General features: G+C 38.6%; 3 protein-coding genes across 3 annotated transcripts; 1 reads left to right on the top strand and 2 right to left on the bottom strand.

Moving 5' to 3' along the window:
• Nucleotides 1-46,154: 46,154 nt before the first annotated feature.
• On the bottom strand, nucleotides 46,155-50,975 carry LOC306877078 (zinc finger protein ZIC 2-like). Its single transcript, XM_079428621.1, has 3 exons — nucleotides 49,007-50,975; nucleotides 47,448-47,611; nucleotides 46,155-47,109 (listed from the first exon to the last, which is right to left on the bottom strand). Exons 1-3 carry the CDS (start codon nucleotides 49,983-49,985, stop codon nucleotides 46,915-46,917), a joined length of 1,338 nt encoding a protein of 445 aa, XP_079284747.1. The 5' UTR covers nucleotides 49,986-50,975; the 3' UTR covers nucleotides 46,155-46,914.
• A 3,756-nt stretch (nucleotides 50,976-54,731) lies between these two features.
• Nucleotides 54,732-58,934, top strand: LOC306876943 (zinc finger protein ZIC 5-like). Its single transcript, XM_079428396.1, has 2 exons — nucleotides 54,732-55,929; nucleotides 57,466-58,934. The coding sequence occupies exons 1-2, from the start codon at nucleotides 54,879-54,881 to the stop codon at nucleotides 57,909-57,911; spliced, it is 1,497 nt and encodes a 498-aa protein (XP_079284522.1). The 5' UTR covers nucleotides 54,732-54,878; the 3' UTR covers nucleotides 57,912-58,934.
• A 13,547-nt stretch (nucleotides 58,935-72,481) lies between these two features.
• Nucleotides 72,482-140,832, bottom strand: LOC306877167 (citramalyl-CoA lyase, mitochondrial-like). Its single transcript, XM_079428733.1, has 8 exons — nucleotides 140,771-140,832; nucleotides 108,783-108,993; nucleotides 86,185-86,373; nucleotides 80,570-80,671; nucleotides 79,877-79,970; nucleotides 79,483-79,650; nucleotides 74,396-74,520; nucleotides 72,482-73,378 (listed from the first exon to the last, which is right to left on the bottom strand). Exons 1-8 carry the CDS (start codon nucleotides 140,812-140,814, stop codon nucleotides 73,283-73,285), a joined length of 1,029 nt encoding a protein of 342 aa, XP_079284859.1. The 5' UTR covers nucleotides 140,815-140,832; the 3' UTR covers nucleotides 72,482-73,282.
• Between the last annotated feature and the right edge of the window lie 3,347 nt (nucleotides 140,833-144,179).

The following is a 144,179-nucleotide window of genomic DNA, read 5'->3' as shown; positions in this document are numbered from 1 at the left end:
CTGGTCTGATTGTTAAAATAAATGACATAAAGGAGCGTAAATGTATTCAATTACTCTAATTCAAGTAACCTGAAAATAGCTCAGTGAAAATAGCTCAGTATTTAATTACATTATGCGTGAAAGCAGAACTGTTAAGTCGAATATTATAAACCAGATGTACATGACCTCTCTGCATCATCTCTTTTCTGTACACCTTCCTAGAGCAAGTTGGAAATTCCTCTGGCGGAACAAGAGAGACTGAGAAAAGGAGAGGAAGAGAGGGCTGGGGAGAGGCCTGCCATACCAACCCTGCAGGCATGGCACTGGTCCAAACCCTACACTGCTTAAGTGTGAACCCGGGGGAGGCTGCTGGGGGTGCAGAAACCCACATTTCCAGCCGTCCCTTTACGTGCCAAAGCTATCTCACAAATATGATTACATATTCCCTCTTCCAACCACCATTATGGATTACATTCGATCTTAAATGGGCCAAATGAACACTACACTTGAAACATACTGAAACACACACACACATGTTCAGGGCTCTATAGCGTCCCCCTGCTGTGCCCCTCCCCTTCAAAGCTAGAGGGGATTCACATGAACCAAAAATGCTGATCTTTCACAAAAGCACTGGGCAGAGGGAAAGGTCATCCACAACAGGCCAGGAAAATGCATGCCATCCTGGCTTTCCCTCTAATACCTTAAAACCCCCTCACATTCCGGCCTAACCTACCTTTCCTCTAATGTACAGACGATTCATCCGTGTGAGATTGCTGGTTTTCTGGACATCAACCAATAAAAGCGCAGAATGCGTGTTATCAGTGCCCTTCAGGCAATGCCACTTTGAGGAGTGTGTGACCAAGCGCTTGGGATGATGAGCTAAGCTGTTAACCACACCTTTGACCACTGCCGCTCCCTACGAGTCAACGGTACAGCCGAGATGGCTGATAATGTTTTCACAGGGAAAATCTAAACACAAAATACAACAAAAGAACATGTTTAGAAAGTATTCATACATGTCACAGCTTTTGGCCTATCACTGCCCTCAATGATATCTGGTACAAACAACACACACACTATATATATATATATATATATATATATATATGTGTGTGTGTGTGTGTGCGTTTGTGCGTAATATATTTAAACCAGTCTAGTTAGCTGAGTCTTGGCCTATTTATTGCATATTTTTCACAATACATAAAGTAAGTTCTTGAGGCCAAATCAAGCTCTTAGCAAACCAGACTCTTGTTCAAAACATACACACAAGAAGTGGCGTGGTTAGAACAATAAAGTGGTATCTTAATACAGTCATTACGCTAATAAGCCATAAAATACACTCATGAGGACCATGCTAAGATGAACGGATAGATAGCAAATCTACATTAACAATAATGCTGTTAAGATATGCAAAGTCTATGGTATAAACATAAATATAAACAAACTTACAAACTGGCATAGGCCTATGTAAGGTGCATGCAAATTCAGACAAATACAAAGACGAATAAATAACGTGCCCGAGTGTGGTAGTAGTGATGATATCATGATTCATGAGGTAACGTTACTTTGATGTAACGTTAACGGCTAACGTTACACCAAAGTACCACATGAAGCCTATACCACACTGAATGACAACCGAATATACTATGATATTACATGCTCCAAGTTTAAGTCTAGAAAACATTATGAAACCATGAACGTTTGAACATTTAGCATTTGTTGAGTTTACCTGCAGTAGTGGTGTTGTTGTGTCGAAGTCTGTTCCCCTGTTAAGACGCAGCAATTGCACCTGTGGTGAACTTAAAACCTCCATATGTCAAACAACACAGGTTTGGTTTCCATTATTACATTAAATATTTCGTTTTTGTTCTTTGTGTCCAAAGTGCAGCATTTTTGTTTTATGTAATGAGAACCCGCTCGAAAAAATTCAGCACATGTGTTGTCTGTGTGTACAGACTGAACCGCGAACCGACTCAGACTGTAGGCTAATGCTAACCCATTTGATTGATTCAGAAGAACCGACTCAAAAGAGTGATAATTGGGGAATCGAATTCTAAACATCCGAAGTAAAATGAGACACTCGAGTCACGACATGATTCACTGCACGAGTGAGCTGATGATTCAGATTGAATTGAGAACCTATTTATTTATTTATTGAATACAAATATGCTTGGGTTTTTCTTGTAAATCATATTCTTCTATAAAGGACAAAATATTTATTGCATTTTTCTTTTTCATCACTTTGAGGGCTTTTGTATAAGAAATAAACTCATTATAAAATGCACAAAACGTTGGTTTCGCTTTCAAGTAGCCTTGTGAAGGCTATATAAAATTTTCCCAGCATGTTGTTAACAAGAAAGTCATCTTTGTTATTGTTCATTACAGCAAACCGATTTATCGTTATGTTAACACGACTGACCGATTCCTTGAAAAGATCCGACTAATGATTCATCTGCGAATAACGTGATTTCTATTTTAAAGAGTCTACTTGGTTCGTGTTCAGTGCAATTTTATCAGAGACAATGTTTCTAAGGTCCATATAACTTTATTTCCCGAGTCGTGCGAAAACGTGTAACTTTTTAAAGTTTTATGTGGTTCAGGTGTACAGTTTGTTCCACACAGAAATTGGATTGGTAAATAGCCTCCCTTACACTAGCCGGCCTAGCTGATGTGTTGTTCGGTCCTGATGGGGATTTTTCGTTTAAGGTTATTTCTTTTCACTTTTGGATACTAACTTTGGTGGTAGCCATATTATGTGCTCACATCCAAATATTTGATTTTTTGTTTTACACACATACAGATATAAAATACAGAGGCATGCAATTTTATCCCGCCCTCTAACTCAGATCCAGCCCAAAGAAAAGACTTTACAAACGTGTGTTAATAATCTCGGCAGAAACAACATTTCACATCATGTGTGAAAGCCGCATCGTCCCAGGCTGGGGCTTTGGAAAAATAAATCAATAAAAAACTAAATAAAGGAGGAAAAGAGGGTAGAGAATGAGAAAGTGAGAAAGAGAGAGGTGTAGAAGAGAGAGAGAGAAAATGGACGGACCGCTGTTCTACAAATATTTGGAGATGTGGTGCTGTTTTCATTGCTGACATCAACATAAATTTGTGCAACTGGGCCCAAGATACTCAGCAGGTGTCATTTTCTGTGAAAGGAGTAGAAAGAGAAGTAGAAGGTGGTAGGAAAGGTTTTGAGGGTGGGAATGGAATGAGAGAGGTGGAAGACAATAACCTTTGCCCTTCTGAACTGTGCTTTCTCTCCCTCAGAGAAGTGTGGGTCATCAGCGCTCAACCCTCGGCCTTTACCACCTCAGACCGCAGTGCTTTCCTTCTGTAGCCATCTAATCTGCCAAACCTAGAAACTCCACTTCAATCCACAGTCCTGACCACAACACACACACACAAAGAGGCAGAAAGAGAAGGAAAACACATACACAAACTCCGCAGGAGGCAGTGGTTCTCTTTCTTAAAGGCTCTAGCAACACATTCAAATCACCCCCCAAAAAATTACATAAATCATTATTAATGGCATCAAGTGCTCCATTTAAAGACAACATTTCTTTACCTGGTGAACAGACGTGCATATTAATTAGTGAGAAATGTTGTGCGGTAGTCAGTTTTAATATGCACTGTATACTGTGTGTTTGTGTGTGTGTGTTTGTGTGTGTGTGTGTGTGTGTGTGTGTGTGTATACAGTCATGGCCAAAAATATTTGCACCCTTTGTAAATATGATCAAAGAAGGCTGTGAAAATTAATCTGCATTGTTAATCCTTTTGATCTTTTATTAAAACAATTCACAACAATCTAACCTTTCATTGGATAATAAGTATTTAAAATGGGGGGAAATATCATTATGAAATGTTTTTCTCTAATACACATTTCTCTAATACACATACAACCTCCATTTGCCAGTTTAACAGCTCTTAGTTTTTCTCCTATTACCTGATGAGGTTAGAGAACATCTGACAAGAGATCAGAGACCATTCCTTCATCCAGAATCACTCCAGATCCTTCAGATTCACTGCTCCATGTTGGTGCTTCTACTCTTCAGTTCAACCCACTCATTTTCTATAGGGTTCAGGTCAGAGGACTGGAATGGCCATAGCAGAAGCTTGATTTTGTGCTCAGTGACCCATTTTTGTGTTGTTTTTGAGGTTTGTGTTTGGATTATTGTCCGGTTGGAAGATCTAAACATGGCCCATTATAAGATTTCTAACAGAGTCAGTCACTTATTAATTTTTTATCTGTTGGTATTTGATAGAATCCATGATGCCATGTGTCTAAACAAGATGTCCAGGACCTCCAGCAGAAATATAGGCCCACAACATCAAAAATACAGCAGTATATTTCATTGTACACATGGGGTACTTTTTAATCCATGTGTTCACCAAACCCATCTTGAGTGTTTGCTGCTAAAAAGCTAACTTTTTAGTTTCATCTGACCATAGAAGCCAGTCCCATTTGAAGTTCCAGTCGTGTCTGATAACTAAATATGCTGGATATTGTTTTTTTATGAGCTAGGAGAATATTTCTTGAAACCCTCCCAAACAACATGTGGTGATGTAGGAGCCGTTTGACAATGTTTTTTAAAGGTTTTCTGACCCCAAGACTCAACTATTTTCTGCAATTCTTCAGCTGTGGTCCTTGGAGAGTCTTTAGCCACTCAAACTCTCCTCCTCACCGTGCATTAGGACGATACACACATCCTCTTCCAGGCAGATTCATAACATTTTCTGTTGATTGGAAATTCTTAATTATTGCCCTGAAGGTGGAAATGGGAATTTTCACTGCTCTAGCTCTTTTCTTAAAGCCACTTCACTCATTTGTGAAGCTCAATTATCTTTTGCTGCACAACAGAAATATATTCTTTGATTTTTCTCATTATGATGGATGACTAAGGGAATTTGGGCTTTGTTTTCCCTCCTATTTATATTTCTGTGAAACAGGAAGCCATGGCTGGATAATTTCATGTTCATAATCAACCTGGAATGTTCAAAATTGTGAATATGAATGGGAATATACTTCAGAGATATTTTACTCATAAGAATTTCTAGGGGTGCCAATAATTGTGTCCAACGTGTATTTGAGAAAAACATTTATTTCATAATGATATTTCCCCCCATTTTAAATTCTTATTCTCCAATGAAAGGTTAGAATTTTGTGAATTTTTAAAATAAAATATTAAAAGGATTAACAATGCAGATTCATTTTCACAGCTTTCTTTGATCATATTTACCAAGGGTGTCGATATTTTTGGCCATGACTATATATATATATATATATATATATATATATATATATATATATATATATATCAGATGTGGCGCATTTTAATTTGTGAGAAACGTGTTGTGAGTAGTCAGTCATAATATGCTGCTGTACTGTACTGTAGTGTGTGTGTGTGTGTGTGTGTGTATATATAATGTATAGATAGATCTTATAGATCACAAATCATTCTAATATGCTTCTTTGCTGACCAAGAAACATTTCTTATTAATAATCCATGATACATTATTTTCAGGATTCTTTGATGAATGAAAAGTTTAAAAAAACAGCATTTCTATTTGAAATACATACTCTTTTGTCACATTATAAATAACTTATTTAATGCATCCTTGCTGAATAAAAATATTCTATTCTTTAAATAATAAAAACAAATTATGCTGACCCCAAACCTTTAATTGGTAGTATAAAAAATCACAAATTTATGAAACACTTTTTGTACAAATAAATAAATAAAAACTTGTGGCAAAGGTGTGACTTTTGATAACATCATTATATAGTAGCATGTATGGCAGTCTGGTTAGGTTTGTTTCCCATCAAAAACTAAGACCAGATACAGAATATCTCCCAGCATTCGGAGGAACCGACCAGACCTGTTGATTCATTGTTTCTAACATTGCTTTCACACACATTATTTATTCAGCCATCTTGTCCAAGTCCCTGGACACTTCCTGGGTCAGGACTTCCTGGGCAGCAGTAGCTGAGTCAGCGGCCAATCAGACAGCCCCACTGGGGCTTGCCGTGTCCAGAGGTATGCTTCCTGTTTTTGTCAGCGCTTGTCAGGAGCCACCTGGCCAGTGCTGACCAAAGAGGGTCAGTTTGCTCAGGGGTCCGTCCCTGAAGGGAGTTCAGGGGGTCAGGGAGCGGGAAAAAGCGACCCAGAATGACACACAGCGTAGCCGCGATGCCTTACATGAAGCGTGACCTGTTTAGTTACAGCATAGTGAAGGCAGCGAGGCTTAATCCAGTTAGTTCCAACAATCTCTGGGTCACCTATGACAATTGATATACACAATTGAGGCCCTCTGGATCTTTAGTAAATCACGCACATGCTCAAAATAGCCCTGCACCAGTCAAAATGGAAACAAATCCGGCCTCCGTTCACAGCTGCATCAGTCAATCACTCACAAAGCCACGATTTCACCGCATAAAAGATCATTGTGCAAAAGTGCAGGAGCAATAGTGCAGTAAATAACACAGCAATTAGCACAGGTTGCGGCAGTGGTTAATAACCGTTCTGGCTCTGGGTCATGCCTGCTCCTCTGTGCAAGCGCAGAATGGAGATTTGGGTTCCTGCTGCCCACAGCAGTCTGGACCTTTCCACTTCACCTCCTCCTAAATGATGCCCCACAATGGCCTCCAGCTCTAATGAGTTGGCTTTTTGCGTGGACTCTAGCATGGCGAACAGGTGCGACTGGGACTGGAGGCATGAGGAGGATGGGAAGAGGTCTCTGATTGTCCCTCCAGTGTTTGCCAGATAAACAGACCGACCAGCAGAGCAACCTTAAATTCTTTCAGGGAATAGGTGAAAGACTCTGCAGCTGGAGGACTTGAATGGACCCTGCCACACTCCACCAAACTCTCTAATGAGCAAAAGCTTGGCACAGGCTATTCAAAAGGACAAAACAAAAAGCCACTGTGGAGCTAAAATGAGAAAGAAAGGAAGAAAGACATACCACACGAGTCATTATAGGGACATTCTGAAGGACGAAGACATTGGGATGGGTAGTTCAGGATGTATGGATGCCAACACGGCTTGGCGTAATTAAAAAGCTTTTCTGGGAGAAAAGACTGTTCCTGCTCACTCAACCACTGAGAAGCATCATGTGAGTCTGAACCAAGTCAAGAGACAATGGACATCAGTGAATAGATAGGGTGCATATTTTCGATGAACGCTAATGCAGTTTAAATGAATATGTGTTGGAGTAGCAGACATGACAGGGTGTTCGTTGTGTCTCTTTAATAGTAGTGGGTGGCGGAAGCTTTAAAATAATGCAATTAAACACTGACCTCTTGGATGTGCTAACACACCCATCTGGGTACGCCTTGTCAATCAAGTGTGACAACAGAGCGTTCATAGTTGCAGTCTGAGTTTTAAATAGAATTTAATTTAAAGGAAAACACCAAAGTATCTATACTCCGGGGACTACATTCCATGTCTTTTCTCACGACAAATGAATAAATTAAGAATTAAATCATATATTTATACCTCTCAAAAGTTTAGGATCGATAAGATGTTGTAATGTTTTTGAAAGACATTCCTTTTTGCTTATACCAATGCTGCATTTATTTGATTAAAAATGCAATAAAAAACAGTATTGTGAAATATATTTGTTTTTCATTTTAAAATGTAATTTACTCTTGTCATGGCAAAGCTGAATATTCAGTAGCCCATAATCCAGTTTTCACACAAAATCCTTCACATGATCCTTCAGAAATCATTCATATATGCTGATTTGGTGCTCAAATAATCTTCATTCTTATTATCAAAAAAATTTAAATAAAAAAACTTTAGTGTCACTTGAATTTAATGCATCCTTCCTGAAAAAAAGTATTAATTTCTTACAAATAAATAAAAATCTTAAATCCAACTTGTCAGTGTATAGTTCAAGTTTTCCAATATATCTATATATATATATATATATATATATTGTCCACTGTTGCAGGTGCAGATGGAACTGACGGTAGTATTTCTCTCCATCTCACAAAGACCTCCAGAGCAGCAATGAAGACTAAACAGTGCATTAGCATTATGCTAACATAGCCCAGGATTAAGGAACATGAAAGGCAACAAAGCCTTGGTAAGATGGTCTTCAGGAGTCGGTAGCTGGAGAAATCGATGTGAGAAGCACAAGCAAGGCACATCTACTTGAGTCACTCCAACAGGAAAAAGAACAGCTCTGGGCCACACAGAAAGAGAACATCCCTCTTCTTAAAACACTGTATCGCAACACCAACACAACATAACCGCTGGCTTGGAAGAAACTCCAAAAAAATACCTTCAAAAAGTGCTAATAGTTCTGCCTCTGATGACTCAAAACAAAGAATCGCCTTACAGTGATTGGCTATCTTTCAGCGTTTTTCACCTGTCAAGTATTTCTGAATGTTTGGATGCTCTCAACATTTTCTTTACTCCACTTTAAATCAATCCTCTGCAGGAGATTCCTGCTCAGCTTTTGTAGAGAAAGAACTGAAAACAGCCACTTATTTCTGCATAAATTAATTTGTACTAAACTGTGTTTATTTGCATACTGAGATAAAAGATTTTCTTTTTTTTCAGTGATGTGAAAGTGTTTTCTCACATTTCTGTCTCCAAAAAAAACCAAAAAACAAAACTGAGTGTGTTTTCTGACACAGCTGCATGGCCTGGCTGCACTATTGAGACAAGTGCACGGCATATGAATGGGCATCGCCCACTGACACGCTTAAAGCACCAAACATTCCTGCACCTTCCTGCCCGTCTAAACAAAATCAATCAATCACGTTAAAAACCCACACAGAAAAAGCCATGTCAACACTAGGCCTGATATAGGATGGATCGTAATTTTTAAGTAGATTTTCATGTTACATCCTTGGCCATTACAACAGAACACAAATACAGTGGTGAGCTTTGATCACAGCATGGTGAAAAATTTATGACGAACAAGATGGCTGAGTGAGATCAGATCGAGGTATCAGTGGGCAGGACAGAAGGTTCTTGGATGTGCACAAAAACGTGCCGTCACACTCGTCTGCTGCCAAGAGAGACGAAGGGCTCCCAACAAACCTTCAAATCACAAGCTGTAGAAATAAGACATTTGAGAAATAAACACCTTAACACAATGTGGACATTAGAAACCTGGCTCACTTCATATCTAAATCAACTCCATGTGGAGATCCTCTGAAATGAAGAGGAAAAGTAGTTAGGTTATTGCAATTCAGAAAATTCATACATTCATTGTTTATTTTATATATTTGTTATTTTGTATTATTTGCTTATCTATTTTGCATTCCTTGGAAATAAAAATTAATATCGGGAATGAAAGTGTTACACACTTACAATAAAGTTTGCGGTTTGGGTCGGACTAAAACAAACAAGAAAAAAAAAAAAAACTGGAGGTTATTGGAGATTTTGAGTTGATGAGCAGCCCTCATGCATTCAGTTCCACTTGGTTCCACACAGATAAGACAGGAATTTTAACACACTCAAGCGTGGGCTAATTAAAACCCCACACTCTGTGTTGCCAGAACAGGAATCAATATGCTTATTTAATTAATCTATACATCACACAAGAGCATACAAGATCAGCCCCAAACCAGCTCACTTGGATCAAGAAAAAAAACAAAGAAAAAAAAACAAATATTGGCTCTCCATTTGTGCTTGACGGTAACATTGAATGTTTGAAAGCGCTAAAAGTTTGCTACTCGAGGGCTTACAAAGTCAATTACATACAGAAACACACTGTATGCTGCGCACGCAATAGTCATAAACATGGGCCCTTTCCACTAATTGAATCGAGTTCAATGGCATTAACAAAAGAATCTCATTATCTAGACTTCTCCAAATGCTCTGCCCTCTGGAACTCTTTCACACTTTCAGGCTGCTCCGAAAACTCGGCTTCATAAAGCAGGTCCCAGGCCTGTGAGAAGTGCTAATTTGTAAACGTGTCTGTGAAAGAGAACAGAAGGTTATTAATAATTCCCTTGACCTTGTTCGAATCAGATATCACAATGAAGGGTAATGTTCAATAATTGATTTACTCAGACTCAGTTGTCTCTTTAAGAATGATGATTCTTAAACGTGCTGACACTTTTGCTCTAGCCGAACAAAACAGTATTATTACTGGATACTGGCAAAGACCGGTTGAGATTTAAAACCGAATGTGGGATTACTTTTCTTGAGGCCTGGATTTTATATTCATAAGCACCATTTCTGGCAAATTGCACTGAAACCCCTGGAGGGGTCTTGAGGGGGTGTTCTAAATTTTGTCTAATTTAAAATTCTAAATGTTTTAGTTATAGATCAAACATAAAAAACATCACAAGCTGATGTGCTAATGAACTTTAGACAAAACTGCAGCAATGATTTAGACTGGATCTCTTCATTTGCCATAGAGGGTTCCTTAGCAAATGAAGAGATGCTCATGTTTTGTCCTTAAAATTAAATTCATAAATACAACACCACCAACAAAAATGGACAAATACAACTGTCCTGATATAATGAAGAAAAAGGGTATTTGAAATACAGAAATTCTTGAAAAGAAAAGCTTACTTATTAACAACAATAATAATAAAAAAATTATATAAAAATATTAGAAAAGTAATGTAAGATCATATGTAGAATGTCATGTGGAGAGACTCTCCAATTTTTTTTTTTTTTACATTTTATTAAAAATACTTTCTATATTCATAAATAAAATATACTAAATCCATTAAGCGTATATATTATATACTAACTTATATATTAAAAAATAACTTTGTTCGGAAATAATGATACACATGCATTTGTTTGTGAAAAGATGTTTTTGCACATCAAGACTTTGTCTGGTTTTTCATACCACATGAGACCAATAAGAAAATAATACATTTCTAAGCTTTTCAATTAATTGTTTTGATTCTGTTAAAATATTTTTCCTTGTATGTCATTGACCCTCCTTCATCGGTTTTGACCTCAAACGAGGATCTCGACCGCGTCGTTTGTCTCTCCTCAGCTGTGACTACAGTTCACTCCACTTTCACTTTATCAATTCAATCTTCCTCTGTTATCTAACCCTCGTTTCTTTTATTTCTCCTTTTGTTTTTGGCCTCAAAATCCAATTAGGCTTCATCTGAAACACCAGCAGTGTGGGAACTTTATCCATTCATGAGGGGAGATAACTAAACTAATTAAGCCTAGGTTCCTCTCTGAAGCTTGCTTGAATGTGCAAATTAAAAATGCAGACACAGCCTAGATTGGATTAGATAGGCCATGTAAATAGGGGGAGGACTTTATCTTTAAATGCCACTAAATAGTTTTCTGCTCCCTCTCTCGGCATCCGTTTTTTACACCTCCCGCTCAGACACTTTTAATGACGCCACGGCACAGGGAGGGAGGGGAGAGAGGGCAGAAACAGTGAGAGATCTGGAAAGCGGGGCCATCTGGGCACACTGGCTGGGTGTTAGTAGTGCCAAACAGGAGTGAATGAAGGTTGGGGTGATTTTCAGCAACATGTGAAGAAACGCTGGCTGTTTGCTCTAATGGCCTCCTCTCCAGCAGAGTAAACACAAACACTAAGCCTGCTGAGTCCTGTTTACTCCAGTTAGCTGCCCTCTCTAGCCCACAGGACCACCCCGTGCTCCCTAACACACCCACATGCTGCAGCCAGGCCCAAATAAGCTCCCTCTTGGGGCTCTCGGCGCAGACAATCAATGGACGGGGGTCTGGACAGAATGTCCGAGCCATCGTACCATCATGCTTCTGTTAAAGAGAACAAAAGAGTGATTAGGACAAGATCCAGCATTGTGTTCATCAGTCAGTGTGTTAACTTGTTCCATTATAATACATGACACAATGTGTATTTGAATATTTGAAAGAAGATCTGTTAGCTTTTTTTTTCATACTGAGTATGAAAAGACACACATTGTACAAACTGTGAGTTTTATAAATTTGAACATCTTAAGAACTACACATACAGTCATGTTTTTCAGCACTGTTTGCTAGAGAATTCTGGGAAAATTTTAATTAATGCCTTTAGAAATGTTCCTTTTACACATTAGCATAACACATACTGAAAGCACAGCCTACCAGCAGAGAGCAACTTAATTGGAAGCTTTGATCAAGTCAAATTAAGAGTATGACAACTGACCATGTTTAAAATTATGTGGCATACAATCTACCACAGTGCCTAAAAAAAGTTCATTTAAATCTCTCAAGCATGATCAGATGAACACAAAGTAACATGAAGACTCCGTAGGCTGTCAAACACGGGAATAGTGCGTTTCAGAGGCGGATGATTGAGTTCAACGGGACTTGATGACAAGGTGATTACAGTTATTATGTTGGCACGCTGAAACATTTCTAACAGGAGATTGAATTAAGCAAGCATCAGTACGAGTTAATTTAACCCACAAACGTAGCGCTACAGAGCCGAAACACAACAGCTGCATCCATAGGAAAAGGCCTCCCAGATGGGTTTCCGTCTCGCCACTAGCCTACAGGCCTCCTTGATAGACCTCTGCTCATGTCAGCCACTGCCAAACGGGTACCATCCTAACTGCTTCACTGCAGAGAGAGAGAGAAAAATAGGGATAAAAGGAGAGGAAATGTGATGTGTGCCATTGGAAGAGGTGAGAGAAGAGGAAGTTGTAGCGTGAGACAGGCAGCAGGGGGAGCAGCTCTTCTATTGATTGGAGGCAAAGATAGAAGAGGCTTCAAACCTGCTGTGGGGCGGCCGGGCGAGACCAGCCAACATACCCAACTACGGCTTCACTTCAGCGGGCTCTGGAGGGGCCGTCTACCCGAGTCTCCCCACTGCTCTTATGTGGAAATCATCTGCTTTGTTGCTATGCAGGGAACAGATGACAGCGGTGTAAATAAACTTCATCCTGTATCGCCGTCTTCTAAAATGACTAAGCAAACAGAGTTTTAGTCGAGAATGGATGCCAGGACTGTGAACAGTAGTCATTCATGGACAATTATTCAATATATAAAAAATTCAAAAGCTGTAATGATAAAAAAGGATGCACATGAAAGTGAAATTAAAAAATGACATTTCAGTATCAGACATTACACAGACACCTCAGAAACGTTAAAGTCGGCAATAAGTCTTGCAAAGCAGTTCAAGCGAGATGTAAATGAGACCACCTGACCGCAGTTAATACCTGACTCATGCTCTTCCCGGAAATAATGAAACGTTGGAAAGATTTATCAGTTTATTTAGTACGAAATAAAAGTATCTGTCATTTTAAATTGCGAGGTAGAAAAGCTCCTGAATGGAAGGGGGAAATTGGCAGAAAAGGTAATTTCCTTTCATTAACTCGTCTGCTCCGGTAAGCGCTTGTTAAATTTAGGGTTCACCAGATCACACTGAGGTGTGTGTGTGTTGTGGCCAAAAACATCTGCTAATGAGAGATTCCTGATGGAAAATTGGCTGGCGGACAGAACTAGGCGCAGCTAAAATCTCAAAATTTTCTCCTGGCATGTTTAATTCAGTCACTATGGATTTTGAATATATTTGCATGCTTGTGTGTGTGTTTGTTCTGCATATAGGCCTTTCTTTTGTCCCCATAAATTTTTTAGCTATGCAAAGGCATTCAAGTGAGGCCACTCAAGTCAGGAAGTGTTAAACTTGCCAAATGTAGACAATTAAGTGCTCTCGAGACAAAATGGAGAAGTGAGAACTCGCAGAGCTTTAATACTCTTTACTTTAAAAACACACACATACGGCAGGGTTGTTCACCTCCTCATCGTTATGTTAGCCTCTAACCCCAATATTTTAACAACAGGAACGCAAGACTTAAATTGGGTGAAACAATTTTTCCACAGCCTCAAACCATCTTAAATCATGGCCCCGGAAGAGGCTTTGCTCTTGCAGCAGCATCATTAGGGCTTTAAATGTTTTCAAAACATCCCTCATTAGCAACGGCCCTTCCAACCATACGCACACATTTATATCCACAAACAACGAGTTCCTGGATCGCATTCCAAGGGAGGTAAGAATTTGCCACAGTGACGACGTATCAAAAAAGGCCTAATCTGTTATTCCCAGAGCTGACAGCTAACTGACAACACCTAGTCTTTACAAACACACACATCAGTCCTGATGCCATCGTGACGGTATGACAGACGTGAGATGAGTCATTTGGGGTGGCTGAAAGAATAGACGTGTGTCTGCGTGCGTATGAAACTCTGCTCACCTTGACCAGCCCACGCGTATGGGGGCACGACACTGACCTTGGCATCTTGGCGATTAATTTGCCCCTGATCTTGTCTCCCATGGTTTGAGTAGCATGTGTGTCAGGTCCGATGAAGGTGACACCTTCTGCTGCCTGCCGAGATAATAAAGGCTTTACCTTTACAGCTCAAGCATATCAGGTAGAAGCCGAGCATGTTCACTCTCGTGTAAATAAGCGTGTTTGAGAGACAGACAGTGTTGGTGGGCAAAAAAGCAGCTATATATGCTCATTCCTACCCATTTTCTTCAGAGCAGCTCATCGCCATGTGATTAAAGCTGGAGAAATTTGCTGGAAACAGTGCGGTGCGTACCTCGGCAGATCTCTGGGCCCGTCTAGCTCGGAGAACAGCTCAGGTAAGACCGTGGTAGCAAAGGGAATGGTTAATTACAGCCTGACACCTCAAAGAGACCCAGAGATTAGCGGGAAGGCAGAGCGGAACAAGACGCAGGTCTGGTGGAAACGCGATCTGCACACTGCAGATGAAACTGTAGGGAACATAATATCTGTCTGCTGATTTCTGTTTGGTTGATCCTGCACTCGGACTATCCCACTACATTTTGGAAGTCGTAACTTATATTATAACACATTCTCTAGAAAAGATTGAATACAAAAAGTAATGATTTATATTTATTGCACACATTAATAGTAATCTCTGCTATATATTTATTTTTCAAATGAATAAATCACAATATTATTTTAAAATATGATTAATTTTTAACCATTATTAATATTATTATTTAAAAATATTAATTTATATAAATATTAATTTAATATTTTATTAATTAATAAGTGACCCTGGACCACAAAACCAGTCTTAAGTCACTGTGATTAATTTGTAGCAATAGCAAAAATACATTACATGGGTCAAAATTATCGATTTTTCTTTTATGCCAAAAATCATTCGGCTATTAAGTAAATATCTTTAGATCATTTTATATTTTGAAGATATTTTGTACATTTCCAACAGTAAATATATCAAAACCTAATTTTTGATTTGTAATATGAATTGCTAAGGACTTAATTTTGGCAACTTTAAAGGCAATTTTCTCAATATTGAGATTTTTGTTGCACCCTCAGATTCCAGATTTTCAAATAGTTGTATCTCGGCCAAATATTGTCATATCCTAACAAACCATACATCAATGGAAAGCTTATTTATTTATGTATCAATCTCAATTTTTTTAAAAATGTACCCTTATGACTGGTTTTGTGGTCCAGGGTCACATATATAAAATATTCCATAGTAAGAAATTAAAACAATAAGTCATTATTTATATTTATTTTACAAATTAATAGGAATCTCTGCTATATATTTATTTTTCAAACTCAATAAATCACTACTAATATTTTTAAATCAATACTATTTAAAAATATTATCAATATTTAAGCATTATTATTATTTTAAAATATTATTTTATTTAATTATTAATTTATTAATTCATACATAAAATATTAGATTTATATTATATATTATATATGAACCTATATAAAGTAATATTTTTAAACAATAAATAACAAAGTAAATAATAACAAATTAAAAAAAAGAGAATTATCTAGTGTGCTTCTCTGTGAGCCTCCCAGGGTAACAGTGCAGATATAAGCCAACTGTGATCTCTATTGTGACATCTTACAAATTAAGCACAATAAAAAAAGTTCAAGCTCTCCCAAATGTCACTCACTTTCCCATCACAGGTCTCTATTTACCAAAAACAAACCGAGGGCTAGAGGGGGTGACGGGAGCTGTTCTTCCACTGAAAACAGGTGTTTCACCGCCAATGGCCGTGAACAACCTCATTGCAGCACACTCTGACATTTGTGTTTAAGTGTGTGTGTGTGTGTGTGTGTGTGTGTGTAAACTGTGTCCAATATCACTGTTATCATGCTTTTGAGGCCCTGCAGAGGAGGATACGTGCCCCCTCCCAACACACAACCTTTACTTTACCTCACTTTTCCCTCCATCACCATTTACTACAGACTCTTAACATAATAATGGGAACCTGGAGAACTAATCCTCAGAAATCTGCTTTCCTCTCTCGCCTGTTCCTTCAGGCAATACAGCACGAGAAAACACTTCATTTGAATTCTTAAACTGTACAAACTGTGAATGAGCTCCTTTTAACTGCAAATGTCATTACATCTCCATTTCCAGGGGAGAGCAGTAGGGGAAAAGAGGCTCTCTCACATTCATGACAAACCCTTTTAAATAGGGCACAATGGGGCAAGGGGGCTGATGACCCCCCCCCCCCCCCCCCCAAAAAAAAAAGGCAGGGGCCAAATTATCAACTGCTTTCACCTGGCACTTATGTTTCGAATGAGGGTCTTTGCGCTAATTCCACAAAACAAATACTCACATACTTGGTGACCCTTTAGAGCGCGATTGTATCACTGTTCCTTAAGAGGATTTAAAGGGATAGTTCACCTAAATAGGAAAATTATATCATAATTCACTCACCCTCATGTCTCTTTCTGAAAATGTATGACTGACTTTCTTCTGTGGAACATAGAAAAGATATATTGAGAAATGTCTTGTTTTTTTGTTGTTATTTCCAAATGACTTCAAAATATCTTTATTTGTGTTTCACAGAAGAACTACAGTACAGGTTTGGAATGACACAAGAGTGATTAAATGATCACAGAATTTTCATTTTGGGATGAACTATCCCATTAACGTATGAATTGTGTCATGTTTAAAATAAATAACAATATTGGAAACTCTCTGAAATGTACATGCCATTTTGTTTCACTGCTGAAAGTCTTTATTCTTAAGAAATGGCCCATTCAAGACTGGCGTATTGTCAAAATGACTCACGAGGTGTCCGTCCGCATTCACAAACAGCAGTGAGAAACATTAAACATGACATGAGAGAAATCTTGACAATCCTAAAAGCCGCAAAACACAAGCACAACATCTTGCGGGAAAACAGCCAAACCAAACTTGGCATATGGCAGCCATTAAAGTGATCCGGCATCAGAGCCGACTTCAGCCATTAAAAAAGCCACACACAGTATTTCTGCTTGATCATGTCACTTTAGCAGATCTAATTGGCTGCGTTCTGTCCATGTTTCACAGCAACAGTAAACCACACTACCCAACCGGTCCCTTTCATCTCAGCAGAATTACATTAGCGCAGCTGTGTTCGACAGAGGCCGCAACACATCACGACAGCTAACAACACTCGGAATGATTAGAAAAGCAATAAATCCCAGCTTTCACTAGCACGTTATGATATTTAAAATCACAGCCTCATCACTGTCAGCGGTCAGACGCCATTTGAATAAAAAGGTGAGGATTCTGAAAAGGAAGAAATGTGAAATTTGGCTCAAGTTTTCAGATAGCCCATTTTCTGAGCTATGTTGTGAATTAGCACGTGCTAGCAGGTAGCCAGAAGCGGAGACAACTAGACCTGCATTGATATTCCCTGAGTGTACGTCCATTCACGACTTCACCCTGGTAGCATTCGGATCAAAGGAAACTTTCCTCGAAGCACATCTGATCAAACTCAGCCATACTTCACTCAAATACACAGCAACATTTGTATTCCCATAGTGCATTCTGCTCAAAGATGCTATTTACAGTACTACAAGAAGCAGTCCACCGTTACATGTGGGCTAATATAAACCAACACAATTGTATGACTTAAAATCACAAGGATTGTTTGTATTTTGACCCGTTTTTAGATCTAAATTGCCATACAGCCAGTCATTAAGTATCCGTAGCGTAATCCCACTTCGGTTATACCTCTTTTTCCTGTTCGCCATCTACATTGACTTGTGATGAAACTACTGATGTGGGGGGGGGGGGGGGGGGCAAGCCCTCTGAATAGTGCAAACACACACACACACACACACACACATTTGACTACCACTGAGTCAGGCACAAAAAAGGAGAAAAAATGGCAAAGATTAACTTATTGAGGTCTCCATCGCCATAGCAACACAGAATAGTTTTGATGCTTCTCCCTTCACAGTCAATGAGGTTTGAACGTATCACGGAGCAGATAGCTTTTTCCGTGGCTTGTTACTAAGGGGGCTATTTAATGCAGATACTGCTGTGCGTCTGAGCACAGATGGCTGAATACTCGAGCATGGCCACTTTGAAGAGAGCTCCCGTCCACATTTTCAGGGGGCCGCTTTGCAACATTGATCTGAAAGGGGGGAACGGTTGTTAATAATGAATAAATCAACAATGGGGAGAATAGCCCAGGCAGAAGCAGTTAAAATGGAATAGCGTATGACTCTGGAGTGATGCAGCAGATTAAAACATGATGGTTGTCATCGCTCGCCGTACGATCGGGCCGTCGTGATATGACACACCAGAATCAAGTAAATATGGGTTTGGGACAGATTCTAATCAAGCGGACGTCATCTTAATTGAGCTGTCAGTCAAACTGAATAATGCTGTTCTGTTTTTGTCTTGGCATATTACTGTATTACTCATGGATGCCCACTCGTACTGGACAGCGTAACGGCTTCGTTTAGTCACTCTGGCGTGGAGGAACACGCTGCTGGTTTGGGCCATTCAAAATCGTGCTCGCTAGCTGTCATAAAATCAAAGTTGAATTTTTTATTTCCTCTTTTTGCAGTTTATTTTTAAATATTGTATGAGGAGAGTAAAATACAAGAAAAATCTGCTTCACATTTTTGAGTAAACAACGTGCTTATTAACATGCTAATTTTCTCAGCAGGAATATGAAAAGTTGAAGCAAAATACACTCCATTTGCAAAAACACTTCCGTTCTCACAAAAGAATTTAATTACGCCGTAGGACACGAGCCATTCAGTGCCCACCGGCAACACTGAGACGAAACAGACACACTCCAAGCATATATACTAAACAAAGCAAACACCTACCCTCGCTGAAAATCCCACACCTGTGAATATTGCTGTGTGAACATCCATGTTTGACACGTTTGCCGCAGTTGTTCTTACACGCACCTGAAGATATCGTTGACCCTGTGGCAGTGCTGCTACCTCTTTCCTGTCGCCCGGGCCTATCCCCCTGATGCTGAAGGACGTGGCAGACAGGTGAGTGTAAACAATTCATCACTACTGTGACACCTCCACATCTGCCAGGCACAACAGGGCCAGGGAAGCTGTCAGTCACCTCCGCCAGCCTAACTCCCCTCAGCCTCGCTGGAGCAGGACCACTATTACAAGCAGATGTTTCCTTTTATGAAAGCCGCATGCAAGACTTTCAGACACCTTGGAGACCTGGGAGATAATACCAAATATCATTATTGCATAGATTTATAATTAATCCACAAAACATAAAGTAAGGAATTATAATGCATAAAATGTTTTGTTTGAATATATTGTTTCTGATAGCAGATAAATTAACTTGAGTTAGGGTGGTGTCATTTGTGTGTGTGTGTTTGTGGAAATGAAAAAAAGCCAGGTAGCTTTAAATCATGTATATAAAGGGACCATAAATAAATGCACTACTACTAATAATAATAATAATCATAATAATGATCATAATAATAATAATAATAATAATAATACATTTGTCAAAAACTAATATTATTATTATTATTAATAATGTGATTATAAAACTGACAATTATTATTTTATAAATGTGTCATTGTTAAACTTATTGTTGTTAAAAATACAACCAGAAACCTTGGAGTTGTGATTGATGATAAGCTGACTTTCTCAGACCACATTGCTAAAACTGCCCGGTCCAGCAGATTTGCATTATACAATATTAAGAAGATCAGGCCCTTTCTCTCGGAACATGCAACACAACTCCTTATTCAGGCTCTTGTTCTGTTCAGACTTGACTATTGCAATGCTCTCTTGGCAGGTCTTCCAGTCAATTCCATCAAATCTCTACAATAAATCCAAAATGCCGCTGCAAGATTAAGCTTTAATGAGCCGAAAAGAACGCAGGTCTTGCCTCTGTTCATCAATTTGCACTGGCTACCAATAGCTGATCGCATTAAATTCAAGGCATTAATGTTTGCCTACAGAACCACCACTGGCTCTGCACCCCTTTACCTAAATTCATTACTTCAGACTTATGTGCCCTCTAGAAGCTTGCATTCTTCAAGTGAACGGCGCATTATTGTGCCATCACAAAGAGGCACAAAATCACTTTCACTGACTTTTTCATTAACTGTTCCCATCTGGTGGAATGACCTGCCCAACTCAATCCGAGCAGCCGAATCCTTACCCATCTTCAAGAAACGGCTAAAAACTAATCTCTTCCATCTTTATTTGACCCTCTAACTCTAGCACTCTCTATTCTAATTTTATTTTATCTATATGTCTTTTTATTAAAAAAATAAAAAAATAATAATAATAATTATAATTATCTGTACTGCGTTAGGCTAACCAAGACTTGTAATAGCACTTGAACGTTGTTGCTCTTTTGTTGGTTTTGATTGCTTCTTATGTCCTCATTTGTAAGTCGCTTTGGATAAAAGCGTCTGCTAAATGACTAAATATATAAATAAAGTAAATAAAAATAATAATAATGTTGTAAGTAGTATTATGACATTTTGTAAGTACCATTGTTCAAATAAATTTTTATAGCATTAATAAAATAAACACACACACACATGTTTGTCTTTGTGAAAAGTGGGGACATCCCATAAGCCTAATGATTTTTATACTGTACAAACTGTATGTGCTATTGCCCTACAACAACCCTACACCTAAACTTAGCCCTCACATCTGTATGATTTATAAGCGTTTTGAAAAGTGGGGACATGGGGCAATGTCCTCATAAGTCACCTTCACCTTGTAATACCGGTCTTATTATACAAATGTATGTCCTCATTTGTCACAAAAACGCGTGTGCACACACACACATTTTTTATATATATATATATATATATATATATATATATATATATATATATATATATAGTATTTATTTTATTAATGTTATGGTATATTTTTGGCAGAACAATACCTACACAATGATATTTTATAATAGTCTAAAATACTAAATAATAAGTGGAACTCATTAAGTAAAATTCAGTTTGTCTATAACTTCAGTAGATCAGTAGGCGGTTGTATCTCTGAAAGACATCCACTTCTGCTTGATATGAAAAGCTCTCAATTACAAGTGTCACTTAGTGATGGCCACCATTGTCTAAATAAACATACAGGCCTGGAGGGAAAAGCACCTACAGTGCTGGAACTGTGGCAGGGTGGTATTTTCATACGAATGAGGCTGACTAACAGGTGATGAGTGTCAGACCCACAAGTGGCCCATTGTCACACAGAACAAGGACAATATGAAGCCGAGTTGTTCTGTGCCCTCTCCAGCAGGGGCTGGGATCATGTGCGACCACAGCCATCCATCACCCGAGCTTTAACAATACCGCAGGACTGTGGCTCCCCATGTACATGTACTGACCCCAAACCCCTTAAATACACACTGATATATAGTAAGCAAACGAATACAATTACAGGACATTACAGATACACACCATCCAGCTGAAACATATGCCAGCTTCATTAATTCAGCATATTTTACTGTGGCTTTTTATCAATTTTGATGTAAATCAACCCCATATGGTGGCACAACTCAAACTAGATCACCTACTTAAGTGCAATACCTCAGATTAACAAAACCATCAGCATCAAGGTCTAACAGGTTGAGAAACAGGCTCAAGAGCAAATACTCACAGGGGACTCAATAACAATGCTGGAGTCCTGGTGGGCCACAAAGCCCACCGAGGCCTTTTGTTTCTAGAGGGGGCCTTGCATGACAATCGCAGACTGACAGGCAGCGCAGGGGGTCAGAGGAACCTGGGACAAGGCCATATTGTTCCTCTCCCTGTGCACAAGGTGCACCTCCTTCATACCGACAGGAAACAGAAACCCGACTAAGAATAATCTGGGCAGGCCAGAGGGTTTTCAAACCAAATTACAACTGAAAAAAGGCCTTCATTTAACAGCAGAGCTTACCTGTTGTGGTTTGGGGTGGAGAGTGGAGGAAGGAGAGAATGAGGCAAGGGAGTAAGGGAGAAAGAAACAAAAAGATAGAGAAAGCCACCGTGTGAATTAACCCACCATTTTCCTACTCTTTAAAAGGTAATAATTATGGAAGCAGCTGGAAACTTTTGGGGCTAGAATTAAAAGCTAAAAGCATAGCTCCCATTTGATTTTTGTTTGTTCTGCCAAGAACGGCCATTGGCTGGCCAGCGGAGGGGTTTTTGTGGTTGCAGGGGACTGCTCTTCTATTAGGGTTTTTTTTTTCCATGCCTCAATTTTTTCTCATCTAACACATACAAATTGAAGCAAAAGGAGAGGCATGTTAATGTTGTGACATACGGAGAGGACTGTGAGTAAACAGAGGAAGGTGAAAATTGGGCAGGGTGGGGTAAAATCCCCTCAGGTAACAGGGGCAAAGATACCCCTCCCCTTTTTTTGGAGATTCGCCCCCTTTTCAACAAGCTCGACAAAATAGTGATTGCGCATACAAAAAGGTAGCCCTCGCAGTTGGCATAGATGGTGAGTGTCTGATTATTAACATGAAAGCCAGAGATAACAAGGTTACAACCATGGCCAGAAAACACAAAAGAGCCTCTATTACCTGGATGTTTACAGTTATTTACAGCTACAGAGAGTCCTTTCCTCCTGCTTTTCTCTGGACAATAGATGAAAATGGCCTTTTTAACATGTCAAGAGCAGCGGTGAGGATTTCCACTACTAAAATGCTAAGGGCTTGACCTGAGTCCATGTTTTCTTTAGACTGCTGGGAGGTTGGATGGCACACTTGGTTAAGATGTGGGAAGCCAGACCAAATTAACCTACAAGTCGGGCCATCGGCCAAAGACTGCAGCTGCAGAAGTACAGGTGTCTCCATCAGGGTTGTGCACCATTCAGAATGAAATTTAGAATGCCTTGACTTTGAATTGAGGTAGCAAATATGATGTAGATATGCAATTTTAACTAGAAAAGCTTCCACACGTCAAAGTTTAGGCTGTTCAGACAGAGACAGCAATTAAAATTTAGCACAATCCTAGATAAGATTTGTTTCACAGCAAACTTACACTTGACAGAACAATCTAAAGTATCCGGTAACCAAAAAAGACAAAAGCATGCATTCTAATACGAATGTAATAAAGATAATTAATGGATCAGACTCAATAACATGGTATTTTGGGGCAGACAATATCTGGCAGTCGTTTTGTAACTGCCAGGCCTTTGGGAAAATTTCTTTCATATGAATAATTTGTTTAAGCCAGAGATTTTCCATACTGAAATACTTTCCACTGTACAGTTTGACAAATCCACTTTCAAAAGCTGTGCTTGCCTCATTTCATACGTTTGCCACAATGCTAATCTCAAACTTGTAGAACTGGGCAAAAGCAGAGCCAAGTAAGGTCATTGGCTTGGCGTTAAGACCCTAATTATTCCAACATTTATATTTTATGCTCCAAAAATGTTATTTGATCCAAAGCAACGGTGGCTTCAGGGAGCTAACATCTCTCCAGAACTGAGATATGGATAGTGTAAATGCCTCCATGGGCTACTAAGATTGCTATTTCTAAATTAAGAGCAGAATCCTGTCTGTTAAATCCTTCTGAGGGTAGCATAGTAAAGGTACAGACCGACCTGTTAATAATTTTTCACAAAATAGGCTAATTATCCCTTTTGTTTACTGTTTGGAATCAGAACTGGCGATGCCCGATTCTCTAAAGAATCACACTTTTGAGTCGAATTGCGAATAGCATTTAAGGGGGTCATATAATGCTACATGCACTTTTACAGGTTGTTTGGACTGAAATGTGTGTTGGCAGTATGTGTACACAACCACCCTATAGTGATAAAAATCCACCCAGTGGTTTTTTTTAAATCTACTAAAATCTTTACCCCTTTCTCAAATTGAGCCGATCTCAGATGCCTGTCTGTGTGACATCACACAGACAAAAGCCCTCCGACCATAGTTTGATTGACAGTAGCATTTCAGCACAGACTGCACTGGTGTCTTACCGCAGACCTGCCATCAGCAGATGTAGACAAGAATGACTCGTAAGCGATTGAGGTGTTTTGTTGTTGGATGTAATAATGAACATATAATAGTGATTTACTCCCATCATCTGAGCGGCTGAAGAGGAGTAATGCGTCTATGTTCGAGCAAATCATTCGTAATCCAGCTTCACCTACAGAAGAAGTTTTTTTTAAATGAATCTTTGCAAATCGCCTTTCCTAATAATGTGCTAATTAAGCAAGTTTCACAATGAATGCCTAAAGTAAACAGTCCTTCAGAGAGTGGCTCGGAAGAGAGGGTTTCTCAACGGCTCTGAACTACACAATACCGCTTACTCTGACAAGAGCTGTTTTTGACAGGGTAAAAAAGGTGTTTTTTACACTACCAATGAGAAATTTTAACCAAACTATGTTACAGACTTTTCATTAAGACTCTAAGGAATAATATCAGCTTGTGGAAAATGGGCATTATATGACCCCTTTAACACATATCTGAATAGGTTCGCGATTCAGTCTCTAGTTTTGGAATTGTTCGCTGACGCGCTGAAAGCTTTCTCACTCGTAACTCGTAAAACTGTACAATGCGATCATTTTGGAGACAGAAGACATGTGAACTGGACTTTTACTTACAACTCATGAATTAAATGTAAACGGCAACAAAGAAGTTTCAACACCTGCACGTTAAGGCCCCTGTACTGCAGGTAAATACATTTTCCTACCAAGTACGTTAACTTTGTTTGTGTTTATTTTTTTATGGTTTTGGCTACCTGTGAATATCTTTGGCTACCACAGCATATCTTTCAAGGATTTGGTGTGGTTACATTAGCCAAGTATTAAAAAAGGCCTGTGGCAGCACTGTCAGTTAAAATCCAGGTCAATAAGGTATTGTATCAGGAGTTGTCTCTCACTTTTTATTGCTCCCAAATACTTTAATTTTCATCTTACCACAAATGTAAAGTTTAGCATTGACCACTTGAGATTGGATCACTCAAGATGGATGTTAATACTAGATGTAAATTGGCCTAAACCATTAGTTTGTTGTTCCCAACCTGTTATTCAACATTTGAACGCAAGCTTTGGGCAGTTTTACCACCATGTAGTGCTTGTAATCTGAACAACTGAACCCCATGCATACGCAGTCCATTTGGAAAAGGTTTTACTCTTTAGTATGTTTAACAAACGTGTGACCTTGTATTTGGTTAGGACAACTGCCATTACAATCAAGCTGTTGGGACTTTACTTGTTTCTGTCTCTTTCCAGAATAACCCTCAAAAAAGCTGCTTAGATTTAGCCACAGCTAAATGTTAAACAGAATGACTCATGGGAAAGCATAAAAATACGTCTGCTATTCTAGAGAGGGATGCCACATCTGCAGGTCATCGGAAGAAAGCAGCACCGGTGAGCTCTGAGATAAAAGATAAAGATGACAGAGCTCTTTAGTGCTCTGTTAAAAAAGAAAAGAGAACAAGACGCCACTCATCCTCACAAGGCCAGCTTCATTTGCTTAATGGCACACAGCTTTAGTAGGGCCAGCTCCCCTAATAATGATCTAACAGTGCAACAAGGCAAGAACTAAGATATGGAAATATTGAAATTCATATAGGCAGGCTGAAAGCATCTCAGCATTGATCTAGCCTCAGCATGGGTAAAAAGCAGCGCTCCTTTAATCAGGGCAGGCCAGGAGCCTTTGGCTACACAGAGGTCTCTCTCAAGATAAGCCTGTCCTACAGCACAGCTAGCTGAGATGAGGGGGATAGAGAGAGAGTGAAGCCTGGGGGCCTGAGCAGAGAGGAGAATCAGGACTGAATCTCAAATCAACTCATTATTCCCTACCTGCTGCACCTTTGTCGTGCATAGAGATTGCTTCTGAATCCAAGCACCACTGCAGGACCAGGGTTACTGTTTTTTTCTAACCTGGGACCCAATTTGATGTTCTTTGTGTTCTGGGTCAATGGCGTGGTACTAATATTCTTTTTCTCTTACCTATTCATTGAATAAAAATGCATTTTCGCAATGGCTTAAATACACCTCTTCTGCGATGATCCGTTTTTAATTTTCTTAAAGGGGTGACTTTTTCTAGGCTTGATTTTGTTTATGGGGTGCAATCTAACGTTAATGCTTCGCTTGTTAAAAAACGCATTTTTCACATAATTTACCTTTATTTCACACCACTATGTCCCTTCTCTGATAAACGCGCTGTTCATTTGCTGCTTTTATGAAGCCCCTCCCTCAGAAATACATGGTGGGCTCTGATTGGTAGCTGGCCCAATGTGTTGTGATTGGCTAACCTGCCTCTAGTGCGTGTCTAAACGTCCCGCTCCTCACCTCAGCTGCATGTGCTCTGGTTGTATTGTAAACAATGGCGTCATCTATAGTGCTTATCAGTTTGAGCCCGATTAAGACGCAGAGGATGTTAGTGAAGAGGATCGCGCAGAACCTGTGCAAGAACGGCTTTTAATAGTAGGCCTATGTTTTTTGTTTGTTGTTGTCTCATACTTTTTCATACTGTTGTCTCATATGCTGTTATTATGCTACTGCTTATGTTAGCTTTTAATATACGGTTTTATCATGATTAAAGCTTTAATACAGTACGGCAACCGCACATGCGTCCATGTTTAACGCTTGTCATAGCTATGTGAAAATAAGTGTATAAATGGAACAGTTCTTTGTTGGAGCTGAGCTGATCTGAATGAGAGAGAGAGAGATGGAGAGCAGAGCGTGTGCAGAGCAGGGCGATGGAAGGTACAGTATTAAGAACCGCTGCTTTAGAACATTGATTTTGAAACTTGTGAATCCATTAGAATCATTAGAAGACAGAATCGCGATTCATACAGTATATGAATAGATTTTTACATGCACCCCTAGTTTTCTTCCTCTTCTCTAAAGCAGCGCAGCATGGCCTCGCCCCCTTCGTTGCATGTTCCCGGGGGCGGGGTTTATCTGGGTTTATGATGTCACTAACCCAGAATTATTTTGTTGTAGTCCCTTACCGGCCGTTCACTGTAGGCGATGCAATGCTAATTCTGTAAAATACAATTTCTCCCTTTGCATTGAACTTTGAGCTTCGTAACTTTGCAGATGTTGTTTATGCTCACACAGCTACATTACATACTAACAAAAGTTAAAAAGGTGAAATTGTATTATATTAAAAATCGTTTTTTGGTGGACATAAAGTCCAAATGTTTTTTTACATAATAGTTTTAAATGATGAAATGTTCATTTTAAAATGAAGCTGTTTTTAAGTAGCCATTGAATTTATTTTTTTCTTGCACCGGAAAATGAAAACTATATTTCTCCCATTTTAAAAGTTTTTTCTTTTATATGGCTCTTGTTTGTCACTGACCTCTGTGCCCTTGCGACCAAATCTTTGTTAGTTTGGACTAATTGTTCTTTCTTTTCTCCATATGACCCTTTTGATTTCTTTTTTCCTTCTGCATGTGTGCAAATGAAGTTTTCACCCTGGCAATCGCACCTTTAATTAAATTAAAACAAAAGGTGCTAAGGCTGTTGATTGTCAAGGCAGAGGAGGAAGGAGGGGAGAAGAGGGTTACAGAATGCAATGAATATCAATATGTGATGAATGACTGGGCTCCCCCAGCTGTCATCCAAATGAACGTGAATATTCAACTCTTTCCCCTCCACTTAGCTTCCATTTAGCTCTGATGATATTTCATTAGCTTGTCCCATGGTGCTGTGAAACGATAAGTGATCCGCGGAAATCTGTTTTCGCCTTCATGTTTATTCTAAAACAATACTCACTGCATTCTGCCATGCATTTCCTTTTCTTTCTCATTTTTGGGGTACATCCCCACAACCAGCTCGGATCAAAGTGTGTGCCATTTCGGTGAGTGTTATAATTGGTATCGAACTGATTAGCCGAACAGGCCTGCCTCTGGGACAGAGGGATTTGCGTTCCTACATTGCAACATTGAAGTGTAATATGTGTGGTGTTCTGGTATACAGAGTTTCACTATGCATGGAAAAAGTAGATTTCAGCCAAACTTTAATTGAATCTGATTGAAATCCTAAAATCTGTGCAGTGCTAGAATACAAATATTGTTGGACTAGTGTTAAGGCGTTAGATTGTGACAAGAATTGTTTAAATATGACAAAAAATAAACATTTACAACAATAACTGAAAAGTCACTTTGGTGACAGTTGGGAAAACTTGTGCATTTATATGCAGTTTCATCAGATATCATCTTGTGAGATGGTATAAGTTCATTTAATCTTTTGCACCAGTGTTTTCAGTGTTGGCACACAAAAATAAGCAAATGACCATTTTGGACCAATTCTTTTTTTAAAGAGTCAGTGAAAAAGATTCAAACTGAGTTAGCTGTTTGAATCAGTGTCATATGTCTATATCTACGTCAATATCTATATCTATATATTTAGTCTAGATCTGTATAAGCTATATAGAGATCTATCTTTCGCAGCTGCAATGTCCACTTGAAAAAGCAGCAAACTGTCTTTTTTCTCTCTCCATTTGCCTTCACCTGCTCTTAGCCTATTCGCTCCACCACACCAATGTCAACACATCCTCTTCATGTCAAGACAGATTGGTGCGTTATCCCTATGCTAAGCCTTGCATTTCAATCATTGCTTTCCCATTCCTGCGCCACATATTGATTTTGATGAAAACAACTTGCTAATCCAAATAAACAACATGTCAGTGAGCCATTCAAGCTAACAGAAATATTAGCACAGCATGATCCCCTGGCTGGGCAAGCACAGGGTCTACCAGAGCTCCTGACCTGGCAGGGGGTTGCAGTGGAGGGTGGGGGCAGTTGTGTGTGAGGGGGATGCTTTTGCATGAACATCAAACCAGCAGTAGCGGTACATTCCACTTCATTTATGCACTGCGATTCAATGACTGTCAAATCTACACATACATTTCTTGGAAATCTTTTTTCAAGCTGTGAATTCAATTCACATCCGCCTGAAATAAAGGGATAGTTCACCCAAAAACGAAAATTCTGTCATCATATACTCACTCTCAATGTCATTCCAGACTTTCTTTCCTCTGGGGAAAAAAAAAAGATATTCTCACTGGTTTTGCCATTACAATAAGAGTCAATAAGGTGTGTATATATATATATATATATATATATATATATGTATATAAACTGGACCATTTTCTTTTATAGTATGGGCAAAAAATATTTCTTTGTTTTCCACAATAGAACTGAAGTCATACAGGTTTAAAACAATATGAGGGTGAGTAAATGATGGCAGAATGTAATTTTTTTTTTAAATAAATTCATCCTCTGGCTACACTGAACTAAAGCTGAGTCCAAACTAGCCTGATTTGGCCTCTCATTGCCATCTTAAGACAACATTTATCAACTGTGATAGACCTACATGACCCTCACTGCTAGATTTACCTCACAGATGAATTCAAGTGGTGTTAATTTTAAGTCTAGGACTCTCCCACCTCCTCTCAGAGGCCCTAAGATGCCCTAGTGACCCCTGGGCTGGTTCCACTCACTCCTGCAGGGGAGCGTGTCAGCTTGGGGGCCATCTCGATCGCCCCAGCATGCCATGGGGCAGGCAAGGCTCTGCACAGCATGGGCAAGAGACCGTCCGTGCCGGTTTTAAGGTCATGCTAATTGCCACACTCCTCCGTTGTGCCGTCACTTAGTGGCAGAGGCTGCATTCAGAGCATGGTGCAGGTGTTGGGTGGCCTTTAAACCTTTAATTAAATATCACTGTAAAAGGTTAATGCAGAGAGCCAGGTATTACAGCCTGCAATGAGCGTGCAACACTGTAAAACTCTATTTGAGTCTGTTAGCATGTGAAGGATTGACCTGATGGATATTTTATAACAAACGAAACTGCGAGACAAGTCATGATATTGCTGCCATTGTGTGATATTCAACAGCATTATTTAAAACGATGGTTTTAATCAAATACGCAAAACCCTGTTTGAATAAACTATTGTCTGCACAATTAGCTAAAACATTCCCAGTGTAAACGTGTCAACTGGAGCATCTGTATGATTAAGACTAAATATTTTTGGCACTATATAAAGAACAATTGTCACCTTTTGATAATCTAATCAGGATTTTGTGCGACCCTTGGTAATGAGACCCATCTGCCGGTGGCTAATAATGATGCAAGCAAGGGAAAAAAAAGTATACAAATGCAATGCAACTTCTTTCATTTCAGGCTGAAAAGAGACTTTACCAATTTAGTACATAATTCAAACGTGACAAAAAGTAATGTCAAACAATTACGAATTACCAAACCTTCAAAAGGACCATCAATTGCAGACTAAGCAAAGAGAGAAGAGACAAAAATGTAGTATGTGAGTGAGGAATTATTTGGAAGTATGGCATTTCCAAATAATTGGAAAAACAATTTTTAGATTTTTGGGTGGAATTTTTAGATTCCACCCAGCCACAAATCAATAGACTCAATTTTGTGCACTGTGGAAATATTTGGATATATTAGGAAAATATGTCTCTGCCCGAATTCTAAGCTGTGATATGAGACTTTATAAATATTTGCCGAGGAAATTTTACAGTGTCTGCTATTCAGCCTTTTGAGGAGAACACAGCTGTGATGGAAGAGCATGTATGATTGGTATGACATTAGGTTTCAACACACAATTAACATAAATGACCCTAATTAACAACCTTTTCCAGAGACATGGTTAAAAAAAAAAAATCTTGCTTACCTGAGTCCTATTGCCAAATCAGCTGATAAACCTCAGTACTTTCAATAAAATATGTTTGTAATAAATTCAAGGGATAGGTCCCAAATATACATATATATATTATATATATTCTTATATATTCTTTCTATATATATATATATATATATATATATATATATATTCTTTCGTTATTTATTCATCCATAGTTGTTGTTTCAAACTTGGTTGAATTTTTCTGGAGGACATAAAAAATATATTTTTTTTAATTTGTCAATGGCATGAAGGTAAGTAAATAGTTGCATAATTTTAATTTTTTGGGTGAATTAAATGGTATCTTTTCAAATTCACGATGTTAGGATTAAGATATAAATTATGTTAATTAAGTAATTAAGCCACTAAATTAAATTCATGACATATTAATATGTTCAGAATTTTGAAAACACTTTTTTTTCTCTCTTTGGAAAGACATATCATCAGCATCTTAGCACAGTGTATTCAGTATGCATCAAGCATCTGGAAGCATCAGCCATTTTCATATGGTATTTTCATACCATATTTCAGCAAGGCAGAATAATCTCATTTAACATAAGAACGGTCCTTCTCTCTGGTGCACTGCATTGCCCCCTGCTGTGGTTTTGTTGTTTCTAGTTTTGTTAAATAATTAATTCTTCCTCACAATTCATTCCATAATCTATAGCTCACTATAGCCAGGAGTAACTGTGCCTTATCTGCCTGTCTTATCCATGACAATAAAAAGATAGACGTTGTGTGAGCAGTATAAAATGTTGAATAGTACAAAGTATAAAAATATTAGCGTATTCATCTTAATTTTTGAGTTTTCCTTTGTGGCTCCTGGATTTTTAGGGATCTTTTGTGGCCCAGCAGATCAGGGCATGAGGAGTCCAGTAATTTAATTCTCTTACCATCCACCTCCCAGCCCAACCTCCAGACCACAGCTTCTCTCAATCTCTTGTCTTCTTTTCAAGCCTGTATTTGCCTTCTCCCTCGCTCTCTTTCTCTATCTCTCTCTGGGCTGAGGCTGGGCTGAGCTGCCTCCCCGTGGTGAGGGTTGAATCCAGGGGCCACCTGCAGCAGCCGCCGCTAGCGCAGCCAGACGCCATCAGCCCCCTTTGATATCTGTGCGGCAGCCACCCCAGCCACATTTACGCCCGCGCACCAGCCGCAGAAACCACCAGCTAATGTGGGATATCAAACAACAGTCGCCTTCTCTTTCTCGCCCGCTTTTTTGTCTCTCTCTCTCTCTTCAGCCTTCATTCTCTCTTTCTCCCTCTCTTTTTCCGGGGGTTTGAATTTGAAGTATGTTTAAGCCGCCACACCAGCCGGGCTCAGGCCCTTTCAGAGGCACAGCTTGGGCTCCCCGTCTGGACCATGGCCTCTGTGGCCGCCTCTATATTACACTGGCTTTTGTTAGCGGCGGCCCAACCAAACAGGACCAGCCATAGGCTGCCATTTTCACCACCACCTGAGAGGAGATGAGAAACGGGGGAAACGCACACTCGCACACAATGAAATGAGCCGCATTTTTCAAGTGAGCTCCTCAGGGAAGCCAAAGCAAAGATGAAAAGAGAGTAAGGAGGGACGAAGAATAAAAAAGAGAAAAAAATACTTTCATAAATACACGACTGACCAATTGCCAACAATTGTACGCAAAATTAAAAAGAAATCAAAAGGCATTCTACCTATTGCGACATGTTACCCATGTGTGACTGTATGAGGCTTTTTTCGTGGTGTATATGCTAACAGTAAGTGACTGAACTGAGAAGCTTGGAAATATGGTTTGGTCACGTCCGACAACGTTTATATTTTTCAGAGAGAGGAAGCTACATTCATACAGGGCTTCCAGCAGGCACCCCAGGAAGACTGGGATAATTAAATGAATTGACTAAAAGGATGCAATGAATATCTCAGCACAGCATCAGGTTAAAGTCGACAAAATTTAAGTCCAATCTAAAGAGTTTCAAATCAGTTTACTTGAACGTACATCAACTGACACTGTGGTTAATTTCTGTTAGCTGCAATGCATTCTCTATAAAGGCCGCCTGATGCTGATAAAAAAATAGATTTTATGTTCTTAAATAAACACAAAAAGCAACAACAGTAGCATAGCGTTTAGTTTAAGGTGCTATTCATTCCACCGAAAAACAGAATAAAAACACTATCAGGGTCCTCGACAATGCACAAACGTTTACACATAAATGAAAACATCCACATGCTAAAAAATAAACAATGAACAAGTGCTGTGTGTACCGACTTACAAAGACGCTTACACACCAGAACAAATGCACACACACACCTGAGGAACATGTGGTGCTAAACTTAAGCTAATTAAGTGACAGACAATTGCACTCAGGGGAGACATTCCTAGGAATCACTATCAACAACTGGATCAACATGGCAGGGAAGAGAAGGTGTTTATTAGCCAGTTGTTCGTACTTTGCTTCGCACTAAAGTGTTAAAATGGCTCATTGCTTATGTGATCGCTGTTTTTTTTTTGGAGAGGTGTCATCTCAAACTGTCATGAGGAATGTTTAATATTAGATTCAGGGATGGTTTAAGGGGAATAATAATTGTATTAAAGGCCAAGTTTACCCAAAAATAAAAATTCTGTCATTCCAAACCTTTGTGGCTTTCTTTTTTCAGGGGAATACAAAAGAAGAATTATTTGAAGAATTTTGGTAACAAAACAGGTTTGGTTACTATTGTATGCTTTAATTGGTTACAAAAGCATTGTATGCTTTTCATATGGTTAAAAAACACATTTATCAAAATATCTTCTTTCGTGTCTTACAGTAGAAAAAAAATCTGAGGTATTTTGAGTGACAAATCCTTTCAACTCTTGCAAACCTAGAAATAGCTGGAAATGCATTTTGTATTTGCTACCAGTTTGATTTTAATATTTTTGGATATTTATAACTATTACCAATATTTGGACTTGTGAATTTTTTAATAATTATATAATATAAATATAAGCTTTATGATTTATCTCCTGTCTGATTGTAAGAGTACATGCAAAGATGCAGTTACTATGGACATTACGCTCTAAAAAATGCTGGGTTAAATACAACCCAGCGCTTGGGTTACTGGCCAGAAGGTTGGGTTAAACATTTAACCCAACTGTTGCCTGAAAACAACCCAGCATGTGTTCTGTCCAATATTTACCCAGCACTGGGTTGTTTTTAACCCAGTATTTTTTAGAGTGTAGTCAATCTGTTACCCAGTTAATTTTTAGGTTGTAGATTGAACAATCATGCTAAACATGTAATTTTGTGTTGTAACTGGAAAAAAGGAAGCTAGATATTAAAGAGGGGTATCTGATGCATGAAAGTACAATATAATTCTGTCAAAGAGGGAAAAGTAAATATATACCGTCATCATAAAACATTATCGCCAGAGATTTGAGGAGGCATCAAGATATCAAATGCCTGTCAAATCTCTTAAGATCTGCAAACGTCTGATAAAAGCACACACCTCTGCAGCTAAAAAGTCTATCAAAAACAATAAATGTTAATTCTGCAGCTATTTCCAGGATAGATCCCAGATAGATGCAGATCCATTGTGCTACACAGGAGGAGTTTGGAACGCTCTGTGGTTATGGCTCTAATGGCTAGTCGTTAGTAATGCTCAATGATTATCATTAGGAAAACTCGTGGCTGAGCGTGGAATATTACAATACACACCAGGCTGGGTGAAATACAGAATAAGGCACGAATGTCTCACAAAGGAACTTAATGTTTTATAGACGTAATGATAAAATCTTTGATGGATATCTATGGAAGGTGTTTTACATTTTCTGTGGTCCACAATGGGTTGTTAGAGAGCGAACAATGAAGAGCCCTCTCTGATTGCTGCGTTCTAGTCACTTCACCTTGAACAAGCATGCGAATGTGCTGTCTATTGTTGAAGGCTGTCTACAAATGCTGTGAAAACCCTAAACTGTCTCACTAAAAGCCCACTACTAAGACATGACCATGGAAAAATGGATGCAGTTGGAAGATAATGTGTAAAGAGTTGTAGATTATAGCACAGGAAGTGTTTAAGCATGGCACGTTATATAACAGTCGTGTTTTGGTAGAAGTTATCAGTGTCATTGAAGAATGTTTAAAATCTCCATTTGAAGTACAACGAGATGATTAATCTATGTTATCATCCTATTCTTTCACGGGTTCCCAAAACTGAGATGCACATGTGTGACAGTTCATGTCATTGCTTAACAAAATAGTGCTAGCATAACTAAACAAAGTAGGTTAGAACTAGAAAGAGCATGCAGCAGTTTAGAGCATGTCAATTTTTCCTAGGGTCTGCAAAGGTTAAACTCAAGTGGCTGGTAACAACTCTATTATGTGGGAGTCTCTGGTTGGCAAACAGAAGCGTTGCATGTAAAACTGCAGTGGAGGCCTGTCCCTGGAGACCCCTGTGCACAGCGGGTTAACCTGTCAGTGCTTTTTTAAGGCCTGATTGCTAAGCCCCCTGTAGCTTGAGGTAAACTGACAATTTTCCATCAGCAGGGAGGTTGGCTTTATTAGTGATAGGGTGAAAAAAAAGTAAATTCAAGCGCAAAGGGTATTGTTCCCTCCAATGGAGGATTAACATATGAGAGGTTCAATCAATTAGCTTGACTCTAAGAAACACATGAGCCTGGCTAATGAAGAGACATTCAGAAAACTGAATGTGCAGACATTGAAGAACAAAACATGGTAACCATGTATGCAATTGATATATTTCAGTTAGATGCACTGAAAAGGTAATTCGGGGATTATGAAATCAATTGAATTGCACGAAAATCATAACTGAATAACTGGTTAGCGTAGCTCAACTTATTATACTGCTTGTATGCTTGTATTGACAAAAAATTGACAGGCACAGCAGAAACCTGTGCGCTGTAAAACTGTTTCCACATATTTGTAACTTTTATTTGTCTCTTCATTATTTCTCCAGGAAAAGATGCCATTAAGATTGATACCAGTCAAGCCCTGTAAGTATCTGAGTTGCAGATTTAACAATCAAACTAAATGACAGTTTATGAATTTTGTAAATGCAAAAAGGAAAGAGAAACACTGAATAAGGGATATCTTATGAAAAAAGTTAAAAGTTAATAGTGTTTTCAATTGGTAAAAATGTATGTTTATAGTAATCATCGTTGACTGATTAGCATAGCACAGTTAATATTATTATATATAACGAAGGTTCTATAAAACTGTCATCAAATTACAGAAATACACATCCTAAAGCTAAACACTCTCTTCTGGTAAAAAGTATGATCAGAGCATGACAGGCCATAAAACTAGTCATGAGGGGTTAAGCTGGTCCATATAGTTGTACAAAATTTGGAAGAATTGAAGATCAGCACATACAGTACATGGTAGTACTTGCTGTAAAGTGAAGATGTGACCTTCAGTAATCAAAAGTACTTGTGCGATTCACACTTAAAGGGATAGTTCAGCCAAAAATGAAAGTTGTGCCATATACTCACCCTCAAGTTTAAACACAAAAGCAGATGAATTTTCAAGAATGTTTTTTGTTAATACAAACATTGAGACTTTTTTCATTTTTTGTGTGTGTTCTGCTGATTAAAGAAAGTCATGTGGGTTTGGAACGACATAAGGGTAAGTAAATGATGACACAGTTTTCATTTTTGTCTGAACTATGCCTTTGACTCAAGGTCACTGTTTTGCACATAGAGAAGTGTTAGCAAATGATGGACGTGAATTGTTGATGAGGCACCAAGCAATGAATAATTCAAGCACACACACACACATACATACGTATATATGAATATATATGTATATATATATATTATACACATGTCCATAAGTCATTAAGGTAGATGCTGACCCTAATAAGAAGACGTTGACACGGGAGGCTGGGGGTAGCTTCCTGACAGCATGGGAGCCATTTAATCTAGCCCTTGATTAACTCATCGTCTGTCCACTTGTCCTACAGACATGTGCTAACATGTCATAATCGTCATAATTCTCATCAGCCTCCACTCGCTCCCCAGCTTCCTGATTAGGGCCCTTTTCCCAGAAGGCCCCTGGTTAAAGCTTAATAATTCCCCTTAGCCTCACCCCAGTGTACCGTGGGCCCTTCAATTAAATACAGAATATCTAACACACGCATACTGACTCAGGATGGACCCTACCTCCAGCTATACGCCATGCTGACAAGCTGCACTGTTCTTCGGTTTGCAGCAATTAGTCCCCTCTTATCAAACCCCTGGCACAGAGTGTGCTCTCCAAATGTGCTTGCTTGTTTTATTTTGTGAAGTGCCACCACAGCGCTTTGTGGACGGGGAGGAGGGATTTGTGCGGCACCGAATTCCGCATTAAAAACACAGCTTGTTGCTCGCTGCACCTTCAAATAGCTTTCCTCCCCTTTGTTTTATGTGCTTTTTTTGTACGACAGGGCAATATCTGTCAGGAGTGCCACTTTTTTAATGCAATTCCCTCTCTTCGGCATTATTGTGAACAGCTGTCAACAGTGTTTCCCATTTATTTGTCAAGTGCTAGAAGGATGGGGGCCTAGCAGAATCCCCCAGTTCGTCAGCAAGCCCACCGGGGACCGTCTTCGCTCAGACTTCCCACACGAGCTATGCGCGAGGTGGGAAGTAAATGCACTCGTTTCCCTTCCAGCTAGGCGCTGTTTACTTTTCAACACCTCCTTTGAGGGCCGCATCCCAGAGACCAGACAGCCAAGAGACAGGAGGGATGTCGCTACCCAACACCAATTTGTGGAGTAGTGGGTTCAGCTCTCCATGTTTATGAAGTCGTCCTCTGCCTCATGAGCGCCCGTGTGATGATGAGATGTGCCGCCTCAAATAAGAACACCTCTGTCAGAATGAGCGAGCCGACCGTGTCCTTCTCACCATAAATATGACTGTCAGGAGTTTGGGGATGCAGAGCGTTTCTCGTTGTTTTTGTCACTTGTGATTTGTCAAGAAATCAATATACTCATTATCACAATGGCTGCCTGAGAGTAGCGAGAGAATGTATGTCAGATGCAGAGAGGGAGATGCATGTGGCTGACGCGCAGAAAATGTGGGAGTGTTAAGATGACACCTGTGTATAAGATCAGGAATGAAATCACCTATACATGTGAGTGTAGATGACTCAGTCAACCCAGTCTCTACTGATGTTAAACTGTGACAATTAAAGGGACAGGTCACACAAAAATGATAATTCTGTCATTATTTTCTCACCCTCATTTCCAAACCACACTGAACCCCACTTACTTTAATTGTATGGGCAAAAAAAAACTGACTTTTTTTCTTTTTTTTCAAAATATCTTGTGTTTGAAAAATATTTCAAAATATATTGTGTTTCACAGAATAAAGAAATTCACACTGGTTTGTAAAGACGGGGAGGTTGAGTAAATGATGCCAGAACTTAAATTTGTAATGCATTAATATGAAAGCTTTTAGATAAACCTACATAGATTAGATTTATTACAAGTATTAGAAAATAATTACATGTATTATAAAATAAAACATTTAACAAGGTAAATGCAAACAGATTGTTTCATATGCAGTTGTCAGAATGTTATTGTAATTTTCTATTTATTTAGTATTTAATTTATATATATATCTTAAATATTATAGTATGATTTAAAATGTATATTTAAAAAATAAATATATATTTATTCATATATATTTATATTATATATATATATCCAATATAATATATATTTAATGTTTTTATTTAACTTGTTTAATTTATTTAATGAACAGTAAAAAGCAACAGGAAATTAAAGTAAGAAATAAGGCTGTGACATGACCTATTCCAGACTTGACCCTGGGTCCCCATGAGCATAACAGCTCTTTATATATTGATATATTGGCTATTTTAAGGAGACAGAATTTTGTTTAAAAAAAACTTATATGCAGTAAAAAAAGTCCTATTCAATTAATTTTAGTCAGATCGACAATTATAGAGAAAGTGTTTATTGTTGCTGGAATATCATTTCTGTTGTGTTTAAAATGTAAATTAGATGTGTGGGGGATTAGCTTCAGGTTTTTATCACGTTATGCTGCCAATTTAGCAATGAGATGAATGTTATGAACATAATGTTCTTTCTGGTGAATAGCAACATCATTTATGTTCTTCTGAAATAACATGTCCAAATACATTGACTTTATTTGAGCTGAGGTCACGAGGGAATCATTAGGTTCAGAACTGTCATTACGATACATATTTGCACACATAAATTTAAATCTGCTCCATTCATTCAAATCACCATCACTTTGGGCATTAGCTAACGTTAGCGTGTATTGTTGTTCTAAACATTGACGTATGTCAGTTGCTACCTGACTAACCACTGATGAGCTCACTGACCATGATCGTCGAGACTGTCAGGGGACCCTGGACCTCCAGCATGGAAACTTGACGTTCAGAGTCAATCAAATTAGCTCCTTCCAGTCCACTAGCCTGAGCAATGAACAAGCCGCCCAAACCCAATAGCTTGGAGCTGACGACATCGATGGAACGATCTCACATGCACCTCATGGGGTAAGACATACATTGATAACTATGAACAATGCCACTGAAAGAATAACAGTCAGTTCAGCATAATGACGATAAGTCAGAGATATGCTTTCTTTCTCGGTGCCTTGAGCATTGTTTTGAAGCAAAGGTATCAAATTGGACTAATATTTGCATGAGACAGAGATGTTTTTGTAGTATTCAGAGAGCTCCATGGGCACGCGGCCTCCTCATGTGACGACCAGACAGTGAAAGTAAAAATAAAGGATCAGTTCTTCAACTTACGGCACAGGAATCCATTCCGCACAGACTGCTACTGTTTTGATGTTCATCTTCAACCGTTCCTGGTGTTTTAATAACCTGTGGAGGGCCACTTGTAAACTCTTGATGTGGGCAAAGTCAAAAACTTGTAAGATATTAGATATGCGCAGGAATATCAAACCAAATCCTCGGAGCACCAGGGTTTTTTGCTTTCACATTTGCTTTTAAGATTTAGTCAAAGGTGCTCAATGAGAAAAGTACGAAAGAGACAGCTGGGAAGAAGCTTATCTGCGACGTAAGAGAGGGTATCTGTACGCTCCTTGATATTTTGAAAAGAGCCATCAACACTCATTTCTGTCAGCTCGTGTGAATTCTCCTGAATGGCGTTTTCCTGCTCTAAGTATCGTTATACGCAAGAATAACAGCAGGAGAGAGACGTGGGGAGTCTCAGATACAGCTTATCGAAAGTAAGAGTTTTCAGAAGACTTTGACTGTCTCCATTAACTGATTGAATTAAGTGCTAAAACATATTCATTTTGACATAATATGCTTACTTTTCCTCCACAATGTTTTAGTATCTCATGTGTTTTTGAGTTTGGCGGAGTTGAGGGTTTTTTATTTGGTGAGAGGAGCTAGTTGAGTCCAATTACCTTCTCCTCTTTAAATCTGATAAAAATGCTGAAATAAACAGGTAACTCCAAACCTTATGCCGGTTTCCATGACAAATACAACATAAAGGTGGAGAACAAGAGGGGTTCTGTTCCATTAAGTCATTAAGTCCTTATAAAACCAAACTCTGAGAGCATCTTTAGCCCTGCTGCTGCCCTCAGGCAGAGAACCGCTGTGTTTGAAGATCAAAGTCGTAGAGGTGAGACTCTAGGTTTATATGTGCAGGGAAATTGAAAATTTCCCTAAACTGGAGGGGTCTGCATAAAAAAGTAGGCCGCAGCCCAGTAATGCTTTTTAAAAACAGGAGCTGCACCTTTTTTTAAAGGCGTTCTCGGGGCTGAATAATACAAAGTGCACCTTCTGAACCGAGTTTTAGTGAGTAACTGACTTGTGTCATTAGACTTCAGTTAGTGACTCAAATCTGACGTCCATCTGTAGGTGTGTGTGTGTGTGTGTGTGAGTGAGTGAAATCCACCTACCACCATCAATGAACCATTACAGAAAATAGGAAAACAAAAAACTCATAAGTGGCTTATTTTTCTATCCATAACCTTCTATACAATAATTACTGAAATAATTTTACTGGATACTCTTAATGTGTACTTTCAAGAGAGATTTAACCAGCCATTTCTCAGAAGCCCATAATAGTGTAATACTGGAATATCAAAATTATTTAGATCTAGCAAAACATCATGTGACTCATGTTGAAAGAGGAATAAAGTGTTTATGGTGTCTGCACTAGCATGACTGTACTTCGTAATTCACACTTAACTCCACTTGTGTGACTCACACTAACAAAATGACTCCGATGAGTAAAAAACACTCATTCAAAGTGAACGTATATAAAAAGGGAAAGTGTTTAGCAGGGGAGGTTTTCAATGGCTCGGTCATGTTTGTCCTGAATAGGCGGTGCCAGCTTGGATTTCCTCCGGGAATTAGGCTTTTTGTTTGTGTCTATAGGCCAGAAGTGACAGCTATTCCTGCTTGCTCAAAGTAAGCTTATACATTTGTCGTGAGAAAGGCTGTGTCTACCTCCACTCCTCATGACATGAAAGTATCAGATTTGTAACCGGAAGCTCAACTGTACATAGACTTCCACATAAACATACTATAAGAGAGGGGTGGTCTGAACAGCCAGGCAGACAGAGAAAGGAAGAGAGAAAAGGAGCTCTACTTTAAGAAGAATTATATACAGTGTGAAGTTCCTTAACAAAAGTCTTAATTAAATTAAATGTACTGTGTGTTGTTCATTTTGTTTATTCGATTGCTTACAAACCTATTTAGAAACATGATAAATTTGGCACACTGACAAACTTTATTAGGTTCTCAGTTCAGATCATGTATGGACCATGCAATGTAAACTGATCATAATAAATGAAATTAGATGTGGGTCGTTTCAGTTATAGGCCAAAATCTATTAGCTTATATGAAATTGCTAAAAGATAAGTGAATGTCTCAGTTTATTTACATAATTACCGTCACTACTGCCTGGTTTCTCGAAGCTTAAAGTTAAAAGTCAATCTACACGGCACATTTCTCCAAACAATATTTTTCTTGTGCGTAAAACGTCAGTAAATGAACGTGAACCTTGAACCACTGGCTAATTCGTTATTGTGTAACTGTTTCTTATTTTTCCCCAGTTTATCAGAGACAAATGTACACAAAAGTATCGATATTAATGCATTTTCATCATTAACAAAAAAAAAAAGTATTTGTTCAAATAATCGTCTTAAAACTATATTCCGCCCTCTGTGCATTGCGCGAGACAGGCCTGAATGACAGACCAGTTTAAACATTATATTAGCCAACATTATAAGCTAATGGAAATTATTTCAATCGAGGTATGATATATAACTATTTATTCTTAATGAAGATATGAATACAACAGTTTTCACGTTTAAATAAATCTTGTTAACACATGAGATTTAAGTGAGAGCCTGCCACTTTTTCTTCATCCTTTTCATCCTCTTCTTTCTCCAATGGCGAGTTTAAATGTAGACATTGCAAACATGTTTACATATAACATGTTATATAATAACAGTTACATATAGCTATAGCACTCCTGATAGGCAAGTGTCTATCAATATGTTGATATTGCAGAACTACAGTGTGGGTTCAGCAGTGGCCGTCAGTAATGTATGTTTGAAGCTGTCTTTCGAAAGCCATCATTTATTTATTTTACTATATTCAGCTAAATTAGCCGGGATTTTGTCAGCTTTATGTTTGCTTTCAAGGGCTTTTATTATTATTCTATTTTACTCGCTATATTAATAGGCCTATTATAAAATTAGTAATAAAATATCTCCAACTCTATTGCCCGAAGAAGAAAAAAAGAGAGAATATATATATATATATATCAAAGAAAATGTCAAAAGAAAATGTAGTCAATGAAAACATTTGCTCTCTTTTTGCGCCTGGTACACCTGAACATGAGCCCCAGAAAAACTATTCGTTTATTTGCCTGTAAATTCGTTATGTTCAATTACATAATTTTCAGATGGTTCAAATTTCATCAACATTTAATTACAATTATTATTTAAAAAAAAAATAAAAAAATAGGCTACTGAACAATACCGAATAACCCGTTTCTTTGGCCATCTTTGTGAGGACCTCAATTAGAGCGGTGTAGCGTTACGGCAGGTCACATAAGGTTACATGGACTCTCCTTGTAACATAGGCCTGTATGTTTACAATTTGTCTTCATACTCTTTAACCCAGCGCAAAATAGATTGATTTAGCTACATCTGAACATTTGAAATGTAGAAATTGTAACATTACATGTGTGTTTTTGTTTTTATATGTCACCTCCTATTATCAGTCCAAATACTTTCATTCGCGTTTTTCTGTTCTCCACATTGGCAATAACTAATTCATATTTACATAAGTCATATCATTAATACCACAGTTCGTGGAATACACTGCCAAATCATTTTCGCTTAGCAAGAAATGGTTACTCAGAGAGTTAAACGTCAATCACAAGGACTACCACTAGGTTTGTATAAGCCCGTAGGTTTGATGGCACTGATTTTAACATATAGGCAATGATTATTTTGTTTCTTTCCTGACTTAATGAGGTAGCTGCTTCGACTGTTTCATAAACATTATAATGTTTGTGAAATATTATTCTAGTTGTTTAACGATAGTCTCTAAAACTATAACAAGGCACATTTGGCACATGCGTCTAGTACATATTTGTCTTACAATAATTAAATGTATGTAGGATGTACAAATAAGTTGAAAACGAATACAATATTTTAGAATTAATTTTACAAAACAATACAATTGAAACTGATTAAGACAGGGGTACAATAAGGCGAAATAATATGATCCTAAAACATCTCTCGGATTGGTGATCGCTCTTGGAAAAAATGTTCCAAATTAATTATTACAAAAAGAGAAGCAATAGAATAAAGGTTGGGGGAAAACCATTGGGACTAGTGTGTGTGTGTGTGTGTGTGTGTGTGTGTGCATGTTTATGTGGTTTATGAGGACACAAATTTGTATAATGACATGGGTATGACAGAGGTTTTACAATATGAAGGTGGTTTATGAGGACACTGCCTACCCCGTAATTCAAAAGGCTTAAAAAACATACTAAATGGTGTTTTTTTTTTTTATCTAAAAATGCACAAAGTCTCCTGTGAGGGCAAAGTTTAGGTGTAGGGTAGGTGTAGGGTTGGTGTAGGGCAATAGCACACACAGTTTGTTCAGTATAAAAACCATTACGCCTATGGAGAGTCCCCATAAACCACAAAAATTAACGTGTGTGTGTGTGTGTGTGTGTGTGTGTGTGTGTGAGAGAGAGAGAGAGAGAGAGAGAGAGTGTGTGTGAGGGAGAGAGAGAGAGACTGCGCATGTATGTCTGCGCATATTTCTGCAGGTGTGTATGAAATCGGCTGGAAAATGAAGGCAGCCATTGCTCTAATCATTGAGAGTGAGGTTATTTCCACCGGCTAGGAACCATTACAGCTCTTGGTTAACATTTTGGTGTTATTTAGTAACATTTTCTATTATAAATCTTACATAATATATTTATTTTTTTATTGTTGAAATTTAGAACAACAACAACATCAGCAAAAACAATATAGTGTTAGCCCGTGTTTTGTTTGTAGGTGGCCCCTATCCCTCTGGTCTGTTAAATGGTAAGCTCCGCTGTATGAGCTCCACGAGCGGGAGTTGGCAGCACTCACCAGTCTCATGAATCAAAAATAAATAAATAAATAAACGTAAATGATTTTTAAAGCACACAATAAAAAAAACTTTTATTATCATTATTATTATATTATATATATTTTTATTATTAGCCTATTATTGTTTCGTATCGTTATGTAGCCTATATTTGTTTCGTGCATAGCATTTCATTGTTAAACTATCCTATAAAATAATGATTCGAACCAAAACGCCTTTTGAATTTTAAGTTGTACGTAAAAGAAATTCAGAAACATTGCGTGTTAAAAAATAATACAGTCTGTTTGAAGTGGAAAGTACAGTCTTGAACAGTACTTTTTTTCTGTGGACAGGTTTTTCTACACGGATCGATATCAGAGCAGCATGCGCTGCGAAGGAAACGCCATCCAAGCTCCGCAGGATGCTGACCTTTCACTCTCCCTACAGGTCACACCATCCTCCCCTAAACAGGTCAAAACACCAACACACAACTATGTCAAAGTATGCCTTAACAGAGAATATTTATATCCAGCGGATAACCAACACAAGCCAATGAGTGGGCGATTCAATCAACAGCCAAGAAAAGATTGTACCCTGCAGCCGATAGGCAACTGCACATTAATAATCAGTGTTCTGGTGATTTCTGAACGGACCAACTGGCTTCTTGTGGGTGGCTCCAAGTTGTATTTCCCGTGAATAAAATATGTAGGGTATACATTATGTTCATGTGCCCATCTCAAAACACACTGTGGCACCGGGTGGTGATCTTACAGTCAACAATAATAGAAAAAGCGCCTAACAGTCTATCCCTTCCCCCAGGAATGAATATGGGAAGATTAATATTCATACACACATGAATATTAATCTGATCCTTCACCGTCTAAAGTTCTACACATTGGACTAGAGCTTTAACACAGATAGTGACACGGATACGATCGCTCTCAAGTAGGCCTATCTCCAGTCTATTAATTACTCATGCTGGAGGATTGTTTTCGTGATGTCAGTGATATCATCATACACGAAAAAAATAGCCTGCGACAATATTCCTTGATGTTGCTGCATAATGTCAAATGCCCCTATTAAATTTATTTTATTCCGCTTTTTTATTATCGCATCTGAAGGTGTTTATGCATCCTCTGAGCGCCGAGAAAAGCACACGAAGGGACTGCCAGTCACCTCTTAATTCTGCAGGGAGAAAAAAAAGAAGAAAAAGTTTTTTTTCCCCCTAGAGCTTGACAAGAGTGCCAGAGTCAAGTTCAAGTTCACGGCCACTTGATTTCAAACTCTATTTTATCCCAAGTGTGGAAGGAAGGGCGACTGCGGCATTATCCAAAATTAAACGCATGCGTCTTTAAAAAATCTTTAAAAAAAATGGAGCACTCGAACAGTGACGGGAAGGTTTATATTAATAGTAGGCCTACTGTTTATAAAAGTCAGATCAGTTTTCCCGTGTATACATTTTCTGTATACTGCTCTCGGTATTCCTATGTTGCGAATGTTCTATTTAAATTTTTCTGTCTTTTTTTTTCTTTTAAAATGCTGAGATATGCCCTTCAGTGCTAGAAATCATTAGTGTTTGTGTATGGAAAGACATTTCAACAATATCTATCCAACACTACACAACAGCTGAATGCGTCTTGCTTTCAGACCACTGTGTAAATTCTGGTTTAATAGTCTTAAATAATCGATTTAGTCTATACAAAAAGAAGGCCTAAAAGTTGTCAAAGTTTATCTATATAATGCATAGATAACATAAGAACACGACGCGTTGTAAAGATTGTACACTTGCACCACGTTTTATTATATCTGTATGCAGTAAATTTTTTATCACAATAATGGAGAAAACACTTCTCAAACTTTGAACAAAAACACATAACAAAACAACTGCCCCTGTTCAGCCCATAATTGTACATATTTATAGTAAAGAAACATTCTTTATAAATATTGTTTCATCTGTAGCAAGTAAATACCATAATTTAATTACAAATGGATAAATATGGCAGGCGATATTTACAAAAAGAAGGGTGTAGTTACAGATATTTAACGGTACGACATTAATTTGCCCCACAATCTTCCAAATATATATCACAATTCAAACTTGCAAAGCACAAGACATCACAAGTTAAGCCCAGCAAACTAAGATATACATTCACAAGCAAATATTGTGTCAGTCTTCGTTAAATGTTGACTTTGGCACTCTTTCCAGTTAATAGTTGTTTAGTTTACAATCAGTTTGCCATAATGGGATCACAATATTCATTTTGGTAATATGTGCACTAAAAAGTCCAGTTAGAGAAATAGCTACCATTGAAGGAACATCTATACACCAAAAAACCGACAAAACCTATTACAACCATTGGGAAAGAGAGCGCGTAGTATGTACAAAAAGAGGACGTTTAGTGCTTTTGCGCACGGTTCTTCTGTCGATGTGGGAATGTTAATCCTGCTGGACAAGCGCATAATATAGGAGCGTTCGCTTTGTATATGGATCTCCTGGTTTTCTGAAACGATTCCTCCTGGGATGGCACAGTCTTAAACATACCATTCACTGAAATTGGACGATAAACTGCTGTGGTTGTTGGAACTGTGGACCGCTGAGGAAGGCGACAGATTGTTGTTGCTTTGGGTCTCAGTGGAGGGGGACACCAGACCAGGGGGTGTTGAGGACTCGTAACCAGAACTTGCCGCTGGCGAAGAGTCAGATGCAGGTGGGGATGACTCGTGAACCTAAAACACACACCAAATAATGAAATAATTAATGATCCTCGGAATTAATCGTAAATAATGTGTATTGCAAAACTGTTCTTGAGTAAATTCTAGACAAATTAGTAGTTCGTGCACACATGACAATATATGAGTGAAAATATCATGTGAGTTTAACTTTTTCAGCATGCATTAGCCAATTATCTGTTATGCATTTATAATTTATGTTTGTTAGTGTCATTTTAATTTTAATTAAATGTATTAGCCTACTGCTATTAATACACGAAGTAAACATTTTAGTGGCAAAAAAAAGTATAATGTATTTCTCATTCTTTTTTTCTAGAGGAATCTGGAAGAATTACCTTCATGTGCTTTCGAAGAGAGCTGGGATGAGTGTAGGACTTGTCACACATTTTGCAAAGATATGGTTTGTCTGACGTGTGAACGTGCATGTGCTTCTTTCGGTCACTGCTGTTCGCGAAGCGCCGATCACATCCCTCAAACTCACACTGAAATGGTTTCTCCCCTGAGAAGAAAAACCGCATAAACATTCACACGATTAGTGCTTAAAGTTTAATTCAGCTTTTAAAAACACATCAAAACATAGAATAAACCTGCCATCCCGGTACACTTCAAAATAACATTTATATGTAAATATTTTAGGACTAAATTCTAAAAATAAAATGAAATAAATTGCGTAGTATTCTAAATAAACTGAAATGAAATCACTCAAGAGGTTATCATATGCACGTAGTTGTAATAGAGAGAGATGCTTTACAACGACACAGGGGGTCACACAACCACATCTACAAATATGACCAGTGTAAAGGGAACAACAAAATCGCCTATATAAGCTATATAAAATCTAATTTTGTTGCGTTTTGGCGAATTTACTTTATTTAACAATCTGTACAAACAAAACAAAATTAAAATAAGGGGGAAATCGGTCACATAACACCATTTCCTATTTTCAACGTTTAGCTTTTGTCAGCCCCCCACAAAACTTCGCCATTTGCTTAGAAATAATTAAAATGCAATTAACACCTTGACAAATAGAAGGCTCAATACCTCCGTGTATTCTAAAGAGGAAATTGCTCAAATATGCAACCCTGGTAATGGCCTGACTAACACATAGACTGCCAATGCAATGGAAAGAATAACAATAGGCCCACATATCGCCCATTCCTAAAGTAGGAAATATATTCTTATTTTTATGTCGCCATTTTTGTGTTAGTAATGGTCTGTATTCATTTTATAATTCGTATGTACGTGCGTGTGTGTACGTGTAGCTGTATTTACACTTTGTAATCGTCGTTTTTAGTGGTTTCATGAATATAAAGTGTATCACTGTTAGTGTATACATTGTTTCTAATTTTAACAACAATTAAAATACCCTGTAACGTGGCCAAAAACACGCACAAAGTGGAGTAATTTAAAAATCCTGACGTAGTCACCCGAGAGCTCTAGCATTGGTCCACGCAAACATTAAACCGGTTGGAGAGATTTACTGCTGCTCTGCGCACGCGATGAGCCCTAGAGTCGCCTTTGACCCGTTTAAACTTTATGAACCACAAACCCTCGGCACTCTCTTACATAATTGTTGCAAAACATCGCGTTTACTCGGTACGCGACCAGGCATAATCGTTTTCAGCCGCGTTCACTTACGCGAATTAGCCTATGTGCTTACAAGCATCCGTTTTCTTTTAAAGATCTAAATCTACTTTAGACGTCAATCTAAGTATGCGCGCTCAAAGTCTAAAAATACACCAACCTACCGTAATCAGCTTATTTTTGTAAGAACCACTATTTGCGCTACTATTTTGGGTAGTTTATATAAAAAAAGACCATTGTATAGCTGCGAAACAAATGCAAGACTTACAGACGTTAATGGAACAAGCGCAAACAGAAATAAATATCATACCTGTATGTGTTCTCTTGTGAATCTTCAGGTTTTCTGATCTCGCGAAGACTTTGCCACATCCAGGGAACGGGCAGGGGAAAGGTTTTTCTCCCGTATGCACGCGTATGTGATTGACCAGTTTATATTTGGCTTTAAAGGGCTTGCTTTCCCGGGGACACTCTTCCCAAAAGCAGATGTGGTTGCTCTGTTCGGGTCCTCCAACGTGCTCGACCGAGACGTGGGTGACCAGCTCATGCATGGTGCTGAAAGTTTTATTGCAACTCTTCTTCGGATTGCTGAGCTGCTCCGGATCGATCCACTTACAGATGAGCTCTTGCTTAATACACTGCTGCCTCATATAGCGAAAGAAGGCTCCGGGGTGATGGTGATGCGCTGCCATATTCATCCCCATGTTCATATTCATGGAGCCGTACTGGTTGTGTAGCTGAGCGGCTGAGTAAGGGTCGGTCCTCGGGCTGGAGACCTGGTGGTACTGCTCTGATCGCCCGAAAACCTCCCCCGGTAGTCCGAGTCGCATCTGCCCGTTGAGCACGTTTGGGGAGCCGTGAGATCCATGCTGCTCGTGGATGCCAGGGAACAGAATGTGGCCTTGGCTGTCTGTGTGAGAGTGATGGAGCGAGCCGGCAGTGGGGCCGAAGAGTGCGTGCTGGCCTCCCGCCGGTGACGATTCCCCGAATCCACGGCTGCGAAAGAGAAAGTCCCGCGTGGAGTTAAACGGCGAGCTCGCGTATGATGTGACATGAGCCGCGTGCGCGCCCAGAGCCGCGGCAGGGTAACCGGGCGCTTGGCTCGTGAATGCAGAACTCTGTCCGGGCGAGAGATCGTGGTTCAGTTTGAATGCGCCCATGTGCGCCGAGTCGACGAAGCTGTTCTGCGCTAAACTCAAGTCTCTGTCCTGCATCTCACTGGAGGAGTGATGATGCCTGGCAAAGGTGCCCACTCCCAAACCAGGGAACTGATGCCCAGCGTCCAGTAACATGCTTTCGTTGAGCAAAACCAATTCTCTTTCAAGCAGTCTATGTGCGGCGCTTCAACAAAACATGTAACAAAATAAAATCGAATGCGCTACAGGAATATTAACTTCCAGATTTGAGAACACGTCATGAGACGATGAAGTTCGATCCGCTCATAGGAAAAAAAGCTTTGCTTATTAAGTTGGACTATATTTTTCTTGTGGCTAACTTGTTACTCAAAATCCCCAATGCAGCGAAATGAAATGATTCCTTTGCTCGTTCCCTTTCAAACTGAGTCGATGTCGTAATTTTCGGATTACACGAAAATACGAGTTATTATCTTACTGAGTCTTCCTTGTTCTTGAAGCATCTCGAATTGGAATGTTTATTTCTTTCGCTTGTCTATGTTTATCTCGGAGGGTCCCTCTTTCTCAGTGGACTGGCACTACCTCCTCTTACGCCCCCTTTAACTGAAGCCCGGTCATTCATTTGACGCGCTCTCATTGGCCACCGCTCCTCATCAATCCCATGTGTCCCTCCAATCGAACGCACTCCTTTGGCAACTAATCGCTGATCGCCATCTTCCACCGACAATTGCCGCCTACTTTTCGGAGAGCCTTTTCGGGGAATAGGTAGAAGGAGAGCAAAAATACTCGCGTTTAATCAGACCGCTTAAAAAATCGAAATCACTTGCCACGCGGGCTCATAAGAGTAAGTGTAACCCATAATTCTTTGGTAAACTTCGCCACTACAGTTTGCATAATTACTTAATGGCATAAAATGTGCATTATATAAATATATAGCGAAATCTAATTAGTTACTTTCGCATAGTGTAATCCAACAGACAGGGTTAACGTGAATGAAAAACAAACTCACAAACCTCGCTCGAGGTGCCTTGACTCAATCCGCACGTGAGAATGACAACATATGATGATGAATTAAAACACTAGTTGGCATCCAGTTTGTAGCCTATATGTGGTGGTCAGCATTTGAATAAAGGACGTGATCATGTCTCCCTGAGTGTTGATGGACACATCAAAAACAAACAAAAAAAGTGTATCAATATATAAATAGCCTATAACATTATCCTATTGAGATATAACGTTAGCCTAATAAAAATAGGTCCAATGACATGAAAAATAAGGCAGGAGAGTTGTCGGCAATATATACACCATCGTCATTGCCATCAACATCATCTTTACATTGAATACTTTAATTAATTTTCTGCGTTAAAAACGCACTAATTCGTAGCTAACACGAAAACGCTGTTAGACTGACTCTGTCCTCTACAACAGAACCATATTCTCCACATAAGGTTTGAAACACAGTAAATACAACAACAGTATAAATTCGAGAATTCTTGTAAGCTATTGTACCATCTACATTTTTCCTATCATAAGACTTATTTTTAGGCACATCTAAATGTGCGCACACAGAATAGCCTTTTCTAAATATTTTAGCACATACAAGAACAAAATGCCATTTGAACGTATTTAGATGAGATTACAGTACCATGTCAAAAAACACAATGTGTTATACCTTTCATTTAAAAAAATAAATAAATAGTGACGTCACGGGCAGAGAGCCTGGTCTTTCTGCTTGAATAAATCAGGGAATCTGTACTATTTAAAATCAAGTTTAGCGGCATTTTTTGGTTACGGACCAGGCGTAGGCCTATATGCGAGCTTTTCCTAGCCTATGTAGGCTACACTGTACACTCCCTGACAATAACCAAACCGTCCAACTGAAGTTATCACATGTGGATGGGGTTACTGCATTACGGACTGCAGGCCAATGTACATAAACCAATCCAGGGACCATTTCTGATCTAAGAAAAAGTCCTACGTGCAGCATACGAGCGTTTATTTAAATGTTAACATTCAGTTAAAAGAGGTTTACTTACAATTGCATTGAACCTCAGTCCCATAAAGTCCCGTTCCAACGCACAACACTTTGTCTCGTCTTTCCTCTCCTCCGAACACTTTAAGCTGTAAATAATAGGGCGGAGGATGTATAAAACTTTGGGAATTCTGTGTGCCTCAGCTCAAAGCCATACTGTTTGAACGTTATGTACCATTCTTCCAAGACTATTTCTGCCCTCTCCACAGGAAACACAGGCTCTGATCCAAGTTCAAAGTCACGTCTGCCGACCTCTCTAAGAAGTTCTTTATTTCTCCAGAAAACCACAAAAACCTTTCCTCTTTTCAATGGGCATGGAGAAGAAGAAAGAGAAATTAGAGTGCAGTCGGCCTGGCAGTTTTTGTTCTTCTTTTTGAATGAGGTAGCAAGGAAGGGAAAAAGTTCGAAAAGGCTAAAACCAAACACACGAAAACACAGGGGAAAACAAATTGTGCTTTATATATATATATATATATATATATATATATATATATATATATATATATGTGTGTGTCACTGCCTAGATTTTAACCTTGATTTTTTTTTTTCTCTACATGTGAAAACAAAAAAATCCCAAATAACCTTTAAATTACAATACATGAAGGACCATACGCCTATAGTTGCTTTGGTTAGTATTGTGTCTTTCCATTAATGTGTAAGGCTCTTAGACAAAGCGACAAAGCATTTCTTTTCACTTTGACATTATCAATATGGTGACGCATTATTGGTTACTTTTAGTGACCTTGGGTATTTCAAGGGTGTTTGACCTTCGACCCGTGGAGACCACATATACTACCCTTTGAACTTAAGAAATCCTCACCGTTCAAAAGTTGTAGTAAAACAAGTGCTGGCCTTCTCCCTCCGTTACGTCGTTTCATAAATAACAGACAACGAGAATTCACATTTACTCACAAGCTTGTTTTAAACATTTATTATTTATGACATTATTTATTCTCATCATTAACTTTTGTTGTAAGTGTAGCCTACTCAGCAAATCAATACGACTGAATTATATTTAAAGACACTCTTGAATACGGTCTGTAAACGTTGGGATGTCGTAAATCTCAATTAGAATGCACAGATTGTAATGCTTCTGTCACATTAACCGGCATACATCGTGGTTCCATTCATTCCAAATTAAGACCCTTGACAAAGTTGACAGGCATGATGGCTTATGCAGGAAATCACAACACTTTCAGTTACTACAGGTGAAGCAGAGATACACATGCTTTTTATAAATCAAAATAAGAAAATCTTATGAATGCTTTTTTCTTCTTCTTCAGGGTTTGATCAATTTGGGTATACAGTTTTACCATAAATGTCTGACCAATGACGTTAATAAATTTCTAATTTATTTAGGATGTTTTAATGCTTTTTGTTAGAAAAGCATGTGACTTCAAATTTGTACGCAGAATTATTATTTTTTTGTTGAGGTTTAAGGGTGGGGCTGTTTAACCTTCTGCTGTACTTTGGTAATTAGTTTTTGAAATAATTATTTGGAATATGGTAACAACTGCCCTGAAGCATTTTAAAAGATGTCTTTGAATTAAGACATATTAAATCAATGGCATACACTTCCTGCTGAGTTCAACATGGACTCTAAAAGGGCGTGGACCTGCTTCATGACACACACGTAAAGCACACACAAACAAACATGAGATGAAATTATGTGAAAAGTAATACGTTTCTCATACATTATTCTTAAAAAAAACGGGGAACAAAATTAAGATTTTATATATATATATATATATATATATATATATTATATGTGTGTATATGTATATATATATATATATATATATATATATATATATATATATATATATATATATATATATATATATATATATATATATATATATAGAACATTATAAAGAATCATGTCACAGAACGCTTTTTGGAAAGATTATTGACAGACTTTTTACTAAAATATGTCAAGAGGCGCTTCTTCCCTTCTGTATTTTCTGCACAGGAATCAGTTTCTGACAAGCGCCCATTGGACCAAAGGACCAGAATCTAATGTTCAAAAAATGTTTTAAGCACAGATACCTTGGTAAAATACATTTGTTGCATTTAATTTTTTTTTTTTTTTTTTATTGCATGATAATGTTAATTATGTAAAATTATATTACGAAAAATCCATCTGGATAAAGCAGGTTACTAGAAATAATTCCATGAACGTAGGCTTTTGCCATTTCTGTTTATTAGGGCGTAAAACCTAATCGTTTGTTTGCTTGAGTAAAAACCACATGTAAGATTTTGTTTTATGTATCTAATAATTTAGTTTTACCTATATGCATGCATTGCAACTATTAGAATCAAATAAGTTTGGTATAGCATGCGTTTGTTTGTAGCTACTTGTAATTTTATTTCCATTGTCCCAATTTTATCCTGAGTCTGTTCTATCTGTCAACAATGAAACGATTTATTTGTCCGAAGAAAATGAATTTTGTTTTTGCTGAATTCATGCTTGACAACGTTTTATTTATTTATTTAATTAATTATATGATTTGAATTTAATTTCTAAAAACATTTCAAACGATGTGTGGGGGTGTTTCACAATATGCTCCGCGTGTGTAGTGTCACTGTTTTGTGCAAAGAGGAAAAACAACGTCCTTCCACGTGTGCGTGCGTGCGTGTGTGTGTCTCGGTAAACAGATTTGCCTGTAACTTTGTGAGCACAACTTTCTGGAGTGAACAGTGATGAAGAGAGTGAGGGGGCGGAACCCCGCTGAGCCTCTGCGCTGAAAGACAGCCAATCGCTTCGTTCTCTTAACTGCCAGTCACCGAAATCTGTCCAATACCCGCAGTGCCATTTCTAAACTCTATTCCCCACTGTGTCCTCCAACTGTTGTATGTTCTGCCAATCGCTTGAGGACAGAGTGGGGAAAGGAGCAAGCAGAGTTAGAGGCAGGACAAAAGAAGTTATATAGACGGCCATATACATATATTTTAATGGTTTCAGAAGGCCCGTAGTTGGCGAAAACAATAGCGGTGAGCGTGGACATGATAGCGTAGTGATGGAGCCCCCTTTAAGCAAGAGGAATTCGGCGATAAGATTAGCGGATTTGGCATCGACTCAAGCCCTTCCTCATCAGAATATGACAGGCTTCCCGGGGATAGGGGGGCATCACCCGCACTCCCACCATGCCCACCTCCACCCTGGGGAGATGGGCAACGACCCCGGAGTGGCTCTCACTCCATTTGGACCCGAGCACATGGCACAGACCAATGCTCTCAAACTTAGTCCCTCTCAGCCTGTTCAAAGCCATCCCGAAGCCCAGACCGCGGCATCTTTCACGTCTTCTCAGACCACAGTTGGTTTCCCCGTGGCTCACCCCCACACAGGCTACACCACCAGCAGGGACTTCATCCTCAGGAGAGAGCTCTCAGCCTCTGCTATGCATGCACTTGGCGACCAGCATAGTTCCGCCTCCTCCCCTCATCACCATGGCATGTTCATTTCCCCAACAGGTGCTTATGGGCACGCGGAAGGTGGTGCCCATCCACTTTTCTCTGGACTGCACGAGCAAGCGGCCCCAGGTGCCCACCACCACCACCACCATGCCCTCAACGGGCAGATGCGTCTGGGTCTACCGGGGGACATCTACGGCAGGCCAGAGCACTTCGGCCACAGGCCCGAGCACTATGGATCTTCTTCTCTGCACAGCTACAACTCCATGAACTTAAATGTGAACCTCGCCACGGCTCCTCACGGAGCCACGGGGGCGTTTTTGCGATACATGCGGCAGCCCATCAAGCAAGAGCTCATCTGCAAGTGGATTGACCAGGAGCAGACGTCCAAGAAGCCCTGCTCCAAAACTTTCAGCACCATGCACGAGCTCGTCAACCATGTCACGGTGGAGCACGTCGGGGGACCGGAGCAGAGCAGTCACGTCTGCTTCTGGGAAGAGTGTCCGCGCGAGGGAAAGGCGTTTAAAGCCAAGTACAAACTAATCAATCACATCCGCGTGCACACGGGCGAGAAGCCGTTCCCGTGCCCCTTTCCTGGTTGTGGCAAAGTATTCGCGCGCTCGGAAAATCTCAAGATTCACAAGAGGACGCACACAGGTTAGTGAAAAGTCGACCGATTCTTTGAAAAAAAACTTTAGTGGCCTGTTATTGAACGTGTTTGCGCTACTTGGCAGATAATCTAATTTTCTTGAGATGTAGCCTACCAAACGTTATTTAGCCTACTATGGGGAAACAAAATCTCTTTTTTGTGCCCCCGCCTAATGCACAAATATCCCCCATTAATACAGAAGCAAAGTTAAGGAGGTTGTTTGTTTATAGTGCCTGTTCGCCAAGCAAAAGTATCCCTTGGTGTCGCTAAGCGTCATGAACTTACTTCGAAAATGCAGCGAGAGATCAACGTGCATGTTGTTGCTGCTAGTAGCCTACACATGGAATAAGCACTTCCGACACCATGCTGCTATGAGCAGACCAGTGTTTTTGCGTCTTTTGTCTTTAATGCATGCAATTTTATATCAAGGAGAGGTGCAAAAACGTTAGGGTGAAGACATCAGGCTGCAGTTGTATTTGAATGCTACGTGTTTAACAAAAAAAAAAAATAACGAGAAAAACAGGGAAAGTATGAATTGTTTTATAGGCTGCAGGTAAAATAGTAACACGAAGTTTTCGGCACGTGTTTGTCTTCTTTAAAGCCACAGGGAATTACAAACAGTGTCTGAATAGATCCATACTAATGTAAATATGGAGAATGGGTCAGCCATGGGGCATTTACTACATTGTGATTAACCAAACTGGTGATATCTAAGCAGAGCAAAGAAGGCCTCTAGTTCTGATGTTCTTCTAATGTATTCTAACTAAATGATATGCGTGTGTGCTGTGCATGATATTAAAATAGATATTTAATATTATGGTATTTTATAGATATAAAGCTCTTTCTACTAAAATATGCACTCACGTAACAGTTTGTGATTGCAAGTTGCTAAAAAGTTACATGTATTTTTTAGGTTCTTTTACTGTATATCTGTATCATGCTCACAACACCTGCTGATACGCCCTGAATATGTAGGCTAGCGTGTCAAACCCACCTAGAGTATACATTTATAGGGGTCGTAACATGGTGGTATCTTAAATCATCATTGATATGTGTAAAAGTCACCTATGTTTTTTTTGTTTTTTTTTTGGGTAACAAGTCCCGGAATGACAGTGAATCAGTGCAACGTGTAATGTCATTTTGATATGATTTGGATATCTTGTAAAACCGGGTCAGTTTTACTCCAAGCAATCTAATGCATATGGCGGGCCGAAATGTTTTCAATAGTTGACTCAGTTGCATATCCAGTAAAAATAATAATAAATAAGAATTTTGGCAAGCTTCAGTCAGAGAAAATGAGAGCGTTTCCAGAGTGGTTGCATAAGTCATGTGGAGCGCCTGAACATTCCATATGTAAAAGCAGAAAATGAGTGCTGTGGGGTTACAGGGATAATGTTGTGATTTTCAAAACGAAACCATCCATTACTAGTGCTTGCTGAGAATGGATCATCCATTAGCTATTATTTTCTTGCAAACGAGAAAATGTAAAATATGTATGGGTGATTGTTTTATATCTAATTGCTCTGTTTTTTCTTCTTTACCAGGTGAGAAGCCGTTCAAATGTGAGTTTGATGGCTGTGACAGGAAATTCGCCAACAGCAGTGACAGGAAGAAGCACTCTCATGTCCACACCAGCGATAAGCCTTACTTCTGTAAAGTGAGGGGTTGTGACAAGTCGTACACACACCCGAGCTCCCTACGCAAACACATGAAGGTTCACTGCAAGTCTCCTCCGCCCCCTTCAGCCAACACGGGCTCCTCTTACCATCCCTCGTCCACGACGATCGGTGATGCCCTCTCACCAAACCTGGAGCCCCACAGGAACCGTTCGTCGAACCTTTCGCCTCAAGTGACCAACCTAAATGAATGGTACGTGTGCCAAGGGAGTGCTGGACCAAACAATCTGCACACCCCCTCCAGCGATGTGCCAACGTCGGAATCCGACGACGAGGACTCTTTCAGACACACAGATCCAAGGGCAATGCTCTGATGTGAACAGCAAGGAATACATTCATTATAAATGATCCACATAATAATAATAAAAAAATAAAAAAACCATCAAATTCAAGGGTTGCAATTCGAAGAAGTGGAACATCTATGGATGTCAGTGGGTGAAGAGATTTTGCCCCCCGTTTTGCCCTTAAAACATGCTCAGAGCATTGATGCAATTTATGTTTCATATAAGCAGTTGTAACTTGCCACATGAAAAATCGACTTGTACATTTTTTAAGATTTTTCCTGACTTGTCGAGATCAAATAACATTGATTTATCAATTATGTTTAGGCTGTTTTTTTTTTTTTTTTTTATATTGCACCCCTTTTGTTGCACAGAAATCTTTTTATAGAGAATCGTTTTACACGTTAAATGTCTGAGGGTCAAAAATTGCAGTGACAATAATTTTAAGTTGTTACTTGTAAATTGTCAGTGATAGTTTCAAAAAATGAATGGGTGGAGTCTTTGTTAAAGTTTATACACTAATTGTGGTCAGGACGGTTTTTGTGATATTTAAAATATTTAAACCTATATTTTATGCAAAATCAATGTAACTCTGATTAAAGAGTACGAAATATGTCCACTGAGACCCTAAATAATGTATCGTTGACAGGCCTATCCCTGACTGATTTGTAAATAGTATATGGTATTGATGCTTGTGAATGTTTTCGTAGCGTCTCAACAAGTTTTGTACATTGTAATTTATTTGCTGGTATTAATGTTGGTCTGGAAGTACAGATACACCAAAGAATAATATAAGTTTGGTGAAAAGAAGTGATGCTTTTTATCGTGTTCTGTAAAAAAGGTCCTACTTGAATAGGCTGTATAATGTGAAGAATCTTTCGCATGAACCGTGTAGTAACTCTTTCTGTTGAGGTGCATGATGGTGTTGATGGGGGGGGGGGGGGGGGGGGGGGGGGGGGGTGTCGCAAAAAGGTCGTGAAGAAATGTGATGTTTGTGTATAGATATATGGAAAACTTGAATAAAAAGGCAGGACGTGTAAATATGGTCTTTTCAGTAAAAAAGGCCTTGATTCATTCTTTGATCAGTGTGCGTATTTCATGTAAAGTTCAGCAGATTTCCAAGTTATGATTTAAACTAATCATCCAATGAATATCACTGTTGCGGTAAGAAGTAAGCCTAATGCTAAATTGTCTGTAAAAGTTGGGACAGTAAAGCTAACCAAACGAAACAACAAAGTTCTACAAAACACTTTTTAGACATTTTTTTTTTTAATTTTCTCCTGAATGAAAATATTCCTTGGCCATTCAGTGTCATTTCAAAAGGGAACCATCCCTTAACTAATAGTGCACGTTATGAGAGGTAGAATAGCACAAAGCCATCAATGCATGAATCATTCATGGGAATATAAGACATAAAAGCTGCCCGACAATAAGAAGAAAGTTGTATGGAGAATATGAAACAAAGTCCCCCATCTCATTTCCTTCATTAAAACGCACAATAACAGTTTCAAAGTGCCCCTGTCCCAGACTATAGGCTCAGGATTGACCAGCGCAAGTCCTGGACCACTTGAAAGAGCTCCACAACCGAACGGAAGACTGCACGGTGCGTTAGGATTTATATGGATCCCATTTGAATATTTATGGTAGAAAAACTACTAACTGCCGCTAAATGTTCAATCATCAAAGCAGAAACCTCTCTCACGAACCGTCTTGTCCCTTAAAATCGGCGGGTTCAACATTTTATATCACGCAGAAACAGGCATCCTGGAAATTTCATATGGCGGGTGGAAAATGTGTGAAGAAAGTTCTAAAACGCCTCCTAAGAAAGTATGACTTTTATTTTCATGCTAATGAACATCACGCTAACCCCTATGGAATAAAGCACACAAGTTGGTGACTCTTTGGAGATTGTAAATCTAGCGTTTTGTGTCAGTAAAATGCCCCATAAATACTGTGAAGTTCAAGGGCGCTTCATAAAGCGCGTGTGTGTTTACCGGGAGCTGGAAAAAGGCCACTTCAATTGGAAACACTCTATTAAGATACAGTCGCACTGACCTTAAGTTTCATGCTACGTTAGAGCAGTCAATTCGCTCTTCATCGGAATCGCTCATATTTTTGTTCCCAAATCTTTGAAATCCCTCGCGCGCATTGACGTTTTATCCGGAAATAAGCGCGCGCTCTGCCCATCTTTTGTCCACGAGCTATTATTTGCTCAAAGAAAGAATGATCTTCTATTTATTTAAAACAAGTGCCCTTTGAATAGTGCAAAATAAACACGGTGAAAAATAACCAAAGAGATAGTCCCCTCGGACTGAAAAGGGGGGACTTCATAAAAGCTGCAGCAGTCACAGCTGAATGGGAGACGCTTTGAAGTAGAACTTATTATCTGAGGAATACTTTTCGGTCGTCCTAACGACGCTATTGAATCGAAAAGCTACCCCCTTTGTCAGCGATTTGTTCTCCTTTAGTGCAATGCCCGTGGAAATCACTTACATGGACTACCTTAACATGCAGCCTGCAAATCAGTAACTCCAAGAGTCAGACTCTCAGACGCCACTTTTCAAAAGACAAAGCAGAAGTCAGTGTGAAAACGCAGCGAGTTCTCTCCCGTTTTGCCTTTATTGGACAGAATGATCACATCAGAGGAGGCTGTTTACTACAGTCTAGTCAGATTTCACACCGTCAGCTTCTCATTATGCGTTTGACGAGGGTTCAAAGTACCAGAGTCATTGTGCACCCTGTTTTAAGCGATGCACCAAGAGCATGTGAAGCACTTGCAATGAAAAGAAAACATTAAACTTTGCCATACTTACTCCAAAGTGCGCTTCACACTTGATCTGTTTGAACGTCGCACATATGTTCAATTCACACTGCCAGATTTCATCTTAAAAAGTCTCAGAGGTAAATTACGGCACTAATGGAATACTTGCCATGGTGTTTGGGTGTCTGTAGGGAAGGAGAGAGAGACAAGTGCAGTAAATATTAAATTACACAAATCTAATTCCAAAATCGTATTAAATGAACCAAACATGGTTCTAGTTTGGTCAACCTCTAAGCTAAGGATAATTACAATTGTACAGTTAGAATCAGTAAAAAAAGGATCCGATACTTTCTTGTTTAAACCATCCTAAAATATGTGAAATACAATTATAATCAATTTTTAAATTAATTATAATAAAACCATAAGTGACCATACCATTTTATTCATAAAACGATGTGACCTTTTCTAAATGGTTTTGCTATTTAAACAAATTTGTCACATTATTAAATCAAAATTGAGACATTGTTAAATATTAGTAGCCTTGGGACAAATGTTTTTTCATTCAGACTCTCTAAAGACAGCCACGAGAGAGAGAGAGAGAGAGAGAGAGAGAGAGAGAGAGAGAGAGAGAGAGAGAAAACGGTGCACGAATAAACATTTTAAAAGAACCAAACTAATCTCTTCTCCTCCAAACCATTTCAAAATAATAACAACTTGAAGTATGCGAGGTATTATAAACATCCGTTGAGTGTTTATCCACAGTATGCTTTGAAGACCAAGAAAACTGGGCACATATTCATTCTCCAGGCACTCTGCCAAACTCTTCCAAGCACCCTACCTGCCTACTATCTTAAGTTTCCCGAATAAGTGAGAAAACACAATCCAGTTGCAGCTGCAGGGCTGCATGTTTCCTCCCTGCACTCCGAGACTGAACTCTAAAACACGGACAAGAAAACTTTTGACGCATGGGCGAAAACTCATGGGGTGTTTATACAGTGCAACGTGAGTACATGTTTTATGAGCTAAACTCTGAAGAAAAAATCTTTCTGCATGTTTTTTTTAATCGTTGTAATTAAGAGTCGTTTAGCGCACTTATTGATTAGGTGTTGTGCTTGTCCTTCGTGCATGCGTCTAAAGAAGAAAGAAGAGGCTGTTGAGAAAGTTTGCCGTCCCATTAAGTTAGAGGCCGGATGAGTAGTTGTTTGCTATTTGCTCTGAAAGCTCGAGCCCGACTCAGACAGCTGTGAGTTCACCTATTAGCCCCGATGTCTTTCCCAAAAGATTGCTCGAGTTAAACATCTGACAATGAGCGCTCAGGGGTGCCGCTCGCCTGACCTCCACTCGCTTTTAATAGTTTCTTAGGAACTTCATTAAATCAATTACTCCACGAGCACATCATCATTTATTTGTACTTATCGCTCAAAACATTCTTTGCTAACACTTTCATGAAGAAGTCATTAACAAGCATTATCACAAAACTCTTTACAGGTCAGCCAGCTAAATACAAATTTAAAATAAAAATACATGAATCAAAGTTGGAGACATTTCTAATGATTTGTTTAGCACTAGAATGATGTTTGTTAATATTATTTTAATATAATTAATTATTATATTATTATAACGTGTCACACATTTTTGCGACAGCATAATTAGTCTACATACATTTTTAAGAGCCTGTATTAAATGGAATTTTTTAGAGTTTGTAAACGCTACATTCATGGCATTTACTTTCATGGTTGGAATTTGAAGTTTCCTCAGTACCATTGAGATTTTGTGTAGCTCTCGTAACATTGTTTTTGAATTAGTGAGGTTTGCATGCCCGGTTTTACTAGGGACATGTCTTGATATTCCGGTAAATTTAGAGAAGAAATATATATATATATATATATTACAAAAAGTACCATTTTAGATTAACCAGCAGAAAAATATCAATGTGGACTGACTGCAAAGTTTTGTTTTAAAAATACATATTGTAAGAAATTAGTCAATACTTGTATCTTAGTGTATATTAAAATAACAAAAATGTAAGTAAACTGACAGCCATGTATAGTACAGAAAATAGTTATCTGGTGATTGCATTACCCTGGGTAGTGATATTAGCAACATTACTGATCATGTCATGTCTTTTTTTTATTTGTTATTTTTCTTTTTTTACAATGTTTACTAATGTTTCATCTTGTGGGCACATCATGTGTAAATAAATAAAAAAAAGATTAAAAAACCCCTGATAAAATACAAGATTAAATTTGAATTTAAACCTCAGCATATGCACCACAGAGATGAGCCCTTTCATCCTTAGCACATATGAATCATCTTGCCTGTCTGCATGAGACAACTGTCATAATATCTGGCCTCTCCTCAACATCTGTGGGCCTCCAAACTTGGTGCTGGTCCAAATATGGATCCCCAGGATTGGGAGGCTTTCCAAGACACTTGGTGATGAGAGCAAGGTCGTCCACGGACATGTCCAGGAGCCAGAGCTCTTCTACACCTGGTCCGTTCAGCCTATGCAGCACATGAACCAAACCTCAGAGCCACGCGACCACTTCTCTGCTTGCCTTGTATTTGACAGGTCCTGTTTAAATGGCTCTAAACGCAGGTCTGGACATCTAATAGAAAAACACTCCATCCATGTGGCAAATGTTCAGAAGCATTTGCAGGCCGGGCCTTGACATGAAAGGATGTCTGTCTTATATAAAAGCAGCTTGATCTAAAAAAAAAAAAAAATCTTCTTTAGTCTTCTTTAACGAGGAGACACAGTTAATGTAAAACTACTTTACACAAGGTATGCATTATGTTTACCAGTGTTGTTGGTAGATGTATAAGACCTTGTAAGTAAATTGAAAAATTGATGAGTAATACAAAAGTTATTTTACTTTATTTTATGTAATGTTAAGTATTTTAGATAATTTGATATTACACTGCAGCAACATGAGCAAAATAAATTAAAAAAGAAAGAAAAAAGGAGGACTTTGTACCATACAATTCCATATTCAACGACTACCTTATGCTAAATATTCAAGACACATTCAAGTTAAAAAGTCTAGAAAGTTAAAAGACCTGTTCTCAACTGTACATAAAAATAGCTTTTAGTGTAGTGGAATATCACAGGTTAAATATACAATAGAATAAATATATTCATATAATTTTTTTTTATAATTATATACATAGTTGGCAGTAAAAAATTATCTAAAGAAAAAAATATAATGACGTGCATTCATGTAACAATCTTTACAGCATTGGCTTCCCATTTTGATTTTACGTCCTGTAGATGCTGATCCATTCCACATCTGACGAACTACCATGAGCAACACATCAGAGTCGTGCCTCTGAATACAGCATATTTCATAGAGGAAAAGGTCAACATTCAGTGAGAGGAAATCATCCTGCACAGCTGGACAACCACAATGCTGGATCATCTCAGTAAGAGAAAAGAAGAGAGAGCGAGTACAAATATACAACTCTCAAGTGTATGGAGTAGGAAGGGATGAGAAAAAAGAAGAGAAGAGTCAAACAAAAGCCCTCAAAAAGCCAGTCCACTTCTACATTACTATACTTCACAACTCTGATTAAAAGTCTCCTACCTTAACAGTCTTTTTTTCCATTAAAGGCCTAATCCATGCTTAATAAACCTGTAAACTCACCTATAGAATCCCCTGCACTACCCCTAGTGCGTCACCAGCCACCAGAACCCCCCGCTGGACTCACAAGGGTGGCTAGATGTTCTTAAACATCACAAGCCACTTTCTCTGTTTCAAGCTGACCTTGGAATGGCCATTAGACATGGCTTTGAACTACTGGAACTATCTCTCATAGACCAGTGTCAAGGGTCCCCCTGAGTTGATAATGACTTGCTTTCATAACTGCTGTGACATTTTGTGAAGGTACACTAGGCGTGCTCACAGGCCATATCTCCAGAATGCAATGCTTCCTTTCCCCCTCAGCAGGTGCGATTCCGAGCTGCATAGTCTGCGATTTACAGTGCTGTGTTTGCTCATCCCGGAATAAGTATAGGCCTAGGCCCACGCATATGTCCAGCCTTGATAAGCATTTCGGCTCACTACAGTGTTGACACAAACTCAGAATTACCACAAAAGATTAGTGACTGTACAGTGGTGACATTTGCTTTAAAAATCATTGCTACAGTTCCTTGATAAAGCTAATTACCATATGCTATGTCATTATTGTTGTCTCCCTTGGATCAGTTGTTTCTGCTTGTATTATTATTTTTTTATTTCAAATCATTAAAGTGCCTGGTAAAATAATAAATGTATTGCAATGAATTATGGCAATTAAATTGAAAAAAAGAAGCTAGAAAATCCACTACATACTAGAACGATGAACTATTCGTTTTAGTTTTTGATAGGATTCAAAGAGTCTAATAAAACAGATTTTTAAAAGTCGTTTCAGCCCACTTCTGCTCTTGGTGGTTCAAAAATCATCGCTCCATCTCATAGAAAGCTGCCAGATCACCTGAAGATATGTATAAGTCTGATGTTAAAACCTGAATCTCGTTGGCTGCTGAATGTCTAGTTCCTGTGGATGGAAAAAGAGATAAATGAACTCGCTCACTGTGCCCTTACATAAATGAGGGTTGATGAAACTGATGATAGGCTCAGGCTGCTGAAGAAGTGATCCCAGTAGAGACCTTACAGTGGTCTGTCCCACTCACAAGACAAATTATATAATTAGGCGCATGTCTTAAGGGATGGCCACCTTTGCCCCTTTCTTGACATCTTCAATGGTAAATGACAGCATATCTTGCTAAAATAACTGAGCAAATTCATCTTGGTGACACACGCAGAATTCTCTTTACAGCTGTTTTAATTGTCTGGTTTTGAGAAATCCCATGAAAATGACAATATGGACTCAAGGGAAACATTACATTTGATTATAAAGATGATCATGACTCTTGGGCAGGCCTATCTGAGAGATTTACATGAATCAAAAGCAAATTATTTAAACAGTACAGTAATTTACATGAATAATATTGAAAGAGTCTATGAATAACATGCAGTGTGGTATGGCTGAATACATTGAATGGATTCATTTTAGGAAGAATGATACCGAGTTGTCATTTTTTAATGTAAAGCACTTCGCTTGCGTTAATTTTAGTATTGTTTCAAAGCTTTTGAGAATCACAATCGTGCACTAAAATATGCTTGTCTTGTTTTGAAACCCACAATTCTTCATTCACGCATGAAAAATTATAATGCAACAAAACAGAAACAGCTTCCTTTCATCACCTCGTGCTTATCACCGGCATTGTCAAAATGTTCGTTGCGGGCCGCGTGCTCTTCAAGGGGCTCCGATTGAAAAAGCAGAGCCCGGGCTCCTGCCTCGTCCAGGCAGGGTTAAGCCACCTCTCCAACCAGGCGGCCCCCAGCGGAACCCTCATTACTTTGGCTCCTGGAGCAGTCAAGCTGTGCTGTGGTTCAGAGAAGAGAGGCTCCTTACCTGAGCATCACTGCTTCCACACGCGCCTTCACCAACATGATTTGACAGTTCACGCTCAACTACAGCCTGCTGGAACATAGACATGATAAAAATACATTCCCTTTGGCTCCCTCTGAAATGTCGCTGTCTCACGTTTGCTAGGAGTATGACAGCACTTAGTTTGACTTGAGAGACCTTTTGGTGTCAGGTTTTGTTTGTTTAAATCTACTTCGAGTTATAATTTGGAGTGTTTATGCTCTCTTTATATTCAAATAAAGCTGCCATTTCAGCGTACAGGGCTTTGAGGTGTGAGGTTTCATTAAGTTTCTCCCTCCATGTGGTTCCTCTTCTGTAGAGGAACCACATTTTATTTTATGCGTGAGGTGCTCTGAGGACCACGCGCTTAGGCTATACGTTATGGAGGAAGAAATAGATTAGTAACCCATTTTTATTTGTTTATCTATTTATTTGTAGTTTAAATATAGCTGATAAAATAATTATTTCCACAAAAGCTTTCTGAAGGCTACAAATAGTATAAAAGCAATAAATAGCTAAGACGAAAAGGAGGGCCAACACCATTAGCAGTTATAGGCAATGTTGAATTGAAAGCTCCCAATTCATCTTGAAGTGAGAAATAAAGGTTGTCATACTATGCAAAGAAAAAGGGCATGATAAAATGATTCATGAGCCCTATCCTGCTTTACTGTGCCAAGTGTTCCTTACGTGCTGGTCGGATTCAATTCACTGTTCTCAAGAATTAATTCATTGTTATTTAAAACTTTAATTATCATGCATTTCAGCGTCGAAATTATAAAATAAACTTTGATATTCTTAGATGTCACATTTTGCGCCGGAAATGTTGTGTTGATTAGGCTATATTGGGTAAAACCAGCCTGTCAGCTGAGGCTCCTTTATTAAACAAATTTCGAAAGAAACAATGAAGTATATTTCAGATGGAACTCATCTAGAAGAGTCATACTAGTGGGATTTCCTTTCTCTCTCGGAGATATCAAATAAATACTTTTTTTATTTAAACCAAAATGTCCACATAAGAGAACATTTTCGTTTATATAAAAACAATCTTTTCGAAATACGGATTTAGATGCATTCAAAGTTTTCAAATCTAAATAAGTCTCTGAACGAACTCAAAGAAACACATAAAAAATTAAATCTTGCACGAGTTAAAAATTAGTGTTTTCTGACAGGCAAAACTTGTCAGAAACGACATAAACTTTCAAGAAATTGTATGTAAAAATGTCGAGAAACCTGTGCCTTTTCTCTGCGGAATTATGGCTTGTTTTGCCTTTATTCAAATGACCATTCCAGCAGTTTTGGAAGATTCTTCTCACCCTGCTGTATTTCTTGTAGCTAGTAGTTATCTAGGAATAGGTTAGCTATACTCACTCAGGTTTTTTTTTCTCTTTGTAGTAAGATGTGATTAAAAAATTCGATAGCTCTAATTTCAGTGTACTTTCAAACGCATTTTTAGCTAAATTCAAAAGTTTTTGTTATTTTAAAGCAATTCATACATTAATGCATGTTTACTAAATACTAAAGAGCATTCAAGAATTCCCCCTTCCAAGCAAATTCAACCAATTAAATTTATTTATGCCCTGCCTTAAACAGCGGTATTCACTCTTCACAAAATTCTGGGACTATAGGACAAACATGTTTAATTGGATTAGCAGAGATGATGTCATAAACTACAATTAAGAGCTTGACTGTGCAAACACAGGCACGCCCTGAACGTGTTAGGAGCATAAGAATATGAAAGTTACTGCAAATAATTTTATTATAGGCTGCGATACGATTACGAACAAGTTTAAATTCAAGCTTTTGACAATTTAATTTTCAGTCAGTTCAAAGTTAGAATTGCCAAAAATAACAGATCAGAACCAAGTACTTAAAAAATATCTAATTAACATTTAACAGAAGGTTAAAAAAAAAAAAAAAAAAAAAAAAACTAAAAAAAAAAAAAAAAAAAAGATTGTTTAGAAACAATCTAATAAGTAATTTAAAGGTTTATGTTTCTTATGGCTTGTTTAATACCAGACACAGGGTGGACAGGGTGAGAGCACTCACGGAGAACATGTCAAGGGAAGGTGATAAACTAGCCGCTCGTGCTCCCATGACGCAATACCTGACCATTAAGTGAGGTGGAAAAGATGCAAGCATGTGTAGGTGGTCATTGGTCACTCCATGATATAAAGTATAGAGGCCTCTGGAACAACATAATATCAACTTCAAATTAATACTAAGATTTCACTTGCCGTCCCGGAAATTATAAGACAATGAAGAACTTGTTTAGCTAAATGTATCTATTTTCGAAATTGATCAAATTTACACTATTATTTAACTGAATTACACCAACACTGAACTGACCAGAGTTAAATAACGACACTGTTGTCTTTTGGAGCAGCATTTGAGTTGTTCCACAGCTGAGTTTCTATAATTGCTTTGGCTATATATTTTCCGTGAAGCTGTTTTGAAACAACCCGTATTGTGTAAAGAGATAAATGTAATTTGACTGACACCCTAAAAACGCAAATGCATGACGTCTTTTAGCAGCATTTTACTTTTTTACACTCTGCAAAGCTTCATTTATCTGTAACGGATTGCAGTTGTAAATGAGCATCGACTTTAATTCCCAATGCACCTGTTACTCAAGTACAGATATGAGCAGACAGCGAGCTGTAAGAGCGGACAGATCATATATTCTTCTCGACTGCTCTGTCTGGATGCATCTGCACCGTTATAGGGGGTTCAACTGCAAAAGTCCTAACAGCCAAGAAGCAATAAATGTCGCCTTTATGAACAGCCATTCTCTTCCTGCCCCCAATTTTGACAGCATCCGGCGGCACACTTCTTAAAGTTCTGTTCTTCTTTCATCAGAAAGCCAGTGGGTGTGATGGTACAAGCTGAGCCAAGCAGTCAAGTCACACAGCAAGCTCACCAGCACTTAAAAGCGTATCTTTTTTTTTTTTTTATCGCGTCCATGAAAGATATAGCGGAATTGTTTTAATTTCTCTCTAATTCATGAGCAGTTGTGTGATAATGAGCCAGCCGCCATAATATACATAAAACCATGATGCTCTGATTATCCTGGAGGCTACGCGACAATTGCACCATTTTGTCACAACAGAAGGAAAAGTCAATTTGGAGGGGGGCTGCCATGGGCTTATAATTGGGGAATCCACCCATGGGCTGTTCCTAAGATACTACTAACAGTGAGGTGGAAATTACATCTGCTCATAGTTCTCTATAACCCTGACGATGAAGATGCTGTCAAAATAAAAAAGAAAAATTAATATTGCTTAAAAACGGCCTTTTTAAATGGTCTTCTTTATAATGAGTCATTCATCTCTGTTAAAAACGAGTACACTTCATGGTAAATTATTATTATTATTTTTATTACCTCTATAACAAATATTATGTATTTCATTAGATCAAATTAATAATTCAAGTAACAGACAACAATGCACAAATGAACATTTTTCCACATTGTATTTCTTTTCTTAAGATGAACTTTCATGAATAAAGATACATGGGGTCAAGTAACCTAAAAACAAAAAAAGTTTTGAAGACTATTTTGTCGCACTGTAACGAGTCTGATTTACGTGGCCCCTCGACTCGAAGCCATAGCAACCGCAGACAAAGACCGGAGGAGTTTGTCCTTTGATCTGTCTCCATTTCAAATAAAGAGTCAGCTCAAAGTCTCCAGCTATTCAGAGAAACCTATCCTTCACTCAATCACACATTCAGTATTCCGGCCAAACATTAAAGTTACAATACCACACATGACCAAATCATCTTTTTAAGAGCTTATGAAATGGAAAAAAGGAGTATTAGGAAATATGGAACATGATTGAAAATAGAAAAGTATTGAAAATTCACGTAGGGCCTAAAAGCATTTATATTACAATAAACAAATTCACGTTGGATTGTGATATCAAGGTGTGCGCTATATATGTTCTGACTGTTTCTGGTTCATAGCCTGTATAAAGGTAAAAACTAAAATAATTTAATTAACCCATTATATTTTAATACGCTGCATTGCACCTAAAATAAAGAAAAATAAGTAAAAAGCAGAGATGAAGGGGGAAATAAATCATACATATTACTCATACATATAGGCCTAGGGCTATCTCTAGTCGTGTATTTTTTAAGGAATAAAATAAAGTTTGCACAGATATTTCTAAAGACTTGTTTAAACTGATAAAATGCAGACATGAGAGCAACACAAAAACGTGAGCATAACAGCAGAATTTACGCATGTTATTAAATTTACTATTATTAATAGGCTATTATTATAGTCATCCCTAAGGAAATAAAGTGTAGTGTTCAGTAAGTTAATATCCCAAATGCAATAATTTGTATTTTAGTGTTTTGTTAATACTTTCTCAAAAGAGCTAAAGCTTTATTATTTTCTTTTCCCTCTTAAATCTCACGGAAAGCTAGGCATTTGCGTCGCATCTGCACCTGCACAGCGCTACATATATTAAGTTATTCTGTTAATGATATTCCAGCAAATTCAAAAGTCATGTTAGCCTACGTGCACAAAACGCCAGACATTTTACAACATTACTAGAGTTCATTTTTCACCCATTACACCCAATGCCAATAAATTCAACTTCATTTCAATTACACATTATTTCCGAAATGGTTCCTGCCTGCCCTTGTTGTAACGATTCGTTTTATTGCAGGGGAATTATCTTTGTTGAAATGAGTTTGTCATATATTGTCTAGTAAAAGAATGAAGTCATTATTGGGAGATCCCTTGGCGAGAAATTAGGCGAGCAAAACCCTCCCTGCCACACGGGTCCCATTGAGATTAATGAAAAATATGTAAAACGTTTCCTTTTAATTTTCCTCTGAAAGCACTTTGCATACATGCATTTTCTCTGCTGGGTTGATATCAGATAATTTATGAGAGCAATCTCAGCACATAACCATCAGGACTGTGTTTCAAGCCTAATTGAGTGCTGTCAAGATTAGGTAAGGTCCTATTCGTGTTAATTGTATTGTACTCTCTTTGGGAATACTAGGAAATGTATTTAAATAATTCCGCCTTGTGAGCTGAAAAGATTATGTCAACTTACAGGCATAATAGAAATGTCATGAAAAATGACAAAGAAGTGGGAGGAAGTAGAATTTCGCTGTTCTATGTCGCGGAATCCGTAAATCCTTTAAACCCTGAATCTTTGGCTACACAGAGCAGTTTCAACATAATTAATAAAATTAATGCTGTCTTTAGCGGATGGATCAGGGTTAATTACGTTGCTAAAAATAATGTAATTTCACAAAAATCGATCACACACCATAAAGGCACAAAACCCACAAAGTAAGGGGCAGTCAAAAAAGCTTTAGTTTCATATCAATCGACAATCAAATATCTAATCTCACTCATTTTCTACAAAGGCTGAAGTGAATTAAGTTCAGAGGTTATCATCTTAGATCTTTTGTGTGCATGGGGTGTGTTAAAGGGACAGTTACCCAAAAAAGAAAATTCTGTCATCATTTACTCCCCCTCCAAACCTGTATTTCTTTTGCAGAACACAGAAGAAAAAACTTTGAAGAATGTTCCAGCAGTTTTTGTCCTTATAATTGAAGTAACTGGCGTTCAGAAAAAAACAAAAGCAAACAAAGCAGAAAAAACAAACAAACAAAGAAACACCCCCCCCCCCCCCCCACCCCCCACCCCCCACACACATACATATACAAATAAATAGATAATTAAAAATAAATACTTAAAGTTTATCATTTCGGTGAATTTTGCATAATAGCCCAGTATTTCTGTTCCTATAAGTTGTGTTTGAACAAAATACAAGCAAATTTAACTAACTAAATGCAGGACGGCTCTAGATGAATCTCATGTCGTTGGCCTATTGACCTACAGTCTCGGGCTCTGATTGAGAGACTTGAAGACATGCTTAAAGAGCACTTACAGCAAAAGGGCTTGTCTGACATGAGTCTAAAAAGACGATTCCAAAGAAAATGAAAAATAAATGAGTGCAAAAGGCAGAGAGCATGGAAAGGGGGGTGGGGGGTGTTAGAGAGTGGGCCGGGTGCCAGGCCGTCAGCTTACTGTCGGGCCCTTTGGGCCACTCACAGCAGCGGCTTCCATCTTTCTGTCTGCGTCCCGAGGCTGGCACAGAGCTCGGGCCGAGGCGCTCGCAACACTATTGATCATGCCATATTCATTCCCATTTTATGCAGAGGCCTCTATTACCATAGTGACCAACTGAACCATCAACCATTCCCCCCACCCCCATCCCAGACAAATCCGTCCCAGACATTTCTGCCAAATATGTCATCAGCTAGTGGGAGACCAGCAGCAAGGAGCGGGAACATAGCGTCCTGTAGAATGTATTCATGACAAACACAACATAAAAAACAACAACGCCCTCAAGGGTGGAAAGGATGGTCATTCATTGGGGATGACATCCTGGAGTTTTATTTCACAAGAGGCATTCTTGACAAAGTGTGTGTGTGAGGAACACTGGTAAAATGAACAAGGGCGGCACATCTTTTGAGCACTTGGCCATGTTCACGGTGACTTCGACGCTGGAAGGAGGGATGGGAATCACTGACCGGGAAACAAAGGCCCTGGAAAAATACTGATATTTACATAGAGCGAGCCCTCGCGGAGTCCTTTGTGCACGTGTTTGCGAGTGAGTGTTTGTGGCACGGCGCGTAGAGATTACGCCAGGCTGCAGACGCATTCAAGCCTTGTCTTGAAGAACAAACTGGCTTGCTGAGTCCCGTGAAACAAAGGCCTACAATTTAGAGCGGGCTCACAGGTTCATTCTCTCAATGTAGGTTTTAGTAAATTCGCGGTCGCTTCTTGGCAAATAGCGCTTTGATGTTCCGGGGCCTGGAGGAGCCTTCAGGCTGAATGGAAGCTTGACGGCAGGGCAGCTCTGTTTGTTTGCCCTTTCGTTGGGCCAATAGTCTGCCCTGACACCAGAGAGGCAGTGGCAGGCATAACACACACACACAAATGCAAACTAATGCAGAAAATAGTAATGCACCAGGAACTTCAGAAGACAAAATAATCAGTCAATTAATCTGAAATCAACACATCAACTAGAACATCATCTCTGTTGCTGGTTAAACAAATGCACAGGTCGTTTTTAGCTCTTGACGTGAAGTGCACGGCACAGCCAGCATGGTGCGGATTTTGATGTCTGAGGAACTCAGGTTTGGCTCACTTTCCCTGAACAGTTGAAGCCATCGTGACAATGTTCTGAGCTTGCTTCAGAGATGGCATGTCAATCATACTGCCATGAAAGGTGAAAGCCCCCTGAGGAGAAGAGAACAAAACTATGGTTGAATAACAATAAAGGCAGATACTGTCTAGAAGAACATACCCTACTACATAGCAACAATGCATATATGACACTACAAAGTAGGACAGAATGGCTATTCATAAATTCCCTAGAGAAAATCAAGAAAAGAGCCAAGGAGACAGCCAACGTATATAATACATATATAATTCTTCTTTTTGTAAGGGATACACTTATATAAATTATTTTGTTATTGGTGTCTGTTGCAGTAAATCAATAATATCCTTTTAGCTTCTAGTTTGAGCCTGTTTTATTCAGGTTGGTTGGGAATTTGCAAATGCGTGGAAAAAAAAGCCTAAGGATCATGAGAATGAAAATGGAAACATTCTTGACAGATGCAGGAATTAGTGCTGGAAGCCATTTATTTGCATGCTAAATATTCCTATTCATTGCGCCAATGTACTGAGCCGGATATTTCAATCAGCCTAACCAGTCCAGACCTCTTAAGAGGAAATAATTAAATGACATATGCATAAAATAAACTCAATATGCAGCTACGCTGCATCTTAAATGTAATATAATGGTGGTAGAGTGTCTAAAAATGACATGTTGAGAGGCAGAAACCCTCAGGTGGGTACTTTGCAAACATTTTCTGTAACAAATCTGCAAGGAGATTGAAGAGGGCATAGAAATTTACAGGAAAACGCAAAATAAATCGAGCAACTGTGTCCTGGAATCTCAGTTTGTGAGTAAAGAGCAGAACGGGGAGAGTGTCGCTGACGCACTCCCAGGCCATCCTTAGCGTAAGAATTACTGGCAGATTGTACATTACTAGCACATCTCAGACACGCGCAGCCCTACCAAGCAGAAAACACAGGACTCATTGATGCACTAAATTAGGAACTATAATATTCAACACCTCATTTGATTTTCTCCAACAAAAGTTACAGTGCAGCATGCATCATGGATGCTATATCAGGCTGGAAAATAATACAGATCTCTGTGTGGAAACTCAGGAACTACTGAATGTGCACCTTTCCTAACTTCTGATGCTCCTCGAATGCCGCGATCAGCTCCGTGGACCACTTGATTCTCTCTGGACTGGGGGCAAATTCCTCTTGAACAACCTTGATCTGGTTGGGGTGAATCACTTGTTTTCCTAGAAAGAAGGGACATTAAATTCAATTAATCTCTAACAATTTAACAAAAATAAATAAATATTCCAAAGAGAATAACATATTAATGGCCCTGTCTCAGTAAATAAATAAAGACATAAAATATTTTTAAATCATTAAACACCCTTACTTCAGTCACTTTTTGTTTTTAAAACCACCCATCATAACATGTACAGGCCAACAATTCTACAACCATCAGTCTCCAATAATAAGAGTTAGTAGTATTCATGTGATCTTTATAGGTCAGCCCACATGTAGGATAAAAATTCATTTATTTAGGTATAAACCTTTTTATTTCTATTTTTAGTGCACTATTAACAGTGTAACCCACTCACATACAAAACTCGGGATAAAAAAAAATAATAATCTAGGATTATTCCTCCACATTTAAAGGGTTTTGCTCCAGAGAAGCACTCCAGTACAGCTCCCTGACCAAGAATGAATTTAAGGGACACAGCAGGGACAAAGGATGCTATGAATTATGGGTGTCATCCCGATTTTCGCCTCGTGCCTCGCTGAACTCTGAAACTTTACTGCACGCTTAGTTACACTCCAATCTGAGGCAGCCTCTGTGAAACTTGACTTGCTGCTTTTATTACAGGCCCATGTGAGAGCCACACACAGGCAGTCACCTCAACACACTACACACACACAACATATAGATATAGATGTCATGGACAGCAACAAATGATACCTCTCATAAACTCATGTATGTGTGTTAATGACCCAACGCTGGGGTGAAAAATTAGAGGTGACTACAACAGATGAGCATAAAATGATCCATAATCCGAAGTCAGGAATCCATGTACTTACTACCTACTTTATCCATAAAAAAGAAAAATGCTTAAAGATAATCTGATCAACTAAAATTATTTCTTTCTTATTGGTTTAAACTCGATTTTTAATTTGAAATTATTATTATTTATGTAAGGTCTTTCTAAAAAAAATGTGGATGCTATTTTCAAATATACATTTCCTTTTCCTCCCTGCTTTGCAGCATCGGCTAAGAAGCTAAAACGGATTACGGTCATGACGGCAGAAACCTTATTCTCAAAAATAACATCTGTCCAGCATTGCACCATAATAATCAAGAACATGTTCCCAGATCAAACCTCTGGGTGATGAGTCTTAATTTGAGAAATATCTGTTACGTTTTGCTTCAGCGCGTCTCTTAAAACAAATACGGAAAGGTAGCTAGCCGACAGCCGTAGAATTTAATACATGAGAAAACCATTAGCTCCATCTGTGGCTCTTACCCTAGTTAACCCCTCTGAAACAGCCTCTGCCATGTGTTATCCATTGAGTTCCCACATAATTTAGCACACAATGTTACATATTGCAGTGTAATGTCAGTCATATGTTAACACAGTCTTGCAACAGCACAGGTGTTACTTTCTGCATCTTTTACACATTGTCGATGCCAAATGCTGCAAGAAACGACACAATCTGATGATGCAGCTGGGAGTGAATGAGGCGTCAGGTTAACCAATGACAGCTAAGCATGCGCTTCAATGTAAATAAAGCAAACCAGCTTGGTGACTGCGTTTTCTTATTGAGCCAATAGTGCTGCAGACGGAAAAACCACTAGTGTGTGTGTGTGTGTGTGTGTACACACTGTCCCTCTGCTGCTCTGGAGGAGACGGCCTGTTGGATCAACACCCTAAAGCTGAGGCTCAAGGTCCATGTTTGTGACGCCCATCGCAGAAAAGACTGGCAGGGGGTCGTTCCCTCACATCAACAAAATATGCCCCTTCCCCAGACTGCCACCTGTTCAGGAGCTGTCTGTTTTGACCCAGCTAGTGACAGAGTGAGCAAAGTGGGCGTGGTGAGCCCTTACGCAGCGACACTATTGGACGGTTGCTGTGCATCATTATCGCTCCCCAATGCCATTCAGCCAATCACGAGGTGCCATCTGGTTTGGGTACGTATGGTTGGCTCACTACCATTTAGCAGAGTGCCACTGTCAGATGACTCTCAAAATCTCACATAGACGGACAGAATCTATCAAAAAGGCAGGGAAAAAACTGAAAAGGATGCAAATTAATAAAATTAAGAAGGAAAATGTTATTACGTCTGAATTAATATAATGGAAAAAATATCTAACCTTTTTATATATTTTCATTTTAGGAGACCAACAAATTTTTCTCTTATTAATTACACAACACCATATCTATGTAGTTATGACTAAAATTCCTCAAATAAATAAATACGGGGCAAGGTCAAATTACAGGTGAGGAATTCAGGGAAAAAATGCTTAAAACACAATGTGTGCAGTGATACATACAAGAAGAGAGGATACAATTTATGGTAGATGTTTAACTTTTTGGCCTCTCTGATTTGATTTAATTGCTTGTCTGTTGATAAAGATGTACCTGTTGTAGTATTTTTCCCAATTATTATTTTAATAGGAATATAATTACTATAAGACAAATGCTTAAAAAAAAGCGTTATATGTAAAAAAAAAAAAAAAAAAGGCCTAAATTAAAGCATTTGAAATTAGTCTGCCACGCTTTATCTAAGAGCTCACTGAATGAAATTTTCTATGTTTTAATTATAAAACATTAAAATCAGAAACATTTCCTAAAAGATACAATTATATGATTTAAAATAATATATAAATGCATTTTCAAAATACAAAAAGTGTGATTTCAACTAAACCTTTTATTTATAAAAAGCATTCTGACACCCCAATTGCTGTATTTGCATTAATAGTGATAGATTTGCACATGCAAGTGGCAAAAGAAAAAAAAAAAAATTAGCTAAACTACATTTATCAGCATTCAATTTCAATTGCCTACGGACAAACACACACTCATTCACTCACTCACTCCACACTGAGGGTGCAAACTGTAAACAGTGTTTCTGTAGCCCTCCCGACACAGGGACCTCAGACTAGCAGTGGCAAACAGAACGGCGGTGAGCTCAGCGCATGCAACACGAGGAGCCGCTCCAATTCAGACTCGCACGAGAGGCAGAAGAGAGTCATCAAACACGACCCCACCTGCCTAATGACAGGCTGCTGAACAGAGTGCCCGGCTGATGGGCTGCAACATAGCATGATCAACCCGCAGGCTGGCTGCTGGGGAAATGAAAACAAACAACCTTGCAGTGGCAACCCCAGAGATATCCTGGGATGCCACAATCCGTAAAATAATTATAAAAAGTAAATCATTTAGTTGGCTCACATACATTTGTGCATATCCTTATAAACAAAATACAAAATTTAAGTAAAAATGTGTTAATATACTGCACTGTAGTAGCCATTACAATCTTCAAAATCAAATAGTTTACAGGTGATCCAACAAAAATGTATTATGATTTTACAGTAGTAATAATATTATGGTAATTGAGAGACTATGGTTATCATTGTAATTTCTTTTATAATAGCTGTTAATACCCTTCAATTAATCAAATAAATGTGACTAAAATAGTTTCTGTATGAAAAGCCTTTTTAAATTATGTTGCTGTTTTAAATTAAATCCAGTGATTAAATGTGTCAGATGGAATTAGTGATGAATTTTAATGTTAAAAAAGTAAAAAAAAAAAAAAAAATTGGCATGAGGAAAACAAGATGGCAGAAAAGCGAGTAATCTTTAGCATTGGAGTGCTGTGTTCTAGAGGAATGGCAGTGCTAGTGTATACAGAGATATGCTGGGAGAACAGTGTGTATTCTGCAAACAGCAATTACATATTCATTAGCGGAGGCTCAGAGGAGGGCTGTGTCTGGCTTCCCGTGGCCAGTTACCCACTCACCAGGACTCCACACACACACACACACACACACACACACACACACACGCACACGCACACGCATGTTGGTTTTTGTGGTTTATGGGGACTCTCCATAGGCGTAATGGTTTTTATACTGAACAAACTGTGAGTGCTATTGCCCTACACCAACCCTTAACTTAAACTTAGCCCTCACAGGAGACTTAAAAAAAAAAAACACCATTTAGTATGTTTTTTAAGCCTTTTGAATTACGGGGACATAGGCAGAGTCCTCATAAACCACCTTCATATTGTAATACCTCTGTCATACCCATGTCATTATACAAATTTGCGTCCTCATAAACCACATAAACATGCACACACATACACAAACATAAACACACGTTGCCTGGCTACAAACCCACACAGCGCTGAGCTGCGAACATACGTCTATCTTCCACAAACACACTTGTAAGTAATGGATACACATTCACACAGGCAAATAAAGAGACATGCACGCATGCGTACACTGATAAACACATGCCGGTAACTTTCTTTGAAGTTTCATATATGTAGTACATTATTAAAAGCTCAGATATTAAAATGAAATCATCTATGCAGTATAGACAGCATTAAAACAATTAACACAAATATAAAAACGAAGCCACAGTTTTGCAAATTTCACATAAAAATTCTTAATGACCACTATGTCAGCACTAAAAAGGTAAAACATGAGATGTAGAGGAACTCAAAGTTGAAGGGAGAGAATACTTAAAAAAATACACAAAAAACCTCACTAATCTCCAACCACAAATAAATATACACATACACACACAATTCATCAAATTTAATTATGATTATAATTTTTTTAAATAATTTATGAAATGTAATTAATATTTTACACAGATATTTGTGAGGAATTTTGCAGGTTAACTACAAATTGTGTTCCATCAATAGCATCTATAGCAAGTTGTCGCTTACCGCCTGTATTTAACCCAGAATATACCTTTAAGAAGGGAACATTATGATGTCAGTCTCTTCAGCCAATCGTTTGTTCTCTTACATGTTTTACTTGTGCAACGATTTATGCTAGTATATGCTCTATATGCAAGTGCATGCTTTTCATTGACATCCTAATCATGCGAGTCCAAAATAGCATTTTGTTGGAAGATCAGGCCAGTATGTCATACAGTAAGTGAACAGAAAAGAAAACATATGTGATTTAGCAGTCAGCGTACCAGTGAAGCCCATAAGCGCGCCCTCTCTGGCCTGCTGCCTCAGTCCTTCCACATCCTGATAGTCGATGTAAACAAGATCGATCGCCTGGAGACCGAATGCTTTGGTGGTGACCACCACTTTCTGCCGGGCATACAGGAGTTCTTTAGCATCTTTAGTGCGTGTGGCTCCTGCAGATTAAACAGAGATCCATTAAAAAAATTTATTAAACCCAAGCATCATATATGAGATAACAATGTGCAGTCTGAAGGAATATTAATGATATATTATCATAAAAATGCATCTTTTTCAACAGTTAATTAAAAGAAATGGTATTATTTGTGGTACTGTCATTCAACAAATAAGTGAACAAAGAAGAATAAAGGTATTAAATAGTGAAATAAAAAGATAGCAGACCTATGCTGGCACAGAAGTCATCTGACCCGAAGACAACTCCATCATGATGAAGACCTGCCTTTGGCCCAAGATCTCGAAGTGCTTCACACACTGCCTTCAAGAGAAAGAGAAAATGAAGAGCTGTGTGGAGTGTGTGTGTGTGTGCGCACTTTGGCACTCAATCAAGTCACCCAGTCAGACGACTCTAATTTTCCCCAAAACTCCCTTAATCGCTGTCCATGTCTCTGTTCTTTATATTGTGTTTAGAAATGGAACTATATTAGATATTTAAAAAGACACACACACACACACACACACACACAATTAATGGCCCATCTCTCTCCGTGGATGGGGAAATCTAGAAATCTGTGAAGACCGTCCAAGGCTGTAACTAACCCCAGAACCAGGACTAGTGAGAGACAGTCTGGAATGTGATATGACCGTGTCAGGCACAGAGCAGATGGAATTTCTTGAATGCTTTTGTTGAGTTCCAAATTAATTTCACTTCTTGCTGTGACTCTGCAATATTTCCCTGTCTTGGATTCCGTCTAGCCAGCACAACAGAGGGTTTGGGGGAGGGGGAAAGAAAAATAAATCAAAAGAAAAAAGGAGCTGCATATTTTATAAGAGGATAAAAACCATGACTGTGGCCATTTTCTCCCTGATGGGGGCAATTTTGTATTTTCTAATTAAAATTATAAAGTTGTTATTTACCTTAAAATTCAGCAGACCCACAGCAGTTTCCACAAAGGTGACCAAGCGGATGGGTTCCTCGAGCTCTCTGCCTTTTAAGTATCGCTGAAACCTGTCAACAAACTGAAATGGACACACACACACAGTCAAAAACAACACTTCAAATCTCATTTAAAGAGACGACATTACTCAAACGCCATGCCTAATTAAATAGAAAATCTTCTGACTCAGGGTTTTGGAGAAAGAAGAAGAAGAAGAAAGAAATATTGCTTCAAAAACTTGACAGGATTCACACAGTCTTTGGACAACTCCTGTTTCACAGGGGCCCTCGAGATATACTACAGGTTCCTGTCTGAATTTACAAAGAAAGAAGCGCTGAATATGAAAAGAGAAAGGATGAGATTTGAGCTGTCTGGGAGCACATTTCATTTCAGTTTTATGCAGAGCCTCGGCTTCCCCCGGTGGACAAACTTGTGAGACTTGCGACGTGTGATACGACACTTCTCCACGCTATTCATTTTCCTGCTAATATTTGAGCTTACCTAAGAAGGCTTTAAAATGAAGTTTGGTGCTTTGAAGACCAAAGCATTCCGATTTTTTCCAACAGACCAGTTCACAGCTAGCCGTGGACTGCCAGTGGGGTTGCCCAAATTCCAAAATCTATCATCTGGAAACACACAAAAGCTCCCTCTGTCAGATATTTTCTTTTAAAGCCTGTACAAAAAAATAAAAGGAGGGGGGAAGGGAAGGGAAAAAAAAAAAAAAAAAAAAAAAAGTGAAAAGCAGAAAAGTGTAATTCCCTGTCCCCCCATTCAGTCTCTCTTTCACACATCGGGGACAGCAGATTAAAATAACCTCAGGTACGTCAAGGCTAGTTTTCCAAATAAAGGCTAAAATATCCCACACACACTTGTTTTATTAGCTCAAAGAATATGCCTTCATTGAGGGATTTTTTTCTAATAGGGGAATTTTAATCATCTCCCCATTCAATCTCAGTAGGATAAATCATATCTGAAAGATTTGCATAAATATAAACCATCAAAGACTTTTCATCTTCAAAGGGGTTTTCAAGACCCAATAAGCTTTGTACTGTAATCATCTGAGGTCACAACCCTGCAGGAGTAATGCTGCTATGGCAACATAAAAACGCCAACAGCTTAGCATAATATTCCCCTCGAAAGGAGAAAAGGGAGGGAGAGGGAAGGGCTTGTTTGGCGGCCCTTCCGTTTCCTCACCGTCTCTTTTATCAGACGCCACACTGCCCTCTCCGACGGCCCTGGATTTGTGCACAAAAAATAGCCACTCGGCAGCAAAATTAAGCGTTTATGTAGCCCTCAATCAAATGAAGAGACCATTAGCACGTTTAGCACGTTGGCAAGTGACAACAAATTACAGGTGTGCTTTTGCTGCGTTGAAGTTTCAATATTTACACAGTCTCGGAGGGTATTCGACATTGAACCACACTTACGCAAACGCTAATACCGCTCTCAGGTGACAAGCTTTTCCGGCCCCTATAGGCTGCTTGTAAAAACCCACACTTCACAACACAAGTGCAAACCATCCACCATGATCCGGATGGGAACGGGGCAGGGATTTTGGGGCGAGGGAGCCACTAGAGCGAAAAAGGCGGCAAGTGGATAAGTTTCAATTAATTCTCTTCAAAAGAGAGCCAGATTAAATGTTTCCGGCCTGCTGAAGTGCTCATTTCACCGTGTAGTGGTGAAGGGGGGGGAATTAGGAGCGGACGGGGAGGGACGGGACTCGAGCTGGTTCCTTTCAGGACTCAGTAGTGTGGCGGCTAAAGAATGTGCACAGCTCCGAATCTGTGGGAGAATTGTCTGCAGACAAAAGGAGGAGGGGGGAAGAGTTACGCCTGTTATAGTCCAATAAGCCTTGTCAGTCAAACAAGCACACAGAGAGAGGATAGAAAGGGAGAGTAGAAGATTTTCACACAAAAGGAAACAAGTAAGTCCATCTTTTAGCAACAAATCAGTCTGGAGGTTCCTCTGCTCATCTACGTGAAAAAAGGAAGAAAATAAACAACAGAGGGATTTAGGGGCGGCTGCCGGGACGAGAAGAAGAGAAGGAGGAGAGAGAGATAATCAGGCTTGTAGTGGTACGACTTTGTGTTGTGTGTTGGATTAGACACTCACTGACTGCTCATCACGGACACAAACACACAAGGGAAAAAAGATATTTAATGCTACACAATAGCATTTGATAGCTGGTGATTATTTTATGGTATAAACATTTATTTTTAAAGTAGCACTCAGTTTTTATTATAAAAAGCTTGATTAATGTCTTGATGCTCCTTTTATTCCACAGTAAAACATGTAAGAACACCACTGAATTAGCTAGTAAATACGAAAAATACTCATTTAGGCATCAAAACGCTGCTGTTTTCAATTGTTTATTTCGTATTTAGTTTATTTATTTGACTTGACTTGCAAATTACTTAAATGTTCAGTTTTCCAATAGTTACTATTAGTATCCACAGTCTCAGCACTAAAATTGGTAAAAGGTGACTGAATAACAGCAAATAGAATTACAAAAATAATAAATTAATTTTTTAATGAAACAGGTTTGTCTGCCAAACAGGTGGTCCCGCTCTCAAATCATGTCATTGGTTGAGTAAATGATGCCATGTCAGGCTGCAAAGAAACAGACCTGGCACAGAAGCACACTCCTTTTGAGAAGAAATAACCTGCAAATGACTTAATTACAGATTTGTACTTTTTAAGGATAGTTGTCAAGAATACTGAGATACCAAAAATATATTGTAGCAACAAAAACTGCAGTAACTACAGCATTTTTACAGAAGCTATGTGACCACGGTCAGTTTTGGTAAGGATTCTGTATAACCAAGTGTGACAACATATCCAAACTGTCCAATGATCAGAGCTGTTAGAGACAGCAAAAAGGAGAAAAAGAGAAAGAGAAACACCCTCTCCTTTCATGTTTGTCTCACGCCACTTTCAAAGCAGTGGGCCCATGTCAGGTCAGTGCTACATGACTTCCTCTCTGCTCACAATCTCCCGTATCCTGCTGCGGCTATGAGCTCGACCGTGTGCAAAGCATGTGGAGAGCATGTTCTAACCCCCACCACATATGTGTGCACTTTTTTAATGCATTCACACACACTGTATGATCCAATGTGACATATGTAGAGGTTGTATTGATTTTTGAGTGGGTAGTGAATGGCTGATGGTGTATGTAATTTTACTCTGAAAATGGGTTTATTTTTACTTGTGGGATGAGAGCGGTTTCCGAAACCAGCAGTATGCAACAATAATTTCTCAGTTTTATTTATACATATATACATACATATATACATATACACACATGAAGAGTTCATTTGCAAAAACAGATAACTCCGTTTTAACAATTCTCAAAAATCTGTTTTTTTCATTAATTCCTTCATATATATATATATATATATATATATATATATATATATATATATATATATATATATATATATATACACACACATTTTTTACATATACTATATGTTTTTTATGGACTACGTTTATATTTTTATAAAACGACGCCAAATATTTTTGAGATAACAAATCCATAAATTCAAAAGAAAGCAAAGGACAAAATGGAAGTGAACAAGAATTAGAGACAAAAATATGAACACCTGTCAGCAATTAAAATGGGAAGAAACATCGAGCGGCCCGGGAAATATATGAGCACTAATTAAAACCACTAGTTAAAAACTTCCTGCTTATAGTCTAAACTAACTGTGCGCAACAGACTAGGGGCCCCCTCCATCTCTCAGCTTCCCTCCCTTCATCTACCTAGTTAAGACATTGTGGCTTCTTTCAGGTCTTTTCAGTGGTCATGCGGAGTAGCTGAATACTGCAGATTTGAGCTGGGTTGGCTGGTTGGGGGAAATGAGCTGGAGGGATTTGGGGGCTGTGTATTGGCTATGCTGGGGGCCACCTGGCAGAGGAAGCCCTGCTTTGATGGACGAACACGCACGCACACACACACGGAGGTGATCAGGAAGAAAGCGTGTTTTGTGGCTTTCAGTCCATGTCTGCAAGCTTTGAGACCATCTGTAATGTCACTGACTGACTGACCATCTGATAATGAGATCTATACGAGTGGTTAAAGTGTCCACCTACTTTGATTTTAAAATCTGAACGATGTCAAACCTCCATAAACCCAAGTATAGGTCTATTGAAGAGGCCCTGTGTTTCCAGGGTAAAGTAGCACTTTGTGACATCTGCTGAGCTGATGCCAAGATATACAGCCCCATTTCTCCCCGGGCCTGACTACAGTCCTCTGTACAGACTAATAGAAAAGATTGTTATTATTGCTTTGAAAAGACCTGTGGTTTCATCTTACCCTTTGAGTTCAGAGGGTGTTGTGTTCTTTACAAATGATGGAAAATGCAAGAGCACACTCGAGGTATTTTTAGTTCCTCATTTTTCACATTAAACGGGGCATAGACTTCAATTTGTGGAATGAAATTATCATGAATGTCACATTACCTATAATCTGACCATTAATAATATGGAAACATATGACTCCTCAATGCACAATTCAATATTTGCTAATGTATTGATCAAATTTGGGGAAAAACACTACTGTTCAAGGCTGAAAGAAGTCTCTTATGCTCACCAAGGCTGCATTTGTTTGATCAAAAATACAGTAAAAACAGGATTATTATGAAAGTTTGGAAACACTTTACTCAAAGCCTTTATGTATAATGCATTATAAAGGGTTATTAACGCAAGGGTATAATGCATTGGGATTATTCATAATGTGCGTTGTAAAACATTGTATCTTGGCGTAAATAATTATTACATTTACAAGTGTTATAATGTAATAACTGTGGTTACAATTATTCATGAGATTGTACAATGCATTAAAAGGTACATTACAAGGCATAATTAATGCAGTAAAAAAAGGCTTTCAGTAAAGTGTTACCAAAAGTGTGTTACATTTTAAAATTAGTTTTTAAATTAGGGCCTGTTTACACCTGGTCATTTCATGCGTTTTTGCCAATTGGATATCTATCTGATTAGTTAAACGTTTCCATTTTCCCTTGGCCACATATAGTTAATAAATAATTTATTTCTGTGATGGCAATGCTGAATTTTCTAATAGGTTAAAATCATTCTAATAGGCCAACTTGCTTCTCAAAAACTCTTTCTAATTATCATATATCAGTGTTGGAAAAAAAATTTTTTTTTCAGAATGTTTTATAAAGGTCAAAAGAACTGCGTTTATTTTAATTTTTTTGCAACATTATATATGTATAATATATACTTTACTATCACTTAATTTAATGTATCCTTGGGGAATAAAAAGATTAATTTCTTTGTTAAAAATGTACACAATTTATTGAAAATTGATGCCTTTCAGAAAATATTGACTAAAATGTTGCTCTGTCATGGTTAATCATAGTTAAGTAAGACGTAGAAAAAAATGGGTTGAATGGACTTTATGGTGATTTTTAAATGTTTTTTAGTCACGGCTGCTCACTGTATAATTTCTCTGCATGGAAAAGTGAATTTTTCAAAGCATCTTTTGTATTCCAGAAATTGTAAATAATGACATAATGCTCTTTTTTAATGGCTAATGCTTTTTTAAAAATTTAAAAAGCTAAAAGAGTCACTCACCCACTGCACCTCTCCTGTGTCCTCCACCTTTGGCAGCATGAGAGCTGTGGGAACCACGTCTGCCAGCAGAATAACCTCCATGTCAGCTTCAGCCAGGCCGCTGAACACCGAGTTCACCCGCACACACTTCTCTGTACGCCCCAGATCCAGCTCAGCCAGCATCCTTGGGATGGTTTTCCGAGCTACATCCTGTCAAAAAAGAAAAAAAGAAATTTAATGTGCCATTGTGTCAAAAGTACTATCTTCACCACAGCTGCTATTAAAGAATGGAAATGTCCCAATGCATGCTCGACCACAAAATGAATGACTGACCCAACTGTTTATGCAGTATTCAGTGATGTAATAAACACATAATGCACTTGCAAAAGAACACTGAATGGATATGGTACACAATTCAGACTCTCTGTTTGACCATGAACACAGGCTTGTGGCTATCAAATGTGAAAAATGTGAATGAAAGTAGGTTAGACAGGGTTTATTATATGTTATTCTGCTACTGGACGATGAGTTGTGTTTACATGATTAATGGGCGGAAATACTATGCCACGTACGGAAAGCCACAAGCAATAAAAATGAAACATGGGACATATACGTTTGAACTGGGCATTGGTGCACTTGTAAAAAGATAAAAATGCATCAGTTTAGACGAGCGGACATTATGTGAATTTACAGGGGAAGTGGTGGTTGGCGCCTGGGATTACAGCGCGGACAAACATCTAGCGAGAGGGATCAACCACACTACAGCGGATTCACCAAAGGCCATAAAGTGAAAAGCCTTGCACACAACTCTTCCACACAAACATCACAGACACATGACCAAAGGAAGTGGAGGGAGGAAGAATCAAAGTTAAAGCCAAGTTCTAGGGCCTAACTGTGACAACAGCAGCACACGCCAGGAGATTCAAACCAGATGCAGCTCAATGCCGAGGTTTCCATTGGTCTGCACACATTACTATATCCAAAGGGAAATGTGGTCTCAGTTAAGCAGGAGGAGGAAACAGTAGCTCAGGAGTTGTCAGGTTAGATCAGAGGAGGGATGAGAAAGGCCAAGAGAAAGAGAGGAGGGGGGGCCAAGGCACAGGGGTTAATTTAACTTGAATGAGGAACTCCTTGGCCTAGGTCATCTTCACACCATCCACCATCACCTCTACCCAAAAACTGTTGAACCTTAGCCCAGACCATAATGGCCATAAACAGGGCATTTACATCAACTTTAGAGATAATGAATAAAAGGAAAGAAAGAATGAATGAATAAATAAATAAGTAGTTGAGTAATAATAATAATAATAATAACAACATGTTATATTTATTATAACATTATTGTTATTGTTATTATTATTATCCTTATTATTATTATTATTTAGTCATAAAATGTATTATATGTTATGGTCTGGCCTAAGGTTCATCAGCTTTTTTATTTTATTAATATATTTGTTTAATAATAATAATAATAATAATAATAAGTTAATGTTTTTATTATTACAATATTATTATTATTTATTATTGTTATTAAAATATTAATACAATTAATAACGGAGTGTCTTATTTAAATTAAGTGCAAATAGCCCGCCTTGTTGGCAAAGGCTATTTACACTAACTCCGCTCATTAACGTGTGATTGGGTTAGTCAACACTGAAAAAAGACGCTTGTTCAACATCAGTTTCAGTGTCGTAGATGGTAAAACACATGCCTTTTGAAGCGATCGACACGAGTTCGAGCCCGCCTTTTTCAAATCGCATCAGAAATAATCAAAAAGTTAAAAATAAAAGTATCGGGTAGGGTTAGGGCAGGTGTAGGGAGGGCTTTATTGCCCCAATGAGGTGGCATCCATTTAATAATTTGAATTAAAACTATAATTTACACTCAATACGTTATTATTGCGTACTGTTTTATAATGTACTACAATACTGAGGTGCAGATAATTGCCACTATTTGCAATAAGTAGTATAAATAGCAGAAAATCTTGCTATTTTAACAGTGTATATAACTATTTGCACTTAGTGTAAATAGCATATAGTTAAAAATACTGCTATTTTCACTGGGTGCAAATAGAATCCATCGCTATTTGCACTTAGTGTAAATAGTATCTATCGTTAAAAAAATATGCTATTTGCACAGTGTAAATAGCATCTATTTGTGCAAATAGCCACTGCCAATTAATAATCTTATAAGGCATGCTACATTTTATCTTAATAGTCATCCAGGTATTACTGTGTCAAAAAGCATATAGAAAACAACAAGAAAAGAAGGTTCTGCATGTCAGCTAACAGAAACTTAAAACCATCAGTATTGGTCATGAAAAGTCAAAGATGGTAAATCTCTAGTCTAAATCTGTAACCTTCTTTTAAATGGAGTCTAGACTATAAAACCTTCCTTTTGAACTGGTAATCACAACCGTTCTGGATTCACATTCCCTCAATCTAGAGCTAAAATAACAACGTTATCAACCATTTTTATAACAAAACTGAATGTGTTCACAAGCTCAAAGCTGTGAAATCTTCTATATATAACATCCGAAGCGTAGCAGATATACTAGCAAAACAGATTAAAACCAACACACAGTCTAGAAATTCATGTCTAAACTAACATTGTGGTCCTCAATTTACAGTTTATGGTAAGAATTGCTGAATTGCAAACTGAACACAAAGGGATCCTCAAAAGGAAGTCATGTGTACGCTTAGCCTATAATATATTTGGAGATCACAGTGGTAATATTAGGAGGGCCGACAGGTTTATGAAGCCATAACTCAGTATTCGTAAAGCTGTTGCATGGTGGATCCAGTTTGAGTCCTCCAGTATAATCCAAGACTGATCCAGTGTCTTAAACACTGGTGAACCAATGTGCTTAGCATGGCTGATATCACGTTCACTCTCGAACAAAAACATGAGGCTTTGAGTAACAAATCAACATCAAAAAGCTCCTATATCAAGTCAAAAGACAACAGCGTAGCTAGAAATGGACCAATCAGAATGAAATAACGGCTGTATTGTGTAATGTTATATCAAACCTCATGTCACACGATTCTCTGCTTTTTATCACTACATTTTGCTTTGAACTGATATTCCCGACAGCAAAACATTTGAATTTCTATCAGTGGGAAGGGCTCGCTAACTCATCTCCCCTCACAGTAAATTTACAGAAAGAACATTCTCGAGATGATCTCGGGCTCCTGAGGGGCTCCAGTCATTCAGAGCAGGAATAAAAGTACTTTGAAAGCTGAAATGTTTTACATTAATGGAAACCCGTCCAACTAGTTGCTTCAAAAGACCCTTCCCCAATCACCCAGCATCCCACAGAGTGACCAGGAGAATCGCAGGTTTGAGGGATCTTTGATTCTTTCCATCAAGCCCATCATTAAAGTTCAACACAGTATCATGACAGCACGTCCACAAAACACTCAAAACAAAGGACAGACTTTGTAGATGCTGACTTCTCATTTAAAAAAAGGCCAGGTCTTTTGCATATTTAGAGAATTTGGACTCCAGCTGTGCGATATGCCAAGAAATGGATCTGCGTTTGGATTATTCAGTGTCTAAATCAAAGCGCAGGAAAAATGGGTGGTTTGTATGACATTTGAAATGTATAATGATTTCTTATACATTTGCATTATTAAAAATGCAAGGAATGTGAGAGGGAGGGACACAAATAAACTAAATTTGATCTGCTTCCATTTAACGTTTCTCATTCTTTTAATTGTTATTTGTTCATCCCAGCTTCTTGCAACAGACTGTGACATTTTATAAAATTTTTCCAAAATGAGCTGTAACTAAATTAGAGATGGTGGCTTTGATTCCCTAGATGTGTAATCTAAGTAAACAATGTCTCATGGACAGGGTCTGACAGGTGACACACTGGGCATATGGAGCTCTATTCCAGATGAATGACTAACAGATCCAGTATCTGATTCTGCATTTGTCCGGTTCCGCATGAGAGGGAAGCCTGTCCCTCAAGGCTCGCCGCTAGATTCTCTCGAAAACCACCACTTCTCCTCACACTGTGAGGCTGAAGAATGATCTGTTACAACTTCTGAGTGCTGCTCGGGCTCTGCCAATCAAAACATACGGCTGTAATTCGATAATGAGAGAGGGACAATATGTGCTTTTCTTCAAAACTCAGCGATTTTGGTGATATGTTGTGCCGTATTGGACTCCCAGAATTAAGATGATAGAGAGGTTACGGTAATGGAGCGTTCAGATGGGACCTCAGGCCACATTCTACATCTGCCGTCTACAGTTACTGTTTGCCATTTATTTCAGTTTTCAAAGTACTTGAAATATCTGTTAACATAACCGGGCTTTAAGCAACACAATCTACACATTTGATAGCTGTGCCAGTGAAAACTTCAACCTAAACAAATAATTCTTAATGTGACAACAGTGTAGCCTTTTGATGCAGGCTGCATGTGAGAGTCTCTTCTGCTACTGAAATGCTGAAGGAAAAACATCTAAGCCTGTGATGCGAGTGGGAACAGAAGGATCTCTGTGCCTCTAGGGAAATGACTGAGCTCATTTTCTCAGGGTTTTGTACTGTATCATAGTTTTATAGGTAGCAACTCTTGAGAGAATTGGTTTATTCAAAGATAAACAAAAAACACTAAATATTGCAAAGTAAAGATCTTTGTAACTTTTCCAAGCGGATTATGATTGTATAAGTGTTTTTATATAATGTTGGTTGCTTATAATGTTGGTTAACTGAATGAGGTCAAACTTAATATTATATAAGTGGTTTTATTTTCCTTTTAAAATTATATTATATTGGAATTTTCACAACCTTATTATCAAAGTTTTGCACAATCTTAAAGCAATATACATTAAATAAACAAAATTAAATGTACTAAAATGATAAACAACAAAAGTTTGACAAAGGCAGTGAACACTATATAAAGGGCTGGACCTGTTGTTTTTGTTAATAAAATAAGATGGTAAAAAATATTCGTAATTCGGATTTATTTGAATTTGATGAAAGTTTATCTAACATTTCTAATACTTTTGAGAATATAAAGAACACGAAAAACAGGTAAGAGTAACATGAAACATTTTCTTATTCATCGAAAATGTGGTACAATCTGGATGAACCCAGATGTCTCACTGGCCATGTTCAGTAGATTTCAGACACCAAGGTGTTTTTTTTTAACCCAGTTTCTTCTAACAAGGGAGCAGATTATTTGCTAGGCTTTAAAAAGTGACATTACATGGAGTACATGGGGTACAAGGAGTGTTGGAAGTAACTGACTTTCAATTTTCTGGCCATTAGAGCTGTTCACACCTGCTGCCAGAGTGTTATAAAGTCACCTTTCCATGTCAAATGTACCATGTGAAGCATGGGAGAACTTATAATAATAGAATAATAACAATAATAATTACAACAACAATATGCTATTGGATACAATGAATCACAGAGGGGTTATAATATAACTACAAACTATAACTAAAACGTATTTCAGATAGTAGCCAATACATTATTTCTTTTCATTTAGTTTAACAATGTATTAAATAACTGATTTTTTTTATATATATAACCTTAACTAAAACTAAAATGAAAATTATAGTAATACAAAAAAATAATAGTATTAGTATTAGATAATAGTTTTCAACTACAGCATGCGTGAAAATCCAGCAATAAATCGTAATTAAAAAGCTGGAAAATTTTATCAGCTGGATAATTTGTCAGTTATGATTTATACAATTTAGCATTAATCCAACACAAACCATGAGACCGTTACCAAGTCACATAATGTCAAGCAAAAAAAGAAAAAAAAAGGCACTACTGTTACTACTACTAATAAATAGCTGATTTGCACTATTAGATTAAAATAAGATAACATGATCTGTATTGAGTTAGATAAAGGTCTTAAATTATCCCTTTGCAATGTAATAGGTAGTGTTTCCTGCTGTATAATAGATCCTACATAAATCAAGTTGACACATAGTCTTTGTTATAGGTAATCTTGTTGAATCAAATTTATAATGAAGCCTATCTCCAATCATGTGTTATTATTCTGCTCAGAGCACATGTATCCATTCATCCAGAATGAAGCCATTACAAATCAACCGGTCTTTAACACCTCTCATAAACATTCATCATACTGTGAGACAGAGAAATCCCCCCCAGATCAAGTAGATATCACTAACACACAGCAAACTCTTTTCACATATCTCATGACTTATCTTAGCTGTATGCATCAGGCATAACATACGAGTGTCTGGTTGCATATAATGCAGCAGCTATGTTTGGCATGCATCCTTTTCCCAGTGACAACGTGAAGACAGATCTCCATGTTATAGCTGCAAATTATGAGAGATACAATGAGATACTGTGGCTTGCGCTGGCCTTCTCTGGTTCCTTCCACAGGATTCACAGAAGACAGATGTGTGTCATTAGTCTTTACACATCATGAACATTAAAATTACAGGAAGAGTTTACCCTCCGTGGTTCTCATTTCTCATTTGCGCTTGTGCTTATTCACTCCTGGGACCTCAAGACACGGCAATGACATAAAACTGCATTGTTTGTCACATCTTGTGGCAATACATTATATTTTGTTCCTCACACAAAACTAAAGCATGGTTTTTATGTCACTTTTATAGTGCTTATTTTACCTCTCTGAAATTTGACAGTTCTTTCATCTCCTTTTGTTGTATGCCAAAATACAGCCCAAACATTATAAAACAAAATCTCCTTTTGAGTTCCACTGAAGAAAGTTAGTCACACAGTATTTTATAAGAACACAAGAGTGAGTAAATGATGAGAAAATTCTCATTTGTGGGAGAATTACCTCTTTAAAGTGAACTGGAAAAAAACAAGTGCTCACTAGATCTCAGATTTCACACACCAGATCTTACAAAAACATGCAGATGTCCAATCTATAGTGTCATAATATTTACATAAAAAAGCAAAGATGATGTCAGAACTGATGGTTGAAGAAATCTTTCAATCTGCTCCTCAATCATCATCTCTCTCATTCAGTTCCATGCAATCGGGACCACCCTTCTTTACTAACCCCTCAATAAACTTTACCCTAGTATGACTACACCGTGCACACAGCTCCTATGACAAATGTATGACATACACACATGCCACAGGGTTGACTGGCAGGCAGTTTCTGGCAGCACACAGGCTATCAGAGTTCACTAATGCTGGGGATCCATTTTCTGTGTGAATGCCGCAGACCGCCGTTTGTTTCTCTTGGCAGTAGAGCACCCTGCGTTCCTTTGGAACGTTCCTCAGCTGCACTTTGATGAGAGCCCTCTCTACTTGAAGGAATAGTTCATCCAAAAATATGCATTCTGTAATCATTTACTCACCCTCATGTCATTCAAAATCTGCATGATGTTCCTTCTTATGTGGAACACAAAAAGAGATGTTTAGCAGAATGTACAAGCTATTCCTTTTCATAAAACAAAACTAGACTTGCCGAGGTCCAAAAATAAAAAGAGCTCAATAACATACAGGAATGTTTATTTTAGTGAAAATTCTAATATGCACATTTTCAAATGTGGCACATTAAGTGATTAAATCTGTGCCTTTTCCTCACATAAAGCATGCTCATATATTTTGGAGCTTGCTATTTGTGGTCGTCATTCACTTTCACAGTATGGAAAATAGCAGCGTGAACATTTTGCTAAATGTCTCCTTTTGTGTTTCACAGAAGAAAGGAAGTCTTACAGGTTTGTATGACATGAGGATAAGTAAATGCTGACATTTGATCACATCAAAAGCCGCCCATGAGCACCAGGACATCTTTCTTAAGCAACCTCCCAGCTCAAATGAGCTCAAAGGCTAAATTTGATTATTTTGCAGTATTTGAGATGTGGACTTCACTAACCCTCACTAAATCTACAATATTGCAATGCATTGTGGCACTCCCTATTTGAACCGACCCAGTGAGAGTGTGGCGGATGAAATCTTAGATTACTTCAGAATGCCGGCATTGCATTTTAAGCTTCTATATCAGATAACAGTTGGTTGCATAGATTATGGTAAATTAGGAATGTTGACAGGAAGCCAAAGTATTACACTTTCAAATGAGCTCAGACTGAAATTCAAGACTACAATAGTGTATTACTAAGCCAGTCCTGACAAACAGAAAATGCACACTGTACTTGTGAATGTATACTAGAGAAAAATATAACAGAAACGTTCTCACAGAGGGAGCCACTGCTACGGAACTTTACTGCAAGTCACAGCTGATATATGAACTGCTGATTGCATATATGTTAAAATATAAGCCATGTGAGACTTTTCTTTTCCCAAATCATTTCATCTACTGCCACCACCAGGGCTGATAAAGAAAAGACCAAATGGCACAATATAGACACAAGACAGTCTGCTGTGACACAGTCAAAACATTTGAGCTCTTAGAAATCACATACTTACAGTCAATCAATATATTTGTGTTATTAACTCTGAGCTTGATTTACACTACTGTTTAAATATTTGGGGATGGTATGATTTAAGATTTTTGAAAGTCTGTTTATGTGCACCAATGCTGCATTTATTTGATCAAAAATACAAAGAACTGTAATATTATGAAATATTATTACAATTAAAAATTACCATATTCTTTTTGGATACATTCTAAATGTAAATTATTTATATGATGGCAAAGCTAAATTTTCAGCAGCCATTAATCCAGTCTTCAGTGTAGCACCAAAATCTTCAGATAGCATCCTAATATGCTGGTCTGGTGCTCAGTAAACACATTGTTGTTGTTATTATTAATATTAATATTGAAAAAAGTTTTCTGCCTCCTGGCAGGATTTGTTGATGAATAGAAAGTTCAAAAGTGATAGAAATAGAAAACCTCTGTAACATTATAAATGCCTTTACTGTCACTTTTGATCAAAAAATTATTTTACTGATCCCAAACTTTTGAACAGTTTATCTGTTCACATTTAATATTCACCTTAATCAAGATTAAAACAAATAATACAATTTAAAAAAACACACAAAAAAATCCTTGTTTTTCAGTCCACTCCTTCAAAGAACTCAAAATTATTAAATTATAAAATTGGTTAAACATTTAAAATGTTATACATATAAAATTGTTTTAATAAATAGCTACAAATTGGTTAACAACATTTTAGTAGCAGCTTATAACGTAGCTAATTTTTTCAAATGTAGCTTGACTGTAGGTTAAACGGTAACACTTTACAATAAGGTTCATTAGTTAACATGAACTAAGATCGAACAATACTTCTACAGCATTTATTAATCTCAATGTTAATTTCTGCATTTACTAATGCATTATTCAAATCTTTTTAAAATATTTAATAAAAAAATAGTAAAGTTGTGCTTGTTAACATTAGTTAACGCACTGTGAATTAACATCAACTAACAATGAATGACTGCATTTTTATTAACTAACTTTAAAGTTTAATAAATACTGTAATAAATGTGTTGATCATTGTTCGCTCATGTTAGTTAATACATTAACGAATGTTAACAAATGACACCTTATTGTAAAGTGTTACCGATTAAATATTTGAAACCAAGCTATTATTTAAAGCAGCGTCTCAAAAAACTTGAGATCTGGATCTTACAAAGCATCAAAATCAGCATCAATCTCCATGAGACTGGGCAGAACCAGTGAACCTGTTGCTTAGCAAGATGCTTTGCACTAGCTCTACTGAATAAGGAGAAAGAGGTAGGAGTGTAGAGACAGTAAGAACAAGAGGGAGAGTAAGGTTAAAAAATAAATAAATAATAAAAACAAAATTATATATATTATATATAAAAAAAAAAAAGAGAGCAGGGATAACTGTCATGATTCCAAGCATCAGCCGCCATCACCCGCAGGTGAGTGCATCAGATAACACAAATGCCAATGCCAGTGACACTGCACCTCAGCAAAAGCAACAAGGGCACACACACACACACACACACACACAAACATACAGACAGCCATCACAGCTCGAGTGTGCCCGTTAGCAGGGGGATTTATTCTCTACATACGGTGCCGGGTGGTTTGAGGGAGCTCGGAGCTGATCACAGAGGATCAGAAAACAACATCCGTCCACTTTCACACTTCAGTGGAAGAGGTGGCCCCTCCCGGCAGGGCTGCGTAGTCTTGCCATCTGGAGAATAAATCGAGTGTGAAGTACAGTATAGTTTGGGACCAAGCTCCGTGGCGGCAGCTCAGCAGTCAGTTCATTAGTTCCAAACTTCCAGGGATTGGAGCTGGGAGGGGGGCAGTGCGGAGTGAGACTGCCGCAGAGAGGGGGAGGCAGGCAGGGAAGAAGAGGGGAGAAAGGAGCCGTTGAGTGGAATGCCCCAAACTGAGCCGCAGTCTATAGGGCATCTCTGCCACAAAACACACAAATAAACAAACTCGCCCCCGGAGCGAAAAAATGACAGGTGTAGCCATCAGCCCCTGCTGGAGGAGAGAAAAGGACGACTTCCTACCCCTCCTTATCAGTAATGAGAGATATTTTTAAATACTAAGTGTGTGAGTGTGAGTTAAGCCTTGGTCCTGAGTGGAAGTGGCAGTCACTGAGTAGTCTGAACCGTCTGTCACATGGCACCAAGCGGGCAGGACAGGGTAAGAATTGGCACTGTTTTCTATGGGGAGGGGGTGCACAACAATGATGCTTATGGCACACAGACAAGATCCAATCATCAATTTAAAACAAAGAAACAATTCCACAAAGTAACCATACTTCAAAATGCATTCTGAGCCAATAATAATAATAATAATGAGCCATAATAATGGATCGGCGACAGGAGGTTACACACTGCACGACTTTACAATAGGAGGAATCGCAGACAACTCTGTCTGAAAATAATGCAAGACTACGCTGATATTGTACGTCCTCCCCAAACAAACAATAACAAAGATGACTTCCTTGTTAACAACATTTCTGCCAGGAAAATTTTATATACATCTAAGTACGTGAATGTGAAACCAACATATTGTGCATTTTATGAATTTATTTATTTATCTAAAAAAACCCTCAAAGTGATGAAAAATGTAAATTTTTACAATTATATTTATTTCACGTGCATTGGCGATTGTATCAGATCGTGTCTTTGATAATTTACACTGCGTGATGACATAATACAAAAGCGTCGCTGCCTGCCTGCCTCAGATGTCACTTCACCAGTCCGATCTAGACGCAGATGTCACAGAACATGCCACAGCCAAAGTGAGGTAACTTAATATTAAAACTCACGGGCATCAATCGCGGTGTCCGGTGGCTGTACAAAGTGGGAGCTCTTGTGGCAGGTGCATGACGTTTCGGTGCCATGGAACACACGCTATGTTACGGATTAAAAGAGAGGAATAAAATATAAATGTAAGGTGGTAAATAAGTGTAGAATTACGTGCATCACACGGCATGCAGAGTGATATGTGCAACGCACCTGCAACGCTTAGTGCTCATGACATGCGATCCATTATATATGGAAGCCTGTTTCCACCACTGAATAAAAAATAAAAAAAAGGTAATTGTGACTTTTTATCTCACAATTCTGACTTTTTTTCTCAGAATTGCGTGATATAAATTTACGATGGCATTTTAGTGCCGCGTAAAAAAATAATAAAAAAAAAATCTAAAATTACGAGATTAAAGTCGTAATATTTCGATAATAAAATTGAAATACTACGAGAATAAAATTGAAATTACAAGAATAAAGTCGAAATGTTTCGAGAAAAAAGATTATAGTTATAATATTTGGAGATAGGCTATTCTAGCCTTTTGTACATGCAAATGGCCCGCATTGGGAGCACCAGGAGATATTCCTAAATCTGAGTTTTCACGTCTTTCAAAGTCAGTTTTATAGCGAAATACAAACAATATGTAGGCTATATTGCAATAATGTGTTTGTTAAGTGGTATGTGAGTCAATCATCTTTCCGATTACAATAACAAACGACGAGACATTTGCATTATAAATTAGGTATTTTCATGCCTTATGGTGTTGCTTCACTTTTATATCTTGCTATAAACTTGAAATAAAGAGCAAAAATACATTTATAATTTGTATTTCGTTATAAAACTGACATAATTTTAATACTGAGCTGTGTGTAAAAGCAACAAAGCACAAAATTACAAATAATGAATGGAAAACGTTAAATATTATGTCCTCAGTTACAGTATTATACCATGAATAAACAGTTTGTGGATAATCACTTAATGTTTACAGCAGAAAAGACAACAATATAACTTATGTTAACAAATCTGAGTCCACTTCAACCTTTAGAACGTTTTATTGCTGTTTAATTAAACAGGCTATGTTTAATTAAAACAGGGTAGAGCATATCCACAAACTCATAGATAATAACCAAAACAATCCAAGGTTCTTATTTAGCACAGTGGCTAGATTAACAAATAAACAGACGCCACCCGATCTAAATATTCCCTCACAGTTTAATAGTAATGACTTTATGAATTTCTTTACTGATAAAATAGATAACATCAGAAATACAATATCAAATGTAGATTCTACTGCGTCTAGTATTTCAGCTTCATTCATCGCACCCAAAGAAAAACTGCAGTGCTTTACAACTATAAGACAGGAAGAGCTAAATAAACTTATCAGTGCATCTAAACCAACAACGTGTTTATTAGATCCTGTACCCACTAAACTACTGAAAGAGTTGTTACCTGTAGCAGAAGAACCGCTTCTCAATATTATTAACTCATCATTATCTTTAGGTCACGTCCCAAAACCATTCAAGGTGGCGGTTATTAAGCCTCTTATTAAGAAACCACAACTAGATTCAAATGAACTGGCAAATTACAGACCCATTTCAAATCTTCCGTTTATGTCAAAAATTTTAGAAAAAGTTGTGTCTACTCAATTATGCTCCTTTTTGCAAAAAAATGATCTCTATGAAGAACTTCAATCAGGTTTCAGGCCCAATCATAGTACAGAAACAGCACTTGTTAAAATTATGAATGACTTACTACTTGCTTCAGATCAAGGCTGCACCTCATTGCTAGTATTACTTGATCTTAGTGCTGCGTTCGACACTATAGACCATAATATACTCATAGATCGATTACAAAACTATATTGGTATTCAAGGGCAAGCTTTAAGATGGTTTAGATCCTACCTGTCCGATCGCTACCACTTTGTTCATTTAAATGGGGAGTCATCTCAATTATCACCAGTAAAGTATGGAGTACCACAAGGATCTGTCCTAGGTCCTCTGCTATTTTCAATTTACATGTTGCCCATTGGAAATATTATTAGAAAACACGGGATAAGTTTTCATTGCTATGCTGATGATACTCAATTATATATCTCAACAAGACCAGATGAAACTTCTCAACTAAGCTAATAGATTGTGTAAAAAGTGTAAAAGATTGGATGACCAATAATTTCCTACTACTAAATTCAGATAAGACAGAGATATTACTTATTGGACCAAAAAACAGTACACAGAATCTCGTGGATTATAATTTGCAACTAGACGGATGCACTGTTACGTCCTCTAAAGTAAAAAACCTGGGTGTTATTTTAGACAGCAACTTTTCATTTGAAAATCATATTTCCCATGTTACAAAAACAGCATTCTTCCATCTCAGGAACATTGCTAAGCTTAGAAGCATGCTACCTGTTTCTGATGCAGAAAAGCTAGTTCATGCATTCATGACCTCTAGACTGGACTATTGCAATGCACTGCTAGGTGGTTGTCCTGCATCTTCAATAAACAAGCTACAGATAGTCCAAAATGCAGCGGCTAGAGTTCTTTCCAGATCAAGAAAATATGATCATATTACTCCAATTTTACAGTCTCTGCACTGGCTTCCTATTCAGTTCCGTATCATTTACAAAATATTATTACTTGCCTATAAGGCCCTAAATGGTTTAGCACCTGCGTACCTAACTTGTCTTCTACCACGCTATAATCCAACCCGCTCTCTAAGGTCGCAAAACTCTGGACTTTTGGTAGTACCTAGGATAGCAAAGTCCACTAAAGGAGGTAGAGCTTTTTCACATTTGGCTCCCAAACTCTGGAATAGCCTTCCTGATAACGCTCGGGGTTCAGACACACTCTCTCTGTTTAAATCTAGATTAAAGACATCTCTTTAGCCAAGCATTCACATAATGCATTTTATAATCTTGTACTGCAGTTATATCTGATCAGACGTACATTATTATTATTCCTTAGCTTGGGTTGAACAATTTATTTTTGCTTAGATGGAACAGCAGCTATGCTAATCATGTCTCTGCTTGTCTCTCCGTTTCTGCCACGGGATTAACATCCCGTGGTAGCTAGGAATTACAGAACTTCAGTCTGGATCCAACCATTACATGATCTGAGATGACCGAACACCTGAGATGGAGGATCAGCGCCGGGAGATGACGTATGTGCCCCTGATCGTAGGCAGAGGCCAGACACTTGGATGAACGCCAGAGACAGATCCCCATTGAGGACCCCACCACTTAGACAGCCATCGGAAAAGTCCACTGGCACCAGCTGAGCCCATTCAATCTGACTTGCTGTAGTTTGGAACTGAACTGCTGGTTTGTTTGGCCAGAGGAGAATTGGCCCCCCCGACTGAGCCTGGTTTCTCCCAAGGTTTTTTCTCCATTCTGTCACCGATGGAGTTTTGGTTCCTTGCCGCTGTCACCTCTGGCTTGCTTAGTTGGGGACGCTTCATTTCCAGTGATATCGTCGACCTGATTGCAAGACACTATTTAAACTTATTGACACATTATTTTCCTTTTTTGATATTGTGCAGTGCTTTGACACAATTTGCATTGTAAAAAGCGCTATATAAATAAAGGTGACTTGACTTGACTTGACTGGCTATGTGAGGAATGAAAGTTTGGACGCCACAGACGTTTTTGCGGAGTAGGCTAGGTAGAATTTTCACAATAATTTAATGAATTGATTCACATACAGTGCCCTCCAAAAGTATTAGAACAGTAAAGACAAAATTGCTCTGTTGGCTGTGGAGTCAAGACATTTACAAATATGATTAAAAGATGAATATAAAGACAAAACTACAGAATGTCACATTTTATTATTGGGTGATTCAACACAGATGTTTTACCAGCTAAGAAGTTCAGCACTTTTAGAGTTTCATCCCTCTATCTGATGTGGGCATAAGTATTGGAACAGTTACCTCACAGGTCTTTCTAAGTGATCAGATGTGTCCTGTTGCATTAATTCTTCAGATATTAAAAGCAGGGAATGTGTCGTATCAGTTATACACATAACTTCTGCATTCTGAATCTTGCATTTGATGATGACACACACTAACCAGGATGAAGACGAGGGAGCTGACTTTGAGAGAAAAGCAAGTAATTTGGAAGCTAAAAGAAAAGAGGAAGTCAGTTAGAGCTCTAGCAAAAACAAAGGGCATGTAGAAATCAAGAGTTTGGAAACCACCAGTGACACCAGCAACCAACAACAACCTGATCGGCTGAGAAAACAACAGTAGTCGATGACAGACAAATCATAAAAGCTGTGAAAATGAACCCTAAAAGACGTCAACAACTTCCAGAAAGCTGGGGTGATGCTCTGACAATCTACTGTCCTCAGGAGACTTTGACACAGAATTACAGATGCTACACAGCAAGCTGCAAACCTCTGACCAGCACCAAAAATAGAAAGGCAAGATTAGAGTTTGCAAAAAAGCACAAAGGTGAGCCAGAAGAGTTTTGGAACTGTGTTTATGGACTGATGAGACAAAGATGAACCTTTATCTAAGTGATGGGAAAGCAAAAATGTGGAAAAAAAGGGAACTGCAATGATCCCAAGCATCTGTAAAGCATGGTGGAGGTGGTATCATGGTATGGGCATGCATGGCTGCCTCTGGAACAGGCCCTCTCAACTTTACTTATGACTTAATATATGATGACAGTAGCAGAATGAATTTGGAAGGGTACAAAACCATCTTGCCTACCGATATTCAAGAAAATGCCACCAGATTCATTGGGAAGTGCTTCATATTGCATCAGGACAATGACCCAAAACACCCTGCCAGTTCAGTCAAGGAATCTATAAGGACAAAGAAATGGAAAGTCTTAGATTGCCCAAGTCAATCTCCAGATTTAAATCCGATTGAACAGGAATTTCACCAGCTGGAGAGGAGAGTAAAGGCAGAAACTCCCCAAAACAAGCAACAATTGGAATTGGCTGCATTAAAGGCTGGGAAAAGCATTTCAAACGATGAGACCAAGAGTCACAGACTCACTGCTGTGATTGTGTGCAAGGGATCTGCAACTAAATAATAGCTTTTAATCTTTTATATCTGCCTTATGTTCAACTGTCCCAATACTTAAGCTCACATCAATGAGCGGGATGCACTCTAAAAGTGCTGTTCTTTTTATTTGGTAAAACATATATGTGTTGAAACGGCTAATAATAAAATGTGACATTCTGTAGTTTTGTCTCATATTCATCTTTTAATCATATTTGCAAATGTCTTGACTCCACAGCCAACAGAGCAATTTTGTCTTTACTGTTCCAATACTTATGGAGGGCACTGTAAATACAGCGATCTGTCACGCCACATTAAAGAGCTTGAAAATCACATTATAGTAAGACACATAATTTGTGTTTCGCTATAAAACTTATTTTGAAAGCTGAGACTTTGTTTTATATTAAAAGCAATAAAAGCACAAAGCTTAAGCTATTGGGTGGCTGGCGCACTACAAATGCAATGGAAGACATGAAATATTATTTCCAAGAATACTGTCCCTGCGAGTATGACACATTAGATTAGATAAGATTAGATTAAACTTTCTTGTCACTGTGCAGAGTACAAGTACAGAGCCAATGAAATGCAGTTATCATCTAACCAGAAGTGCAAATAACAAAGTATATAAATAAATATAAAAAATGTGTATATACATTAAGTTTTATGACATATAGTGCAAGTTATAAGGTGGAGGGGGAGAGACTAGCTCAGTGCAAATGACTGTACATAGAACTTAGGTTGCAAGGAAGTATAAACAGAAGGTGCATTATAAAGTGAGGTATGTAAGTAGCATATGTTTATATATGGCCAATGATCTTAACGGCATCCGGAGGTAGAAATGTGTAAGGGAATGTGCAAAATATCAGAAATGTGCAAAATAACAGAGGAAACAATAAGAACATTGTAAGTGAGGAGTGCAGACAGGTTATTGAATAGTGCAGTTTTTTTTTTTTTTTATCCTTTAGGTGGTCCATCTTGGATGTTGTAGTGTTCAGCGCCTGAGATTGCAGTTCAGTAGGCTGACAGCTGAGGGAAAGAAACTGTTCCTGAGTCTGCTGGTGCGAAAGCGAAGACTCCTATAACGTCTCCCAGATGGGAGAGGAGTGAACAGTCTGTGACTGGGGTGAGAGGAGTCTTTGATGATACTTCTCACTCTCCTTAGGCAGCGTTTGTGTTAAATGTCTTTGATGGAGGGTAGCACGACACCAGTGGTGTATTGGGCAGTTTTCACCACCCGCTGGAGGACTTTCTGGTCCGAAACAGTGCAGTTGCCATGCCACACTGTGATGCAGTTTGTGAGAATGCTCTCAATAGTGCAACGGTAAAAGTTCAGCAGGATGTGGGGGGGGGGGGGGGGGGGGGGGGGGGGGGGGGGGGCAGGTGAGCTTCCCTTAGTTTCCTAAGGAAGTAAAGGCGCTGTCGTGCCTTTTTGATCAGTATGGAGGTATTGAGGGTCCAGGAGAGATCCTGAGAGATGGACACCAAGGAACTTGAAGCTCGCCACGCGCTCCACTTCGGTCCCTTCAGTGTAGATGGGAGTGTGTGTGTGGTCCTTCTTAGTCTGCCGGTGGTCTACAATCAGCTCTTTGGTCTTCTGGGTGTTGAGTGCAAGGTTGTTGTTGGCACACCACGTTGCTAAATGCTGGACCTCATCCCTGTAGGCTGTCTCATCATTGCCGCTGATCAGGCCTACCACCGTGATGTCATCTGCAAACTTGATTATGGAGTTAGAGCCATGTACAGGTATGCAGTCGTGGGTGAAAAGGGAGTAGAGGATTGGGCTCAGCACACAGCCCTGTGGTACCCCAGTGTTTAGAGTGAGGACGGAGGAGGTGTGGGTACTGATCCTAACAGACTGTGGTCTGCTGGTGAGAAAGTCCAGGGTCCAGTTACAGAGGGAGGGGCTGATGCCAAGATCAATGAGCTTGGAGATCAGTGTGGATGGGATCACTGCATTGAAGGCGGAACTGAAATCAGTGAATAGCATCCTGACATATGTGTTGGTTCTGTCCAGGTGCGTCAGGGCAGAGTAGAGAGCTGAGGCGATGGCATCCTCAGTCGACCTGTTGGATTTGTAGGCGAACTGGTATGGGTCCAGTGTTGGGGGCAAGCATGTTTTCAGGTGGTAAAGAACCAGCCTCTCAAAACACTTTGCAATAATGGGAGTAAGAGCAACTGGTCGGAAGACATTGAGGGCCACTGCACCAGCATGTTTTGGTACAGGTACAATGGTGGCTGTTTTGAAGCAGTTGGGAACAATGGCTTGGGCCAAAGAGAGGTTGAAAATGTTGGTGAAGACCTCAGCCAGCTGTTCTGCACAGGCCCTAAGCACTCGGCCAGGGATGCCATCAGGGCCGGCAGCTTTGTGTGAGTTCACCTTACGCAAGGTGGCGCACATGTCACTGGTGGAAAGTGTGAGCGGCAGGACGTCAGGTGTGAGCTCAGCTTTGATGGGTGGTTCTGTGTTTCCACGATCAAAGTGAGCATAAAAGTAGTTCAGTTCGCAGGGAGGGTGGCACTGCTGTTTGGGGGTGTACTGTTTGCTGGTTTATAGTCTGTGAGGGGATGGATGCCTGTCCACATGCGCCGAGGGTCATTGTTTTTAAATCTGTCCTCAATGAGCAGTTTGTAATTGTATTTAGCTGATTGAATTCCCCTCTTCAGATTGGACCTGGATAAGCTGTAAGCTTCACGGTCGCCAGATTTAAAAGCGGCGTCACGTGCCTTCCGCAGGAGCCTGGACTTCCTTGTTCATCCAGAGTTTCTGATTGGGGTACAATTTAATTACTTTATGGGTGGTTACCTTGTCAACACATCTGTTGATATGATGCAGAACAGAGCTGGTGTAGGTGTTATCATCTGTGTGGGATTCCAGTGTGGCCCAAGAAACAAACAAATTCCAGTCTGTGTTCAGGAACTCCTGCTGTAGTGAAGAGTCTGCTTCTTCCAGCCAAACTTTAACAGTCCTCACGGTGGGTTTCACACGTTTGATGATGGGGGTGTATTTGGGTAGCAGGAACAGGGAGAGGTGATCAGATGATCAGATCAGTGATTATGGCAGTTGTAAATTCGCGGGGCAGATAAAAGGGTCTGCACTTGATAAAGATGTATCCAATATAAGCAGAACAGTGGGATTTAGTAATAATAGCATCGGAGCACCAGGATCTGTTTACATAGAGGCAAACACCCCCACCTTTGCTCATCAGCATGGTATGATTTCTGCTAAAAATCCCACATATATTTGTAGTGTATTAAAAAAAGGGTTAAATAAGAGAGCTACACCGCCCCCCAAAGGAATGTCGACTGAGTGTGTGAGCTGATGTTAAGATAAACAGTTGTTCCTGTTCAGTCTGTTAATAAATATCATATTCTTGATATTAAGCTGTTTCTGCGAGTCCTTAAATTTGACTCTTCCTCATCCCAGTAAAATGATGCAGCCGCTCGGACGCAACAATATTCAAATCAATTCCCGTGGCCTGTCAACTTCTCCTGGTGCTCTCTATCCCGGCCATTTGCATACGCAATATTGTCTATACTCTGAAAATATTAAAACTTTAATTTCTACGATTTAAATTCTCGAAACGTTTCGACTTCATTCTCGTAATCTTAGATATTTTTTATTTTTTAACGTGGCACTAAAACAGTCGTAATAAACTCGCAATTGCGAGTTAAAAAGTCATAATTGGGAGATATAAACTAGCAATTCTGAGAAATAAGTCAGAACTGCGAGATATAAAAACTAAAAAATTTGAACATATGTGTTCAGAACATATCAGTCCCCCCCCAAAACTGGACTTTAACTCGCAATTGCGAGTTTATATCATGCAATTCTGAGAAAAAAAAGTCTGAATTGCGAGATATAAACTCACAATTGCTAGTTATAAAGTCAGAATTAGGAACTCCAGAATTATCTCGCAATTCTGAACTCACTCTACGAATTGCGAACTCTTATCTTGAAATTATCTTGCAATTCTGACTTTATAACTCGTAATTGCGAGGTTATATCTCACAATATTGTGAAAAAAGTCAGAATTGTGAGATAAAAAGTCGCAATAACCTTTACTTTTATTTTTTATTCAGTGGCAGAAACGGGCTTCCATAACTATAGAAGAAGAATTAACGTTTGGTTAATGGGGAATATTGACTTGTGCGTCTTGTTGCCGAGCCCCGCCTTGATATAATGATTGACAGGTTGGGATTGTGATTGGCTTGAAATGCATTTTCAAATCCACATTGACAAACTACATTATCGCAGGGTATTTAATGAAAATGCAATTGAAACGTCGTAAGTGTAAGTGTCAATGCATTTAAGAAAAATAAAAGACATTTAAATCACTGTTTTGCTACCCTTTTGTTGCACATTTGGCTCAGAATGCATTTCGAAATTCACACTGCATTTTGTTACAATTATCACGCGGTATCACGATGAAAATGTGTGCTACCTGTAAGTCAAAATGCATTTAGGAAAAATGGCATTTAAATGATAATTTTGCTATAGTTTTTGCTTGGACATGTTAAACATATCTAATCAATTTGGGTAAACAATTTAATTTCAATTTAATAACTTATAAAGCGTTAAAATATGCTTTTAATTTACATTTTAAAACTTGTGTAGAAAATGACAAAAGTAAATTATATAATTTAATTATCATTTTAATCTTGCACTAAATGTTGCACATATGTATGGTAAAATGTAAATTTAAATAAAGAAATACAATGCCATTCATTTTTGCTACCCATATGCTTCAATAGTATTTCAACACACATTATGAGTATGAGGGGCTGATGAAATTGACAAAAGCCCAAATATGTAATATTTAGAATTTTACAGCAAAGATTCTACCAATGATCAGCTATACAAAACTGAATAATTCTGAATAATGACACAATCTGAATGCATTTGAGCACTGAAGTATTACAGGAACACCTTGGTTAAATCAGTGCCTCGATGAAAAAAACTGTCCTCAGAACAGTACAGTATGCATTCCTTTTCCATCTTCCTCAATGGACTATAAAAGAGTAACTGAGCTGCGGGAGTAGTTTCATTTAGTAGCACGAAAAATAAAACATCCATCTATAGGTATACAGAAACCCCCATGGATTTCCAATTGCCAGGATGGGGAAAACAGCTGAGAGTGTGGGAAGTGAAAGAGCGGGTGCAGAGGAGTGAAGTGTGTTTTATTATTGAGTTAATAACTCATTTTTACATTACGCAGTTGCGTGCTAGCAAATAAATAATGGATCACAGCTTTCCCCATACCATGCCAGGCTCTTTAAAGTTAACATATGGTCTTTAAAATTGACTGCGTCTTGTACGAAGTATTGTAAGTGCTTGTAGTCTTGACAGATTTATACCATCAAAAAGCTAAGGAGCAATGGGATTATTTTTCAGGCTCTTCGCGAAGTACATTGTTATTTTTTGAGAGGGAGTTATTAGCATTTTTATCTGAGAGACTACAGAGAGCATTAATTCTATCAACTCTGACAGGAACATGAGCTAGCGAAAAGAAACCCGCTCAGCTCAGAGAGGGGACCCGAGACCCTTCTCTAATGCCATTTTCTCCCCTTTCAGATCACCTAGCATTAATATTTCTCAACAAAATAATCCTATCCTGGCTGAACCCGACAGAAGAACTGAATTTTGGCTCAGCAATCTTATCTTTTTATACTTCTCATTTAAGAACAACATTAACATTTATATATGTCATTATGCTGAGGTCTAACATGGTAACAATGCCATAATTATTTTTAACTTTTGAGCACATTTTTGACACTTAAAGCCATCAAAGATGGATCAAGTTGTAAATAAAGCTCTGAAACGACACAAAAGACCTGAAAGCATTAAGCTAGCTTTAGTCCAGCTTTAGTGGATACTTTAAAACCTTTTCCCCCACTTGGTTGTGATAAAGAAATTAGTGTTGGAAAACATTGGGATCCATCACCTTTTTTCAGGGGTCACCGTTTAGGCTGCCTGTCAAACTTTTTCCCACTCAAGCAGGAATAGCCTCTGGCCATATCAATCATCTTTATTAACATGACTTAAAAACCTTTGTTAGCCGACTCCTTTCCACCGGTTCTCCTTTTAGCTCCTGCTCCAATCACGATTTCATGGAGAGGTAAACAGGGCCAATTGGCTGGCTGTGTGGGCGGGTCGAGAATGCTTTTAACCTGCAGCATCTGCTGAAGTCCTGCTGTTTGCTCAGTGTGAAGTGGGCACCTTGTTTCAAGTGAATGTGATAGGGGGGCATTTTTGCCTTTATTGGCACATAATGGGATGGAAATGTGCTTGTTTTAAGCATTGCGCTTAGGTAGCTTTCTTTGGAGTGATTAAGGATCAGCACCTGGCTAAAAGAGAGCTTTAAATGATGAGGATTTTGTGATTATGTCTCACAGAGTCAGGTGTTGGGTGAAGAATGAGAGGTTAGGGGCGGTCGGTACCTTCTTGTTGAGGGCTACTCCATCCTCACAGTCGAGAACGGCACAGTCCACGTCCAGAGAAGTCAGTTTCCGCAGTTTTCTTTCATCGTTGCCGGGAACATACAGCACGGCACGGCGTGGTATGTACTTTAGAGAGGTGCCAGGAGTATGGTGGAAACGCTGGCTGGACTGACACAAGGAAACCGAAGATAAAAGTAGACGACTTATCCCCCTGAGAAAATGTAAACATTTATAATGAATATTTTAACATGGGTCAATGACGACACATTTTCTGTCCCATTTATTAATTCACATTAAAAATGCAATTCATATATACAATCACTTGAATAGACCATTTAATGTCCTAATATAAAAAAGTCTAATTAAAAGAATGAAATTCTTGAAACAACAAACAAACAAAAAGAAAAACCTTCCGCATAATATGCTATTTCTTAAAAAAATGATTGTGTATTATTATTTGAAAATGGTCTGCCACCCTATTTAAAAATGAAACCGGAAATGACATCATAGAGAGGGCACCTGCAGACCCTCATGACTGTGCGTCAAGGTAAGGTAAGCATATTAAAATATTAGATCATTTGATGTTTTATGACAAGGCAACGTTAGTTCAGTTTTAAAATCATTTGGTGCTACTGCACAAAAACAAGGACATTTATGAATAAATAATTCATGAATAAATATATTTTACCTTATATTTACATATTACCTTAATAGAATAATAATAAAAAAAACTGTTTGAAAATAATGCATAGTGATGCATGTATTTCAGTTGTAAGGACAATATGTCATTACGTTTTGCTTGATAGTTAAACCAGATGACAGTTTAGAGTAAATAAACCTAAATCTTTTTTTAAAAACAGCATTTCAAAATCAACATGAATACAAAGAGTAGCATTTCTAAGAACATGCGTTTTAAATTAGATTAGAAACTAAAATACTGTGATTTGTGAAGTGTTGATTTTTAGAGATCTGTTGTAGTCATCCATTTGTTTGCTGATCTTTCTTTATGCCTGCACACATCTAACAAACCTCTGGCTAATCTCAAGCACTTATCCTGAACTTCAATTTCCCTTCCAAATCTTTACAAACTGAAGAAACAAGGTTTGTTTCCCTTTCAGTCCTATAATGGATAAGCACTGCTAACCTGAGGCTGTTATCTCCGACAACATCAGAGCAAACGCTTCTTCTCTAATGCTAATTCACAATGGCTTAGCAAGCACAGCTGAATAAATCTATTTTAGGGCCAAGCCAGTATGATGTGAAAGAGACTTGGGAGAGATTACATACCCCAACACAACAAAGTTAAGACAAGACCACAAATCTGTCTGGTAAATGAGTTCTAGAAGCTGTCAGATTTCTGTTCCCCTGTGTCAGGGCTAATAGGGGTGTGCGTTTATGGCTTAATTTCCACATTTTATCACACACTAATAACCACTGTTATGGTTCAGACACATTTTAATTGTTTTTTCGGTATGTCGGGGTGTTCAAACAATTAGCGTTAATAAATGCACCAAATAATTGGTATCACATACAACTAATTACAGCCGGGAACAGTCTTCGCCTGTCGGTTCCTTGCGATTGCACATGAAGGGACCGTATTAGTTGACTGTATTCCTTTCTGCCCTGACAAAAAGAAGGGGGTAGCATAGTGCTTTAAGGGGGGAGTGAAGGGCTGAAGTATTCTGTTTTGCTCTTTGTTGTCAAAAGAAGCTAAAGTCACTTCAATAGCCACTTAATCCAATCCTTCACGCTCACAATTGCCCTCAAGAACCAAGCAAGCATATTCTCGACTGAGATGATGCAGCTATACCAGGCAATTAAAAGCAATTCAGGTAGTTATGGCTGCGAGCAGTTTGCGGGCCTAAGTACACAGAGTCTCGGCAGGGATTCGCAATACTATAGTGTTCGGATTTGGTCAGTGGCACTAGCTCAACAAGGGGAAGGAGGAGGAGGAGGAGATATGCAAAACCACTCTCAATGCAGACAGAGGGGAGGAACTTGCTATTACTCAAGACCCCCAAACCTTACAGTGCCTGGATTGGCAATAAAGAATACAAACAGCGAAATTGGATAGAACAATCGCGGAGGAGGTTGAGGGCATTATGCATGTACGTGTGTAGGGGGTTGGCGATGAAATGGGTACAGCAAAAGGGCGAGGGAGGATCCAAATTAAATCTTCTACATTCAATGCATACTGCTGCAGGGTGAAAATGTTAAAAAGCCATTTTAAGTGAGCACTTGAAAAAGAAATAAATTATCTTGTAAGTAGGAGGCTTACAAAATGATGGCACTTGTAATTAAAGAATAGATTTCATAAAGGAGCTGAACATTTTTTTTTAAACCTCCATGGGGGAAGAGAGGGGTTTCCTTGATGGATCTTTATCAGAGAGAGAAAGAGAGCGGGAGCAGATCGCTTGACGGAGGTACAAGGGGTCTAATAGAGAAACGCCATTCAGCGCTGCTCTCCCTCTATGCGTTTTTAAACACAGTAGGGGTTTCACTTTGCTGCAGCCTATCTGCCACGGGGAAAGAGAGGAGTTTGCTTTGTTTAGTTGTTACTCTCTCTTTTATGTTTGAAGGAGATAGAGGAGGGAAAGACAAGTCAGTAAATTCAGGAAAGGTTTTTTGGTGTTCTCCGAGGGTGGCATTTTGAAAACCAAGCGGCTGGCCTCTCACGCAAGAGAGCGTGATGATGTGTGTGCAGCAGGGGAGGACGCTGGCTGTGTGTTCATGTGCTGTAGACACGCACACGTCCATGTCATGGTCATATTAATACATGCATAACCATCAGGCTTCTAATAAATGATTTCATACGATGTGCACGACAATACACACACAAATGGATGATCATGTCTGAAGAACAAGCATGTATCTCGTGGTCTCATTCTTCTTACAGTATATTTATCGATGTTAAAGGAATAGTGCACCCAAAAATAAAAAGTCGGTTACACTTTATTTTAAGGTGTCCTTGTTACAGTAGGTCCCACTTTATATTAGGTGGCCTTAACTACTGTGTACTTACATTGAAATTAATCATTTGATACAATGCACTTATTGTGTACATACATGTTTTTACATTGTACTTATATTTTTAAAAATACCTATTTGTAATTACATCTGTAATTAATTTCTGTAGTTACATTTATAATTACACTGTTGACCCATCCCTCACACCTTAACCCACCCTTAAACCTACACATACCACCAAACCTGTCCTTAACCTTACCCGTATCCCACCTCAATAGCAGCAAAAGTGTTTTAAAATACAATATGACCACAATAAGTACATTGTACTTATTTTCTGATGTAAGTACATAGTAGTTAAGGCCACCTAATATAAAGTGTGACCCAGTAAAATTATACATTTAAGTGCTGAGTAATATTAATTAACTACATGTACTTACTATATGGTTAGGGTTTGGCTTAGGGTTACTTGCATGTAATTATGAATAATTTATTGTTTTTTATAATAATAAGTACATGTAACAAGGACACCTTAAAATAAAAAAGTCTGCCATCATTTACTCACCCTAAAGTAATTCCAAACCTGGATGACTGACTTTCTTCCGTGAAACACAAAAGAAGATGGTTTTTAAAAATGTGGTATTGTTTATCTATACAATGAAATTAAAAATAAATTTGGGTCCTAATATTCTGTTTTGCATACGAAATACATCATACACTGTTGGAATGACATAAATGAGTAAAATATGACAGAATGCTCATTTTGCATGAACTATTTCTTTATGGATTTTAATTAGAAAAAAATAAACTGAACGAATTTCTAGAAAATTTTGCTCTGTAATCTGTGTTGCAAAAAATATATAATTTATGATGGCAAAAATTAAGATAAAAAAATCTAAAAGTTCTTGTTTTGGGTTTTGGAGATGATTTCCCCATGTTATTATTATTATTATTATTATTTAAATATATAATTATGGTAAAAATAGAAAGTAATGGGTTTATAATAAAAACTGGGTAATAGACATAGAAAACCCTATTTAAATGAGTTAGGTGAGTGGTTTGAAGTCCACTTAGCACATTTCAAATCCATTTCATTTTAAGGGGTCTTTATTAAGCACAGAATATTATAATTCATTCTGACTTGGGAATTTAATTCTCAGGTGGAGGAAATGATTGACAGAGACCAACCAAAGGAAAAGAAATATAAATGTCTGTATTATTCGAATGAGGTTCTTATTCACACAGATACTCTGAACCACATCACACAAAGAAATTACATCTTGTCTTTTCTTTAAATAAAATGATTGAAGCTAAATGTTTTTCCACATGATTTATAATCCAGTGCACTGATGCTATATAATAGCAATGCAAACACTGCAGATGTAATTAGTATTAGCTTATGCAGTAGTTTGCAATGTTGGCTTACTTAGCCATGAAAGTCATAAAACTTTGTGGCATACCACTCTCACATTATAAACCAACCGGAATCCTATTTAACAATGGCTAATGAGATTTTTATACCAACTTTTAACATACTAATTCATTCACGAAAGTCACTGCAGGAAAATGAGCTTATCTCCCAGTGATTTATTTGATTACATGATTTGCCCACTTCTCATTTGGATCCGCGCTTAGCTAAGAAAACCCTGAAATTAATACGCGTAAGAGTAACTCAAGTGGCCAATATTAAGTGTACAATAATTCACATAAAAAGCAACACAGACCATGGGCAATAAAAACAAGAAGCAATAAATGTTATTACGGCACTACGGCAGCTCTGGAACCATTTGGAGAGGGTTGGCCTTCCCAGCCAGATCCGTATAGAGCTTCCGAGATACGCAATCTGGACCGTTTTATTGTTACATCTGTCCAGAATTTTTCCCTGTCATTAAACTATGATATACATTTTATAAGTTCAGCAATCCCTGATGTAGACAACATTTCTGCAGTCCTCACTTTTCTGGACTTGAAAGGCTAAGATAACAGGGTGGTTAGTTTAGCAGTTAGTGGATTTACTGGTGAGAGTTCTGAGGTTTTCTGCTCTTTGCTGCTTTTATATGCTTCTAGACAGGCCTGGTCCTCATTAAATGCAAGTCTGGCTTCCCTATATAAGAGGACCAAGAGAGAACACAAAAACCTCTGGTGGTTTCGTTGGACATTGATTCTGCTCAGCTGTAGCTCCATTACTGTCCTACCAAACTGCACTGTTGCATTTAAAAAAAGAGATGTTGTTCATTAGCATATCTCAGATGTTCTTATTTAATCTCAGATGCTCCTTTTCCTCTTCTAAATTTGAGATTAGACCCTAAGTAGGAGGTTTGAGAATGTATGGGGTCGTATACCATCACTTTCAAAATGCCAACTTACCAGGAGACATGATGTGAAGATTTACTGCACGACTTTAACGTTGACATAAGTAGCTATTATATTTTTTCCTAATGATACTGTAAGCTGGCCACACAATCTAAGAATGCACTCGTTTAACCGCCCACTGTGTTCGCTCTGGCTAAAAACATGTTGGTGACATTTTAAATAAGTGCACCAGTCCTATGATGCAACTTGCATCTGCATTTTATGATAAAACAAAAGTATTAACTTGCGCTGACAAAACAACCAATAGGCCAAATCTTCTTCAAAACCCCATTTTAAAGGGGCTGTGAAATCAAATGATGGCGACAAAAATAAAATAGCCTTTTAGACATAAACATAATGGTCATCTCCAGACAAAATAAACAAAGATTTCTCTTCTCTTTTGTGTGTTTCCTACAGCATCGAATTTCAGCCTTTGAACCCCCGTGTTTCATGCATTCATAAACAGCCCTGGACACGGCACCATGGATAAATATGTTGTCCAATTTAACCCCCCCTTCCCCATCTCGTATAAGCACTGACAACCGCAGCTCTTTCAATATGCAGATTTCACAATTATTTCCAGCGTCTGGCAGCAACAGAAGTAGCTGTGTCTAAAATGCACAAAATTAAAGATTTGTGTTTCTACTCTGCGATAATCAGCATCTTTTTAATATGCAAACTATTTCCAGGAACTGTCGTGTTTGGGCTTTTAAATTAAATTTAGGAATGGGGTGGGAGGGAGTGGATGAAACAGAAGGTTAAAAAAAACTAAACAACAAAAACAAATCAATGCTGTGATGCATAAACATGAAATAAGTTCGGAAGACGGTGGAGAAATAAACGGTCAAGGAGTCATCAATATTTATCCCATTTCCAGGCCTTGTCTTGCCCTCCCACCTCCTCCTGGCACCAGGCTAAAACAATCCCAATAAAAGCTGCTTCTCAGCATGGGATCAGCCTTGTTTTCCAGTCAGAAGACACAAGGTGCCGGTGCTAAAATATGTGGCCAAATTAACTGTGGGGCACTGACGATAGTCAGAGAAGCAAAGTGAAACTTTCTTCTCTCTTTTGCCACCTTACCTCCCTCCTTCCCTCCTGTTCCAATCCCTCTTTGGGCTGACAGACACATCTGATCCTCTCGTAACAGGATCAGCTGGTGGCTGGTGACCCTGGCAACAGTATCCCAGAAGTTGCATGTTCTCTGCTCCTCCATCGTTCCCCTTGCCGCTGCCTCATTAGAGTGGATTTTACGCCATAATCTGCACAATGAGGGTGAAGTCATAGCAGTTATGTGCACTGGCCAACGCGTCTACCTGTAATCCTTGTGGAAAAGGGTTGCTCGCTCGCTCTCTTTCGCAAAGCTGCACACACACAATGGCTGACAAACCGCAAACTCTAAGCTCTAATTCTTCTCCACACAAAGGCTCAGACTACAGACGGCTCAGCTGTCAAGCATCAGAGTGTTTTTGTTTCCTGGACCAAAGACTCATGACTGCCTTCAGCACGAGGAACGTCTATATCCAATTCATCACACCAAAGCAAAATAATAATGGCGACCTGTTGTCGAAAGTTACCCGGTCCCGAAAGAACTTCTGCAGATGTGTGCGCTAATAGCCATCATAAAAACTAAAGTTTCAATTCACGTCAATGCGAGAAACCGAACGCTCTGTTCAATTGTTGTCCACAGCGGGAACGATACTGAAAATTTTCCCATTAATTTTTCTTTAGAAATAATTGAGAAGGGTCCATCAAAAGGAGGGAGCAAGCGATGGGTGTGGGGAGGGCAACGGGGTTAGCTTTTAACTTAGCATTTTTATTGACTCCGGGAAAACAAAATAAGGGATCCAACTAAGAGTGTGCACTCGGCAATAGCCATTCAGGCCTTTGGAGCTCCATTGTAGCACTTTGAAGGGTTTGAAAGGAAACCCCACTGGTGAAAATCCAGTGGAACATCTCCACAACAGAGCACAACTGTTCCCTTCGGCTTGAATGGGAGGGACATAAAAGGGGAGATGGACTTCTGAGGTACAGCCAGAAACAAAGGCAACAAAAGTGCTGATCATGAGGGAAAGACACAACTCGTTGCGGCAGAGGGGCATGGAGAAAAGGAGCCTTAGACAATGGCACTCACGGCCAAGTGACACACTGAAGAACCGAAAAATCTACACAAGAAGTGCTTCCCTCCCCACTTCACAAAAAAACCCACAAGGAACTGCTGGACAGCTGAGGGGCCAGATTGTCCCAGAGGGGAAAAGGACGAGCAAGAGAAACAACGCCGGACTGACAGCAAAGTATCGCCAGAAAAGTGAAGAAAACAGCAACAGTCAGAGAATCTGAAAGGAGGAGACGCAAAAAGATAGGGGGCTTGTTTTATTTAGGGAAAGATGGGAATATTCAGGAACAAAGAGACCAAATAAGAGGGAGAAAGTCACTCCTGTCTCTCTAGACACTTTAAAAGGTGAAGCTCGATCTCTGATGCATTCCCACAGTGCAAGCTCTGCCAGAGTGCCACTATTCCTGACGCTCCACTCTGTTCTTTTCCAGGACTTTTGAAGTGCCTCTTTGTGCATCAACACAATTAGCTTTTAACCCCCCGAGAAACATTCATCCCCACCCACTCGCCTATTCAACACGTGGACGACTCTTAAAGAGCTGCTCGCCTTCATCTTGTCCTGATAAAAAGGCCCTCGTGACTCCACACATAAATAAGTCTCATCTATAATTATCATGCCCTCCACTAACATTTCCCCTGCTTATTCCCGACACTTTGTTGGAACAGAAAAGATTCTTTTACCAGAACCAGAGTGCGTTGTCCATTTTAATGGGTGGCAGGGCTTCATTTACAGTTAAATCGTGTCACCTCCAAGACTGAGAGCATCTGAACACAAGCCGGCGAGGAGGAGAGGGGGGAGTGATTTGTTTGACATGTTTTTATAAAATCTCTCCAAACGATGGTCGCCTCCCCTTCGCACTGGGTCATTTGCATGCTCTAACACACAGCCCCAGCCTGAAAGATTAATGCTGATATGCATACAGAAAGAACTAATTTTGAGATATGCATAACGTGGTTTGAAATGTTCTGCACGTGCCTGTCCTTAGAACTTGTGATATGCAAATAAATCTACTTTATTTGAAACTTAAGAAAAACAGAGTGATAGTTAACCTAAAAATTAACATTCTGTCATCATTTACTCACCCTCGTGTCAGTCCAAACCTGTAAGACTGACTTTCTTCTGTGGAAGACAAAAGAAGATATTTTGAAACATGTCTCAGCATCCAAGTCTATTAATTTGAAAAGAGAGACCCAAACCTGAAAAATAGTCTAAGGGATGTTTTCCTGACAGTTTTATCATCTAATCACCGAAAAAAAGCACTAGACTGCAACAAGCTGTTTAATACTTGTGATTAGAGTTTTGTTCAAAAACAACCACCCTAATAGTAAGCCTTGCCTTAGCAAGCATCAGTAACTAGAAAATTAATCAAACTGTCACTTATGCTTACAGCAAAAATCAGAGCGGAAAAATCTAAATAAGATCTACCATTTCCCCTGGCTGTTGATGACAGACAGCATCCCAACTTGCACATTACCAGTCAAAAGGTCCTGGCGATCGAGGCTTGTACTGCCCCACGCAAACCAAGAGCCTACTTTTAACCCACGACTCTTTCTTTTCCTTTCACTTTAGCTGATTAATGGATCAACGCTGTAATTGATTAGTGGCTAGGTGTGAATTTAACCAGAGTTCAGCAGCAATAATGGTCTCTTGACAATAGCAGTCGGCATAAAATGTAAAATGATAGCCTGCAGCCTGATGGCCATCAAAGGAGAGAGCCCACATAAAGAGGCCGGCTATTCTCTGGCGCGCTGAATTTCTTTGGGCTCTTTTCTCTTGGTAATGCTGTCAGTTTAACTGACAGGAACCATTATGGACGGTGCTTGTCAGCTCACCTTCATAAAACAAGCTGTAAAACAGCAAATAACAGGCTTATATGGCTTCATTATCTGAGACACTCTAAATCACAGTGGAGGCGCTGGATTCTCGTGTGTGTGGGTGCGCGTACCATCCCTTCAGTTCAACCCTCAACTGAGAGGGCAGACAGGGCGTTTTCAGAGAGTAAAAAGAGGGAGAGAGAAGTTGAGTGGGTCAGTCTCTTCTTCAAGCGCTAATAAACCTCATCCTTTTCATCAACTACAACGGTGAGAGAAGCCCCTCGCCATGTTCACCAATCATTATCCAACGATTTATTAATTAGTCCACAGCCTATAGTTCCAAACCGATGTGATCAGGGGCATCCAATGTTAAGATAAAATGTCCTCACAGTGGGACGCAACTTAAGTGGAGAGGAAAAGAACAAGGAGGGAGAGAGAGAGAGAGATCGCGAGACAAAGAGAAAGAGACAGAGAAAACATTGTGTTAATAAAAGTACTGTCCCAGTGAAATTATTTAAGAGGTAACGCGACAGAACGGGGTGGTCGAGGCACAGATGGAGACTGCATCTGGGAGTGGAAACCTTTTGCCACTGCAGCACGCTTGACGAGCAATCGGTTTTATTTATTTCATGCAAATAGATCCGGGCCTTTCACTAACCTGACAGCGGGGGCTGCGAGGTGTCGGCCTGTTTGAGGCACTGAGCGTCTCTGACTGCTTGCTGAGGTGCTGCAGGGAAATACTGTGCGATAGGTGGAGGCAAGGCTGTAATGACTTCAGATTTTCACTCCATGATTATCAGGCCAAAAGAATTCCCAACAATGGTATTAATCCCAAAATCTACAGACATTTTGGGGGAAAAAACAATATTGTTATCAGTGAAATGCATCTTTAACTCTTTTGGTCCATGAATCGCACTAAAACCACGAGGAGGCAGAGAGAGTTTAATAAATGGCAGAAAATTGTACAAAAATAACTTAACTAAAATAAAATAATAACTTTATTCAAGTGTGGGTAGAGTGTTTGCGCTTTATTTAGCAGATTTAGCAGATGCTCCAACATTATTTTGTGTGGCCAAAGTAGCTACACATCCTATTTACTATGATGCTGGATTGCTTACGATATTAATTTGTGTGTAGCATTAACAATATCAATGTTTTATTATTTTGAACAGCATGATTATACTTCCCTTCAGTTCGTTTCTCTGTTGGGGGTTCCTGAAAATATCTTGTGAAGTAATTTAGGGCGGTATTGAAAATGTGTTTTGATAGAAATGGATCTGGTGTCAAGCAGTTGTTTTTTAGTAGTACAGCTTTGATTGATTCATTACATTGATTTAATTATTCTCTTTTCAAATTAATTCATTCTGCCTTCATTTAGTTATTTACTTTTTTCTTTCTTGATTCATTCATTAGCCCTAAAATAGAACATATATTAAAACAAAATGTTTAGTTTTAGAATAATACTCTGGATTACGATGAATGCAAATAAACAGAAAATAATTGGATGGGGTGAGCCAAATATTAGTAATTTTATATCACTGACAGACCCTTTGCCTGAGACGTACAAGTGTAGTAATTGTTTGGCAAACAGTGTGATTTGAGCAGTGTGGTTGGAATTGTTCTAGACACAGCAGTGAGTGGAGGACAGAGAAAGAGAGAGGAGGAACAAGAGATCAGTGTGACTGTCTCTTTAAACACGGGGAGGGCTAGAGAGAGACTGCCACAGGTTGAGAGGGCTGACTGATTAGCGTTTGTTTTAAACAGCAGTGCTAAGATTGACGAGTCGCTGCCAGAAGCTCTGCATGCCTGACACTCTCTTTTCTCACTCCCACACACTCAAATGAACTACAAAAGACATAAGATGACATACATGACTTAGATGACCAAAAATGACTATGAAAAGTGACATTTTTTAATTTTCTTCAGAAAATGTGAGCACAAGACTCACCATCATGATGCTAAGCCATTGTTGATGGTTGACAGAGTGTTTCCATGTTTTTGCATGAGATGCTTAGGTAGTTTTAAGATTGCTAGATGATTATTTCCTGGTCCAAATAAACAATCGCACCCTTGGTGTGTTCGAAATTGCAAACTACATTTGTAGGTACAACATTTGAATTTGAGCTTACTTCACAACTATTAGAAAATTACATTGCATTTGATATGATTATGGGCAGTATGAATGAAATTCGGATGCACTACATCTGCCATGTTGTTACTGTCATGTGACCGACCAACGTCAGTTGCGTCACTGCTGTTCACAAATCCTCTCCCCTGGCCTCATGGGAGAGTAAAGTGTCCATAAAATGCACACTTCAGAATCTCAGCGGACGCAGTGGGTCATCTAGGTACTTTTTGCCTACTTTTTCAAATACTATGAATTCAGACATACTATTTTTTCAGCATTCTGCTAGCAAGGAAGTGTTCAATTTCAGACATACTGTAGCTTCTGTCAATCTATGATATTCCAGACTCTAGATATAACTTGGTTCCCTCCTTCAAAGAAAGTATATTATTTTCATAAATTATGCATCAGAATTTTGGCAACCAATATTCAGCCAATATAAAAAAAGAAAAAAAAGAAAAAGTTGCCCATAAATGATGCTACTCTGTAAATCACAGTGACCACAATCTGTTAAAATGTAAAATGTGTAAATACGCAAATTTGGTAAGGCAAAAACATTGAGAGGCGGCTCACTGCTGAAGAACTTTATTACAACTGGTTAAATTTATCACCTAAGAATATGATTTTATTTTCGGTAAAAAACCTACACACAACCCTAACGCACCCACCCACACACACACACACACACACAGGTGGCTAAACAAATCTAACCTATATGCCATGTCAAAAGGAAGCAACACACACACACACACACACACACACACACTCAGCCCCAGACAGGCGTTGCTTTGTCATTCCTCTACTCTCGAAAGGCCCTGCCGTCTCCACGCCACGCTCAACTCTTCTGGCTGCACTCCAAGGCACCTCAAACGCACGCCTCGCTCAGTCCCTCCGCCATATGGACAGATCTGAGCCCTTTGTAGTCATCTCTCTATGGAGGGCCTACCTGACTAAAGCCCAGCGGACTGCGACCTGCAGGGATGAGCACGCCGGCGCCAGAGATTGGCTCTTAAACACGGCGTAACACTTGCCATCTGACTGCCGTAACAATCTGCACCCTTAACACACACATACAGTGCCGTGGAAAGGTTTTTGCCCCCTTCCCGTTTTATTTTTTTGCATATTTGACACACTTAAAAGATTCAGATCATCAAACAAATTTATTATTAAACAAAGATATTGCAAGTAAAATACAAAATGCAGTTTTTAAATGATGATTTCATTTATTAAGGGAAAAAAGCTGTCGAAACCTACCTGGCCCTACGTGAAAAATTAATTGCCCCCTCCTGTTAAATCAAGAAAGAACTGTGATTAACCACATTATTTTAGAATGCTGAAATAATTTCAATAACCAAACCCAGGCCTGATTACTGCCAGACCTGTTGAATCAAGAAATCACTTGAATAGAACCGGTCTGACAAAGTGAAGCATGCTTAAAGAGCAACACATCATGCCGCGATCTAAAGAAATTCAAGAATAGATGAGAAACAAAATAGTTGACATGTATCAGTCTGGAAAGGGTTACAAAGTCATTTCTAAGGCTTTGGGACTCCAGCGAACCACGGTCAGAGCCATTATCCACAAATGGGGAAAACTTGGAACAGTGGTGAACCTTCCCAGGAGTGGCTGGCCTACCAAAATTACTCCAGGAGCGCAACAACGACTCATCCAGGAGGTCATAGAAGAACCCAGAACAACATTTAAAGAACTGCAGGCCTCACTGCCTCAATTAAGGTCAGTGTTCATGATTCAACAATAAGAAAGAGACTGGGCAAAAACGGCATCAATGGGAGAAAAGTACAAAAAAGGATCGTCTCACATTTGCCAAAAAATATCTTGATTATCACCAAGACTTTTGGGCAAATATTCTGTGGACTGATGAGACAAAAGTTATATCTTGTGTCTCGTTACATCTGGCATAAAACCAACACAGGATTTCATAAGAAGAACATCATACCAACATTCAAACATGGTGGTGGTTCTGTGATGGTCTGGGGCTGCTTTGAAGCTTCAGGACATGGACGACTTGCCATAATTGATGGAACCAGGAATCAGAAAATCCTGAAGGAGGATGTCCAGCCGTCAGTTTGTGACCTCAAGCACACTTGGGTTATGCAGCAGGACAATGATCTCAAACACACCAGCAAGTCCACCTCTGAATGGCTCAAGAAAAACAAAATGAAGGTTTTGGAGAGGCCAGACTTAAAGTCCAGACTTAAATCCAACTGAGATGCTGTGGCATGACCTTAAACAGTCCATTCATGCTCGAAAACCCTACAATGTGGCTGAATTAAAAAAATTCTGTAAAGATGAGTGGGCCAAAATTCCTCCACAGCGATGTGAAAGACTCTTTGCCAGTTATCGCAAATGCTTGATTGCAGTTGTTGCTGCAAAGGGTGGCACAGCCATTTATTAGATTTAGGGGCAATTACTTTTTCACGTAGGACCAGGCAGGTTTGGACAGCTTTTTTCCCTTAATAAATTAAATCATTAAAAATTTACTTGGGTTATCTTTGTGTAATAATAAAATTAGTTTGATGATCTGCATCTTTTAAGTGTGACAAATATGAAGAAAAAAAAAACTTTTCACTGCACTGTATATACACCAGACAGACATCATATGACTTCTGCAGAATAGAAACAATAGAAATAGTTTCTTTCATATTCTTTTTTTTTGTTTCCAATTTTTCAACATGTTTAAATTTGATATATTTTGAAACAAATGTTATTGAATATATGTTTTAGAAAGGTGCCATGATAGCCCTGACTCGTGACAAAAACTATTTTCATAATATATAATTGTTTTATTATTTACTCACCCTCTTCTCATTTTCTTTGGTAGAATACATAAGATATTTTAAAGAATGTTCAAGCTGTTCTTTTCCATAAAAGAAAGCATATAGAATCTACAGGCTGTTAAGCACCAAAAAGGACAAAAAGCTTCATAAAAGTACCACAAATGTAGTCAATGCAACTCATGCACCAGAAGATTCCATGTCCTCTACTAGTTTTATGTGAGAAAAACTTGAAACTGTGATTCACTATCTATGCATACATATTTAAACTTGTCATAATGGTTATAAGACTTCAATGGCATTAAATCTTGATGTGCCAGGTTTGGAACATCAATATGAACAAAAGTGATTTGAGAGAGCTATAGTTCTTTAGCAAAAAGTGGCATAAAATTTTAACCATTCCTCACATAAACTTACCGTTTGGCTTAAGAAGATACAGAATATAGTACACAAGTTTTGAGTTCACTGAAAGGACAAGAGCAGAGTAAAGATTTTTTCTATATTTTCTATATTTGTTCCACGAAAGATAGAAAGTCATCCAGTTTTGGAAGGACATGAAGGTGAGTAAATGATGACAATATTTATTTTTGAGAGACTATTCCTTTAACTCTTACATTAAGACGTCAGGATGCTTACGCAATGACTGCGGGGCACAGCCTATAGCAGCATGTTGTGTGTGTGTGTGTGTGTGTGTGTGTCTGTAGGGGAAAGATGGATGGTCTAGCTACACCACAGGTGGCTGAGGCCCAGCGCAGGGAGGATACGGGTCAGAAAGACTCTGTCTCCAGCTTTGTGGATATGAAGGCAGCCCATGTGTCTCTTTGAAGACACAGAACACAGGGAGCAAATAGGGAGAACTCATAGACAGAGAATTTTATTGAATATTATAATATTGACATTTATTGACATATATTCTCCCCTACAGTATATTCAACATATAAGCAATTAATGACTATTATTACACATTTAATGTGAGGCATGCTTCAAAGTTAATAAAAAAAAATCCATATGTTCCATAATTGTTTTAATAAATGGTAAACAAATTAGGTAGATATCAATTTGTTTATGCAAATTCAAATGTAAATAATGCCTTTTCAATTAGAGTTAGCTGTTAATGGCTATAATTACTCACTTCATCCACAGAAATCATTTTTTTTTAGGTATAAGTATCAGATTCAATATTAGCCTATTTAAAAAGCACTGGATCTAAAATAAAATAAGTGGAATTAGTCACCCCTACTATAGAACGGTTTACTCTGTTGCAAATATATTTAATCCCAAACACTTCCTCTAAAGCTGCCCAACACAAGCCTGATTAGTTTACCTCGCCCTCAAGTGGTAAGACCTGGCACTGCATGTTTTTCTGCAGCATCTTCGTGTGTGCTTTGAAAACTTGGGAAATCATGACTGATTTTGGTTAGGCTGTCAAGACTTGTTTTGGTTAGGGTGATCTACCAAGAGTGACTGACAAATTAAAAAAATAAATGATATGCGTTTATGTAAAGGAAAAGGAGACACATTTCCAGGGCACAAATTACCCTGATAAACTCACACATGCTCGAGTTGGTGTTAGGCACGGAACAAATGAGAGGTGCCGCTTTCACGGGTGTCCCCCTCTCCTCTGAAACACCCTGAACCCAGAAAAGACACAGAAACGGGCACTGCCATTACTTAACAAAGAGACACTGACAGTCGTGCTGACCCTGGGTCAGTGAAACCTGTCATGAACCGTGTGCATTTACAGCACTATTAGACATTTAAGCAGGATTCAGACTCTCTCAGGCATGAATGCTTCCACCAGACCTGCACTAATAGCATCTAAACAGCTAATATCAACAGGACGGCCATTCAAATGCCGCACGCATGACTGACGCTTAGCTAGAGCGCTGTATCTAGCCAGATACCAGGGCAAATGTGTAAGTGCTACCGGTGACGCATCTTAAACTCATTGGATGAAATGGGGTATAAAAACTATTTCTTTCTTTCTAGTTCATAATAAAATGTGGTTCTTAGAACGTTCATACAAAAATCACAGTTTTTGAGGCTGTTGTGGTCCGTGCATGTATGCGTGTGTGACCCAGAAGCCCATGTGACTGAACACCCCCCCTACTGCCCCCTCCCTTCAGCCCAATCCAGATCCTTTAATTAATACTGGCTTAGACCCGATTGCTTCTGACACTACAGGGAGTTTCCTGAAGCCCAACCTACTTCTGCTCCACAACACAGTGACCAAATCCACCGAGGCCGCCCACCTCCACTCACACACAAGACCTTGTGAGGACAGTAATTAAAATCCAACCATATTCTAGTTAAGAATTCACTCAAATAACAGGCTTTGGTCCTCACAGTCCATCTCAAGCAGCCAAAATAACGAGGTTCTGCCGTTAGCCTCTTAACGATGCTCGGCTCGTTCTGAACTAGTGTTACCCAACAATCAAATAAAAAAAACTCCACAGATTAGACTACTGGGCCTGAATTGTGGTCTATAACGCACAGCTGAAAACTTAATTTCCTCTATCATTTAATTATCTGGCTTGCTGTAAAAACCACCTAAACATTTACACTAGGAGAAGTAAATTCAGATAACCAACATTTATCGCTGCTACATTTTCACCCAGCAAAGAGCAGAAGGAGGAGTGGAGCATGCAAGTTCCAAAACCACGATATAGCTCCCAACGACGGTTCCGGGAACATTCATAATGAGCATTGTAACTTCTCAAAACCGAGGGCTTATTTAAATGCATTTACGATACAAAATTTCAGCTCAAAATGCTAAATAGACATGCTGCTGTGCGTTTCTCGAAAGTAAATACCAGGTTTCGTTTAATTAGTGTGACAGTGGAAACATGACTGAAGGCTACGGCTATAATCCGACATTCCAAACCACTGAATACAGTATTAACATACAGAATCTAATGGAATCTGGAATACAAATGCAGAGTGGAGGGCAGCAGGGAATAAAAAAAAAAAAGAGAATGTGGAAAGGCAGAGTGGAGGTGGGAGGGTGGAAAGGGCAGTGTGTTTGTTTTCTTGCCTCTGGCTAATGAATTTACTAAACTGCCAGGTGGATGCAAATGGCAAAACAGGCGCCTCGACTCTGCAGACAGCAAACTTCACAGCATCTGTAGAAACACCGCAGTAAATCCAGAAGGCCTACATCAGTGTGTAAGCAAAGGGGGCAGGGGGGATAAACAACCCTTCATCCTAAAGAGAAAGGCATAGAGTTAAACAACTCTTTTAAAGAGATGGTCAACAGATTAGCGCTAGCACCAAACAGTTAGTGGAGTGCCACAGATTGTCTCACTAAATGACAGTTCATCTTTTTCATTCAACATCACCAACTCCATTCATACAAAAATGATATCTCTCCATAAAAGATCCTAAATGTAGTTTGCTACTTTCTGTTAGTAGTTTGTATCTTCACTGACAACCCTTTCCGAAGAGTGACTCAACTCTAGCTTTAAAAAGCTTGATGAGGTTTTATGTCATCTATGTATCTATGAAACACAGCTACTTGTTGGGATTCATTATTAGGGGATTTCAAAAACAGTTGCTGCAGGAAAAAGTGTATATAAATTAGTAACTGCTACTTTTAGTTTAATTAGTTATCCCTTGTTCCTGGCAGTCAGTACATTCGCTGAAAAGCTCAGCAAAATTAATTCTCACATCTCGCTGAATAAAATCTGGATAATCAGTATGATGAAGGGAGGGAGGGTGGGAGGTGGTGGTGGAAAGGGAGGAATGGAAGCTGTTGTGCTTGGCCATGGGCCACATCCAACCACCACCCTTCCTTCCCCGCTCCACCTGGACAACATTTCTGCCACCTGATACACATCAATACGGAAAATATACGTCACGCATTTAGAGCAGGTACATGAGCTGAGAAAGCATGGTGTCTTGGGATGAGAACTGAGTTTATAAACATTGGCTGGGGTGAATTTGCAAAGCCCAGAGCGATTTTTACTTGAACTGGAGTCTATATTTTTCACCTCCAGCTGACATAACCGCTGACAGCACGGCTCATGACTCAGAGGAAATTATTTGAATAGGTTCCATGTGCTATTTCAGAAGCTTTCCTGTACATGCGGCACATCGGTGTGCTAATGATGGAAACTTCAGCAGACTGACACCCAGGTCAGGCAGGATGGCACCAAACACACGCTATTTTGTTTGGATAATGTTGGCATTTTCAAAACAGCTCGCCCAAGCGTGGCGTCATAACATTTATCTTCTTGTTTGTGCTTTGACAGGACTCCAAAAATAGACACAGCTGCATCATCCCGCACATTACATACACAACTCAAACTCAAAAAGTATTCACTGCCAGAGTTAGAGTCCGATTATAACTGAGCCCTTACTACTGAGCGACTCTAATGAAGTCCGTCTGCGCCTCCTTAACCCGAGTTAAAGGAGGAGCAGCGAACTGGTTTCAATTTAGACTTGTAAGGGACAGAAGCTTTGCAAAATCCCAGGCCTCATGACTTCCTTCCGTGGATGTAGAGGAATGCCGTCTGGCTTTATGCACTGCTGTAGGACTACAATAAAGCTAGAGGAAAGGAGGCGAGTCAGGGGCATGCTTTTACCCCTTCTATGCCCCACTTTATCTTCATCTGTGAGAGCTACATAAGCCTGGGAAAAATCTAACCAGGCATTGAGCGGAGTTAAACAACAAAAAAAAAAAAGTAAATAAATCAAAATAAACAAATAAATTAAATTAAATAAAATATAATCATAAAAATATATTTTCCCACCTGACTAATCTATTTATAATGATAATGGTTTAATAATAATAATAATTTATAATAAATAAATGGGTTAATTATGGTAAAATGTCAACTAATCTCAAAGTGCAACCCAACTAAAATAAAATAAAAAAATACAACTATTAGTAAAATAAAATAAATTAAAATACAAACATATCTTAACAGAAAAATTTGCATGTTATGGTAAAATAAACGACCTAAAACGTGACCTGCCTATGAAAAAAATTGAAAAACGCAAAATGTAAAAATCTTGCTTAAAGCAAGCTCGCCTATATCAAACACACAGTGGTTAAAGCAGTCAAACAAGAAGTCCCTTTTCTGACCACGGCTGTATCCTGTATTTTCCAATTATCACCTTTTAAAGGCCAGCTGGGTGCATTCCAAACCATCAGGGGGCAATTCCATTTGCATTGCTCGGAGACAAAGTCATGCTCAAGTACGCTCGTAGTAAAGTTCATTACGAGTGGAGAGACACCATCGTTGCTTTCATTATTTTGGGAACAGGTTTCCTCATTTTCTGATCCCGGGCCCACGTTATTGATCCAATCTTTCGCGCTCTCTCAGCTATGACACCAATCAGAATCTGCACAAAATCAGTGCGCACAATGCGAGCCACAGGGAAATACACTTCATTATAGAGGAGAAAATTGTCAGTAAGGATAAACTGGGCAGTCTGTTTTTATCTCCATGTTAGTTTTTCCTCTGCCCTTTAGTCTTTATTATCTCCATAATAGCCTGTCTGGTCTGTATCAGCGATTATATTTGCATTTTGTACATTCAAACAGCTTTTTTACCAGTGTCTTTTAGTCATCAGTGTGTTTTACTCTTCCTCTTTAATACAGCATAATTTATTAAAAAAAATAATACATTTTAAATGTTTGACCCCAGTTCACCAGGCCCACAATAAAAATGCTGTTACATTTGGCCCGACAGCATTGTGGGTATTTTCACGGCTTATAGTGCTGTGCCTGCGGCGTTAAAGACATTGGGAGTGAAGCAGGGAAGGAAAAGTCAACAGGGACACAAAAACAGCATTATGATGACTCTAGGTCAACATAATGGCAGATCAAACATGGTGTAACAAGAAAAAGATGCGAACAATGGGCACCCGTTCTCACTGGTGGAGATGTATCTAAATCAGTAAGCTACTGTGTGAAAGGAGGTGGGAGAACAGGGGGGGGGTACAAAGGCCCGCGTTGAGTTTTCGCAGTGTCGTGGCCCCTGATCTGTCCAGACAGAGCAAAGGGGGCGAGGTGTGAAGGAGGAGAGAGACGAGGGCCTCTTGGGACACGCACCCACCTCCACACCAGCAGCCCCTTAATGTGCTGTGTCTAATGCGTCTATTTAGGTTTTGGGGTGCAACAGTACGCAGACTCAGGTTTTTGGGCAGCCTCGGGAGTGAGGAGCATGGTTGTCACCTATCCCAACAGCTGGGGCCCAGGAGGGTAAACAAAGGCCTGTAGGAAGTAGCGCATGGCTGCGGCTGGGTCTAAAAGCCATGGCGATGTGTCTGAGAGATGTTTACCATGGTCTGACTACCAGCAGCACGAGATGGATATCAACCGCCCTGGAAAACAGTCACAAAACCCCCCAAAAGGAAAACCAGAAATTCGACAGAATCAAAAAGGCACACCGCAACAGGTTTTCCCAGTAATTGTGAACACAAACAGTCCGTTCCAAACACAAGAAAGACCCCCAAATGTTATTTTGTTCCATTTCATATTTAGTGTCCAGTTGCCTTAATTTGCAATCTTGTGATGGGCTCATTGTCAAACGGACAGATCAAAGCAGTGCCAACTGGACTAAGGGGGGTTTGTGGGGACAAGCCAGCACCGGAATTAAAGAGAAAAGGCCTCAAAAGGCTGTTCCTCTAAAGGCTTTGGTGCCATTCCCTGGTCGTCACTTTCAAATGACCTGGTCTGTAATTCACACGTCTTCATAATCATGGCCCTTCGTGTCGACTGAATACAAATCCACGTGGATCAGACAAATAAAAGGGATTTGCTTTTTTTTAAAGGCCGGCCGTGCCACCACCAATTTCAGCCTATCTGTTTGTTGGGCCGCTCGGGAAGGTTAAACCGTTTAGAGGACCTTTTCAGCTAAACAAACCGTCCCCCCTCAACCCTTTCAGACACGAGCAAAGAAAAAAAAATGCCGTGGGCAAATTCACAAGGCTGCATTTCTTTGTTCGGCAGTAACTACAAACAAAGAGACTGTGTCATAAGTTCCTAGCTACCGATAAACCAAACAATACCAGTCACAAACGTTTTTTCCTCTGGTAAAATGAGTATTCCAAGTACAGCAAAAAAGCCACAAATGTACCTAGACACCCTCACCTGTTAGAGCATTTAGCAGCTGGGGCAGATTCTGATAAAGAACACTCTTCTGGGGACATTTACAAAGGTGTTAAAATAATTCACTTTGTGCTCTCACGGAAGCAAAATCAGAGAATAATTAGCCTAGTTGTTTGTTGGCACATCAGCTATTAGGTGATAATTAGTTCAGAAGTGAAGCGTTTGAAGAGGCCTCATTGATCTACGCACTAGTTCCCAAATTAACCTCTACGTTTCGTGTAACAATTAAACCTTCACTTAGACATGCATCTCTCAAATCACCAATCCAGTTAAATATTTTTGACCCAAAGTCCACCATTCAAGAGGTGAAGAAATTAAAGGATTTTGAACAGCATATACCACCCAAAACAGTACATTTTGGATAATTTTTTTTTTTTTCAGAAAACCTTTGTAGACTCCTTTTCTAACTCCTGATTTACAGTGATGACAAAAATGGGGTATGCAACATATGGATCACATAAGGGGTGTCACAAATCACATACAGGTGTTGATTGATGGATATATTATGTGGCATCCACAATAACCACCATAGATATGACAGATATCTTCATCTCCATCAATGACAACTTTAAAAAGTTCCCACCACAAAAAAATATCTATTGGATTTTTACAGAGAACCTACATTGATTCCTTTACCAATGTTATGTGATAACAGAGTGAAAAAATAGTGTAAACATATTCTGGTTCACCAAATTTAGACTTTCACCTATAAAAATAGGTTGTTGAGTGCTTTTATGATCAAAACACTCATAATTTATGTCTAACATTTGCAAAAATGAAAACAAAAAAGGCCATTCGCCAATGACTTCCTGCATCACACCCTACTGTCCCAGAAACAGGTTAGCATAAAGAACAGCATTTCATCAAAAACAATCTAAGCGAAGACTTAGCACGCATTAACTACAGTGTACTGAGCACTACTTAAAAAGCTATTAGTGCACAACACTATTACATTCCCATTAACAACCTGGTTGTCCTTTAAGGTGCCTTATTAAACACCTTAAATGCATGAGGCTTCCCTGCTATTTAAAGGAACGTATGACATGATAACACAGTTCAGAAAAAGTGCAGCCAAGAGTTGTTGTCCTCTTCCTGACCCATGCTGCCGAACGGTCAGGGAAAAGATTAAACAGACAACAAGGTCTGGAGAAAAAAAACAACAAAAAAAACACAGCTTATACGTCACGGTCACACCTCATCCCAGGGGTCAGCCTCAGGCCAGAGTGTGTTACAATGCTACACGCGATACTGTATCGCAGCTTTCTCAGCACCTTAACAACACGATGATCCTGTGATTAAGACTGACATAAGCTAAGCCCTGCCTGACACAGTCATCGCTCCGTTACCATGACACCTCGGCGCTGACACCAGCTGCGTGCAACGGGAAACGGGTCTCCAGTCGCTTTAGCAATTTAAACATGCGGTCGCAACTAAACGAGCTGAAGTCTATGTAGATTGTGGTTAAATCAGAATGACACGCAAGAGTAACCAGTCATCAGTGGAAATCAAGGCTTATTCTGGTTCAAGCTCGATCATCAGCATTTATGGCATAATGTTATAATAGAAAAAATATTTATCATTTCCACTTGTACCCACTTACAGTTACAGTGAGGCATTGAGAGTGGAAGTGAATGGTGCCAATTTCTAAATGTTACAATGCTCGCTGTTTGAACAGTGTAGCCACCAGTACAGTACAGTAATGAATGTAGTGTGGAAAAAAATATATTATTTACTTTGTCACTATGACAGCACAACTGCCATAAACTATAAAACTGTAAAAAATTATTTAAGCAGCTTTTCAAATAACTCAAGTTTTAACAGAAGAATTAATGTACTTGTTTTTAAGTTTTCCAAAGATTGGCCCTATTCACTTGCATTGCAAGTACTGCAATGCGACCTCAATTTTTGTTACAAGTTGCAATTAATTTAATCAACAATTGTGCTTTCGTTTAATGCAGCTCTACACCACAAATGCTGTCGATTGAGCTTAACTTGTATCGAACCCTGAATATTCCTTTAAGGATATGAGTAGGCCCCCAGTTTTAACCGCATCCGACGGGCAAGTCGTCCACCCCCCGAGACTGACCTCCTGTATTCCTGTAAATAAGTGACGTGGCTTTAACAGTGCCCAGATTCAGCCATGGGAAAAGGTTTCCAGCCTCATCAGTCCTTCTCATAACAAAAGGACAACATTTCACTGCACCTCTACGAACAAAGGGATTTGGCCGGTTCCCAATAAGGAACTAAACTGCGGAGAATGGGACACTACCTTCACAAGTGACCCTTAAACTTAGGGTAAACCTTGTGGCGTCACAACAAAGCAACGCTGCACCTTTTCACGTTAGAAAAGTGCAGATAGCTTTTGACAGTTGCCCGCAGTTTCAACGAAAAAAAAAAAGGTGCCATCATAAAGCGAGGTCTAGGAAACAGGATAAGCACTCCAGCCAAGACTATAAAACGCTCACTGGGAACTTGAAAGCCACGCAGGCAAAGTTGAGGGCTGCCATCTGGAAACAATAAACAAACAAAAACTAACCAAACAAATATTGCGTGCACTAAGGAAGCACTAACTATAACCGAACCGAAGGCAGCTGAGCCTGGAAACTAGCATCTTAAAGGGGTCAGTGATGCGGACAGACACGTCCTATGAGCACAGATTTTTCTCTGGAGTGTGATGAGGTGGTGGGGGGGGGGGGGGGGGGGGGGTCTTTGGCTCGGTCCAGTTCCTGTTTGTGGCAGAATCTTGGCCTTGTTCTAATGAGCTGCAGCACTAGCAGGGCTGCGTCGGCCCTTATTCCCAGCGATGTGAACAGGCGCCCATCACGCTCCCCATTAAGAGGCGTAAGTAAACGGTCTCGCTTGCCTGCGTGCTCCCACCTCCAAAGGCCATACCGGTTCACCCCTCTGGGAATGGGACAGGATGCATGGAATGAGATTTTCAGGAGCAGGCGTTCTACATAGAGAGCATCCGGAAGGGCAGGAGGAGTCAGAGTGGAGTAAACTCTAGTTATGATATTTAATAATCAAAAAGCTTACAAAGAACAAAAGATCTTTTGCAAGCCCTAGGGATCGCTTACTATGCTTGGCTTATCATCTAACAGTCTATCAGCCAATTAGTTACCATAGGTTGAATAGTTAATATAAGAACAAATCTAGTAAGCTTGTCAACCTAATTAATTCTGTAGCATGATCATTAGAGTAGTTCCATCCATAGTATACATATTTATGTCTTATAGATACATTTTTGATTAATTTATTTTGCATGCTGTACTTTAGCTTTTTTTTCTGAAGATGCAGTTTCAAGTTAAAAACAGTCTAACTTTTAAAAACGGGCCTTTAAGACGCATTCTGTTTAAAAATGCACCCGAAATAGATCAGGTGAACCTGACCCACCTAATTATAGAGGGTTTCTTTCCAACAGGTGAACAAGCTTTTTAGGCAACCTGCTGACTAATCGATTTTAAAGATGCACAATTTTGCACATTCCTAGCTGTTACAAATCCTCTGTGCTGAATACAAGCGTGAGGTACATAGTTGCTGACATTGGGACAAACTACTTTCTAGCCTAAAGGTGAAGCTAAAAGACACAAAAAGCATGAGAAGCAATAGGAACGAGGAAGTAAGGCGTAATCATTGCAGGGGTGATATCCATAATTAGTAGTTTTTTTCAGGTTTGTCGTGCTCCTAACACATGTCTGCCGAAAGCAGAGAAAACTGATTAACTCCTTCCAAATCCCACAGACGTGTGAATACCTGAAAAAAATATCATGTTCAGCTAAACCTTGAAAATCAAATTGGAGAGACAGTATTGCATTCATAGCAAAAAGTACTAGTCTGTAAATTGAAACTGGCATGAGTACTTTTATTTAAAAAGCTTTTTTTAGAATTCGTAACTTTTTTCTTTTAGTGCTTGTTTCTTTCTAAAACAAAATCATCTCATATTAAAGAAAAAGGGGTTTTCTTTATTAAAAATATCACCCTGCTTTTTTTTTATTAACCTACATAGACTTTTTTTTTATTAAACAGACAATTTGGAAGATTGAATTTTGTCTATATGTTTGTTTTAAATTCACATTCTGGCAGAATAGCATTTCTGTGAATCTGACAACAGTGTTACTTTCATATGATGAAACAGTGTTAAACACAGATGATTCCCTAAGGAAAAAAAGAGAAATTCACAGACAAGAGCTTTGTTCTTCACAAAACACAAATCCAGAGCATTAAAGGCCTATTATGAAAGAGAAGTCCAATAACCTAAATTTGACATTTAACAGTTACTATAAAATTAACATTGAATCACTTATTCAAATCCATAAACATACTCCCACAGCAACATGGGCCAAATGCTCAATTTAGGATTGCAATAATTCATCCAACGCAGTGGGAAAAGAGCCTTAAACCAATATGAAAATTACAAAAGCATTTATAGAAACTACAACTGGTGCTTTAAAAGTCCAAAGCACTTTGAAACACTGTGAGAGTACACGGCTTGCCCGGCTTGTAAATAAGCTACAGACACTATTCTAATATCAGAGCCATATAAGAGCAGACAAGCAGGCAATATTCAGGATCCCCAGCGCCACCTATCTTCCAAAAACCGTTGAATGCAGCACTCGAACCTCCTGCTGAGTAGCCTGAACCATGACGTGCTCATTTCCAAAGCTAATGAGAAACGGTGGAACGTTGGCTGGCTTGGTGGAGCCTCACAGACACGGAGAGAAGGAGCCCAGCCCAACCTCAGGGCTCCTATCTCCCCATTTCCATGTGCTGCACCATGGGAAATCTGCTCCTATTATTATTTCTCCTCTTATTGCTTATGTTCTTTTAATATTTCATTCAGTCATTAAAAAGGGATGGATATGATTTCATTGCACGCTTCATCGCCGGAGACTAATTTCACTGTAAGTGCTGTTTGCTCTGGCCTTTAAATTAGAACTTGAGATCCGTGTTTCTACATAAAATTAGCAGCCTGTAGTGATTTAAGAGGTGGAGAGACAGTAGATTTAGGGAGGTTGGCATATGTAAGCCACATGCACTTATTCAAATAGATGAAGTATGTATTTGGGAAAAAAAAGAATAATAGTGGTTGTATGGTTGTACACTATACCAGATCATATTTGTAGGACAAGACTAGAGTATAACTGTAGCACACCTATATATTTTCTATTATTAATAGATTTCTTTTATGTTATGATTTTCTAATGTTATTGTTATTTTTTATTGTTATAATTTAAATTATTATTTTATTGATACTTGCTATAAATCATTGCTATATGGAATGCTATATAATTTCTAAGAATATATAATACAATCATTTATATTTATATAAAATTATTTATTTCTAATCCAACAATAAATATATACTGAGAAATAAAAACAAGTAAGGAATACAACTGTATTCTTGTCAGTAAAACGGTAAGTTGACACTTTTCATTGAATTGCAGGCCCTGCACTGCCTTCCTGGAGTGTGACCAAAAGGCAATAATCAAACGTTGCAAACACTGACACCATGGGGACTGAAAGAGAACTGCTGCCAAAAACCTGAGCATCTAAATCACTATAAAAATTCCTTCAGCTGCCTGCTGTAAGCTCAGCACTAAAGTTAATAATTATGATGTATAAGACAGAAAATGTGTGTTGATTACGGCTGATCTTGGCACAGCGTGGCCTTCCCAGCAGAGGCTGGCCAATCCAGGTGTCTCTCCAGAGCTCTGCCTGGAGTATGATGAACTAAGCGTGGCAGACACTGTGGCAGGAGATCATGCAAGCCAACGCACACACCCTACACTGCAGCCAGTTCACCTGATGCAAGCAGTGATTCAGTGGTTTCTCCGTAAACATTTTCTCAGAAGTGGTCCGTTCTGTTTAGTCACGCACGCAATGAAGCCTGTTTATCAGAAACAGCCGCCCGATGTAACACCTTATTGTTTCGTTGTAAACATTACACTATTCTTGGAGTTGTGCAGTAGTTTTAAAAGAGAAAAAAATTCTGCAAAACACTCCTTTTAAAAGGTAATATAATATGTACAATTTAGGTACTAATACGTACACGTTAGGGGTAAATAAGTACAAAAATTGACTTTCTAAAAAAAAATGTGTATTAACTGGGAGAAAAGGCATGAATATTATTATTCAATATGTATCTAAAAGTCAAACAAAGCCCATTTAAATTTTTGCTAACTTGCTCCACAGTATATCATAATTTCGTGCCACTCTCACGTTCAAACTCGTGTGAATCAAAGGCAAAGTTTCAACATCCCATCGCTGTTATGTCTGAAAACAGCGAATATTCCCCAAACTGTTCATTCAATCCGAGCACAAGCTCGAACGGTGAACCGCGCGAGTCCAGGGGTCTGGCTCTAGAACAAGATTCTATTGTTGCATTGTTCACACATTCCTGAAAGGCCATGTTTATACAGATGCGAGTCCACGGCCTATCTGAGGAGCCGCTCTCTGGCTGAGACCCTCCGTTGATCAAAGCTTTTAATGCAAGAGCAGAGGCACTTGTTTGGATCGGTGGGGACTCGGAGCACAAATCTCCATCTGTTGGCCGTATGGACCTTCTCAGTTACCTCCGGGACAAGAACGCTTCAAACTGCCATCCCTCTAACATTCAGTTTACTCAGCTGGCTCCCAATCCTGTTACCTCCCCTTTGTTTTTCCCCCAGAACATGTGTTAAGTTAATGCTCTGTAACAAATTTCAAAGGCCCAATTTAGGGGGGGGGTTCAACAACAGGTAATAGACCGATATATTGGTGTACTGATCTGAAATGTGAGAGCAAGAAAGACGCAAAACCGATATCTGTTGTTTTTGGTTACGTGAAGAGCAAAGACATATAAACACAACCTCACACACTTTATGAGGGAGCGCCATTGAATCCAACTAAATTATTGCACACTAAAACAACCTCAGGCTTGCTTTGATCACACTGGGTCAGCCGGCTAACTCATATTTTGGTTATACTCGGTTCAGGCCATATTCAGTAAGATGGTTGGTTACAGTGAGGCTCGGGTTCTGTTTCGTAAATTGGATTAAGGCCACACACCTCTGCTCCTGTTACTGGCACCAATCAATGTGGAAATGAGTTGTCAACACATCACTATTTACTCAGCACTCATTTATTTTTCTATGGGATGCCAAAGGCTGCACCTACACTAAAAGGCACCAGATGAGGGGGGATCGGCGGCTTTGAACATTTAAAATGATCTGTCCGGTCCTGTTGACTTTGTTCGGAAATGTCACAGTCCTTCCACTCCCACACACACAAGGAATATTAGAACAGGAAACAACAACAACCCTAATTTATCCCTTTCATGCATTGCCGACGCAGTTGATATAAAATACAAACATGGACTGTATATTTGATTCAGTCATTTAAAAGCAAATAATATGAACAATTAACTTGATGGCGACGGGCACAGTGGGATATTTTGGAGCACGCATTTAGCATTTAAAACAAGGTTCATCGTTACAAACTAGACGGAAAAATATAAGCAAGAACCCATCAGGATCAGAACCTAAAAAGAAGTTCATTAAAATGTTTTGTAAATGAAAGCATAAAGAACCCCAACTTTGATTTATGCCAACAAGCCCCTCTAAAATTGCTTTCCATTGCTTCCAGGTATCCGAGGGCATTTGCACAGTTGCACTTAATTGAAAAAGTTATAGTAGCACATTACACTTCATGGTTTTATAACCAGTACTATAAAGCCTTGGCAGGCCTCGAAAGGGGAAGCTGCCCATTAACTTATAGGGTCCAGGCCCGGTAAGTGTAATTGACAAGCTCTAGGCTACTTTCATCACTTGTCGAGTCCATAGCGTCAATCCATGTTTCCTCTGGGATGCTTTTGCATCTTTGACATGAGGGTGTTTGTGACATATCCCAGTCTGCTTCCAAGCCAGTGGCTCTCCATAAAATACGCACACACACACACACTCCGCTCACGGGCCTCGGAATTGGGTCCAGCCCGAGCAGTTAGCCATGTGTTAAAATTTCCTTCCAAGCCAACTCAGTTTGCTTTGTGGCTTATGTGGAAGGAGGGAAAAAAAAACACTCACATCAGCTCACACAGTTATTAAACAAATGGAACGCTGATGATAATCCAGGTTCTCTATACATGCGCCCGGGGCAAACTAATTTAACAACGAATGTGTGAGAAACGCATTCCTTTAGAGAAGCTGAACAAATGGATTTGTCTTCAAGGGATAACAAACATGAACTGCTGGTTTAATTAACAGAGTTAAACACATCCTCCTGAACGACCTCAGGCACCGAAACTGTCATTGGACGCACTGCACATTCACATACTAACTGCAAATATGACAAACCCTGGCGTGACAGTCACAGTTCACACTGTACATTAGCTGGCCCATCAGTAGAGCGCCTCTGGAAATTCATCTGCTATGAATTACAGCCACCTGGCACCATGTCCTGATGACCAGTGCCCAATATGGACAGATTACTGGGACCTTAAAACCATGACTTCTTTGTAATTGACATTTAAACTGTTTGAAGTCCCTCATTAAAGTCTCTCAAGAGGAATTAGGCACAGATGTACCATGTAGAAGTACAGAACTAATTTGCTTTAGTGATTTTGAGTGGTTGTTTGAAATACCTCTGGAAAAGACAAGCTTATTATACATTTTTTTATTTTTAAGCATTCAGAATTTAATGTCATTTAATAGTCATTCATTCATGTCTGAAGGACATAGATTTTTAAAACAGGAAAAAGGTTGCACACACCATCAAAACAAAATTTAAGCATGGTCTTAATATCATGAACCAAACGATTTATTTACTTATAAAGATTGGTCTAGTCAAAATTGGGACATTACTCAACATGTTAAACTGACTTACAAACTAAGATAAATTAATTAATTACTAATTAAGAAACAATAATTGTAAAATAATAATAAAAAATACATGCTCCCCGCTCTTAGTAAACTTTAGAATTAACCACAGACAATTACAAGAATTCTTTAAATAGAATAGATATACTGCAAATTAATTTAAAATTGTAGATTAATTCAGTATTATATTAAGAATCATTTAAGCTCAAAACAATATTTAATTTGCTTTGGAAACTATTTGAAACATCCACTCATATAAAATTCATAGTTTAATTCAGTATTATTTAATTATTATTAATCAAATAGTATTAATTCAATATAAATATATATGTATATATATAAAGAGAGAGCTGTGAAATATCTCAAGTATATCTTCATACATAACGTTCAAAAATTTGGGGTCAGTAAGATTTTTTTTCAATTGACATTTTCTCTTGCACTCACCAAGGTTGCATTTATTTGATACAAAATATAATAAAAAAAATTATATTGTGAAATATTACAATAGAATGTTTTTTATATACATATTTTAGTCATTTATTCTTGTAATTTATTATTTATTATGTAACTTATTCCTGTGATGGCTAAACTGAATTTCCATAACTCCAGTCTTCAGCGAATAAACATTTCTTATTATTATTAATATTGAAAACATATTAATAATAATAAGAAAAACTAAATGAAGTCTTTGGAGTGGCCTAGTCAAAGTCCTGACCTGAATCCTATTGAGATGCTGTGGCATGACCTTAAAAAGGCAGTTCATGCTCGAAAACCCTCCAATGTGGCTGAATTACAACAATTCTGCCAAGATGAGTGGGCCAAAATTCCTCCACAGCGCTGTAACAGACTCATTGCACGTTATCGCAAACGCTTGATTGCAGTTGTTGCTGCTAAGGGTGGCCCAACCAGTTATTAGGTTTAGGGGGCAAGCACTTTTTCACACAGGGCCATGTGGGTTTGGATTTTGTTTTCCCTTCATAATAAAAAACTTCATTCAAAAACTGCATGTTGTGTTTACTTGTGTTATCTTTGATTAATATTTAAAAGTGTGATAAACATGCAAAAAAAAAAAAAAATCAGGAAGGGGGCCAACACTTTTTCAGATCCCTATATATATATATATATATATATATATATATATAGACTGAACTACTAAGTCTAGGCTGCATGCACCATTTATTTATTTATTTTCCTCTTGGAAGAATTGAGAGACTGCAATGAAGCCCTTCTTTTTTTTTTTTTTAACAGTCAACCACTGAGATATATATATATATATATATATATATATATATAATGGTCTCTATTATTGATCAGTGCAGTCACCCTTTTTTTTTCAAACGACCGACAGGTGTATCAGCCAAACGCTCCTGAATAATATACACATAGCCTACAGAATACATAATCATTTTAGCTCAAAACAATATTTAGTTTGCTTTGGATACTATTCCAGACATCCATTCTGCATCTGACTAAGCAACTAGACTCAGGTTTGACCAATAGTCTTGGACATCAAACTTCTGCTTTCTTATTCAATCTTTTGACATCTCTTGTAAGACATATCAGCAAACGAGACATATGGAGGACTACTAACCTCGGCTACACAAGCGTTTTGTTACACAGAAACAATTAATTTGAAATAAACACAAACAAACTGTTATTCTTCTAAAACAAAAGCATATAAACATGTCAATGTCACACTCATAAAATAAGAGTTTTGTCATATCCTCCCTTAATTCTCTCCGCTTGCTTTTATGGGACGTCCTTTTACTACAAATGCACTTAAAAACGACCAGAGTCATTAACACATAACGTATAACGCAAAGAGTAGAGAAATCTCCAGTAGGTTCAAACTTACAACACAGACTGTCTTCTGTAAGCACGTCCTATGAGCAGCGCCATGTCTTCAGCGTCCTCACATGAGATGTTCCTATTGGCTGCCAGCGTCGCCATGTGTAAAAATAATGACATTTGATTGGCCAAATTAGGTGCCCACAAAGAATCGTCCCTTTCTGATTTAAAGCCGCAGGCATATGTTCTGGACTAAGAAATACTACTACTACCACTGCTAATAATAACTCTACATCTGGTAAATAATTGCTCAGCCTTTTCACCTTTTAATGTGGACTATATTATCATAACTAGTAGGCTATACTTAAATGTTTGGAGGATATGTTCAGAAAATACCATGTTACTTATTATTTCTGCAGTATAAAGTATATAGTGTGCACATTTTTGTACATAAAATACCTATATGGCCTACATTTGCCAGAAAGGTGCAGCATATAACTATAGAGCACACTTTGTGGAATTGTACCCCACAATGCAATGCACTAAACTAGACCTTCCATTATTCATTGTGGCACATGAAGTAAATTCATCCTTGGATTTTAAAATACTTTTGACTAATTAATCAAACTCACTGAGTTACAACATGTTATTCACATAAAATTGGATATTTAGAAAATATATTTTTATTCCCATAATGACAACAGAATGCTATAGCCTACTTAATAATAATAATGAGATCACATGAGAACATTTGAGTAAACTACTGTTGAAACATTTACAATTACATAACACATACTAATCCACATACATTTTGTTTTCATTTTTTTAAAATGCAGCATAAAGTGTACACCGAGCTAGTAAGCCAGTACTCCATTCCAAGCATAGCCTCAGTTTGGTGATGATCCTGGTTGTCATGTCTAAGCGCTGACGTGCACGACACCATCACTGGAGCGCACTCCAGGAACCGGCGCACAGCGGTGGTGAATTACTACTACTACCATCAGCCAGGTCCATGCGTGGCAAACAAATGACACGCAATATTTGCCATGATTAAGTCAGCAGGGGACTCTGAGGAAATGTCAGGTCTCAAAAACCCTTTCTTTGGCTATGCGATGGTTGTGCACAGCATTGCTTGAAGGAGAGTAACTCTGTAAGAGCCCAAAAAAAAAAAAATACCAAAAGTAACAACAACAACTATGACACATTAATTTGCATTAGAATATAATATGAGTGAGCAAACCATGTCACACTAGATTACTTTCTACATTGTTTTGGAAAATTAAAACTATATTTGGACAAAATTTGTCTGTTAAAATTCTATCTAAAATCTATTTTTAATGTCAGAAAAGATATATCTCTCATATTATGCATTCAGTGCCAACATGAGGTATGAATTAAATTGCATAAAATTAATATATATTGGATATATAATATACAAATATATATATATATATATATATATATATATATATATATATCATATAACTAATACTACATGGCCTGCAACAATATCACAACATAACAGGTGTAGAATGGGAACTCACATTCAACATATTGCATATAGTTTGAAATTCCATTCATAGGTTACTTGGAAACTCCCTTTTTCTTGCTCAATGCCTTTCATCAACCTCAATTGTCGTCTGTTAATCCAGTTTTGATAGCATTTGGCACACTTTCTTTGGATCACAGCAAGCTCCACGACTTCTATTCTGGTCTCCCCTAGGAACCACAGAGCCCCCGAAAGAAGCCAGAGTTCGGTTGTCCCAAAAAAGGGGGCCTGTGTGCCGTCTGATGAAAGTCGCTCAGATATACACACAACAAATCATAATCGGACCCTTTCACTCTTGATACCAAAACTGATACAGCACCAGCATTATTTAATGGCAGTGTAAATCATGGAAAGTGTTTAATGGCTTTTGAAAGAAGCTGAATGTTAGGAATTGATGTAAGAATATATAGAATACATACAGCAGCTCTTGACCGCCTTTGTTCTCTTTGGTCGACCCTGGTACAAATAGACAATCGATCAGCAGGGTTTGATGTCTTGGATGTCTGGTTCATTGAAAATCTTGAAATAGTGCCAACCCTGAAGCAGGAGATTAAAGAACACAAATTGATGGCAAAATGGATGGATGAAAAGTCACAATTTAACTCCGGAATTTCAAATAAGAAAATGTTCTCTGTATTTGCATTATATGTCATATTGTACTGTGAATTCTGGTCGATTTGATTTATTAATATTACCTGCAAATGTGTTTAATTGATAACAGTTCTGTCATTCATCTCTGATGTCTTTGAAGAAACAAGAATAAGCTAATAATATACAGTACATCAAACAAAAACAAGAAAAAAAATCCTTGATACATGATAAATATTGTTTTTGAGTATGTCTTAGAGTCTACATTAACAAATGCAAATCACAAAGATTCCTTATGAATCTTAAAAAATCTGCCATCAATGCTCTCCCAGTGTTGGCAATGCTCACCCAGGGGTACATCCCATCACAGAAATGTCACTGGATTTGGTATGAAACCATGACATTTAGACCCAAGATATCCTTTGTTTTTTATTATAATTTTCTCAGAGACACATGTAAGTTCATGCTAAAATAAATAATAATAATAACAATAAATATATATTTCTGAAATACCTGCAGAATAAATGAAACATTGTCATTCATAACAAAAAAGCAACAAAAAAATAAATAAAAAAATAAAATAAGAAATGTACTTACTTAATATAATCTGTATATGAAGAGTTAAGATGCAAAAGCCTCTAAATGTCGTTTCAAATTTTCTTCTAAAATGAGCATTTTCTCAGGCTCCTATGTGTAGGTTCAGTAATTTTATTTTAATGGCAATGAATAATTTATTTTCATTGCCATTAAAGTGAAATAACTGAACATAAACATAGGAGCCTGAGAACAATGCTCATATATATTAAACATGTCCAAAATTTTAAGCTACAGATAATAACATTTAAACATTAACATTTAAGGATTTAAAAAGATGTACAAGATTAACATGAAAATGTAATTCAATGTAATAATAAAAAAAAAAATACCTGAAAGTAGTATTAGAGTGGCACTAGAGTGGTTTACAGGCAAGCAACTGCACAGCAGAGTTTCAAAGTTATTAATCTGGAATTTCCCTTTTTTGTTTTTTGAGGTCTGGGGGTTTGGAAAACTGTCAAAACAGTGCTGCGCTATGCTGCGGTGAAGACCTAACTCAAGACAGCAGCAATTTGTGACATTATCACTGTTCATTTATAATGAAGAGCCCAACCCAAATTTAAAACAGGGCAACATGTCACAAACAACCCATGTCACGGTCACAACACCTACAACCTGTAAAACCACAATGCCGAGACTATTTATCCATTGCCTTCTTGCATTAGTAGTAATCTCAGTTTTGGTGGTGCTAGCAGAGGATGAGTTCCATCATTGCTGAACCACCTTCTTATGCCACTCACATTAA

The sequence above is a fragment of the Barbus barbus genome, assembly GCF_936440315.1.
Source record: "Barbus barbus genome assembly, chromosome: 11".
Lineage (NCBI taxonomy): Eukaryota > Metazoa > Chordata > Actinopteri > Cypriniformes > Cyprinidae > Barbus > Barbus barbus.
Note: the sequence above shows the minus strand (reverse complement) of the source record. Positions and strands in the feature narration are given on the sequence as shown.

Coding starts and splice junctions, on each gene's coding strand:
- LOC306877078 (XM_079428621.1), bottom strand. CDS start 49,985: ATGTTACTGGACGCTGGGCATCAGTTCCCTGGTTTGGGAGTGGGCACC. Junction 47,612..49,006: donor TCACAAGAGAACACATACAG/GTATGATATTTA, acceptor TTTTCTTCTCAG/GGGAGAAACCATTTCAGTGT. Junction 47,110..47,447: donor CTCTTCGAAAGCACATGAAG/GTAATTCTTCCA, acceptor TGTGTGTTTTAG/GTTCACGAGTCATCCCCACC.
- LOC306876943 (XM_079428396.1), top strand. CDS start 54,879: ATGGAGCCCCCTTTAAGCAAGAGGAATTCGGCGATAAGATTAGCGGAT. Junction 55,930..57,465: donor TCACAAGAGGACGCACACAG/GTTAGTGAAAAG, acceptor CTTCTTTACCAG/GTGAGAAGCCGTTCAAATGT.
- LOC306877167 (XM_079428733.1), bottom strand. CDS start 140,814: ATGGCGCTGCTCATAGGACGTGCTTACAGAAGACAGTCTGTGTT. Junction 80,672..86,184: donor ACACAGGAGAGGTGCAGTGG/GTGAGTGACTCT, acceptor TGTCCATTTCAG/TTTGTTGACAGGTTTCAGCG. Junction 79,651..79,876: donor TGACTTCTGTGCCAGCATAG/GTCTGCTATCTT, acceptor TTTAATCTGCAG/GAGCCACACGCACTAAAGAT.